General features: G+C 40.0%; 4 protein-coding genes across 7 annotated transcripts in view; 2 read left to right on the top strand and 2 right to left on the bottom strand.

Annotated features, from left to right (window-relative positions):
• Positions 1-23769, bottom strand: part of LOC135466505 (uncharacterized) — a 54341-nt gene extending 30572 nt beyond the window's left edge. For 2 of the 3 annotated variants that reach the window (XM_064744024.1, XM_064744025.1), the window contains exons 1-4: positions 22485-23769; positions 12069-12236; positions 5395-5593; positions 2056-2180 (exon numbers count right to left, since the gene is read on the bottom strand). In XM_064744024.1, coding sequence (XP_064600094.1) covers positions 2056-2180; positions 5395-5593; positions 12069-12236; positions 22485-22925 — 933 coding nt within the window. In that variant the 5' untranslated portion in view covers positions 22926-23769. Of the gene's footprint in view, positions 1-2055; positions 2181-5394; positions 5594-6952; positions 7133-12068; positions 12237-22484 lie in introns of those variants that run through there. The other variant, XM_064744026.1, reaches the window with a different exon arrangement.
• Positions 23770-57385: 33616 nt separating this feature from the next.
• LOC135468121 (mediator of RNA polymerase II transcription subunit 17-like) lies at positions 57386-71565 on the bottom strand. Its single transcript, XM_064746193.1, has 14 exons — positions 71474-71565; positions 67703-67882; positions 67293-67434; positions 66625-66805; positions 65891-66049; positions 65204-65337; positions 64542-64613; positions 63852-63911; positions 62809-63008; positions 62409-62465; positions 61969-62103; positions 61162-61276; positions 59730-59881; positions 57386-58890 (listed from the first exon to the last, which is right to left on the bottom strand). The coding sequence occupies exons 1-14, from the start codon at positions 71563-71565 to the stop codon at positions 58638-58640; spliced, it is 1932 nt and encodes a 643-aa protein (XP_064602263.1). The 3' UTR covers positions 57386-58637.
• Positions 71566-71773: 208 nt separating this feature from the next.
• Positions 71774-90081, top strand: LOC135468327 (pecanex-like protein 4). 2 transcript variants are annotated; one of them, XM_064746519.1, is made up of 11 exons: positions 71774-72066; positions 72434-72528; positions 73120-73966; positions 74127-74297; positions 76842-77368; positions 79807-79943; positions 80510-80990; positions 81365-82519; positions 84222-84351; positions 85106-85292; positions 86420-90081. In XM_064746519.1, exons 3-11 carry the CDS (start codon positions 73263-73265, stop codon positions 86669-86671), a joined length of 3744 nt encoding a protein of 1247 aa, XP_064602589.1. In that variant the 5' UTR covers positions 71774-72066; positions 72434-72528; positions 73120-73262; the 3' UTR covers positions 86672-90081. The 2 variants fall into 2 exon arrangements, with proteins under 2 accessions (XP_064602589.1, XP_064602588.1); XM_064746518.1 differs by lacking the exon at positions 72434-72528.
• A 755-nt stretch (positions 90082-90836) lies between these two features.
• Positions 90837-116294, top strand: LOC135468019 (cap-specific mRNA (nucleoside-2'-O-)-methyltransferase 1-like). The gene is made up of 22 exons (XM_064746022.1): positions 90837-90988; positions 92854-93212; positions 94753-94911; positions 95117-95209; positions 97188-97259; positions 97639-97733; positions 98688-98760; positions 99725-99917; positions 101794-101912; positions 102609-102705; positions 103196-103328; positions 103792-103977; positions 105132-105188; positions 106960-107017; positions 108454-108522; positions 109039-109170; positions 112467-112604; positions 112902-112993; positions 113543-113659; positions 114192-114304; positions 115253-115361; positions 115802-116294. Exons 1-22 carry the CDS (start codon positions 90955-90957, stop codon positions 115935-115937), a joined length of 2634 nt encoding a protein of 877 aa, XP_064602092.1. The 5' UTR covers positions 90837-90954; the 3' UTR covers positions 115938-116294.
• The last annotated feature ends 27885 nt before the right edge of the window (positions 116295-144179 follow it).

Here is a 144179-nt window from a genome sequence, read left to right as displayed (position 1 = left end):
ATGAAGAAATGGACTGATATTGATAAGTGTAGGATTTGTTTTTTTTTCATTTTTTACAAAAAAATTACCAAAAAAATGTTTGCTTTTCACAAAAATTTCTGACAAAAAATAAAATCACATGACCTTTATAAATTGTTGCTTCTTTAAAATGACGCTACTCTAATTGCACAAACATAGAAATCAAGTGACACACTCTAAAGTACAAAAGATGTCAAACATGTCTTTCCCTAAAGTACAATATCAGCTAATCCTAACATGACACTAAACATCACAGAGTTTATGGGTTAGACGTCAGTGGGCCTGACCTAGCATACTGAGGAGGAAGTACTAACAGCGCCCATTAAGAAAGATAATAGTATATGACCACATCTCAGGTCAGTTCAGGGCAGTCTCTCGTAGCATCACTCGTACTAACATACATCACACAGTAACGGGAACCAGCAGGTGTCAGACTGAATTTTCATGTTTGAAAAGTAAATTTACTAATTATCTAATTAACTGAAATTTGCATTGCACTTTCACATGCCACCTTTTTCCCCCCCTTAACAGAAGTTTTAATTTTCTCACCAAGTTTTGTTTTTGTTAATTGAGTGTGAAGGCATGCACTTTGTAACATGAACCCTGAGGCTTTAATCAAGGTATGAGAATCTAGATTCTCTCTCATTCATATAAGTGAGGGCAAAAATCCAGGACAGAAAATGCTTTCAGGGCTCTGAACAGATTTTTAGCAAGAGATAAGTTTAATCCCATTTTCTGTCTATAGCTGCCAGTGACAAGATAACAATGCTTCAGGCCACTTGTCTTCGGTAATGCAAATCATATCCAGTGGCCATTAATTCAGTGCAATGTTTTCTTTTTTTCATTGTTTACATTTACTCGCTTTGTTTTGCCTTGTCCGGAAGCTGCAAATTTCCTAGCCTTGCCTGTGCACATATAACTCAGACCTCTGCACATTACATGTATATATGTTTATATTCTACATATAGCAGACACACACACAGATCACACTGACAGCAGACATACTTCCTCTCTATTGTCTGATGTGATTTTTGCAATCAACTCTTTGATCTTGCACAATTTGCATACTAATCTGTTGTTCTCTTTCTGCTTCAAGTTTAAGAAAATAATCTTAAGTTTATGTTACTGCATGATCAGACATTTAATCTGGTGAGTGTACGTGCACATATCAGCACATCCACATTCATGAATATGTATACTCATAATTTTAAATAAATTATCTGACTACGTGAGCTGAACTATTCGAGGTTCTAAAGATTTTACACTTGTGTTAAGCACTTATGAAGAGCTTACGTCATCAGCTTTAGTGTCAACATTGACTCAGCTGTACCCATCAAACAGGACGCTAGCTTCTCGCAAACCCTCATTTCCTGTTAGCCTTTTGATTCATACAAAAATAGGCCAGCTTTCTGTACACAGTAATCAATCAGATAACAGGTCAAAAGGGGCAGGCAAACCTCTTCAGGCTTTTCTGAAGGCTTGTCAACAAGTTCTAAACTACAAATTTTCTACCGAAGCCAGACAAGTGTATGTATGTACCTTATTAAATAAACCTGTGCATTACATAAATACCAGAAAACGGCACATTAAGGTTCTGCCTAAGAAGAGTTATCTCCCCTTTACTAAGGAGTTGCTATTTGCTGGTATGTGTACAAGTCACCACTGTCTGCACACCATAGGTTTGTCAGTCACATCGAGTTCAATTTCACAAGTCAGTACCTAAGTACAACATGTGTAACAAATTTGCCAAAGCAGAAAACGTTTTGAATATATACAATACTGGATTTCTGTACATGACTCCTCTAATTCCTCCACCTTTTCGCATGTAAAAGAGCAACTTTCAGTGCACTTTATGGAGCCTATTAACTTGCCTTTGGAGACACATCCACAATCGATGGGTTGGTCAATTTCATGGTTTCACAAAAAGTAAAATTTCAACAGTCAACACAAAATAATACCTTGTACATGGATTTCTAAATGTCCTTGAATACATTAAGCAATAAACAAAACAAAATGAAAATTAAAATCTACACTCACCAGATGTTCTTTTAGCTTGGCCTCTATGTCTATGACTGTCCAGTTAGATCTGATAGACAGAGGTAACAGTTTGCCCTCTACACCGGTCAGCCAGCTTCGAATGCAGTGAAGGTCCAGCTCCAGATCTAAGGATAGAAATAACAGTAGTCAAACATGTGGTCAGTATTGGCTGAAGTATCAACATTCCACCGGTCAGCAGGATTGAGCTGTCTACAGCCTTCAGTCCAGTGTCCATTTACACGTTTTTGTACACAAACCCAGCACCTTGGTGGTACAGCTAATATTGACTTCCCTTTTACAACAGCCCCCTCTCCACCACTGACCAGTGACCACTTAGACTAGTATTAAAACTGTTACAGGTATCAAATGTTTGACTACAGGTTGACTGGTCAATACTTCGAACAATTATGTCCCACCTTGTCCAAACAGTAAATTACAAGGTAAATAAAACTGTACCCAATGTAGTTATGGTAAAACTAGTGTTTTATTTCCTTTGGATAAATTTAATGCAAATGTCATTTAGTGGAAAAATAAATTGATATGGGCCTTCTAAAATGTTTATAATTCACTCACCCTTAAATATGGTAAACAAGGCTACCACTCCACTGTTGCTATTTAAGTGATCATTATAGCCCCCAAGGGATTTCATCGCATGCTAATAAATCAGCAAAACTTATAGGACTTCACTGAAAAACACAACTGCTGTATGTCACCATAACAATAGTGTTTTTCAATCCAGGTGTGTTGCTTGATTCATGATTTATCCACCTCATATGGACACTTGACAGGTTTTTCTGAAGTTTGATTAATTTCTTATCTGAAAAACTTTGTCATTTGATTTGATTTCATCCGCAACCATTCTGCTCGATTTCATACTTGCTGGGTATCCTTCTAAGAAACCTAGGAAATTCACTGTCAGTTTGAAAAATTTAACATGCAAATGAAGACAAGATCACAAATCTTAGGTGTACATTGAATACTAGATGAAGTACAGGTAGGCTATTAATTCTCTGTTGCAGCTCTAAACAGGCACTGCACTAGTGTTCCACAAACAAATGTACATGCAGGAATGCATTTGGGGTTATCTTAGCAATGGTGCACTTTGTGCAATGCCACGTGAATATGCAAACCATGTAGTCTCTGTTTAATGAATATGAGGGCTTATGGACATAGGGGAATTGATAAATTCTCTGAGCATAGAATCCCAGGTATCACATATTTTACTCATGTCTGTGAAGATCCTCGGTATAATAACATATCTTAACCTTTTTTTTGGTATCACAGGTACAAAGCAGCAAGAGTCAGAAGGAGAGGTCAGTTTTCTAAATGTCAGACACAAATAAACACAAATGCAGTACAAACATCTACACATGCTGCAGAAACATCCACACATGCTGCAGAAACATCTACACATGACCCAGAAACATCTCCACACATGCCCCAGAAACATCCGCACATGCAGCAAAAACATCCACACATGCTGCAAAAACATCTGCACATGCAGAAGGAACATCTGCACATGCTGCAGAAACATCCACACATGCCGCAAAAAACATCCGCACATGCCCCAGAAACATTCCCACATGCTGCAGAAACATCCACACATGCTGCAGAAACATCCACACATGCCGCAGAAACATCCACATGCCGAAGAAACATCCACACATGCCGCAGAAACATCCGCACGTGCTGCAGAAACATTCACACATGACGCAGAAACATTCACACATGCCGCAGAAACATCCACACATGCCGCAGAAACATCCACTCATGCAGCAGAAACATCCACACATGCCGCAGAAACATCCACACATGCCACAGAAACATCCACACGTGCCGCAGAAACATCCACTCATGCAGCAGAAACATCCCCACATGCAGCAGAAACATCCACACATGCCGCAGAAACATCCACACATGCCGCAGAAACATCCACTCATGCAGCAGAAACATCCCCACGTGCCGCAGAAACATTCATACATGCCGCAGAAACATCCACTCATGCAGCAGAAACATCCGCACGTGCCGCAGAAACATCCGTACGTGCCGCAGAAACATCCGCATGTGCCGCAGAAACATCCACACATGCTGCAGAAACATCTACACATGCTGCTGAAACATCCACACATGCTGCAGAAACAAGGGGTCAAGGCACTGACCCGACCAGCCCATGTGAATTTACAGTTATACTCTTGAATTAAACTGAAGAAAGTATCAAGTCAGATGATGAACCTATCTTACAAACCTATAAATTGCAAACACTATCTCGATTCAAGGCCATGTCAAACAAGTATGCTACAATGTACACTGCGGACCTTAAAACGGCAAATGTACGACTGTTTGGCTAAGGTGGAAGTCACATAGAAGCATTATCTTGTGCACGGTTGTATACTCAGTGACTCGTTATGCAACAAATATTTGTATCCATGTATATCAGATACAAATGGATTTCACTGAGAAATATCTGTCTCCAACCTCCCGTATAATCTGAATAAAGTACGTAACTCAAAGTGCACATTTTGTTTCATTACAATTGGCACTGTCCTCCATCTGTCCTTCGAGAAAATATACTCGAAGTAAGGTTTCCGAAAACTATCACGACTAACTTTGACCCCTATTCGGTAGCACTGCGTACAAGTCTGGAATATCGAGAGTCCGATATTCCAGTTGTTGGCATATCAGAAGTTTACACAACACTGACTGGGTATATATCGACATCAAGTGCATGTTTCATGATCACTGGCAAATTTAGCCCAGGCGTGATTTCTGCGTTATCAGCGACAGGTATAATTGACACGTGAAGATTTCAAGCCCTGCTGACTGTAAATTGTTGCTGTAAACACAGTTTGACATCATCTGCTGGTAGTTTGCAAGTAAGGATTCACAGGGAGCTAAGTTCTGTTACCGCTTTGTACATAAAGAGCTTTACATATGAACAGATATTTGACATCCCACTCCATATGTGTAAAGGCACTGGGCAGTCACGCTCAATCCATCATGAAATGGCCATTACAAAACAATCAAGTTGCACCTCTTGTGAAGTAAGCATATATGTACTAAATTCATCATGATTAAAAGAAAACATGAACGGTTGGTGGTAGGAGCATAGACTGACTGCCTTTCCACTGAAGCCTGAGCTCGTTTATTATATTTGGAAACTGTATTACATTTGGGAACTGCCCATATAATACCGACCACCCCCGATGCTCTCTTGCGGAACCTAGTTAGTAAGAACCATAACCAACACAATGAATCATGGGATACACTTTCCAAGTCTATGGGTGAACCTTAAGGTCATTTACCTTAATAGGTCATCCTGCAAAAAGGGAGATAACTCACCACTCAGCATTGTTTTGGCGTCCTGAAAGCCGTTCTGTGGAAGGACAACCTTTTGCAGCGTCTGCCAGTGTCCGTTGAGATGTTGGATACGCTGATTAATCTCCTCCTTGAGACTTGGGTAACGCTTCAACAGCTGCTTTGCATAATCGTTAAACAGCTTGCGACGAGGGGAACTTTGCAGCAACTCTTCATGGTAAGCCTGGGAACACAATAAACTCCATGTTAAAGTCACACCATCAACTTTCTCATCTCTGAACCAAAAACCATAAATATGAATAAAATGCAATAATGGTGACTTGGATTAAATAATCTTATCAAAAAGATGTTCACATAGCTACGTCTGAAAGAAAAGACCCTTCGGCAAAAACATGTTTCTATTAATTATATAGCATTTATTAACATGTTAAAATTTGGCCACCTCAAATACAGGAGAAGCCTTGCCTAAAACAACTGCATATCGGCAAATTTAAACAGCATTCGTTTATCATCAAAATTCACACACTTCAAACTTTCAGGCTTTTCCTGACTCAAAATTCACATTTTCCAGGCTTCATATAATAAATATTTTACACTTATGCTGATTACAGCAGAGTATAAAGCACTTTTTTAAAAGGAAAACACATACTTTCAACAGTAGCACAGGCTGTCTGTAGCCCCAATGTCGGCTTTTCCTAGCTGAACTACAAAAACTTAATAATTTTACAGCCTAGAAAAGTAACTTTCAAATTCCAGACTTTTCTGGCCCAGTACAAACCCTGGCCCAGTACAAACCCTGTATCACTCTTCAGAGAACAGCAGCTAGAAATTTGGTAATAAAATGTGACTTTACTCACTGACTATGATAGAGATCGAGATAACAAGCCCAGTTCGCACACTTAACAATAGCTGAAGGTTTCTGTCACATTTATGTCACAATGGCTCTATTGTCCTGCTGTAAACTCGAAAGCCAATCGAACAAACCTGACGTAATTCCAGTGTGCTCTAACAGCCCAGTTAAACATTTGCACAACCTGTGTCCGTTCTTGACATTAACATGTTAACAATTACATCAGCAGCCAAATCACACATCTGCAGTGTATTCTTGGCAGTAGAATCCAAATGCGTATTTAAAGAGGCAGTCAGCTGACAACCACAAAGATACTATATTTATTATTCATCTATTTGTTTTTCTTTGAAGCACAGAATCTTACTTTGTTTAATCTAACAAAAAGCTCTTTATTATTATTTTTTTTAAACATCTAAAGGTGATTCAAAACTTCAACATGTGTACACCACAGATAAAAGGACTACCTGTGCTTGCAGGTCTTACAGGAAATTTCATAAACAATCTCATCTTATAATGTTCACTATCATACAAAGCTGTTCACAATATCACTTACATGTACTTATGTAAACAAGTATCACTTACATGTACTTATGTAAACAAGTATCATATATACATGTTTACCATAATTGCTAAACTTTTGTTCTGAACAAAGTATCCATCCATATTACCGTGAGGATACATGTAAATAAGGACTATCGGGTGGAAACACTAGACTATTCTTCATGTACTCACAGGGGACTGCATTCCTGCCATTAATTCCAAAGTCTAAATCCTAATCAAAGTGCAGGTTGACCAACAGACGCTCCTGCCATGCTGTATACATGTGGTGACAGTGTACCATGAACAGCAGTATAGTTGAATACTGGCAGATATTCAAGCCTGGATGTAAGAGCTGAGTGTCTCCCGGAAATACGGGAACAGGATATAGCAAGTTACATAAAAACCTTACACACTTTTATGCAATGTACACATATCCTCTATGTAGACAACAAGCTGATTCTTCAGACCTGCCAGGTACAGGCATGAAATCACAGGTTGAATTGTGACCAATGGGAGAATACAGGTAAAACACATCAGCCAATCAGAAAACAGTTTCACTGCCCATGGAGACCCACCGGCAACAAGCCCCTTCCATATCCCCCCCCCCCCCCCCTCCACCTCACATGCACACAGTTCTTTCCCTCAGTGAAGATCTTCTTAAGTAACAGTTGTCAGCACCCTACTGGGTGATTATGAAGAAACAGGTTCAAGGCCTTTTAATAGTAATTACAAGAAACCAAGAACCAGTTGCCAGACAGCTGCATTCTACAAACAGTAGCAGTTTGAAAACATGACATCAAGATGGTAGTCTATAAAGTGAGCAGAGCTCATTTGATGAATAAATTCCTAGCTTATACCCTGCATATCATCATTTCTTTAGTGTTTTCTAATCAGCACAAAAAACAACTTCAATCATAATATGAATGTAAAGTTTTTAAGGATCTCATTACCAAAAGCCTTTTCTGAAACATTAGTGCTAAATGAATGAATGATATTTAATGTCACTTCTACAGGCATTATTGCAGCAATACCTTTCATAGTTGATTAGAACATGTTTAGAACTATGAGAAAGTAACTGGTTTTACAGGAGATAATGACAACATCCAAATAACGCTGCTAAACATCACACACCTCTGATAATATTCCATAACCAGATGAAAATATTAACACGTGAGACAGTAATCTACACCATCATGAGATTTCACAAAGGGAAGACAAATCATACAAGACAAGCTGGTATCAAAGAGTGGTCTCCCCTAAATGAAACTACCACAAGTATTATTTTGAATCCAAATTAAACCCAGTTTTCATTTAGTTTACTCTATGAAGAACTTGATCACAATATTAGAGATCCCTAAATAAGACCAGATGACCATTTGCAAGCTTGTAGCAGTTCTCCATGACACGCAGCAGATCTAGCTTAGATGTACAGCAAGCACAAATCATAAATGGGATCAATCCGTCTCTTAGTAAACACTACATTACCTGTGTAACTGCATTAGAACTAGGCAACTCAACAAGTTTATCAATAATCCTCATTGACAGACATCAGAGACAACTTGGTTGTCCTGGAGACCAGGAAATGAGCTGGTCAGTTTGCACACTGGACAGCATGGCTTGACCGATCAAAGGCTAGATCTGGGAGATCAATCTCTTTGTTAAATTTGGCACAGGGATTTTCATGGGCAGGCACAAATCTGCCAATTAAATTAGTAGCACACAGTTCCATAGCTAACACACTATTATACATGTGTAAGTGGCCCACATCAATTCCCATAAAATAAAACCATAAACAAAATGCACCTTGAATTACAGGTAACGACTTTAATTCCTACTTTTGTGGGGTATATTTGTTTCACCTCTAATTCTAGGCTTATTTATTAGTCTGGCACGGGAACACTGTTAATCTACACAACTCATATGCCCAATTTCCACACGTCAAAAATATCAGACAATGCACAAATACACTGGATCATACAAGAAATAAAATTATTTTTCATTTGATACCCAAGATGAATGGCTCTGTTTGAAGACCTTTTGATGTCCAGCTTTAAGCTTGTGTGGCTTGTCTGGATGGGCCAGGTGGGGGTAGGGGGTGTTGATCATTAATATACACCTCAATCGCAATATAATTTGACAAGATCGTTTTTTCTTTTTCCTAATAAAAAATTAAAACTAATAAAATTTTTGGAAGCCTTTAGTTAGCTGTGCCTTTGGTGATAGTTATGTACATGGTATATAGCACATGGTTATTGCTGCTCGGTCAAGGGTATGCTGTAGATGTATGGGATACTGGTCATGTAAGGAATCATTGCTGGGATTTCATTGGTCCACACATGGTGAGAGTCTGGCCGTATGGAGAGTCTGCTAAACTTTACTGTCACAAATTCATCTGGCACAATTTCTCTGCATGAGGAGACTTGTGCAGCCCTGTGAGATACTCACACATGCATGTGCAGCCCATTCACAATGACCCAGTGCAGATATTGATCCAAATTCATTGACGGGGAATCTGGAAATTGGGTGAACATCAATAGTGCACATGCCAGTCTTAATTCCACGGCTAGGCGTATTTGTGGGGTGACTCATCAGGGCTTCTTTGTCTCGAACAAAAGACTAAAAGATTACCAAAGCTTTGCCTGAAGCTCTCCTGGAATTCAGTGCAGTTGCTATCACGACCAAAGACAGACTCGGTTGGTATCAGATAAAGCTAAAAAAAATTGCTACTGTCTTTTTTGCATTACATCTGTCTGAGCAGGCTATCTGATTCAAAGGGTACAGGTCTCAAGCTTGTTTCTTACAGTTATTAGAAGAAAATGACTAAGTTTTCAATTGAGACAAGTTTTAAGTTTGGCAAGTAAACTTGACTGAAACTGCCTCTTTTGACATCTATTCTATTACAGCCTATGGTACCTTATTCCCAGGGCACAGATAACACACTGCCTTTTACATTAGGATTAAGATCACTCCACTTCACTGAACAGAATTAATAATAACAAAGTTGCAATGACATTAGGAATGATTAACAAAATCGTTACATTTATGCCCAAATAAGGCCCTCTGGGAGTGTGACCAGTCAAGGTCACTGTGACACTGGCATGCACCAAGGAGTCCATTAGTGCCTCTTACTTCAAGCTATATAGTGCAATGCAATTTGAAGACAAGGGAGACAACATACCAAGTATAATTTGTAAATTATTTCAATGACATTTTTCCTGTTGTATTTCACATATCTGACTGAAGTCGATTTTACCACTTGAAAATCCTGGGGGCTAAACACCACACAGATGATAATACATCTTAAACTCTCGTGACATAAATCAAGGTTAGATGAAGAAAACCACTTCCCAGAGTATTTATCCTGTGGAAAGTCTTAACAAGTATTAACATGTAACTTTAATGACATAAGATCTACAGTAGAGCACGTACAACTGAATCAACATACAAAAGTGTATTCTTGTCTTCTGTTCTATCTTCTTCTATGAAATTCAATCTTTTTTCCATCTTAGCATAAACACAACTCAGGTTGGCTAAATGTGCACTTGGCATCATGTTGATTGCAAACGGCAGATGACAGCTGCTGTCCAAGGTGATGTACCGGCTATTTCTGTGTTAATTGTAACCCTGAAAATTTTTTTTAATTTATGGAAAATAAAGTTACTTCGGCTTAAAGAACACCTGTTTTATGATATACCAATTAGACAACCATGACACAACAGTCCAAATGTCCAAGCTCTGAGATTATAATTAACGGAACAATTCCGATTAAAGATCATAAACTAGGAACATGGCCAAGTGATCTATGACATACATGTAGAACACTAGGAACATGGCCAAGTGATCTATGACATACATGTAGAACACTAGGAACATGGCCAAGTGATCTATGACATACATGTAGAACACTAGGAACATGGCCAAGTGATCTATAACATACACGTAGAACACTAGGAACATAGCCAAGTGATCTATGACATACATGTAGAACACTAGGGACATGGCCAAGTGATCTATAACATACATGTAGAACACTAGGGACATGGCCAAGTGATCTGACATACATGTAGAACACTAGGGACATGGCCAAGTGATCTATGACATACATGTAGAACACTAGGAACATGGTCAAGTGATCTATGACATACATGTAGAACACTAGGGACATGGCCAAGTGATCTATGACATACATGTAGAACACCATATACCACATGGTTTGATTTCATTTGATTGTTGTTTAATGTCATATGTTTGACATAACACTTGGCCACCCAATATTTGACAACAAATGGATTTTACAAACCATGTAAACTTCAAAGAACATGCTTGCTACCCTGAAAGTCTTCAATTTAGGCTGGTGATGACCTTGTTTTATACTGAAGTATTTTGAATATATATTTCCATGGGGTGAGGGTTCACATTCCTTTGATGGTCATTTAATGTTCTGCGACATCAATCTGCTTAACATGGCACACCTACATATATTTGTTTATTTATTTGTTTGATTGGAGTTTTATGCCTTAAGCAAAAATATTTCACTTACACGAAGGTGGCTAGCATTATGATGGGAGCAAACCGAGCAGAGCCTGGGGGAAGCCCAGGGCCATCCGCAGGTTCACTTGCATGTATTTGTTTATTTATTTGATTGGTGTTTTACTCCGTACACAAGAATATTTCCCTTATACGACAGCAGCCAGCATTATGATGGGAGCAAGCCGAGCAGAGCCCCGGGAAGCCCACGACCATCCGCAGGTTCACTTACATGTATTTGTCTATTTATTTGATTGGTGTTTTACTCTGTACACAAGAATATTTCCCTTATACGACAGCAGTCAGCATTATGATTGGAGCAAACCGAGCAGAGCCCAGGGGAGGCCCACGACCATCCGCAGGTTCGCTTACATATATAATATAAATCTAAGATATATAGCTAGCATATTACCAATACTCCGTGCATTATTCACCTCCTTTGAAGTGAATTAGGCTAGGACAATGATGTAATTTCCACACAATTCGTGGCACAACATGGTCACAATGTTGCTCTATAAGGAGTCTCTGTCTCCTATAAACCAGCCTCCAATCTGTTCATACAGTTCTGTGATTTTCTCTTTGAAAATAACAGGGCATCTCGCACTGGGTAAAAGTGACATATCCCCAACGGGATAAGGTTGGTATTTCTAGCTTTCTTAGCTGTTGGAACACATGAATTTATTGTCGGGCAGACCATCCTGAGCTTTTTATGACACTATTTTTATAAAACTGATGGCATTCTGTCTATTAAAGAACAACATTATGGTATGTGAGCACTCACCTGATTGAGGTATTTCTCAGATCGACTAGTAGCTTTCCTCTGCGAAACCAGGTGAATCTGGCTCAGCCAATCAGTGAGCTCCTTGAACTGCTGCATGAACTCTGTGAAGGACACCTTGGTGTTGACTGTTACATCGTCTTCATCCCACGACAGGTCACTCTCAGTGGACTGAAATCACAAAACAGAAAATCCAATAAGCCACAAGCACATCTACTGAATGCCAATGAGTAACTTACTAAGGTCAGTAAAGTGCAAGTATTAGATGTTGAACTATTACATATTTCTTTACTAAAATGAACCTAAGGTCTGTAGATGTATACAAGTTTCTGTATCAGACAAACATACTAACACATGGCTTAAAACAAATCTTTGATCCTTTGCTGTGAAGTTCAGTATTTATAGGATTCTAGTCCCTCCTCCAAGAGCCAATTCGATTATGCACGGTACTAGTGCCATTCCTCAACATTTCAAAACACATGTACAAGGTATTCTTGTACATGTAACAGCCCCAGGAACCACTTTCACAAAGTCAGTTTGGATTAAAGCCTTCAACTTTATCCATCCTTGTGAAACACAATGCATGTATTTGTGTCTGGGCGCTCAAAGTGGGCTGAAATTGTACTCTCACAACAAAACACCAGCAGAATGTGGTCAACATTTTATTGATTTAATGAACGTACTTTAGGCTAAAGTCGCAAATCGCTTTGTGAAATGAGCGCTGTACACATATGATACATCCTGTCAAGCTGCAGCAAAACACTTGAATGAGAAACAATATAAAAAGCACGCATGACAGCATGGCAGTCTAGTTCAGAAAACGACATAATATTAACACTGTCAACATTTAATCAAAATATTTGAGCTCCAAATATGGCTTCTTCATTCGCTGTTGGAACTCTAAATATGGCTTCTCCACTGAATATTGACTTTTGATATGGGAACCCTTTGCCAACTTTTATTCATCACCCCAACACCTTGAGATGAAGACAGTGACCTTGAAGTAGGTGTCAATAATTGTGGTTAAACAGAATGCCTGCTAAGTTGGGTTGAGTGAACAATACATGGAATTTCCACATCTCTTCAGATTTTTCAATCCCTTAATTTTAACCCTAGAATGTATTTTAAAATGGAGACCACGTACATGTATATCTGGCACAAGAGGTGTATCATTAAACACTTATAAATATGCAACATCGGGGCAGTGCACGTCAATTAGGAGTAATGTTCAAAATCTCCATCAAATTTACTGAGCCTCTTGAATGAATGAATGAATGAATGAATGCATCAATGCGAGGTTTAACGTCATACTTAACAATTTTTCAGTCATATGACGATGAGGAGTCATTATGTGTGTGTACATATACTGTGTCCTTTTGTGGCAGGGTGAGTCCATGCCGCCAAGGTATCTTGCTGAAGACACCAGACATGACACCTCACCCCGTGATATTATATGAACACCTGGCCAACCAGTTCTGTTTCGTCAGCCTAACCTCTTAGTGCTGAGATCCAAGCAAGGCAGCAGCAAGTACCATTTCTAAAGTCTTAAGTTTGACCGGACTCGGTTTTGATCCCGGACCTCCAGTGCGGTTCTGAGCCTCCTGAAGTAACTATGAAGATTATCAAAGCTACACATACTTCAAATATGTGTTTTGCATGGAAAAATTCCCATCAAGATGACAATAAAACATACTCACAAACACAAAATCTGACAGAACATCGAGGTTATGGTTTACATAAAACACATATTATACAAATATAATCAAAATTCTTTCAATTAAATATTAAAAAAATCAAACACATGTAAAATAAATAAATGAATTTAATCAATCAGTTAAAAAACTATGAAAGGTGGAGGTGGGCAGCACAAATGTGAGAAGTTAATACAGCAGACATGGACGCTGTGTAGCCAGCTGTATACTTAAGCCTCTGTGTTTCTATCCCATGTTTGTGTATGTCTGGTAGGAAACTGGCCTTCCTGGAGTCAAGGCTGACTGTTGAAGTCATTTGGCCTTACAGCCCATATATATATACCCCTGGGCTAACCCTTACTGTGGGCCTCATCTTCTGCCCCCATTTCCTGACCACCTCTAGCACCCGCTGTTTACCCATAGCACAAAGCCTATTTAACCAGGTATTAAAAGATTCCCTGTGAAAACATGTTCCCAACAGTTTTGTTTCTGTTCATGTTTGGAAATGCAATTTTCACAAGCAGACTCTTGCTGATTTTTTGTCCTAGCTTGTAACAAGCCCTGTAGCGTTGAATAGAGCAAAAAAAAAAAGGTGCTTGACTCTAGCTCTGTTTCAGTAGGGAGATTGTATGAACAATTACTAAAAAATACACTGAACAGACACAGATCACATACACATTGAACAGACACAAAAACAACCAGATCACATACATATTGAACAGACAAAAAGACCACCAGACCACATACATATTGAACAGGCAAAAAGACAACCAGACTACATACATATTGAACAGGCAAAAAGACAACCAGACCACATACATATTGAACAGACACAAAAACAACCAGATCACATACATATTGAACAGGCAAAAAGACAACCAGACCACATACATATTGAACAGGCAAAAAGACAACCAGACCACATACATATTGAACAGGCAAAAAGACAACCAGACCACATACATATTGAACAGGCAAAAAGACAACCAGACCACATACATATTGAACAGGCAAAAAGACAACCAGACCACATACATATTGAACAGACAAAAAGACAACCAGACCACATACATATTGAACAGACAAAAAGACAACCATAACACATACATATTGAACAGACAAAAAGACAACCAGACCACATACATATTGAACAGACAAAAAGACAACCAGACCACATACATATTAAACAGGCAAAAAGACAACCAGACCACATACATATTGAACAGACAAAAAGACAACCAGACCACATACATATTGAACAGGCAAAAAGACAACCAGACCACATACATATTGAACAGACAAAAAGACAACCAGACCACATACATATAACAATTCTGTCCAATGGAATATTCACATTAATTACAAATTTCATACAATGACTTTAAATTTATCATTCAACTCTCCCACAAAATTTGAGTCCATTGTGCAATTGTTTAACACAATCTACATCCTACTTTTTGCTGACTATGTGTAACGTCTGGATAACCAATGAGGTTGTCAAGAGAACACATGACACTAGTGTACTGGTGTTGATAAAAAAAGGCTGTGGCCTAACCCAACTCAAAGGGATTCCTCAAGGAATAAAATAACACAGACTGGGGGGTAAATAGTCTGTCTGTGAGTAGCTAGCAGATTATCAGTGTACTTTTCAAATTTGCCTTAATGCAGTGAAGACCATGCAGACATGTTTTTATACACCAAAACATCCCACTGCTGTGCAAACAAAAACATGCTAGGCCTAGATCACTGGACACCAGGGGTCTCCCAGAAAGAGAACCCAGATGTGGGAATAAATGTAAAACACTGCCACCTCTGTCAACAACACAAATCAAACCTAAACACATTTGGCGCCTGGAGATTACTGAACTACTGACCAGTTGTCTGTGCTGAAGATGGTCAAATGAGTTGGTTCAGCTAACTACAAAATGAGCTGTACATGTATTTGCCTTCTACCTAAACCTTCTGGACCAATATTTTCTGAAAAATGTCAATTTAGAGAATTCTAAGGGAAATTCATCAGAGGTCTGAACTGTTCGTATGACGAGATAACATGCGAAAGTGGCAGCTCAAAGATTCCCCCAACCCAACGTTCACTCGTGGATCGCACATGTAAAAAAGAAGACGAGTGAAAGAAAATTAAAAGTCCAGTAAACCAAACAAGATTTTCCTTTCTATTGATAATGTATTTAATTATTATTTATACAAAGGTGAAATGTCAGGATTTCCTTCACTGATAAATATCATACCTCACTGGCTAGAGTTAGATATCACTTTTGTTATTACACACCCCAAAGCCATGATCTCACAAAGGAATTTTCTGGGTTCCAATCCGAGCTTAGCAGAATTACGTCATAGTACAAGTTCAGTCAACTTTAACATTTCTTTCGACACAACAATACAGGACCTCACGTGCAAGGTCATGCTATATACACAAGTCCGTGAAGGCCTACAGCTAAAAACATTGCTTAAACTTGTTCAAATACACAAAATCATGATATTATCAAAATAAAAATAATAAATAGAATATTACACAGTGAAGGTTGAATACCATAAATATTTTTCTCGTGGGTTACCATTTTCACCTTTCACAAGAAAAATATATGATGTCCAACCTTCACTGTGCACTATCCACTATGTAATACAATAATTACAACACAATACCAAGTTCGACATTTTAAAGTTCGCTTAACATCTGTTACATTTTTCAGGTCTTCCACTATTAAAGCTTTATGGCATATAATGATGCACTGCACAAGGAAATGTAATTAAGTTGCACATAACTATACTAATCCATATGTTCAATTGAAAGAGCAGCCTAAAAAATGACATGGGACCAGATTTTATCAGAAAACTCTTCAAATTGGAGCAAACAAGGTAATCTGACAAATGACATTAACCAGATGGTCATGTCAGTCTGAGTTCATCAGTTAATCCATATGAACATTTCCCTTGACACCAGAACCAAGTTAAAAATGAATCCAACATGGCTGACAGCTGTTGTATTGTACATGTCCAGGAATGTACAGTGTGTATAACATTTTGAGTGAATGTGTCAGGGACTCCTGGAACATTGGATTTGTACTCATTGATCTACTATTATCAATACTTGTAATTATATTACTTTTAAGGATCAGACTGTATTCATAATCTATTACAATCTAATTTACTGTGCTTGCTTATCAATTATAACGAATGTGAACCAGAGCAGCCTTACCATGGTCCATGCGTGAAGAGTGTGTATTTAGCTTCCAAGCTCTCATATTGAATAAGCAGAGTATGTGAGTGTTCTGTTACAAGAAACCATTGCAAACACCCCTGTCAATGATCCATACTCAATCAAGCACTAGTTCTTCTACTCCATTTAACACACTGCAGCATTATTGTCCATGGCCTCCACCGTCTATGAATAGAGCAAGCATGGAGATCTAATCAGGGACCATACCCAAATGTTAGTGGTACATATGCAAAATTCTAGAAACCTAATTTCCAGAGCAGAAGTACTTTGTTCAGTGGAATTTATGCATACAATTATTATGAAAATGATGCCAAAAATAATTTATGTGTGTTATTTAAGATGCAAGTTTCAATACTTGAGCATTATTTCTCCACACCCAAAGTTCACCCAGAATGTTTCAAAATATTGGCTGCAGTGGTGGTTGAGAAGGCTTAAGAATTAGGGTATGTCACGTGTTATAATTCCTAGCACAGAATCATTTGACAACTTGACAAGTCAGTCACATGTGTTCAACTGATCAGTACATTTGCGTTCTACATGCATGTTTGCTTCAGGGATTTTGAAGGTTTTGTTAAGTCTTGAGGAGCTGAACTCTACAACAATAGCACAACATGTATGTTCAGGAAAGGCCATGCACGGTGTCAATCACATGCAGGTAATCGCACAAACAAATCATTCATAGCTGGAGTACACCCAGATTGACTCCAGCTGGTCAGCGCTCTGGTCTGAAGATGGTTAACTGGGAACTTTGACCAATGATCAGGCTATCTGGCACTACCAGCTCCGTTGTCTATCTGTCACTACCAGCTCCATTTTTTGGGCAACATTGCAATTCAGAGATCAAAGGCATGTACCCTTACTTCCATGTATAACATGCATAGACTTATTATGCTCTTCTGATAATATCAAGATAAAAACAGGCTCTATAGGATTAAACTGTATACCCGTAGGCCACAAAACATACTGAGACTCTCCTTATTTGTTCAGTTGTAAACTGGACCATATACATGAAGATTTAATATCTAATTCTTAACAAAATGCCTGTATCATAGGACAAAGATGACGCAAAAGATCGAGATGTTCGTGAGTTTATATCGCTCTGATAGATGCCAGTTATACAGGCGAGAAGTGATAAGCCTACCCTAATGATACTGACATGTACAAATCTACATGTTCATGTTGAGATTTCAAGCCACCTGTTGACAAATCTCGATCCACATAAGACGTACAACAGACATATCAGTGCACAGCATTACTACTGATGCTTGGTAATTACTAACAGCTCACAAATACAGTTCATGTTTTTGTCATTACAAATCAAGAGAGAGCTCTGATGATAACAAATTAAAAGCTGAGATACTGAATCAAGAGGAAGCCTCAATTCTCTCTCATTTTTGGGGGGTAAAACTAATCGTGCTCTACATTAAAGTGAGGAACTTCAGGTTTTCGTCAACAAGTCATGTAGTAATATATCAATATGAATATCAGACAACTATTTCCAACGGGATTAATCATGTGAATGTATGAGTGGCAAACTAGATATGGTAACAAGCTCATCATTATTACACGCCACAATTCTCAGGCACACTAGTTACATGTACATGTATGTACCACAGTGCATTGTGGACGATTTTCCATTTACGTATCTTGTATATTCACATACACATAAGTGCATATATGATGATGCGGAAATTAATTAATCTAAAATTACTGTTCTTGTACAATTACCTACGTGTAAGTTACCAAGTACACACAACAGGTGCTCTAGTAATGTGTACATGTACAGGGATCAGTAGATAGGATAATAAGGGTGGATAAAACTGATGTAGTAACAACCACACACCAGGTACATGTATATTATACCTACAGGCATGTTACAGAAGCATACCTGTACACCACTCAGTGACCAGAATTATTCCAGATCGGCATGTACATAATAGTGACTACATGCACAGGTATGCATAATGTATCTGCAAATGTAGATGAGGCAAATCCTGGTTACTTCCCATCTGCTCTATTTAAGTTACTCTTTATTCTTAAAATACCTCAGGCCCATTCATATTCATGAGTGCAATTAAGTGATCACAGATCAACCACAAATATACAGTGTACGTATCCAAACTGTAATACATACTATCCAGGAAATGAATAAGCAAAAAGCCCCTCTTGGCACAATTCAGCCTGCTTATGTGTCTGTATCTGTCTCTGAATGTTTACTATAGCAATGATTATTTATGTACTGGTGCGTACAATAACCTCACAAGTACGTCTGGGTTAATGTAATATACTTCATAAAAAAAACAGGGGAGCAAAATGAACAATCACGGACAAATGCAATGCATCAACTGGGGAAAATGAAGGCAATAACAAAAAGAGCATATTGAACTGAAACTTCTCCAGACACAAATTTCTTTTCTTTAGAGATACTTGTAATATGGCAATTAGATATTACGTAATAAAGGCATGTACAAATTCCTGACACCTTGTCCCCACAGTCTTCACAAGACTTCAGCACATTTTACTGGACAACTGATCAGACAGAGATGTTCTTAATTCAGCCAAGTAGTGACATTATGCGCTTTATCAGTGATATGGATTAACTGGAGCCTGCTGCTATCTCAAGTCTCCAACAGGATGTGGCCCACAGAAAAAACTGGATTTACAACGCAGATGTGGAGAATTCCAATGTATCACTTACAAAACATTACAAACAATAAAATGCTCTGAAACAGGATGTCACTGGCAAACCTACCAAACGAGCAGTGAGTCAAGGACATTTTACAATTACGAAATTGTTCTTCAGTGTGAGTGGCAATACTCATCAAAATATTTGGTCATAAAAGAACACAGGCCTACACAATGTAAAGATGCACTAAGAATACTGCATGCATGTACTTGAATGAAAGTGTTAAGTACTAGTGCATGTACATGTTGTGTCACAAATTCTCAATCAGAAAATGCTAACTGAATAATGTAAATTTACAAGTCAAATCCTGACCAAAGTAAAGACAGATCTACATGTACACATTAGGAAGTATGTACTCGTCAGGAAAGTATGTACTCGTCAGGAAAGTGTGTACTCATCAGGAAGTATGTGCACGTCAGGAAGTATGTACTCGTCAGGAAGTATGTACTCGTCAGAAAGTATGTACATGTCAGGAAACTATGTACACATCAGGAAAGTATGTACACATCAGGAAGTATGTACTCGTCAGAAAGTATGTACATGTCAGGAAACTATGTACACATCAGGAAAGTATGTACACGTCAGGGAAGTATGTACTCGTCAGAAAGTATGTACATGTCAGGAAACTATGTATACATCAGGAAAGTATGTACACGTCAGGGAAGTATGTACTCGTCAGAAAGTATGTACATGTCAGGAAACTATGTACATATCAGGAAAGTATGTGCACGTCAGGAAGTATGTACTCGTCAGAAAGTATGTACATGTCAGGAAAGTATGTACATGTCAGGAAAGTATGTACATGTCAGGAAACTATGTACACATCAGGAAACTATGTACACATCAGGAAAGTATGTACTCATCAGAAAGTATGTACAGAAGCTTACTGTATCCTCCACACAAAAACCCATCAAAGTCATTGACACATGAGACAAACATTTTTTTCAAGCACGTGAAACACTGTTTTTATGTGATCGATCAAACTAATTCCCAATAATTAGAAGTATCTAGAAGGGTTCCATGGTAAAACCAGCATGGGATTGGCCTGAATGTCCAAAAAGAAACAAAGCTCTGACTAATTGATGACTGGCCACTCCACCCTGGCTGAACTCACAGTTACATTTTTTTTCTGCTTATCAGGTCCAAAATCGTGTGTCATCTGTCAGAGACAAGGTCATGTGGCTTATCAATGAGATAACTGAAGAGAATGGTCATAACAAACACCCTGCCTGCTTTGACATACTTGTCCCATATTGTCACCTCTCAGCTTCCATTCACATTAGTAATTAGGGTGATCATGGTCAGATGTTCTTCCTGTTATGTGCATGTGTACACAGACAAAACTAGCAAAACGGGTGTGTATGGCATGTGTATGTGGAAAGGGTGATCAGACAGAGAAGGCGAGATAAGTGGGCTGAGATAGGGGTTGGTCAAGATAAGCTGTACTTAGTCAATGAAGCTTTAGAATATTAACTGCTTGAATTCGTCAAAGATTTATCAACTTGCTTTACTATTTAGTAAAACAAATTCATTCCTATAAAATCTCATGTTCATGTACAGCTATACTGAATACACACATACATGTATGCCATGTAAAAATGTACAACCACAAATACAATACCGGTATTTTAAACTATCAACATCTTGTGAACAACTACTGGTACATGTATGTATATGACAAATCTACGAGGATCTGACATGCCAGATATGAGCTCATTACTGTATATAAATGGGCTTTTTAGCATGCATGTAGTTCATGAACAGATCATGAGGGTCACACAATGAGGCTGGCGTGGCCATACTATCCAATGGGTCTGGTTTCTGGCACCTTTCAATTATCTCCACTGATCTTGTAACCACTGTAATTATAGTGGTCCATATCATGAGAGGAACCAGAGGCCCCATCACTCCACCACACCCCCCACCCCACCCCGCTCTGCTGTGGTTATGGCTTAATCTAATGCCATTCCACATGTTCCTGCAGTAGCTGGGTCAAAGTGCACACAGTGTCTGTAATTGCACACATGTCTGCAGGAGAATGCAAGCACTGCATTAAAAGGGTCCAAATCTTGTGTTGCCAGCCATTCTAATGTGCCTGCTACAGAGGTGTCGGGTTTCCTGGGGCTTAAATAAGCCCATCTTACACGAGCATGTGCAAGGGTTGTAGACTTTCACTGCAGGCTGATCAGCAGGAGACATGTGGAAACCAATGCCAGTCCATCATCTTTACAATTGTATACACCACAATGATGAGGCAGGCTAGAATTCAAACACTGATCCAACAGACTGTAGCCATGAGTATATGCACACTAAAATGATATTCTGTTAATCTTCTGCCTTACCACAACAACTATGCTGCCTAGTAAAGGTACATCAAGCAAAGCAACGCAGTTGTGTCAAGGTGCAAAACTCACTGATCACGTAGTTCAAGGCAACCAATTACCTGTACATGTAGCAGAGTCTATAAATCACATATAGTGTAATTCCCAAAGCTGAGCCACATATATCAGTCATGACAGTCCAATATAGAACATGGCCAGTTACAGCAGCATTGCTCCTATACAGCCACCAAACATAATGGTTGTGTCACCACTCATTGGACATAGTATTCAGTCGTAATTTCTAAGCTGTATAGAGAATGATTAAAAGCATTAACTATGATGAGTGCAACGTAAGTCTTGGGATAATAAATTTGATTTAAAATGTGTTGTGTTGAGCTTAACTAAACTAAGGTGCAGTTAAATCTTGTGCAGCAGTGACAGCTTTCTAACTGATGAATATGAATACCAAAGTAACAGGGGCCATACCTTGCAGGTTTCGATGATTTCGTCATCCATCAGATACTGGTAGTTCGACTCTATAGCCGGCCACAGTTCATCCTTTTTGTAGCGCTTTTTGAAATCTCGTCGATCTTCTCTAGTTAAGGTACCAGCTGGGGATTCGCTGGGCGTGCTCAGCATGCTGTCGTCGAGAGTCGTGTCTGGAGTTGTTCCCCTTGACGGGGAGCCAGAGCAACTGCTTACAGTGCTTGGTGTACAGAAGCCCCATAGCTCCATGCGTCGTCGTTTAGCAGTGGTGGGAGAGTCCGGGCCATTATCCATCGTCAGGCTCCAACCTCCCGTGCCTTTCCCTTCCCCCGGAGTTTTACACCCGCCCACAGCCACATCCCCTTCACTGTAGTCGAAACAGGGGCTCGTGCGTTTAGGGCGTAGTGGAGTAAAAGTATTCTCCATGTTTACCGTCTCCATTATTGCGGATACTTGCAAGGTAACAACAACAACAGAGTCTCTCAATGGGAACGAAAAATTTGCCTCACCCTCTTAGAAAATGGTTCCAAGTGGCGACAGTCCGAAAATGGTTTGGGGAAGGGAATAGCTGGGAGTGGAGATCCACTAGATATGGTGCATTGTGAGAAGTTTGGGAATCATTTTTAGGCTGGGCTGGTCAACTTCTCTCACCAGGTGGCACAACTGAGGGGTTCAAGCTGCTCAATGCTGGTCTGACTTTCACAGTCCCGCTTGTTTTAACAAATACAATTGCATGCCATTCTTTACAGCTCTAACCACCACACAGACAAACCACACTCCTTCTGGCCAGAAGTCCTGCTTGCAGATTAACAATACAGGGTTCCTCAAAAACCAAACCTTTGCCAACTGGCACTAAACTATGGCCACAGACTTACATCTACAGTCCAGTGCACATTAAGTCAATGTCACAGCCACAGCCCAAAGGGTAAATTCACCTTGAATTGTACACAGGTATAGACTTCAGGAGATTAGAACACCTGAAACCTAAGGTGAATATCAGTGTCGCTCACAAGAAGGTAAGGAATTTCCTTGTATCTGAAGGAATGTAAGACGTTCACTTTCCTTTCACAACCTTCCACCTCTTGGAAGGTATGATCCACTTTAAGTGTAGAGTACACTGTACAGGGCAGAAGAGGTCCTGTGGTAAATTGCACCTCTACTGTGTGTAGTGAATGATGATGGACCCCTGACCAGGTTACCAGCTGTAGACAGCCATAGAGAGAGCTTTCCTGTGGAGAGGGAAGCCTAGTTTACAACTGGGCCTCTTAACACTGCTGGTGAATCAGCTGGGGGGGAGCTGATCTGGACAGAAGGGCTGACTGGACACTGGTCAATAATGGATATAATGAGGCTGGGTGTTATCTCCTAAAGCCAGTAGCCTGCTGACCAGTGAAGGCACTCCTCAGTAAAAGCCCCAAAAGGTAATGGTTAGCAGTTTGGCTAACAGCAAATGACTGGCTAGCATTGGAATGAAGTAACGCCAGTCCTTAACACCGCTTTGTTGTCATTGTATTCTATGCCTTCAGCTTGATGCCTGGCCAGGCTGGGCTGTGGCCTAAGGTGCCTATAACAGGTCAACTGTGAAGTTTGGGGGCGCTCCTGGGCAGCTCAGCTGGCTAGTCGTGCTTCACCGCACCACCTACAGGAAGAGAAAACAACAGTGGCATGTTACAGCAGATCACAGACTCCTACAGACAGCCCCACAGTACATGGGCTAGCTTAATCTCTGTCAGATAATATGCCTATAGTGAGCATGTGTGTAAAAATCCCGGGAATTCTCAGCGGTTCACTCTGATGCACTGCTCCGCAAACCTATATCCAGGAGAGCCTTTTTTAAGCGCTCGCATCATCTATTCATTATTAGTGCAGTGGATATGGGCCTGTGAGTTACATCACTCACTGACGGGGCGGGATGCTGGCCCACATTTGGGAGGAGGTAAACCTGTCTCATCACCGCCTGGATCAGGAAGATCTGGATGTAGCAGATACTTAACTGTACTGCCAGCCAGCAACACACTCACAAATTTTACCTAACTAAAGGCACAGTAACAACCGCGGGAACATGATTAACTGTGGTAACTTACGCTGCTAGCAAATATCACAGACACTATTACACAAATGTAGATGACAGTGTCTGTTTGCACTTGGGAAAGTAACCAGTAACAACCCACAGGGAATAAATTAAAATGTTCAATACTGTTCTGAGTCTGAAAAGAATTTTGAAAAACAAATTTAAATTGCTTGAGTTACAGTTTGTATGTACTCTTTCACAAAAACAATTAACTCATTATAACTGCAGCCTTCACACCGTTACAAAGATTACACACTTATTTAGTAAGTAAAACTCTCATATACAGTACAAAAACATGCCGTGGGGTGTTCATTAAAACAAGCTTATCAGGGGTTCATTGAGGTTACATGGACGAGCTGTTATTCAGTTGGTCAACTAAATAAAAAACTCAATAATTGGTTATATTTATTCAATTTGAGGTTGCTTTTACAAAGAAATATTCAAAATTTTACATGAACTTAATTTGAACATATCCAGAGTTCCATGAAGCAGCCTGTTCACATGATGAGTTATCTCCCGTTTACGGAAATCTTCATCATCCTTTGCATTAATAAGATTTAAGAAGGCGATTTTTGGAAGCGGAGGGGCATAGGAAATCAAACATGACACATGGCCCTGCTGGTCTTCTGATTTGTGGGGATTATTTCTAGCCCTATATAGTGATATTTATGTCACCCGGAAACCTCAAAACTGTTTGATTTTATTTACGCGGTATTAAAAGTTGGAGTAACTGCATAATTTGTGGTACTAGATTTGATCTAGATTCTGGTGGATTCCCACAAAGCAAACCTATGAGAATCCATTTAGATTCTGGTGGATTCCCACAAAGCAAACCTATGGGAATCCATTTAGATTCTGGTGGATTCCCACAAAGCAAACCTATGGGAATCCATTTGAATTCTGGTGGATTCCCACAAAGCAAACCTATGGGAATCCATTTAGATTCTGGTAAAGAATTACGAAAGTAAAGGATTGCATCCATTTCAGCAAATACAGGGTAGGCTGAAAGGGAAATTTATTTTTTCATATTAGCTAAAATGAAAAAAAGATATTATTAAGATAAAAAGGAAAAAAAAATTGCATCAATAGGCTGATTAAAACTTCGGAGTGGGGGCTTCCATGGAGAGTTGGTTAGGGCACACTAAACAAACATTTTTTTAGCGATGGCCTTAATTGTACATTTTTACAGTTTATTAATACACCGCGGACCTAACTGCTCCTAAGTGCGACTGTCCGGGGATATATCTAAACTATTTTACATCAGTTACTTCCCAGACCCACAAACTGTGTTTACACTGTCCTGTTGTTGAAATATGTTGATTCAATACGTCCTGTAATACAAGTACATGTAATGGTACTGTGAAGATGATATAAGCATATAAGACCACATCACACCAAACCACTGCAATTTTTGTGTCCTCCCTGAATCTCGCCAATTTACTGTCTCGTATCCTTACATGCGCCACTATGAACATTACACACCACTGGAACATCATTCTATCCTCTATAAATGTTGAGCATTCTAAGATTTTTACATAGGTGGTGGGTAGAAGGAACAAAGATTTCTAACTAAACAATAATGCACCAAGCTAGACAACACTTTTAACACGAGAGAGAGGTCTTCGGAGGTCCATGATAACAGAACTCTTGACCAAGAATGAAAATTTCAGCTCACTAACTGCCAGATTTCACTTCACCTACAACAAACTTTCTTACACTTTGTCCATCATCCCCAAAGCAACATTTCCTAGACTACCAATTCAGTCATCCTATGTCAGCTATCCTCTATGCTGAATACAAACACATACCCTAACTGATGGCATGTAGCAGAGACTTGTATGTTACCTTTACTGTTGGTTGACAGATCACACACAATTACAGGCCCTTGGGTGGGATTACATTTGTCTGTGGACCACTACCTGGCAGCCATGTTGACTGAAGCCTGTCCTCTCTGTGAGAACTGTCAACTGCCTGTTTTGACCCTACCACTAAGGACAGTCACACATATGGTGTTACATTCCGTCCCTCAGCTACATGACTACACAGAGAACTCCGGGACGGGTTTACTATCTCAGTGGCGAATGCACCCTGGGTGCATGTACACACCGTGTCTACATGTCATCTGCCAGTTATCTGCACATTCATGTATTTATAAACCTATAAATATTAAACCCTGGCCTTGAATAGGAAGTTGACATTTATAACATACTGGGAGAAAGGAGTTTTATTAAACATTCTTAGATGTTGCTGTCTTTCTGAATTTCTGAAAAGAAATACATGTATGAATGCATCTACGCATACACCTGCATATATATATCTATATAAACCAAAAATGGAACACAGCACAAAACATTTTCACCTAAGTTTAAAGTTTTTATCCTGCCAATGTCTTTATAAATGGAAGTTAAAGAGTGAATTGGCTCTCTATTGGGCTCCCTGCAATACTGTACACATCACAGTGCACAAAGCCTTAATATTAGGATACAATCATGCAGAATTCACAGTCATCATTTCACTTTCATTCAATACATAAGGTCTTAACATAAGCTACTTCCTAGCCCTTACTTAACTTACTGTGATTGAAGAAACACTATAAAATAAAAGTGCTTTGCTTACCTCCGTTATAAGTCACGTAATTACCTGCATAAGTCACTTGTCTCGTGCATCAAACGAAAACTTTAAACTGCGTTGAGTGGAATGTTCACCGACACGTGCCACCTGTGTCAGACATTCAGTATACCACCAACATGCATGAATCTGCCAGTCCACAGTGCAATTGAGTAGTGAGGAATAACATCAGAGATCAACTTCTGACTTCATCCCCACTTTAATAATCCCTCTCCACACAATAATCTGCTTGTCTGCATTATGACAGTAATTCATGCCTTTTACATAAACAAGTATTAATCTTCAGCCATGTCAATATGTAATGATTTACAAGCACAACACTCCCACGAATTAATTTGTTGATTGACAAATTGATGTGTCAACTATAATCTTGCCTAATCCAGGAAATGCTTGGCCTCAAAGCCTATAAAACATATCTGACAAATGGCCATAAACTTTTGGTTAAACATCCACAATGATTGAAAAATATTGGGAGACAGATTTATTATAATTTCACACAAAATATCTAACTCTAGGTAAATACTGAATAAATCTATTTTCTACATTACTTTTCCGTAATGTTTTCATAATCTTCTATCTGAATGGAAGAGACTTTATTTATTCATTGTGTCTTCACATCATCATGAATTGTGAACTGAGGTATTTACTCACCCAATATATGGTTTATTTCCCAGAGCTGGGGAAACAAAACACAGAAACAAAACAGCGCTACTTCCTGGGATAATAGTGTGTATTACTTACAAAAATAATTCCTCAAGGTGTTTCACACGAAATTGTCTGCTTGTATTATAAATCAATACATGCTTTTAATGGCTGGTCTGCAATCAAGCAAAAATTTTACTTCACGAAAACCTTGGAGTTTTTTGTGTCAAAGTCTGCCTGTTATTAGCAAGCGAACAGTGAAGTGAACAAAACGGTCAATCAGTGGTCCTCACAGGAAAGCCACACACATTTATACACACAGAAATACTGAAATCGTAACTTTTCGGACTTTATCAAATCGATGTCTATTCTCCATCTTTATAAAGCCTTAAAAATGTAACAAAAATACTTAAAGCGCATACATTGAAGCACATCATGTTGTTGACAAATAGGATTTAAAAATTTTTGTTACTGAACAAAGCTAATTCAAAATTACCAGTATATGTTTTCATGACTGTCAGTACACTTTTAATACAGTTTTGGTCAGAAAGTTTAGGCTCTTGCACAAACATACATGTATGCTTATTCTAGCTCCTGTACACCTTATGCTTTACTGTGCCAGTTTTATAACCTTTGCATTGGATGTCAGACTTCTACTAGTAGCCATGACTAGAAGTTAACATTCCTTGCTAACATAACAACAATACATGTACATGGATGTACTGCCTGCGCATTCAGAAAGCGCAGTTGTTGCACAGATAACCATGGTAACTAAGTGTACATGGAGCCCTCTGACAACTGGCAGCTGGGCTGTGTAACTTCTGCCACTTGTCTGACCAAGCTTTACCATAACTTTCTCTTGTTTAGTATCATTCATAGCTCCGACCTGTTCCAATTATCACACTGTTTCGCGTTACAACAGCCTTCTCTCAGATTCCTGAATCTTTTTGACATTAGGCGAGGTGAAAAACCTTGGCAGATTGTGCCATTTTTTAAGGTCCACCTGGCTGCCAGTCTAATCACCTGTGTTGCTGAGGCATGGGAATGCTGACCATATGTCGGTGTGATCCAGTACACAATCTACAACATCACAAGCAAGCCAAGCCTGTACAATCCCATCCTAAACATACAGATTAGCAAATCTAGGCTAAATAGGCATATCTTCATTTTCTTTTATCATATCGGGTGCCATGTTGAAGAGAAAAGGGAAAGGTGCCCGTCTCTCACAGGCTTAGTACACATGAAACATGAAGCCTTGGACTACAGGTAGCTGGTCATATACACGCAGGTGTAAATCTCTACTCTGATAGAAGTACACTGTACAAAGTAAGGTAGGGCTGTAGGCGTCCCTTCCACAAATATGTAAAAATGAACAATACAGAAGTATGGAGTGTTGCCAACCATTATCTCCTCTCCAACAGCCAAAAAAGTCCCCTAAATTTGGATACTCTTAATTTTTAAACCACTCAACAGGTGTACATGTATATCTGAGACAATCCACATCCGGGCACTTAACTCACATGAGGCAGCAGCAAGCAGACCACAAGGTTAAATATAACATGGGAAAGTATAGGGAAAGGAGACCTACAGCTATTAATAACCTCAAATTATAGTTTGTTAGACAACAATCTGCAAAGCATACATGTATGTAAATTGTGAATGTCACAAAAACCCAGTTTTCGACTTATGAGGCCACGAAGTCGAGTTTGTATTAAATTCATGTTATATAGACAATGTTTTCACAACTGTGTCGGTGTGAGTAAAGCGTGTTGTCTTAGGTAAAACTGCCTGAACGTCCATGTAATCTAAAACACATTTTAGAGACACCGTCATTAAAAGAGCTAAACAGCCAGGTAGGAACCTATGGCCTGCAAAGCGAGTTCAAAGGTCAACTGTACTGATAACAATATAATCAGGTATGAGGGACCCACAAATGAATCCATGCTTTGAAGAACCTTGTCCTTTTCAGATAACAAGGAAACCAGTCATACTTGAACAAGTTTACACAAACACATGTATTTACTGATTCACATAACTTACTTACTTACTTACTGGTAGAAAAAGAAAACCATGCAATAAGCCATATTCACATTTCTGGATGCATGATGTTACACTCACCACAACACAGCACACACTACTAGCCTTTCAAGCCATATTCACATTTCTGGCTGAGTGCTGCCACACTCACCACAACACAGCACACACTACTAGCCTTTCAAGGTATATTCACATTTCTGGGTGCATGATGTTACACTCACCACAACACAGCACACACTACTAGCCTTTCAAGCCATATTCACATTTCTGGCTGCATGCTGCTACACTCACCACAACACAGCACACACTACTAGCCTTTCAAGCCATATTCACACTTCTGGCTGCGTGCTGTTACACTCACCACAACACAGCACACACTACTAGCCTTTCAAGCCATATTCACATTTCTGGCTGCGTGTTGCTACACTCACCACAACACAGCACACACTACTAGCCTTTCAAGCCATATTCACACTTCTGGCTGCGTGCTGCTACACTCACCACAGCACAGCACACACTACTAGCCTTTCAAGCGATATTCACATTTCTGGCTGCGTGCTGCTACACTCACCACAACACAGCACACAATACTAGCCTTTCAAGCTATATTCACATTTCTGGCTGCATGCTGTTACACTCACCACAACACAGCACACACTACTAGCCTTTCAAGCTATATTCACATTTCTGGCTGCGTGCTGCTACACTCACCACAACACAGCACACACTACTAGCCTTTCAAGCCATATTCACATTTCTGGCTGCATGCTGTTACACTCACCACAACACAGCACACACTACTAGCCTTTTAAGTTTGAAGTCTTCTTGGCCAAATTTTATGCACACTATGAACACTCTATGCATGGTATTTTCAGTTTCTCGATTCTTTTCGACAGTATGTGGAGTAATATACAATTTTAATAAAACAGATATAATGTGGTAAGCATGCTACAAACAAGATAAACCGTAGTCCACCAAGTAAAAATTTGCCTGTGTCTGACTATTCGCAACATGTCAAATAAAAGAAAAAGTGGTGGCTATATGAAATGGGAATTTAGGCTGAAAAAAAGTCTGCATAAATCTGTCTGACGACATCTGTGGAGTATGGATAATAAAAGACAAGATACACGTACATGTTTTGCAAACACACCTGTACCAGACCTACCCACCTGTAAACTTAGCCAGATTTGTGGCTGGAGAAAAATACCCTCTGTAAAACTACTCCCCACCCGCTTCCCCAGGAAACTGGTCATTTGACAACTTATTTTTTATTAAATTTTTATTTCTGTCACTGCAATACATCACTTTCACAAGTAAAACTCGTTTCACAAGTTCCAAACAGTTATGACCACAAAACGAATTAAAATTCTGACAAAGGCCTGTCACTCAAAATGCACCATTTTAGAATCACATGAAGTGATGTCAATCTCTAGCACATATTAACTGCTCAGTGTTCAAAAAGGTATCACTCTGTCTCACTTTAGATCTGGAGGTTTGCTAAAACTGCACCTGTACATCTAGGGGTAGCTCTCTTAATGACACGAACAGTTACAATCACAGATTTGGTGCACCATTAGCCACTTCACATTGTTATTAAAATCTTGGGAGTATTTGTGCAAGACATGTTTCTGCACTTATAGCACTGGAGTTGCGCCATGGCCCCGTGATCAACGGAGAAGGGAGACTCTCAAAATTCCCTGTCAGAGGCTGGGTTTGAACTAACACTGTGGATCTCCTACCTACTGAAAACAAGGCACTTCATCCTAGCAACCGAGACTCATGCCTTACGGGTTTACCTTGAATCAATAACACAAAACACTACAGAACTGTACAGTACAGTAATTTTCAGTGCTTCTGCTAAAATATGCATCTACACAGTATGTACATGTAAATGTGCAGATCTAGTTTTGTAGATGTAAATTAGCAGTGAAGTACATCACAGATCACATCCAGGGTTCAAAATTAAAACTGGCTTGTCGGACATGTCTGGCAAAAAATGGTCCTGTCCGTCAAAATTTATGCGCAGCACGGACAAGTTGAATATTTGGTGTTAGTTTCCGAAACTGGCGTTCGAGTCGATTCACAGCGGCGCTTTTTATTTGTAGGAAAATGTCAAATTACTTTAAAACATTGCTTCGTCGGAAAACCGCATTTCCATAAAATGTACGAGACTTTCCTTGTTACAAAAATAGAATACCCTGTTCAAGTGCTTTTTCATCGAGCAACAAGGCGCAAGGCACATATTGCATCATGAGGTTCACGGGGACAACAGTGCGACTCTAAGAATATGATAGTCGTTGGCAGCGAAACGAAAAATATTGAAAACTCAAAACAACCAGCTTATACTTACATTCGGGTTTACCAAGCAATCGACTAATGGACTAGTAAAGCAATGAAGCCAATCCAACAATAACGTCAGCTACATGACAACATTTCAAATAAGACTAGAAGTGATGTATTGCACCACGTGTGAAAATTACTGTGACTGCAAATAACCACCTTGGTCAGTTATTAAAACACATGTCAAAACTAAGTACACAGTGCATTTAATCATATACTGGCCAACAGTTCAGTGCAGTGAAATTTTGTCCTGTGAGTTGCAAAAATGTCTGGTAACTTTAAGGGATCAACAGGACAATTGTCCTGCTGGCTTTACTTCTAATTTCTATCGCTGATATCTAACTGAACAATATACACTGGGTCTACACAGTTTGTGACACATCCCCAAACCATGCATGCCATGTCACACTAGGCCTGTTGCTATGTACACAACTGATTGTCAATTACACAAACAAAATTGAGTAACAGCCACCAACTATTTCAACACTGTACAACGTACATATCATCTGACTTCCTCCGCTTTGTTACTGGAGCTTCGTGCAGAAGACAACATACGCACAATTATGGCGATCTTTGTTTTAGTCTCTTGTCTGAAAATTCTTGACGACTCTCACTTTGAACTCTGATGATGTGGATGACGTGGCCCTAATGACAACAAACTATCAACATTGTTCAAACCTAATACCTAAGGTACATTAACTTGTATAAGACAACTGCCTTGTATGACAGCTTTGAAGAGGATTCCTGTTTTTTTCTTATTTCATTTGTGACGTATTACTTTTCAACCTGTTACATGGGGTTGGGACCCAAACAAAAGCACAAAATTAAAAATCACGACAAAATGATATAAAATTTGAAACACCTGATTTTCATGTGCTATGGTGAGGAACTCTTCTAAAGTAGTTTGAGAGGTTGTTTAAACACATTACCCCATACAGCCCGTTATGCAGACTTGAGCAATTCAACGCATCTAAAATGTACAGTTTTCCCTGTTGTATGGGTGCCCAAACTTTTATCCTAGATCAGGCCCTGTTTAGTTGTGTTTATCTGCACAACTGTACAAAGCAATGCAGTATCACACCATGACCTCTACACATGTGCATTTCCAATCCTGAGCAGTTACAACATTCACATACAAACACTGAGATAATATAAAAACAAATTATCTTCAGCATAAACTTAATCACAACAAACTGATATTACACCTGATGTAAGTTAAACAGCTCTGAATACTTTCTTTTCTGCTTCATCTTCAATTAATGGCAGCCAAAATTATGATGTTATGGAGTACAGACAACTCACAAAACATGTTGGTGTCTGGCAGGTGACAAACGCAGAATATATTACAATGTGGGGAATTCATGAGACTAGCAGAAATAACCAGGGGAATGAATAGCAGTTAAGCTTCACCATTGTACCCCTGTCAAGTGAGTTCACTAGATCAGCTGTCCAGCTATGTGGGTGAATAAGCCAGGGTTTATTATGGGGGTTGTTTGATAGGTGCAGGTCAACAACTGTCATAACTGGGTGGGGGGGGGGGGGGGGGGGGGGGACCAGTCACAGCTTGAGAATATTATCCTAGCCTGGAGAGGTGAGAAACCGAGTACGCCTTCCTCCATTTCCAAGTTTACATGGTGAAACAGCCTGCCTATATACCAGACATCCTGGGGACCTAATGGGTGAAACAGCCTGCCTATATACCAGACATCCTGGGGACCTAATGGGTGAAACAGCCTGCCTATATACCAGACATCCTGGGGACCTAATGGGTGAACAGCCTGCCTATATACCAGACATCCTGGGGACTAATGGGTGAAACAGCCTGCCTATATACCAGACATCCTGGGGACCTAATGGGTGAAACAGCCTGCCTATATACCAGACATCCTGGGGACCTAATGGGTGAAACAGCCTGCCTATATACCAGACATCCTGGGGACCTAATGGGTGAAACAGCTTGCCTATATAACCAGACATCCTGGGGACCTAATGGGTGAAACAGCTTGCTATATACCAGACATCCTGGGGACCTAATGGGTGAAACAGCCTGCCTATATACCAGATATCCTGGGACCTAATGGGTAAACAGCAGAAATTGGCTGGCTCACAAAGCAAAGCTCTAATTCCGTACTGTACAGTTACATGCACAAACTTACATGAATACATGTGGCATTATCCTGGTATGGTTAAAAACACAGAAAGGGTTTTCAAAATCCATGTACCAGGCTTAATCCCAAATAAGAGTTCTCCTGAACCATACAAAATACAATGGGGTGAAGTTTTTTCAGTGAAATGTTTTCTTACTACAACCAAGACACACCAAAATAAATTAGTATTCTGTGTGTATTTTATAGATAGAAAGCATATAAAGGATCATTAACTGATAATAAAATACATTTGTACAGTATCCCAGGTTAATAGATTAACACCTATGACGCCTATTTGTACCTGTATGTAAGAGAACAAAGTAGAAGGTCACTGTAAAACATTTATTACATCAAGTAGGCAACACACATGCAGCACAGTGTCCCTGAAAATCATGTGTATCGTGAAAACATTGCACCATTAGTTTTTTTTTATCTCACACAGGCCCTTATTAATAACATGTACATGTATCAATATGCCAATGCAAAGCACACACTCTGAAATAAACTCTTCACTAAAGACAATATAAGAAATGTCTCAAACACATGAAATTAAAACATTACGCTAATACGTGTATATAACAACTGCATGCATGATTAAACTTAAATTTAATTTGTCTTATCTGATCTAGAATAATGAGCAGGTGCCAAAGTTTGCACACATACGCTAATGAGACACACACTTATACCAGTCTGAACTATGACACTCCCACAACATGGAGTTCAATACTTACACCAGTAATTCACAGAAGAATAACCAGTTTACTGTATTCCCACGTACATGCACGTCTACCTGCAATTCTAAATCATTTGAATCTGACTACAATAATATAAGATGACCCTATTACGGATTTCCAAAACTGAAACTACATTTGTACTTTAGAGGACATTCTCAGAAAACTGCCTGAAAATGCACCATTCCTAATTGGAGTTTTACTTACAAATCGTCTCCTATGAATTAAAGCATACATGTACTTCCCACGTCTATACCAGAGCTTCACCTACCAGGAAGGCGAGGACTGTAATGTACTGACAGTCGAGTAGCTCAAGGTTCACTTCATCCCAGAGCCCTACCTGCTAGGAAATCTGTCTCTTCAATCTTTCCTGAGCAGTTATTTCCCAGATGAAGGTTATTTACACAGACCATTACTCCTATACTCATCTTTCCCTCAAAAAACACAAAAAAAGAAAAAAGGTTAGCGATCATATTCTTCCGACAATTCCAAACTACCAGAAGTGTTTTAACATCACTAGTGTAAGCACATCGTACCAGAGCAGTTCAACATGTACAATGGATACTGCTCATGTTCTCACAATTTCAAACTACCAGAGGTGTTTTAACATCAGTAGTGTAAGCACATCCTACCAGAGCAGTTCAACATGTACAATGGATACTGCTCATGTTCTCACAATTTCAAACTACCAGAAGTGTTTTAACATAAGTAGTGTAAGCACATCCTACCAGAGCAGTTCAACATGTACAATGGATACTGCTCATGTTCTTCTCACAATTTCAAACTACCAGAGGTGTTTTAACATCAGTAGTGTAAGCACATCCTACCAGAGCAGTTCAACACGTACAATGGATACTGCTCATGTTCTCACAATTTCAAACTACCAGAGGTGTTTTAACATCAGTAGTGTAAGCACATCCTACCAGAGTTCAACATGTACAATGGATACTGCTCATGTTCTCACAATTTCAAACTACCAGAGGTGTTTTAACATCAGTAGTGTAAGCACATCCTACCAGAGCAGTTCAACATGTACAATGGATACTGCTCATGTTCTCACAATTTCAAACTACCAGAAGTGTTTTAACATCAGTAGTGTAAGCACATCCTACCAGAGCAGTTTAACATGTACAATAGATACTGCTCATGTTCTCACAATTTCAAACTACCAGAGGTGTTTTAAGATCAGTAGTGTAAGCACATCCTACCAGAGCAGTTTAACATGTACAATAGATACTGCTCATGTTCTTTTCACAATTTCAAACTACCAGAAGTGTTTTAACATCAGTAGTGTAAGCACATCCTACCAGAGCAGTTCAACACGTACAATGGATACTCCTCATGTTCTCACAATTTCAAACTACCAGAGGTGTTTTAACATCAGTAGTGTAAGCACATCCTACCAGAGCAGTTCAACATGTACCATGGATACTGCTCATGTTCTTCTCACAATTTCAAACTACCAGAAGTGTTTTAACATCAGTAGTGTAAGCACATCCTACCAGAGCAGTTCAACATGTACAATGGATACTGCTCATGTTCTTCTCACAATTTCAAACTACCAGAGGTGTTTTAAGATCAGTAGTGTAAGCACATCCTACCAGAGCAGTTCAACACATACAAATGGATACTGCTCATGTTCTTCTCACAATTCCAAAGTACATGTACTAAGTGTATTTTATGACAAGTAATGGGGATACATACCAGAGAAATTAATCATTCAGTCTTCAGGGATTGTACAGCCTGTAGTGTACAGCTCAGTGGGCTAGTGTGCCACTCTACTGATACAGCACTGTACCAGTTAGACTTTCCCTCCAATTTCAAAACTATGTCACATGTGATGACAAAAACTGTGTGTAAATAACAGCTTCTCCCATTGGTTCATTTGCTCCAGAAGTAGGTTAGTAATTTCTGATGTTAAAAATAAAGCACTGGACATGTGGGAGATTACTTGTTTGTCTCTATATATGTACAGGTCTACATGTAAATGTACAGGTCTACATGTAAATGTACAGGTCTACATGTAAATGTACAGGTCTACATGTAAATGTACACAAAAGAAGGTTGTCGGTCTACATGTAAATGTCCACAAAAGAAGGTTGTTTTCACCATGCATTTCTCATACATATTAGGCAGAGCTGCAATCAATCAAGGTGTAAAGTCAAGCATAACATTTACATCTGAAATATTTCTATATCCATGCAGGCAACATCTCCTTTATACATAATCTAACAGTTCTTGTACAAATATAAATGTGAATATTCCTGAGTACAGGACAAAAGTAGTGTGGTTATTTCCAGGTATTGATACATGCATGTATGTATATGCTTGTTGTCTACTACGCTGCTGACTGCATGCCCTCTTTGTTTTTTGAGAAGGTTTCCTGAATTTTCGCTGGTGATCCTAAATTATCATCACCAGACATGTATGCATTTTGTGCACCTTGGCACTAGCTAGAAAAGTGCATTACCAGTCATGACTGCAAACCAATCTGTACAAAAGTTCAGGCACAGAGATCTTTACATCAGATCTGTAAAGATTACTTACATGTGAAACAACAACCTTCTGTTGACGAGTCTCGCATGTATTATCCAACACATATGGGGCTAGCAGCTACACAAAGTTCCTAGTACAATCCTCAATATCAATGGTGAAGAGAGTTGGTGTATGTGTGTGACTTATGATAAGGTACTTCATGTCTGTCTCCTTCCTGTGGCTGATCTAGCAGATCAGAACACTCAGCTAGCTGGCATAGCAGGAAACCAGACCAAGGACTCCTGGGTTGTTCTGATATACAAGTTTCTCACAACACCTTTCAGTATGTACATGTAATACAAATCTATCCATGAACAAGTTGTTACTTTAATTCTGTGGCATGGTGCATACATATATGTAAATGTGGCATGACATTTTATCTAGGCCTTGCACCAATGCAGTCACTGTGAGTTCAAGTCCAGCTCATGGTGGCTTCCTCTCCGGCCGTACGTGGGAAGGTTTGCCCTCAACCTGTGGATGGTTATAGGGTTCCAGAGCCTGTTTTTCCTCTGACTATAATGCTGGCCACCATCGCATAAATGAAATATTCTTGAGTATGATGTAAAACAAAAATCAAATATATAAATAAATAGATAAATTTCATCTAGCAGCCTTCAATACGAAGAGATTAATAAATCTCACTCATGCTTACCTTTCACCTTGGCTGTTGGAGAATTAGGTTAAACTATATCCTAGGTTTTACTTAAACTATTCATTAAGGTAATTAATATGCCTAAAATCTGTCGCATTCCTGACTAGCTCCTGTTTACATGCCAAGCGACCTATGCAAAAACTCGCCGAATTCACAATATTGCTCTGCTGGGATGAGATGTGTTGTAAACAGAAAGCCTGACAATGACTAGGCCAGCACATGTAGATTAGCATAAAATAACTGTTTGGACTTCACAATCACAAGGTTATCCACAAATATCTGATGGACTGTAAAGATGATTTATACCCTCTACCTATCATACAAGTCAGAATTAATTTGGCTCTCAGATTCTTTCATTTCTTCACTGCTAAAGTAAATTTACGTATTCCTGCTATTTCCCACCAGTGGCGTAATGTACGTAGTAGATCATCCACGTGTTTAACCATGTGGTCCATCGAGCAAATAATCCGATAAAAGGCTTCACATGACCAAATCAGATTTAACACCTGCCTTAGGGCCAAAGCACTGCTGATTGCCTTCTGCCACAGAGCTTCAATGTACAACTGCCAGGCTCCACTGTGGTACAGGTACAGTAACAAATCCATGATTTGCTCGCCCTGAAGCCTGAAGGGCTACTTCCGTGTAATGAGTATGAAATATGTACAGCACTGATACTAATTAACAGCTCTCATTTTCTCTGAACAGGGAATGAACACAAGAAATATGGGATTACTAAAGTGGATTTGTCTTTTCCCCATACCACTTACATGAAATCTGTGCCAAAACATATACAGTGTAGTAACACTGCACTTCATCACACAATTACTAGACATTACACAAGGACCTGTGACATACATGCACCTCAGTCAGAGTATTGCCTATAGTGGAGAAACCTTAATTCTGAAGAAGGACACATGTTTATTTATTTACTTCATTGGTGTTTTAGGCCAAACTCAAGAATATTTCACTTTTACGATGGCGGCCAGCACTACAATTGGAGGAAATCGGGGAAAGCTGTGGGGAAACTCACGACGATCTGCAGGTTGCAGGAAAACCTTCCCATATACGGCCAGAGAGGAAGTCAGAATGCGCTGGATGAGAACTCACAGCAACCACATTGGTAAGATGCTGCTGGGTCATTGCACTGCATTGATGTCCTAATCACCTTGGCCAGAGAGGCCCCCAAAAGTACATGTACAGGTAACACCTGCCAGATAAAGCCCACCTATGCATACATATCTTCAGAGCACGGTGAACATTCTCTCAGAAATTTCCCTATATGTTACTCCAAGCTAATAATTCAGGGCTTTCTTCTCGGGATTTCTACCCAGAATCTACATGGTTTACCACAGATTTCCTTTGTGAGAAGACCTAGCATGTACCATGGAACCATGGCTCCATGTGAAGGTCTTACTGCATACACATATATGCTGTTATATGTACAAAGGACTTTGGGGATTCCCAGTTCATAACTATCTGAAACAACGTACATTCTGTTGAAATAAATATTTATTTGGGAATCTAAACCGACTATGTAGTTTTGCTGTGTGGTTGTAAAAGCAAGAATCTGATTCCTCGATTTCTGTTGAATATACTATAATTCCTTATTCTGACGAATGGCAGCACTTGATTCTTGTATCTAAGCAAAGTAAAGTATGATTACAGCACATCTGAGAAGCCAGGTTTACCTGTAAAATCCTATAGCAATTAACAACAGCAAAGCTTCCAAATCAGGGTCACATCGTCCACATGCCACATGTTATCCACAAGCAAACTTGCGAATTAATCCTCTGTGTAAAACAAATCGAATACTTTTTTTGCATAACAAATCAAATAAAAAAGAACCCTGAATTGACCCCATTAAAGTCAAAAGAAATCCAAACTCAGCCATGTAAGGAAACATTATCAATGTCACATTCCGGCTCTTAATTGTTCTGATTCTGTTCCTCTGTAATTTGGAGGGTTAAAATATATTTAAGAGTGCATGTATATTAAAGGAAGTACATTTTCCGTTTGAAAATATGCTTATTTTGGGAAAACAATAGAAACAGCTATTCATCTATAATAGCAACCTATTTGGGTACCCAAATTAACATCTCCAGTCAGGCAAGCAAATAATAATATCAGGAAATTATAATAATAATAATAATATCTTTCTTTATCAAAGTCAGCTCGGTCAATTTACAATGAAACTGTTCTTCCGCAAGGCCTTCACAGATAAAGCAATACCGTGTTTTCAGAGTCCAATCAAAAAATACATTAATGCACACATGTGCAAGAGTGTTACATGGATTTAGCCTTATGAACAGGAATTAGCTTCATAACCACAATAAACTTTGGTCTGGACTAAAATCTGATATAACCATGAACTGAAATATTACATCACTACTACAAATCTACCACAAAACCTAACATTATTACTCTCAACTTCCCTAACAAATATTACAACAAGTTTCATAGCTCTGTTCAAACACACCACTTCTGCTAGCATGTTTACCTTTCCAGTACGTTATTCAATACCACTGAGCCTGGCATGTATACAGGCTCTGCTTTGCATATCCCTACTCTACACTGATTTCACAGGCTGTACCTTTACCCCTACTTTGTGTAGCTGTGGGGGTTAGAGATTGATGTTAGCGTGATACACCTGGAGCACAATCACGCCCCGCGCGCTCTCCAGGGACACAACGCATTCACTAAGGCCAAAACAAACCTTATGGTAATTAATCCACACACAAAGGCCACAACTCGACCAGAATATTAACAGAGAAGTAGCAGAGCCAGCAAAGTAAACATGGGTTGTGAGAGTTCATCAATCAGCCATTACATAAAGCTAGAGACAGGTATAAAAAGTGACAAAACGTAAAAGTCAATTACGCTGCAATGGTACCAACAGCTGAAAAAAATAAAAATTATTCAAGGCCATCAAATCAGTCTTAGCTTATGCTCTATATTCCTGAAACTTAATGTATTGGCATAAAATCTGGAGCAGAAAAACAAATTTTACTTCACAGAACACTGAATTTGACATCTAAAATCCTTCATAAAAAATAGGTTTTCGGGAGTCCAAAGACAGTTTTAATTCCTGGATATTCAAAAGTAGCATTCATGACAATAAGCTCAGACACTTATGTGGCCCTTAAACATCAACTCCATTACCAAAGTGTACATCAGCCAATATAACCTTGGAATGACGTACATTCTCAGGCTTGGGAATCCTCCTAAACCCATCGGTTTTAGGGTGCGTATAATTCCTTTTTGTTGTGTAGATTTAGCAATTTGTTGAAGCATTTTAGTTCTGGTTTTTGATGATCTATTAAGGGAAACATACAAACCCAGATGAACAGAAATCCACTAGCTCAACTTCACCACACCTTTAGCATTTCACTTCTATTCGGTAATTCCACGGCCACTATTTCTCACCTACAGCAGTGGATAAGGCAATGAATGACCACAACCATTCTGTCATTCACAGGCATCTGTGACATTGTAGAGAATCTCTTCTTGTGTGGTTCTGTAGTAGCTTTTCGCTGTAAGTCACAACTCCTTGGTTTGTCCCCAGTAATGTGTACTAAATTCCATGTGACTCCATGTGACATTCCATGTTACTACAGCATGTGCCCAGGCAAAAACACCCGTACTACAACGGAGAAACTTAATAGGTTGATGTAACACTACATGCAAACCCTATTAAACTGTCATGGACAAAATGCCTTGAGGGGGGGCTGAGCAAAGGTTTTTACACACAGTTGTCTCGTGTTACCCGTCAGACTCAATTACAACAGCCATACTGCACTCACCTGAAAATACAGGGAAATACAGCAGCAAAGATCAAACATAAGTGAGGTAATGCACATAGTTTGCTGCTGGGTCAAAGCTAACGCAAATGCTTCATTACAAGCATTTCTTGGTTCACAGCACACAATTACTAGTGGAAATATTAATTACCCTGACCAGTTTGCCTACACAACTGGCAATACCACTACATGAATTTCAGGAGCTTGGGATCTTTGGGGGCTTATCAGTACAACAGCTCCAAAAGGACAGAAGCACAATTAAACTGACTTGTACTCACAGCAAACTGAATACTGCATGCATGATAGTACATGACAGGTACGTTATGAGAACGGTGGAGTATGGGGCCTACATGTTAATGTACAGGTAGCTTGTGGCTGTTGTTAAGCCTCAATACACTAATTCACTGTGCTATTATTTCTGTGAACACTCATGCACATGTGATAAATGATGTGAAAACTGCTCTTAGGTATTCATATCCACACAGCATACTTGTATGAATTCAATAATGGTCAGGGCTGTTACAAAATCTAAAACGAATCAATGAGGAGCAAAATATGCAAAAATCTTTCGACTTCTCCATGAAAAAAACAAATACAGACACCAATAAACTGAACTGTTTTCACTTCTGAAATATGTAAGGAAACACAGGAAACATACCTGTCTATGTAACCTTGCTGTACCATGCATGTAGCTCTTGTCACTTACATGGGTAACAATATTCACACCTACTTGTACAATCTTCAACCCCACCATGCCCTCAGCCCAGATGGGTATTGTAACCAGGTTAGCTTGTTAACAAGCTTTTCCCTACCCCAACAGGCATATGTTAAATCACCCCACATGGCATTGTGTGTCTAAAATTAGGCCTCAGTCACCAGCCATTCTCGCCAAAGGTGCCTGGATATGAAAATTAATGCCATGTCAGACTACCGGCAAATCAATATTCTCCCGTACTGTCCAGCAACTGGACAGAGGTGATACGGACAAGCCTTATCTGTGCGCCACACCAAAGTTAAATGAGGCACCTCGGAGGTAATGCACACCTGACGTGTTAGAATTACAGGCAATCAATTCGTAAGATAATACAATGAGCAAGAAAAAAAGGCCACTGGATCACATGCAAATAAAAAGCGTAAAAAGTTAAAAAGCATCAAAGTAATTTGACCGGGTACAGCTTCTCAGTGACTGGAATGATGACTGCTGAAATGTTAGTTTACTTCAGCAGTTACATCACAACAGTTTCTTCTTGTGGTACACTCGTCTAGCACTGTACCAATACATATTTACAGTGCTGCTTCACTGGAGCATCACACCAAAGACATTAGACTGACCCAACAATTGTAACTGGCCCTTATGCTGAATGTAGCGTGAAGCAATGCCATAATTGCTAAATGACTAAAGCCTTGGAAATGACTAGCTTTGAGGTTCAAGTATCCTTTGCTGATATACATGTCTGGTAAATGACCTCAACTTTCACTCATGACTAAGCTGCACATTTTGCCTGTTTCTAAATGTTCTGATTATCACAGAATCATCTTTTGCGGTTTGAAAGGAAGAAGTACGTAAAACCATGTCCTACTGGGAAAATTTATGTTTCAGCATTCAAAGTACAGTTTTACCACATTTATTTGCTTCTTACAATACAATTTGTGGTCAGAATTTCTGGGCATCTACCATATGGGAAAAGAATCACCTGACACTAAAGCCAAAATGACACTAATGATAACAGGGCCATGTCTAGAAAAGTAAGGTTCTGATCTTGACCTCTGAAGGGTGACACTGTCACTGTACATAACAGATAATTTAATATAGTACAACTCGAAATGATGTTTTCTGAGAGCTCTTACGTCTATGGGTGAAATATTTTTTTTTAATGGAAACATGTTTTTTCTTGTCAATCATCATATTTTTGTTCAATTTATTGGTTAGTTTTCATACAACATTGGGAGCCTGATCGTTTTCCGTGACTATAAAGCCTCTAGTTAATAAGCTATCATTAAAAACATTCTTTAATGGCATAACCCGGCCACGTCTGAGAAAAAGGTCAGTCGGTCAGGTGGAAATTCTTTTTCCAGTCAGGCTAATAAAAATGATAAGGATTTTAAAGCTTAAAAATTATCAGGGAGAATACTGTTTTATTTATGGGGGTTTACGCTGTACTTTGGAATATTTTACTTATATTACGGCCGCCAGCATTATAGTGTGAGGACACCAGGTGTAAGCTTGGAATCCAATGACTGTAGGTTGCCGGCTGACTTCCACACATGCAACCAGTGAGGAAGTCAGCAGGAGCAGAGGTGATATGCTGGCTGGTGATGGTGGCCGAGGAAGTCGGCAGGAGCAGAGATGATATGCTGGCTGGTGATGGTAACCGAGGAAGTCAGCTGGAGCAGAGGTGATATGCTGGCTGGTGATGGTGGCCGAGGAAGTCGGCAGGAGCAGAGGTGATATGCTGGCTGGTGATGGTGGCCAGTGACCCATCCAATGGTTGTGACTGAACTAGTACACTAACCACTCTACCTACCATGGAGGCACTATTATATTTAAATGACAAACTGCACGTGTACAATATCACAAATTCTGCATCCAATGTTTAACGGCTAGTATTCTTGGGTTATGTTATCATTTAACATCTTAATTAAGATAAGCTGAAACCATCATATGGTAGGTGGTGATACTTGTAACAGATCATGAACCATATCGAGCCTTGTGCATAAACATTCTCATTAAAGAGTACATAAAATACATCAAAGCAAAGCACCAGGTGTGTTATCCGGTATTTCACCATAAGATCAGGTGATGCGACAACTGTCATCTGCATCTTACCCAAGATCTTTACAACAGTCAGCTTTTAACAACAAAGTGGCATTCTTGCCCACTGTACCAGATAATAAAGACAGTGTTTATCTTAGTTCTAGTATATGAGCAAACAACAACTTACAAGTGAATTATTGGAGCCTCACAATTTTATGCCCTCTGGGTCTCATAAATACACATGTGTAGGTGAGGTGAAGCATAAATGACAAGCTGTATACCTACACTGTCATAATATACATTCACCATTCACACACATGGGAAAAGTCTGGCAATTCCAAACACTGTCTCAAAGAATCGCCACGCCAAACAAACTGTGTATACACAATGTACACTGCAGGCCTCAATTTAAACACTAAGCAATTGTCACCTCACACCATTATCAAGTGTAGGGGTTGTCTACACAGAGCCCTCATTATGCATCGAATATGTGTACACATGTATTTCAGCTGCAAACTTCCCATATAATTCCAATGAAGTACACGTATGTCAGTCTATGGGCCATTTTCAGGAAAATGCATGAATAACAGTGAGGACATTTTCTTTGACTTTCAAATTTTTAAATAAAACTTTGTTACTTAAGTGTAGAATGAAATGCTAAAAACAAAGTTTACACGTTTTTCTGTGAAATAGCATTGATTTAGGTGAAAACCCAACTTATTTAAAAATATATAATTTGATCTGAAGAGGTAATTGTCTTTATCGTTAACAATGGGGTAAAGTGAAAAAGTGTGGTAACTTCTAATAAAAAACTTATTCACCACAAAACTATATGTCCGATATATTAAACATGAAGTTAAATCTATAACAGTATGAGTATTTCCTTGTTTGCTATATTTTTTACAGTAAAATTTTCGAAAAATGTCGATAGATCTTGGATTGTCTTTATTGCTCATACCTTGGTCATCAAGACCATCTAAGTCACTTAGTCCAGAAAGGGGCAGTGAGGGCAGTGATTGTATTTTGTTCACCAGGATACTACTCGGCTATTTTGTTCCGAAACACCCATACAACGGCAGATAACAACATCAAAACTGACATTATCCTAAATCCCACACAAATAGGCTGTCTATACCGAAATCTTACAAAGTGTGTCTTTACCGTTACAAACTGAAGCAATGGCAAAGATAAACAGTGGTAACAGCAAAGACTGATGCCTGGTTAATGATAATAAATATCTACAGTGTCTTCACTGAACGTTTCTAAACAACATTCTTCTACATTTCTAAAAGCGCTTGTACAAAGTAATGTAAAGAAAATTCAGAAAAATGTAATTTGATTTCACTTTTTTTCATATGAGACAATATGACAATAATCTCCATTTTGTAGAGTGATTTGCTAATTAACCTACACTGATGCTGGTAAAATTGCTTTGAATGTGTTTATTCTGCAGATGCAGTGTTTACCAGAAATTTGGAACATTTAAATTAGTTGTAAAAGGATGTAGTTCACCATAGCCTGATTATGGATGTCTAACTTACTATGAATGTAACTGTAGTCTGTCCCTACATGGTTAGTTGTCAGGATTTTTTTTTCTTACAATGACTGAAACAACTAAGATTATTACTTATTGTAAAGAAAAGACCTTAGCATCAGTGGATTGGGTCGGGAGAATTTGCATGTTGTATTTAAATGGTGTAAATTAAATGGAACATTAGTGCATAGCAAATGCATGAATGTTTGTCATAAGGCCAGCACAAATTTAGTACATGTAGTTCTTGGAGCAGAAATGTGGCAGTGGAATTACATGTACCTGTCAGAATTACTGGCCTCAACATTTTTTCAGTTGAAACAGCCTGTGTAAGGTCTCAGTACAACACTTTTCTGTAACTTGTCCAAAAGTTCAGCCCACAACAGATGCCACAGTTCCCTTTTATACAACCAGAACACTATTTGACTAAACTCAATATTGATATTGATGTATAATCCATATTTTAATATACATGTATCACATACTAAGTTTGTAGAGATATTTAAACTGTAACCAAAACATTGAATTTATTTTCATACTGTATGATTTTCAGGAGACTTCACAGATAAATAGAGCATACTTTTTACAAAAAAAAAAAAAAAAAAAAAATGGGATCTGTTAAATGACTATTCTTGTTTGCAGCAGTTGACAAACTTCTTAGTTGAAATACATTTAGTTATACTTAGTATCTGTTCTAGCCTGTTTTTGTACGAATTTTATGTCAAGTTCTTCCCCATTTCTTCCAATGATTGTTTAATACGTACAAAGGTTACGCAAGATTGTGTGAACTTTTTCGTTTGGGCATAAAATAACCATAACCTTAAAAACATTATCATGTCAACGGACTACTCTGGCCGCAGCGGGGGCTTCGCCCAAATCCCACTGCCAGAAGAGTTCTAAACAAGGGAGTTAATTTAAGAATTCAAGGGTAATAACTCTCCCTGTTCCCATGTGCATTTTCAACTGTATGAGCAGATGAGGTGAGCGTGTGAAGACAGCTTGGAATTGTGGGGTTATGAGAATAAGGTTTATATCGATATTGCACAGAAAGTGCTTGGCAAACGGTGACATGTCGTAAAAATGTACCATCTCTGTAAAAACTTTCAAAAAGTGGTGGTTTGGAGACGACTTCACAATTGAAGTGAACGCCGAGGGCGAAATAATTTGTCAAGATGAAATAGCATGCGAGGCTCGACGGCGTTTGTTGAAAGGTGCAATGTTGCCGTTTATTCAGAACTATGCTAATGGAATTTCTTACGTTCAAAGGACAAACATCTTTGTGTAACCTATGGGTGAGGCGAATTTCGAGGCTGGTTAGTGTAGTAATCTGTGCAAATTCAGCACTGTCATGTCCTGTTCTTCCCCATTTCACCACTCTCATGGCAGCACAGGTTGGGGCATCTCCTTATAGTCAAGTAATCTGTGCAAATTCAGCATTGTCATGTCCTGTTCTTCCCATTTCCACCACTCTCATGGCAGCACAGGTTGGGGCATCTCCTTATAGTCAAGTAATCTGTGCAAATTCAGCACTGTCATGTCCTGTCTTCCCCATTTCCACCACTCTCATGGCAGCACAGGTTGGGGCACTTCCTTATAGTCGAGTAATCTGTGCAAATTCAGCACTGTCATGTCCTGTTCTTCCCCATTTCCACCACTCTCATGGCAGCACAGGTTGGGGCACTTCCTTATAGTCGAGTAATCTGTGCGAATTCAGCACTGTCATGTCCTGTTCTTCCCTATTTCCACCACTCTCATGGCAGCGCAGGTTGGGGCATCTCCTTATAGTCGAGTAATCTGTGCGAATTCAGCACTGTCATGTCCTGTTCTTCCCCATTTCCACCACTCTCATGGCAGCACAGGTTGGGGCACCTCCTTATAGTCAAGTAATCTGTGTGAATTCAGCACTATCATGTCCTGTTCTTCCCTATTTCCACCACTCTCATGGCAGCGCAGGTTGGGGCATCTCCTTATAGTCGAGTAATCTGTGCAAATTCAGCATTGTCATGTCCTGTTCTTCCCCATTTCCACCACTCTCATGGCAGCACAGGTTGGGGCACCTCCTTATAGTCGAGTAATCTGTGCGAATTCAGCATTGTCATGTCCTGTTCTTCCCCATTTCCACCACTCTCATGGCAGCACAGGTTGGGGCATCTCCTTATAGTCCAGTAATCTGTGCGAATTCAGCATTGTCATGTCCTGTTCTTCCCTATTTCCACCTCTCTCATGGCAGCACAGGTTGGGGCACTTCCTTATAGTCGAGTAATCTGTGCAAATTCAGCACTGTCATGTCCTGTTCTTCCCCATTTCCACCACTCTCATGGCAGCACAGGTTGGGGGCACCTCCTTATAGTCAAGTAATCTGTGCGAATTCAGCACTGTCATGTCCTGTTCTTCCCTATTTCCACCACTCTGATGGCAGCACAGGTTGGGGCATCTCCTTATAGTCAAGTAATCTGTGCAAATTCAGCACTGTCATGTCCTGTTCTTCCCCATTTCCACCACTCTCATGGCAGCACAGGTTGGGGCATCTCCTTATAGTCAAGTAATCTGTGCAAATTCAGCACTGTCATGCCCTGTTCTTCCCCATTTCCACCACTCTCATGGCAGCACAGGTTGGGGCACTTCCTTATAGTCGAGTAATCTGTGCAAATTCAGCACTGTCATGTCCTGTTCTTCCCATTTCCACCACTCTCATGGCAGCACAGGTTGGGGCATCTCCTTATAGTCAAGTAATCTGTGCAAATTCAGCACTGTCATGCCCTGTTCTTCCCCATTTCCACCACTCTCATGGCAGCACAGGTTGGGGCATCTCCTTATAGTTGAGTAATCCGTGCGAATTCAGCATTGTCATGTCCTGTTCTTCCCTATTTCCACCACTCTCATGGCAGCACAGGTTGGGGCATATCCTTATAGTCGAGTAATCTGTGCGAATTCAGCATTGTCATGTCCTGTTCTTCCCCATTTCCACCACTCTCATGGCAGCACAGGTTGGGGCACTTCCTTATAGTTGAGTAATCTGTGCAAATTCAGCATTGTCATGTCCTGTTCTTCCCCATTTCCACCACTCTCATGGCAGCACAGGTTGGGGCATCTCCTTATAGTCAAGTAATCTGTGCAAATTCAGCACTGTCATGCCCTGTTCTTCCCCATTTCCACCACTCTCATGGCAGCACAGGTTGGGGCACCTCCTTATAGTCAAGTAATCTGTGCGAATTCAGCACTGTCATGTCCTGTTCTTCCCCATTTCCACCACTCTCATGGCAGCACAGGTTGGGGCATCTCCTTATAGTCAAGTAATCTGTGCAAATTCAGCATTGTCATGTCCTGTTCTTCCCCATTTCCACCACTCTCATGGCAGCACAGGTTGAGGCACCTCCTTATAGTCGAGTAATCTGTGCAAATTCAGCACTGTCATGTCCTGTTCTTCCCCATTTCCACCATTCTGATGGCAGCACAGGTTGGGGCACCTCCTTATAGTAGACTAATCTGTGTGAATTCAGCATTGTCATATCCTGTTCTTCCCTATTTCCACCACTCTCATGGCAGCGCAGGTTGGGGCACCTCCTTATAATAGTCGAGTAATCTGTGCGAATTCAGCACTGTCATGTCCTGTTCTTCCCCATTTCCACCACTCTCATGGCAGCACAGGTTGGGGCATCTCCTTATAGTCAAGTAATCTGTGCAAATTCAGCATTGTCATGTCCTGTTCTTCCCCATTTCCACCACTCTCATGGCAGCGCAGGTTGGGGCACCTCCTTATAGTCGAGTAATCTGTGCGAATTCAGCATTGTCATGTCCTGTTCTTCCCCATTTCCACCACTCTCATGGCAGCACAGGTTGGGGCATCTCCTTATAGTCAAGTAATCTGTGCGAATTCAGCATTGTCATGTCCTGTTCTTCCCCATTTCCACCACTCTCATGGCAGCGCAGGTTGGGGCACCTCCTTATAGTTGAGTAATCTGTGCGAATTCAGCATTGTCATGTCCTGTTCTTCCCCATTTCCACCACTCTCATGGCAGCACAGGTTGGGGCACCTCCTTATAATAGTCAAGTAATCTGTGCGAATTCAGCACTGTCATGTCCTGTTCTTCCCCATTTCCACCACTCTCATGGCAGCGCAGGTTGGGGCACCTCCTTATAGTTGAGTAATCTGTGCGAATTCAGCATTGTCATGTCCTGTTCTTCCCCATTTCCACCACTCTGATGGCAGCGCAGGTTGGGGCACTTCCTTATAGTTGAGTAATCCGTGCGAATTCAGCACTGTCATGTCCTGTTCTTCCCCATTTCCACCACTCTCATGGCAGCACAGGTTAGGGCATCTCCTTATAGTCGAGTAATCTGTGCAAATTCAGCACTGTCATGTCCTGTTCTTCCCCATTTCCACCACTCTCATGGCAGCGCAGGTTGGGGCATCTCCTTATAGTCGAGTAATCTGTGCAAATTCAGCACTGTCATGTCCTGTTCTTCCCTATTTCCACCACTCTCGTGGCAGCACAGGTTGGGGCACTTCCTTATAGTCGAGTAATCTGCGCAAATTCAGCACTGTCATGTCCTGTTCTTCCCCATTTCCACCACTCTCATGGCAGCACAGGTTGGGGCATCTCCTTATAGTCAAGTAATCTGTGCGAATTCAGCATTGTCATGTCCTGTTCTTCCCCATTTCCACCACTCTCATGGCAGCACAGGTTGGGGCATCTCCTTATAGTCCAGTAATCTGTGCAAATTCAGCACTGTCATGTCCTGTTCTTCCCCATTTCCACCACTCTCATGGCAGCACAGGTTGGGGCACCTCCTTATAGTCGAGTAATCTGTGCGAATTCAGCATTGTCATGTCCTGTTCTTCCCCATTTCCACCACTCTGATGGCAGCACAGGTTGGGGCACCTCCTTATAGTCAAGTAATCTGTGTGAATTCAGCACTGTCATGTCCTGTTCTTCCCTATTTCCACCTCTCTCATGGCAGCACAGGTTGGGACATCTCCTTATAGTCGAGTAATCTGTGTGAATTCAGCACTGTCATGTCCTGTTCTTCCCCATTTCCACCACTCTCATGGCAGCACAGGTTGGGGCACCTCCTTATGGTCAAGTAATCCAGGTTCAGTCCTGTACCATGCCACAGAACATAAACCTCTATTGAAGAGGTTGGTGTATGGACTGATCAGCCCAGCCTAGTAGTTTGTCTATTTAATGGTTGTTAATTACCATATTTGATGGTTAGTGGAAACCTGAGTGCACAGTGTAAATCACCGACTCTGGACAACATGCTGTTAACTTTCCTCATATGAAGACACATTTTAATGACCGTTAGACTGAATTGCTCACACCAGAATTGTGAGCCAATTTAAATTGTCACTAAGTCCAGCCGAATCCACAAATTTCCTGTCTAAGGACAGAACTGCAGCGTTTTAAGTTTAAAGAAAGCTAAACAATAAAGATGGACAGCTGAAAACCATATGTAAAAGTACTTTCATTTTTTATTTGAATTTGTTTGTTGTAAATAGAGTCAAATGCAATCCAATACTTGAATGGTGAGTATGACTGTCTTTGTCTATACCACTGAGTATCCAGTTGTCTTTTCAGCAAAATTTCTCTGCACAACAGTCAACTCAAAACTATGTGTAAAAAAACTTTCACATATTGTTCAGAATGCAGTGAATGTCTGAATTCTATTATTTATATTTAGTGCTTACCATTAAATCAACCAGAAAGATCAAAATTATTATATTGCAGACCATGAAACGTGACGTTGAGTTTTGGTTAAATGGAGTGTAATTGTGCAGACTGATAAATCGGTTGCACCAATCATTATATCATTTCACCATGTGAATGAAACCATTTTATCAGGATGGTAAGGGCTCAATTGCCAGTTGGATAGCCCACATTCTCTTTATGAATTGCATGTTAGGTGGGATAAACAGAATGTTGGGTGGGATCAAATTTTGGCAGCCCATCACCCTGCGCGGAGATGGAAAAGAAAATTCTGAACACGGCAGACATTGATCTGAGCTGTCCGATTCAAAAGTTTAGACGGCTGGATTACTGTTGAAAGACGGTTTATCAATGCTGACTTTGACATATTACATTTCCGACGTTTCAGGGAATCAGTGGATAGCAAAACCAAGGTATGGTTCAAGCATTTTTTTTTTTTCAATTGTCCATGTGGAAGTCTATATGACCGAAGCTGGGCATTACGGCAGGGACGTCCAGCTTAGCTTTGGGCTATAGCTCACTTCGTTCTGCAAACTGCTTTGCAAAATAGACCTACTGGATTTTTTTAATTCAATGATTGAGCGTTTAGGCAGATATATCAGAAATTGCTGAAAATAGACCTCAACGTTAAATTTAAAATGCCCAATCAGCGTTTCAGGGGTCCGGTGATTCCCCTCACTGTGAGGCGTATACATTCAGCGATGGCGGCTAGAGTGTGAATTTATTCAGTTTCCACCAGTTTCATGCTTGTCGATCGCGATTTACTAGTGATGACACTGGGACACCTATCTGGAAACGATAGCTGAGACGACTATGAGTACAGACAGACACATTATTTGGCAGCCAACAGTAGCGTAATGAAGCCAGCACATGAAGCACAGAGGCGTTAAAGGCAAGCTTATGGATCAAGGCTGTGATAGTACCGGTATACGTAATCACAGCCCTACAGAGCTAACTACACCCATGTAGGCTATATTCGTACATATTTGTTAATGAGGAAATTTAATCTTCATCTGTGAAAAATATATTAAAACTACATAATCATGTACAGTGATGTACATCCACCACACGGCCCACTGTTAAGCATCCGTGAGGGAATGTCACAGATGGGGGGCGATCCTAAATGCCCGCACGATGAAGCCGCAATGAAATGAATGAGAGATTTCTACGAGCGCCAAGGCATTTCGCACCTAAAACAAGAGGCCTTCTTCAAAGCCATGGCTTCAAATAAGCATTTATCTATTCTCCAGTACATACCTGTCTCACGAGTATTTCAGGTTTCCCCTCCCTTATCAGGAAATGTTCAGGTGACCCTAGAGATTTTGCCGTTTGTTTCCCGGCATCGGTGAATCATTCATCTGCAACACGCCTTTTGAACCACAGGAAGTGGCAAAGCGAACTTGGGACCATATGTCAGCGACTCTGCCATTGGTCTAACCACAGAGAAATCAACCAACCAAAAATAGCAGGTGCTCGCTCCGACTCAGGCGCCAAATTTGACCCCATATATGCAAAAACAGAGTTCGTTCGGGACGATCCTGCCAAATTTTCCTACCTACTGTTTTGGGGACTTATTTTCTTTTCTTTTGTCCTATATGAAAAACAGATATTTGTTTTGTGATGAGAACGTCGTTCCCACCTAATTCCACCCCTCCGATTCTAATCAGATGAACTTCCAATAAGAGTTGTCTTCCTTTAATATGTCCTTCAATAATCTTCACCATTGCCCCGTTCAATGTCACTCTTAATATTCTTTTCTATATCTCAATCCTTCTATTTTTAGGACAGATATTATTCCTAAAATTACTTTTCTCTCCAAGTTTTTGAGGAAAAGTAAAGATAGGAATATGTTGTCCATGGACAAACTACAGGGGCGTAGGAAGCAATTTCAAAGTGGGTGGGGGGTGGGGGGAAGGGATGGGGAGTGGCCAAGAGTACCAGCAAAAAAGGGCGAGGGTCGTACCTTAGATATGCCAATTGAGGTGTTATTGACTATTTAAGCCTGGCTGAAAAAATTGAAATAGACGTTTAGCTCAATTGTTGACACTTTTGCCTGGAGAACCACGGTTCAACAAAGAACATGGTAACGATTTATCCAGAATTAAATTGAAGATGTCGGAGAATGGTTGGTGTAGACTGACTAATACAAGCATTTAACTCGTATGGGGGAGAATCGGTGGTAAGAAATATCCATGTTTTTTGGTGGTAAACTTGCTAGCCTATTCGCGCTGGCTTGCTTTCGATTAAAATCAATACCATTCACATGTATACATACGCTTTTTGATTAGGCCTTTGGCTCAGGAAAAAAGGCGTGCGTCTGATTTAGGGGAATTGTCAGTAACGCACCAAAGTCGGTGGTTACATCTTTCTTTCACTAATGAATCTTGCAACCCGTCCTAAGTAAAATGATCTTCGAATGACAATAAACCATAATGAAATAAATAACTAAACACCGATGAGTGCATATATTGTACAAATATATTAATTATTCTGCTTTTTGTGATGAATAGAACTGCAATGTTATCACACTGAAACACAGTCACTAAATTAGAAAGAAAGATTGCTTTTGGAGACAAATGAGTCCACTTTTTTGTCAAATTACACTGTAGATGATTTGCACTTCCATGGGAGAATTGTATTTACATATGCTAATATATTCAAGTATTGATAATTTCTGGAACCTGAAAAGTGTGTGTGGGTGTGGGTGGGGGGGAACACAAGATATGCTGACCCCCCACTTTTTGAAAGTGGGGTGGCCATGGCCCCCTTGGCCCCCCTGCTTGTCTGAAATAATCCCTTTCCATTCCCCAACATTTCCAAAAATAAAAGAAAGAAAATTAAGAAAACCTTAACAGAAATGACACGATGTCATGTTGCTTAGTTTGGCTTCATAGGCCTATAGATGGTTTCATGAGCCATTAGGTGTGTGCATTGATTGCACTTCTGATACATCCAGTTTGAATGGAGAAATGTTGCAATCAGAAGAGAATACACTAGTGTAGTGTACTACATGAAAATCCATTCCTGCACTAATTACCTGAACAGAAGTAATCATGAAGATAATAACCTGGTTGTAAATAAACTTAAACACACACAATATTCCTGCTACAATTACATGTATATTGGCTAAAAGAGCAGGCCAGGTGTCCCAAAAGTTAGAACAATTAGGGATGGTTCCAAATATCTCCTTATTGTAGAATTTCTCTACACCCCCGTGATTTATATACCAGATGTAGTGTCTCATGCCAAACAAACCTCCCCAAAATAGACATACCATCCAACCCATGAATCAACACTACTGTCTACAGTAACCACTATTGTATTGACACAGACCATTGTGTGCTTACTCAGCTTTGTGTGACAATTCTCCATCGTCACCACGAAATGCTTGACATCACATGTTTCTCAGATTTATTTTAACCTTGGCACACTGACTCATATTGTTGGCCTACATGTATTTATTTATTTATTTGATCGGTGTTTTACGCCGTACTCAAGAATATTTCACTTATACGACAGCGGCCAGCATTATGGTGGGTGGAAACCGGGCAAAGCTCGGGGGAAACCCACGACCATCCGCAGGTTGCTGACAGACCTTCTCACTTACGGCCGGAGAGGAAGCCAGCATGAGCTGGACTTGAACTCACAGCGACCGCATTGGTGAGTGGCCCCTGGGTCATTATGCGACTGAGCCACGGAGGCTCCTAGGCCTACATGTAGGTCTATCTCTTAACAGTATATAAAATACATGGAGCAAGCGGTCGCCTATTAGGCCTACAATCATGTTGTGGCAAGGAGCGAGCAAATGGTTTCAGAACAGGCACTAATATTAAGTTTCTTAACATCAAGCCAGACGTTTGCCTGTAGGAGCTGCATGGATACCCGGCACATGCTGTTCTGTCAGTTGGCATGGAGGCAGTTAGCATGGAGGCAGTAGCCAAGGCTAAAGGTATTTCATGCCCGCACAGGACTGTACTGAATTCTTAAAAGTTTATTTTATTTATTTATTTGATTGGTTATTTACTCTGTACTCCCGAATATTTCACTTATATGACCATCCGCACGTTACTGACGAAGCTTCCCACTTACGGACGGACAGGAGGACTTGAAATTGTAACCTAACAGGTACATTACCAAGATGTAACAGATACGTTACCAAGTTGCAATAGATACGTTACCAAGATGGACAACAGATACGTTACCAAGTTGCAACAGATACATTACCAAGATGGACAACAAATATGTTACCAGGTATTTGCACAGAACAACACGTGTAAAGAGACAAGTAACTTATATATTACTTCATTTTATCATTTTCCGATTAAAATTTATCGACATTTTGTTATCTTCATGAAAAATCTTGAGTTCTTATGTCATATTCCAACAATGCATGCACTTTTGTTACAAGATTACATGGACTGATATCAAAACTCTCTTCGTTTTCAGCTTTACAAACAATGTTCATGTAGTTTGACGTCGGAAATGAGATTGGCAGATGAATTCACACTAATGATATTAGGACAGGAGATTCCACAGGCGGAGAAATTTGAATATCTGAGTTTCGCAAGAATGTATAGTGTGGTATCTGTGCGTCACATATCTGCTCAACCAAACTCCATTTCGGTGAATAGATCCTCGCGATGTCTCTGTGACATGAGATGTAGACACTGTCTACACAAGTGTCGAGCCTACAATTATTCCAAGCAATCGGCAAATGGCTGGTATCGCTTCCTTTTTTTGAGGTGTGAGTCCATTTCGGTATGGTATCTGTCTAAAATCCAAAGTACTATTATCATTACAGGTATCTGAGTAACTTCTTATAGTTGTTTAGTTGGTAATTACAGTTAGCTTATCAATGGGAAACATGAAACTGTACTCTGCTTAATTAGGTAATCTAATTAAGGTACAGGCTAGAATTCTGTATGTACAATAAAATTTTAGACATAATCAATTTACTAGGCTAGCCGTTTTTTTGGTAACGTATCTGTCATACAAATTCAGGACAGCTGCACTACCCATCAGTGAGAGACAATAACCACGCTAAATGGCCCAGGTCTTTTGTTATGATAAACAGACTGAGGGCAACTAAAATGGTATTACTGTTAACGTATAACTTGTAATTTACGGCAAACTGAGGTATGGTGTATTTAGACAACATCTGTTTCAAAATTAACGGGCTTCTTGAGTCCCTAAAGCTTTGTGACACATAATAAACTCTATTTGCACAAATAGTGGAGAATGAACCGTAACCAGACATATATGCATATACAAAATATGACACCCAATTCATACACTAAAGAAAACATGGGCCGAACAAATTTGCTTTCTGTTTCTTTAATTTTTCATACAAATGAGGTGATGATAGTTTATTAACACAAAGAGTGACTTTGTTAAATAATGGATTGTATGGTATAATACATTTGTACACATCTGAAGCCACTGAATGAAACAGAAATTCACGACAGTGAGCTCAGTTAGATGAATTGATTTTCAGCATTTCTTACTGTCAACTAATGAAGCAGAGCAAGTGAGTATTCCTACATGATGTGACAAGTCTTGTGAGATAAATTAAAAGACATTTTATAAACACAACTGCTGCATCATAATGTCAGTATTCAAGAAGTTTGAATACCGGTTTAAGTTCATTGTTAAATATGGTTAACTACTTCCAACACCTACAGAGCACTGAAATAAGTATCAAAATGATTCTGTAGTCTAAACTCAGCTGTCTTCTTTCCATTTTTTTATTTCATGGATTTAATGCCATTTTCCAGAATGTTTTATTAAAACTGCAGATCGGATTTTATATGGTTGGAGCAAATCAGGCAATGTTCAGGAGCCAATCAAACTGCTGCCAGGGCAATGTTTTAGCCAAACAGCTGTCCTCAATAAAGCAGAGCAAGAATCAGTCAAAAATAATGAAAGAAGTAACAATGTATTTTGATGAACAGACTAAAATGTGCATCCCAATGATATATTTGAGACATTTCCTTGAGCAAGAGAATTCAGAAGCTAATTTTTGGTTTAAGCCAAGGCTGACGGATAATTCTTCAATATAAAGTACTTACCTAACAACATAATAACAAAACTTGAACACAATCATTTTGACTACAACAATTTCAAATTCAGCATTAATGACATTTAGCAGGTTTTGTTCAAACAAAAAGTACTGAGGTCTCAAGCACTGATGTACTTCAACACGGCAACTACAATGTATTCTTTGTTCTAATTTGATGTGCTTTGTGAACATTTTTTGCCCTGTTAATGGATGTGAGTTGGTCACATGAGTTTCATAAATGCTATGAAAAACACTTTCACTCTGACAGATGGTGGCTTCAGCATCTGCCCTTATATTTACTTGCACATCTGATATAGCAAAACAGGTTTATTATATGTAGGGTCACATCAGGATTTTTCCAGTCTGTTAGTTATCAGCAAGCGATATCTGTGTGAACACTGAAAACTGCAAAACATGCATAAACCCTGTGTCAACATTAAAATGTACCTGACACTTTCTTTATATCCTTACACTTGCACAAACTGATCCCACAACCCTCACACCTCAAACAATTAACATTGTCAGCTTCCAAGGCCTGGGATCTGATCTTTTGCAGATGACACTAAACAGCACATTAGCACTTCCAACCTGTTGGCAAAGTTCTTTCCATCCACTTTGTCCATAAGGACTTTCTGAAACCGTACACCCAGATTGGCCCATTTGGGATTTTTCACCACAGAGTTATTTCCCCCTATTAACAATTCTGACTGTCCTGGAAGAAACTGTATGGAAACCTGTAAACCGGTTGTTGGTCCACACTTGATGGCTATTGTCCTGAAATGGAAACACCCAACACTTACACAAGCGGTAAAAACTCAAACCAGCAGCTACACCTGTTCCATTAGCCTTACTCTCCACAATACACTTTCATGCCTTTTCTCAAATGCCACAGTATTGTTTGATTTATTTATTTATTTATTTGATTGGTGTTTTACGCCGTACTCAAGAATATTTCACTTATACGACGGCGGCCAGCATTATGGTGGGTGGAAACCGGGCACAGCCCGGGGGAAACCCATGATCATCTGCAGGTTGCTGACAGACCTTCCCACTTACGGCCGGAGAGGAAGTCAGCATGAGCTGGACTTGAACTCACAGCGACCGCATTGGTGAGAGGCTCCTGGGTCATTATGCTGCGCTAGCGCACTAACCGACTGAGCCACGGAGGCCCCTCAGTATTGTTTGACATGGAGATGTCAAATCTTTCGGAACATTGCCTTACTGCACAAAACAACTGTCATACAATAAATAACTGTTCTAAAAGGTCAATTTACCTACATGTACCTTTCCTTTAATCAGTTATTTCTTAACACAAAATCTGGTTAACATTTATTACTAACAGCATCATTGCTTCAGTTCACTCATGCAGACAATATTGGTGTAAAATCAAAAATGAGATTTAGAAATAAATTCAAAGCTGAATAACACCATGATAAACTATTTTAGAATATTTATTAGCAGAAATCCTGACAGTTTCTCAGCGTCTGAATCACAGTGCCCGAACAATTAAGGGACTAAGACATTAACGACCATATTTCGCTGATGTCATAACAAATCTTTTAAGCCTGTTAAAGCAAAACTGAAGGCAGTAATTATGTGATCAGTAATCTCACCTGTTACCCTGAGGTGATGCCATCATAATCGATGAGGCTGACCCTATCTTCTCCATGTCTCCGACACCTAAGCAGGGGTTGCTGTAAGACAACACCTGCCAACCCAGCAGTTTAGCCAGGGTCTGGGCTATTGAGATGTTGTGCTGTGACACCTACAGATTAAAAATGTGAACAGTTTGGAAAAACAAGCCGGTCATACAAGCATTTAAAATCGAACAGACTCTTCTGCAAAAATGCCATTTCCTTCACCTAAAACCAAGACATAGGAACAGAAGGTCATCTGGGTGCAACTTCTCTGACAAACTATCTAGATCGAGAAGTAAATCCCTTCTCTTAAAAAAAATTATATTATGATGACATTAGGCCTATTATTAGGCCTACTTCAAATGACTTGACCATCGTTGAATACACGTTACATGGGTTGGGTGGAATTTAACTGAAGTTAGGTACGTGTGGCGGTCAGACACCATACTATTTGCCATATTCCGTTGAAATAATGTTTATTAAAATTGTTTATCTTTATTTATTTGATTAGTGTTTCACACCATACTCAAAAATATTTCACTTATACAATGGTGGCCAGCATTATGGTGGGAGGAAACCAGGCAGATCTCTGGAGAAACCCATGACCATCCGCAGAAATTACTTTAAATAAGTACAGGTGACTTCTCACATTTAAAACTGAATTACGTAAAACATCTGTACACTGAAGGCATGCATGTATGTGGGCCTAGGTTAGGCTAAAGGCCTATGCTACGTTTGTATATGGCATTAATCGTGAGCAAAATGTGACCTTAATATCCACGATTATAAACAGTAATCAACTACATATATACACAACATGATGTACATAAGTGTTGTGAAAAAGCCTCTGATATGAGGATTACACAAATAGCTACGGCACACATTTGCCTCATCGCCATACAGTGTACATAGTATTATGTTGTTGTTGCACAGCCTACATGCACCATGTGCATCACTTCCATTTCATAAATTAGTTCAATAAAAGGTTATGTTAAAACTCATTTAAGTATGAGAGGGTTTGATGTTTATGAAAGAGGATTTAACCAAGTCAAAAATTGTTGGTCTTGCCATTTAATATCCACATCTATGGCTTATTTGGCACACAGAGCAAAGACACTCAAAGGGTACACCATCTACGATGTTCAGAGTTCTAATGTTGAGGTATTTATCTCACCCCAAAAATTATCTTTTTCCCAGGGTTTCTGTATTAATGTAACATGAGTGATCATTTAGGTTCTACAATAATCTCAGATGTTTATCTTGCAAGATGTAGCTTAAATGCTGCCTGCGTTCTTGTCGGAATAAGTGACACTGTTTACCAAATGCATTAGTCTATTTAAAACCTAACGAACCATGCATCTAATAAACTCAGAGACAAATCTTCACTGCTCAGGTTTCTCTTACTTACTTGCCACAGTAGTAAATCTTTCAGTTCTTGTTGTTCAAACGACAGATGCGATGTCTTTCCTTCTCGAGTGGCTACCTCCATGGTGTCAACACCAATCTGTACCAGCAGATGTGTTCTAAAACAGAGAATGCAGATGTCAACACCAATCTGTACCAGCAGATGTGTTCTAAAACAGAGAATGCAGATGTCAACACCAATATGTACCAGCAGATGTGTTCTAAAACAGAGAATGCAGATGTCAACACCAATATGTACCAGCAGATGTGATCTAAAACAGAGAATGCAGATGTCAACACCAATCTGTACCAGCAGATGTGTTCTAAAACAAAGAATGCAGATGTCAACACCAATCTGTACCAGCAGATGTGTTCTAAAACAGAGAATGCAGATGTCAACACCAATCTGTACCAGCAGATGTGTTCTAAAACAGAGAATGCAGATGTCAAACAGCTGGGATTAATTTTCAGCGATCAAAGGACAGTGTAATGTATTCCTTTTCAACAGAATTCTGTTCACCAAACTACGGTGGTAAACTGTGTAATAAATTAGGAAAATGTAGGTAATAGGTACATCATGACATCTACCTGTGATGTTAGAGCAGTGAAAAGAGGACTGAAGCCTGAATAAAAGCTTACAGCAACAAGGTTGTTGTGTTGTTTGTGTGTCAGAATAATAAGTAGCCAGGCATCAATATGGAGCATAGCGCACAGTTTATGTTGCTGAGATGACACATCAAAAGTCCATCACTTGACTTAGTCTTGCACTTGCCAGGTCTCTTGGACAGAGCATTATTACATCTGGACTTACCGGACATTTTCATAGCCAACCGATATGATATGTACTTTGACGGAGGCCTCAGTGCTGCTATTCAGACAGCTCCAGTGTGCAGTGATCTGAGGATCTGACACTGTCTTGGCCAGCTCATCTATTGTCCTGCTAACTCTGTGAACAAAGCAGTGCAAATGGAATCCCTTCATATGTTGTGGGTCATTTTTCAGTACTTCATAATCAGTGTCTTTATGATACCATCATGGAGTTAACATTCTTTTGGTACTATTAAAATTATTAAATTGCCCTTGTCATGATGTTTGCTCTTTATGTCAGGATTATTTCATTTATGTGACTGAGGTCATCCTTCACATTCTTTCAGTTCAGCAGTGACAGTTATATATATAGTATATAGTTATAAATGTATATATATATACTTCAATTTTTCAACAAAAAAGATGATCTAATACAAATCTTACCTTTGTCTGAGACATGTGTGTTTGGTCTGTTTGATTATCTGCTCCAACAACCCTTCGCTGAAATCAAATAAATACACTGAAGTTACGTCATTTAATGTTATCCAAGCTCATGTATAGGTTGATATGCTGACAAAAATGCAATTCTCTGTTTACAGTGACTGAAAAGGTCCTGAAAATCTAGCAGCTTACTGCATCATCTAGTGGCAACTAAAGTAAAGCCCTTACTTTGTAAGTCAGCAAGACTGTATACAACCGAGATAACCTTTAGAGCCGAAGCCACTTTACAGCCACTGAGAAAAGTGAGTGATCACACAGCAATGTGTGGTTACAAAAAAAAAATGTAACCATAAAATTCAGACAGAAATCAATCTGACTGGAGCTTATCTTCTTTCTCACCCACCTCTCCATCATTTCCACCAGGTCCTGTTTACCGGCAGCCTCAGGCCCTGCTAAGCGACGCCTTTTGCTCATTCCCAGGATGGCAGTGGCTGGGTGTGGCATTGGGAAATACGAGGACTTGCGGTGGTACTCTCTCAACAGCTGATGAAGTGAATGTTCTAGAACATGGTTATGTTCCAACTTCTGAGATGCTGGCGCAGACTTCACAAAAAATAAGACAAAAAAATGTGAGCATAGTATTATGTGTAATTATGAACACATTGTGCTCAAAATTTTGTGATGCAGACATAAGGCATATCCCAAAGTTAAAATAGGATTTCTTCCCATACTCTTCACGGAAGTAAACACAAAGAAGTGCAAATGCTGTGAAGTCCCAAAGGAAGATGATGTAACTTTGTACTCTCATTATTATGTAAATGCCCCGTGCCAAAGGCCCAGATTCACAAAGCGACATACAACATTTTATTATTGTACATTTGTCGTACAATATCTTGTATATCCCTGTTAAGGTACCATTGTTTTATACATGTGATAATCAATATAAAACTGGCACCTGTAGATTGGTTGACGCAAGTCAACTGATTGATCAAGAGAGTGACAGACAGGTTACTTATACAAATGCTTGTTGCAGCTTTAATGGCAGTCATTCAAATGCCTCAGATGTAATAAATACACCACAACAGCATCTGCCCATGTAGATGCACCTAGAGGCAAAGTTGAAACAGAGGCCCAGCTGTAACAGCAAGGCATGCTAACAATGAAAACAACCCCTCACCCTCTTTCACATAAGAGTATATCTCTGCTTTATACAATAAATTGTCATGGTAGGGAATAGTCAATTAATTGCTAAAGGCCCATAGATTCAAGTGTAACTGCACTAAGGTCATACTGGGTCCTGTTTCACTACCAACAGGTAACTGTGAACCATTTTACATGTGTAGTTATGGTATGTACGCTTTTGGGGAAGGAAGGGTGAGGTGTTCTAACTGAATGAGTACCAGGATGAGAAATGAAACTGTGCTATACCATAAATTATACTCTTACCTTTTTATCTTTATCAGTATAGTGACATAACACCAGAGAGAGCTGGATACCTGGGAATATCTGAAATATGATACAACTAACTTTAATCTCCATGCACTTTGTACTACCTCAAGCTACATGCAATACAAAGCACAGTACCAAGTTACAATTATACAGTAAATGATCTATTTCTTTATTTCATTGGTGTTTTATTCCATACTCAAGAATGTTTCAGTTATACGAGGGCAGCCAGCATTATGGTGGGAGAAAACCAGGCAGAGCCTTGGGGAAGTAAATGATCTAACATTGCTCCCCCGAAAAGTGCATTTATAATTCAAATAAATGTCATAAACTAACACTTTTGGTGCTGAAAATTACATTTCACTTCCAAACAAACCTCTACACACCTTTTTAACATCAACAGAAAGAGGACATGGGCAAAAGTTCCATATTAGTATTCAATATGTTTCACAATTTTGCACAAAACTGTCAATTGTCCACAAAATGAAAATGAATACTTTCAACCAAACTCCAGGGAAATGTATAGCCAAACATTTACAGAGAACACTTCCAGAGCTCTACATCTATGTATTAAAGTACAAGCTACTGTGGGATTTCTGTAAGGTTACCACTCATCATCTCATTGTACTACACAATGTATCATTTCACACTGGTATCATTTGTACGCTAAAAAGACTTTCATGAACTTACATTTGTAATAATCTGGTTTCCTATAACCATGTGAGGAATCGCGGATTTGGCCTGAACAGCCTCTCGAGCCAGCTGTCAAAGAAAAAACATGACAATATAAACATGATCCTCAGATGCGCTTACTCAAGTTGAAGGCAAAACAAGTCGTTATATAAACTTAGCACTTGATTCTAATAACAAAGAAGAAGCCAAAATCTGTCTGGCTGATACTAACACATTAATAAAGACTGGAACTGTCTGCAGAATAGCCAAAGACATATTCATGGAGCACAAAAGCTGTCTGTAAGAAAACATTAAAAAGTTAGCTGTTAAATGCTCACGTACATGTGCTTCCTATACTTTATTATATTAACAAACATGTAATTTAAATCCCCTTTATAGGTACAACATTGTACAGACTAAACAATAAGACATCAAGTGAAGAGTAATGAAGTTCTCTTACAAGACAATGACTCCAATTATTTTGAGATAATTTTATACGGATGTTATCAAAGCTTTCTGCTCCGGTTGTAAGTGGGAATAATCTGATCTTCCCACCATATTGCTTACTGCTGGTGTGTAAGTGAAATCTTCTTGAATACGGCATAAAACACCAATCAAATACAAATGTATAAATCAAAGCTTTCTGACCCAACTGAGAAGCATCCTGACCAGATTCTGACCTGTGAGAAGAGCTCTTTACAGAAGAGAACACTCTGGGCGGCCTCTAGTCTAGGCTGCCAGGGGTAGTCGTTGGGCATTGTTCCTCCAATACCACTGGGTACCTGTAGGATGGCGCTTGTCACATCAGCTGATTCTGTAAGTAACAATGTGTTTGCCCAGCTGACCCTTACTTATCATATTAACCACTGGTTAAACAAGCACAGACACTAGTCAATGCAAATGGTGGTGTAAACATAACAAATGTGTACCAGATGATCTGAACATCTGCACATGCTGTTCAACAATGTAAGTTATATAAGATATAGCCGCCTTCATGTAAGTGACATATTCTTGAGTACAGTGTAAAACAGCAATCAAATAAATTACATAAGATATGTATAGTTAACTATTAAACACCTCAGTCATCTAAACTTTAGGTCAGCAAAACTTAAAATTTGAATATTACCACTGACATGGTCTGTGTGAGCATCACTTGACTTACTGTCCTGCAGTTTTACAGGACTTTTTACAGGACTGTTTAGTTACTCAGTGATATTTATTCTGTATTCAAAATGTGCTATTTAACTGATGGACATCAGGTGTAAGGGTGTAGGACACCACCGAAAGTTTAGCGTGCACCACTGTACCTTGTCAAATCTCTGACATGACATGACCTGGCTGCTGATCAGAGCGCGACCTGTTCTCACCTGGTACAGATTTCACCTCCACATGGATATAGGCCACTCCCTCTAGCTCACTGGGTAGTATGATCTCCAAAGAACATTTAGTACTGTCACTGTGATCAAGGGGATCTTTATTACTCTTCTTCACCTCAAATGTTCCTCCTTGGTAATATCGGGATCCCGCTGCAAACAGAGAAACAGTTTATCAACATGTGGTGTTTCACATTAACTTCAATGGATTATTTATTTATTTATTTGATTGGTGTTTTACGCCGAACTCAAGAATATTTCACTTATACGACGGCGACCAGCATTATGGTGGGTGGAAACCGGGCACAGCACGGGAGAAACCCACGACCATCCGCAGGTTGCTGACAGACCTTCCCACTTACAGCCGGAGAGGAAGTCAGCATAAGCTGGACTTGAACTCACAGCGGCCGCATTGGGGAGAGGCTCCTGGGTCATTACGCTGCGCTAGCGCGCTAACCGACTGAGCCACGGAGGCCCCTCAATGGATTAATGTTCCTCCTTGGTAATATCTGGATCCCTGTGCACACTGTGAAACACGTGATGAAGATGTCATTTTTCACACTGACTTAAAGGGATTAGCTATTTTTAACCAGTAACCACTTCAATTGATTTGGTGGTCTTCAGCTCATTCAGGTTATTAGTGCTTACATGTTTCAAACAATTTCAATCCTGACACCATAAACAGTTTGTTACTATAAAATGTACAAAATCCCAAGGAAATCACCCACCTGACTTATAACTGAGGTCTCCTAAGATGGCCGAGCCAACCTTTTTCAACCTCCAGCTCTGTCTCAGCTTCAAAAGCTCCATGTGAAATTCAGTTTGTTGACGATTTTGACTTATCTCTGCCTGGGATTTCTTCAATCTGTCAGATCCACTACTGAGTACGCTAGCTGCCAAAGTCAAACCCTGAAACAGATTTATTTCTTTGCCTTCTTTACTTGACTCGCCAGGGTATCACTAGTGCCAGTGTGGATTAAAGCCATGATCATTCATGTATTAATCTATTCGAACAAGATTACAAGGTGCAATCAAGAATATTTTAATTCATCGCACGATGAGTGAAAGAAACCTGGCAGGCTTTGTCAATACTCACTTTCTGCAAACTGAAACTCATTTATCAATTAAACAGTAGTACAGTTCATTTTATCACGTAAACATTACAACATTACAACATATGTGGGTCATATGTTCAAAGACCAGTTAATATGGTGAAAGTGTTAAAAAGGGACATAGCTCTGGCAAACTCAAACTCTAAACTGCTTTCCCATACGCCTTCCATCTATAGACAGGATACATCATAGATACACTCATGTCAGAGTTATCAACCTGTACACAAACAAGTGTAACCATAACACTATACATAGCATTTACCATTGAAATAAATACATCATACCTTCTTTTTGGCTAAGAGCTGTACAGAAGCTTTGGTGTCTGTGGCATCCTGAGAGACAGGGTCCAATACCATGTATCTCTTCTCTTTAGCATTGGCTAGATTTAACACATCCCACAAAACACTCATTTCCGAATGTGCTGCCCTAAGGAAACAAGAACTTTCACAATAACACATTTATTTCAGCTCTGAATATTTTCATTAATGGTTTAGGCAACAGTTATCCCTATAACAACATTATGATTATTGTGGAAATGAAAACAGCTGAACTCAATAAACATAAGGCCCTGAATTTCTCAACCTTTCTCTTCATAACATTTATTCTACTTAAGGAAAATGCACTCCATTTACATGTTACTTTTATTTCCCTAAATCATCCTGGTACTGTGCAGTGATGTCGAAATCACACTCACTTCAGTTTGTTTCTCACAGAATCCCATGGCCACAGAGATGGTTGAAACTTTGCAAGAGTTTTCTCTTCTGCAACTTCTTTTTCCCCTTCAGAAGTTGGCTTCCCTTTGTCTTCACTCTCATCTTTGTAGAAATCTATTTTCTGTGCAAGTTTTGTCAGGTTTTCTGACATAGACAGAGGCCTAAAAAGTTTAAATCAAATTTTAAAACTTTGAGGTTGGATTATCGACAAGCACAAAGAGACAAAATTGTGTATTTTTAGCCAGCCGATCAAAATTTGAAGTCTACCAAGCAGTTTGACTTGGCGAGCTATAAATAGAACAATAATAACACACGCTGAGGCAGGGCAGAACTAGCAGTGTTCTGTGTCTCATCGCATGAATCGAATCCATGTACATGTAAGTCTGGTTATATTCTCCCATTTCTTGTGAAAACCTCTGGATTCAAACTTCCCTGAGACAGCCCTTAAAATCTGTAGCACGGTGTCTATGAGGGGTTGAATTATAAAAAAAAATTGGGTGCACTATTGCAGCGAAAATTCTAAACTGGTTGCACAGGTAAATATGTTTGGGTGCAATGTGGCTGCATATCAATGGCACCCATTCACAAGTCTACACAGCTCAAAACAAAACATAGCTTACCTTGTTCAGATAGGCAAAATCATGATAATATAAAATATACAATAAAATACATAAGACATAAATAATTAAAGCTGCTATTCCACAGCAATGCTGGGGTCAACACTACTAGTCTTTCACCACTTCTGGTAGCTTGATGTCGATAAGGTTCATGATAATGGGAAATAAAAAAATCAAAGACGCCTGGCAAGATTTAGCTGGATTTGAACTTCAGGTAGATAGATACAATGTCCATTGAGGCTTGTGTGAAGAGCAATGAAAAGAAAATAAACATTGCTCTCAGATACATGTAGCAGTGTTGTATAAATATCACTGACACCAATTCCAGGAAAAATCCTTAGAAATCCTTTCTCCTAAGGTCAAGGTATTCTCAGATATGTTTTCTTTGATACAACTATGCTGATTGTGAGCTAATTTCATTTGTCAGTCTGGCCCAAATTGTATACCAAACTCAATGAGTTTTGGAATCTTTGTGGGGCAATCCACCTACAAACTATACAGCAAAATTTTATCTTGATAGCTTTATCCATTTTGGAGAAAACGAATTTTTAAGCTAATCAATAAAGTTCAAAGTAGTCTCAAAATCATGTAACTGGCCAAAAGTGTCAAAAGTTGCTTCAATCATGTATGTTCGTCATTAAAAATGCAAAGTTTGGTTTTGAGCATTTTTGGAGATATTGCTATTTTAAGAGCTGACTAAGAATAGTAATGATAATGCGAATGATTTCAAGAGGTGTCCTGCTAGGATAGCGTGGACCCCGTAGTAATCGGAACAATTTCAAGAGAATATATAGATAGATAACTTTGTGTCACGTGGGTTATCATTTAAACTTATCATTTGAAAAATATTAACGGTATTCAGCTTTTACTGTTCTATATCCCCTGGCTTGTGCCGAGTCTATCAAGTTTTTCTGCCCAGCATCATTCAGTGAACCAAGGATTGACTGACATACAAGGTTAAGTGGAAATCACACTTGGCAATATTTATCACGTGCAGTTAAGTGGAAATCACACTTGGCAATATTTAGCACGTGCAGTTAAGTGGAAATCACACTTGGCAATATTTAGCATGTGCAGCCATCTTCAAGCTCGGCTGAGTATTCTGAGTTAGACACTTTTTAACAAAAATTTGGTCGGCTCATATTTACCGACATGCGGAGACTGCTGACCATCCTTAGCCCAAACAACCTGTTCACCCAATGATCACAATTATCTGTGTTTAGGTACCCTATGAGCAAAGTTCGCTGCATATGCCATACAAAATGCCTACATTCTTTTAATACATGGTCAGTCTGAAGGCTGAAACATTTGTGCACATTTTGCAACCATTTGCACCATCTTTGTTGGAAAATCTTCAGAAAATATCAGTTAAACTTGGAAATAAGGTCTGTTTTGAGCTACTCGCCATGTAACACCATGACAAACAGACTGATTCTTTGTACATCAATCATGTTGTGAAAATGACATCATCTAAAAATATGTCACAACCTTACTTGAGTATTCCAAGAGCAGATTAAGACACAAAAATGTACAATGATGTTGTTTTAAAAGCTTATTCTAGAGTGCAGGAGAAGTGTGAAGTAGTAGATTTGACACTTGGACAGTGAGTTATGTGCTATGACATAAAAAGTAAAACACAGGACTGCATGTACAGCGCACAAAAGCAATAGCTTCACATGTAAAACGTTGCTGTCATGACAGTTGTGAGTAAGGCACAAAAGCATGATAGCATGAAATTACTACTTGTATAGTATGCCACGCAATGAGATTAAAATTGTCCAGAAGAGCTATCACAACATTTGCTCACCTTAAATCAGGTTTTGACATTTTCATTATTATTTTTGCCTTCCATCATCTTGCTCGTTGGAAGGTGCTGTTACAGTACACAAACTTTACTATGGGTGTTTAGAATAAATCTTAGTCAATATGAAATGTTTACAGCTGATTTCTTGGCTATTTGACATGTTAACGGCACATACAAATCATCTGCTGTACAGGACAAACAGAAATCCCACTCATGCACACAAAGGTTACAGATGGCGAACCTAGCTGCCTGTTAGAAGTTTTGTCAGGCCTTGGACTGCCAATGGTTGAGATGATAAACCGAACAGAATAGAAGCAGACTGTGGTCCAACAAAAAGGGTGATTTCTTTGCTGATTGTTAAATTGTCAAGTAGGAAACACTACCAGCTTAGCTCTAGTCATGTGAGCTAAGAGGATGCTGGTGATTGGCTCAGAGCAGCTGTGACATCAGTTCATCTAGATGGACTCAGTATGCTATTTTAAAATTCTAACATTCATTGTAACACTGGGTCCATTGCCACCTCTCAAAAAAATCGCCGTACATTTCTGAACTTTAACTCAATTAGACTAATTTCAATGAAGTCCGCATTGACGGCACCAAAATTTATCTAAACTAAAATACAAGTGCAGATGGCAATAGAAATAAAATTACTTTCTCAAGGACTTCAATGCCAAAACAGTTGCATTTCAAAACCAGAAGTAGGTCATGAGACACTGCAAAATGGCTGTACGGGTCGAAACACTCCGTACCATCAAATTTCAAGTAGTCAATGTGATCACAACAGAGCAAGTTAATTAGTTTTATCTGTGAGGATAGTAAATTAAGACGATAGTATTAGCGTATCCACCGTAACATTACAACATAATGAGCAGAGGAGGTGAGTTAGACTGCCAAAGGTGGGAAGGGAGTTCGAGCTTGAAATCTGGGCCATGTTTGTTGAAAGGTGGCGATTGACTCAGTGTTATAGTGTATGTCACAATTTTAAAATAGCACAATGAGTCCATCTAGATTGACTATGGTAATGAATTACAAGCTGTATCGCTAGCAGATAAAGGCTAATTTATAAGCCTACCATTGGGCCTACTGTCGGAACACTAAACACTACTGCGCACAGTGCTGACAGTACCTAAGCGTAATCAGAAATCGTTTACCAGCAAGTGTCGGTGAACCGATCTAAGGAGTTATTGTTTACAGCCTAGTACTAGTAGATCACTGGGTGCCTTAAAACAACAACAGCCTAATGACTGTTACTTGCAATCAGTATAAAGAAATGCTAAAACTTTCACCAAACATCGATGCTACAGAAATGACAAACCCATCCCAGCACTTACGTAACATAGATTTCTTGTCCATCAAGAGTTACTTCTTGTATTTGGTTCTCTATCACTGCTTCCACGCTGACACCGACTCCAGTGGTAGCCATTTTCAATTATCCCACTCCACAGCCGCAAATCTGTAAGTGATGAAAAATATATCCCCTGTAAACATTGAGATATTTGCCGGTATATAATATTCTTTAATAATGTAAAGCATTTAAAACATATTAAAATGTTATGACGATGTGTTCTGAAATGAATAAAAATACGAAAAATGAAGTCTTGTCAAGTCACGTGACTAAATAGTTGTTGGTGTCAAAATAATTGTTTAACACAAAAGCCGTGGTATTTGGAAGCTGTTTTTATTTTAAGGATCTAGTTTTGAAGGTGCTAGGTTCAGAATTAGTGTAATGAAGCTCTCATATGACTAAATGTTAGCTTCCATATGAAGGTTGTCAGAGAAACAATATTTGTTGAAGCAAATGTCCGTTGCTACGAGTACTTGTACAACAACAACACGGTATCATTCTGACAGAAAGGTCGTTATCATTAGACCGTAACAATGTGGAAAAAAGAAAGATCTGCAGTGGGATCTCGATAAGCAAAAGGTATGAGAGAAATTGCTCAGAGCTGATCCTAGTAGGAGAGGCAGATAGAGTTCATTTGAGGTCTACTTTCAACAATTTCTGATATATACCTGATAAGTACATGTACCACCAACCGTTGAAAATAGAGATGTTGTAAAGACTAGGTTGCTGTCACGTGGTGAAGTGACATCAATTTATTGAAGAGTCTCTGAGTCAGTATTGCTTAATGCCTGTTTTCTTTGAATAGTTTTAACTTACTCTTACAATAGTTCATCTACATGGACTTGGTATGCTATTTTAAAATTCTGATTTCATTGTGACCATGACTCTGTATATCAGTATCTCTCCAAGAATGTTCACCATGTTTCTGAATGTCTGTTTCTGGTAGGATTATAAAGGCTCTGCTGGCAGATGGCAGTGAAAATGTCATAGATTTAAAGATGTTGTCAAAGCCAGAAATCATATAGATTTTGAAAACCACAGGTAGGTGATTGACATGGCCTGTGAAACTATAATTGACAGTGAGCTAGTTTGTACATCTCTTTCAGACAGTGTGACCACAGATTTGCTGGTCAATTAGTGTGATTTGTGAGAGTAGTAAATTAACAAGGTAGTTTTCAAGATTGTATCCACATAAATATGAGCTATAGAGGTTTAATTCCCCTGAGTGTAAAAGAAGTGGTAGTTTGAGAAGTGTGTCATGGTTTTTACAGAGACCAAATCATTGCCACAGCGAATGTCAGAATTTAACAATAACATCTTCTTGTAGATAGATTATACCACTAACAGGGTTGGAGCTAAATGAAGGTCATGCTGAGCTCTCCCAGTTTTAAGAAAGGCCAAGTGCTATAGGGACCATTCTATTTTCCATATTTTTTTTCTCCGCTCCCCCTAACAATGGGGACTACAAGTTTCACACTGTTTTCACTTAAACCATGACTGATTTCATATTAACTTCAGTACCATAACACGATCTACAAACATAACATTGTGATTTGGTTAGGAGAACTCTTCAGTTATACTGATATTTTTATTAGTTTTCCATTAACATAATGAATCTGTTTTCTGTTTCAGCTCCAGAGACATTTGAAAGGGACTCAAAGATGTTGGAGTGGCTGCCCTGTAACAGTCCTAATATACATATGGTCTAGGACATACTTTTCTGTTTCAGTCATGACGTTTGAAATTATTACAAATATTAACCAAAGATATTCTTAATGTCGGCCATGGGATCTGGAGTACCTTTGCTCAATGACTATAAGCAGGAGTTCTTCTGGAAACGATTCCCTCAGACTGTCTTGGGAGGACCAAAGTTAAGGTTGGGCTATGATGCCCCCTGTTTTGTGTACATGGGGCAGATATTGCTCTTCTTTATCCCGTGGATTATCGGAGGGATTTTCACAGCTCTGGTGGAAACTGCAATCCTGGAATTTGAAATTGCTGTTTACGTCTTTGGCAGCATTATGTTTCTCTTTGTACTGTGTGGCCAGATTGTTTCTAGTATCATCCACAATCAAAGATCCAGCCAAGGGCAGAACATCCACACTGCCAGTCTCTTAGCAGAGGAAGATGAAGTGGATTTTGCATCATGTTGTGGAGCTGAAACAATCGGTTTTATCATACCACCAAAGAAGTACAAGTTTAACATAATATTACACTCTGTAATGTCGGGAGTTATCTGTGGATTGGGACTGTGGTACCTCCTGCCTCAGACTTTCAACTCACTGTATTATAACAATATAGGAGCTACTGTGATACTGTACATCCTGGGTTGGTTGACGTTATGTATTTCCCAGTATCCACTGACAACATGTGCTCCTCCAGAGCTTTCAACATACACAACTTTAGACACTTTTGAATTTTCCCCCATGCTCCGCCCATTTTACATCATCGTATGTGAAAGTTTCTTCTTATTGAACAGGTAAGTACTTGAAAGAATATGTGTGTAGAAATTTTCTTTCCGTAAAAAAATATTTTTGATTCCACCAGGCATATTAAGTTATTTAAAGTATGTTAACATAATTCACATACATGTTGTTATTTAATTTGGAAAAATCACAACATATCCTTCTTTTCCTTAGGTTCTTGTCTGGGTTTCTTCTAGCAGACCAGATACTCCATGCAGTATTTGTGACTTTTCCATTCCTGTGGATTGTAGGCGTATTGCCTCCCTTGGATGCTCTCCTGTTTTGGGGACTGGAACAGATCCTTATAGTGTTCTTTGGTGGAACATCAACTTCATCAGATTTATGGTAATGTTTATTAGCTCGTCTGTACGAAGTAAGGTGAGGTGTTGTGAGAGGGGGATCAGATGCTGTCAGTGGCGTGTTGGTGTCCACTTTGGTTAATATTTTTGGCCAATCATGGGGTTGCGTTGGCTACACAGATAGCCAATCGTCGATAGAGATTTGCATATCAAAGACCATGGCAGTTTTTTACCTCATAGCTCAAAATTCCTCAGCCATTCACAGAGTTGCAGTTGCCGCCCATAGTATATGGAGTGCCAAATGCAGCTCGTGATTTGCATAACAAAGACCTCTGCTTTAAATTTTTGCACAGTGCAACTCCACACAGTGTCTTTTACCACCACAATGATTTACAACTCAATAACATATGAAGTCTGCTCTGCAATCATTAAGCATACGATAAACAGTCATAGTTGTGATAATAATTTTTGCCTTTCTTGTTGATTTAATGGTAAGATCTTGGCACTATCTTATTAGAAAATAATATGTATATGATAGTGACAATCTTTCTACTTTATTTTGGTTTAGACATTAAAATTTGAACATATCACATGACTTGAACATTATACAGTTTTATGAACTGCTCAATCAGGTGAGGTACCAGTGTTCTCTTAATGCCTAGTTCGTATATTTGCATTATATCCAGCAATGGGAGACTCGGGTACGACTTACACACAAGGTCCATTGACAGTAGAACACATTTTCTGCTGTTGTGATGTTGCAGTGCATGTGTACTCCACATATGTCTTATGAGCTGATTGTGACGTAATTAATTGAAGAATTAAGGAGTTCACATCTTTTGACTGTCTTGATACAAGTGGGAAGGCGTTTATGAGTTCACCATTCTTTTCTGGTGTTGTTTTGCTTGTGATGATAGAAATCATTTTCTTAGCTCTTTTGCTAGTGATGTTTTGCTTGTGATGATAGAAATCATTTTCTTAGCTCTTTTGCAATGTCAGAGCCCTAGCTAGCGTTTTATCGAATGGCACCCCGCCATACCTCTCATAACGTCCGCCATCCCTCTAAAAACGCAGTACCTATTGCCATGCCTAAAATGTCCTTTGGAAAGTTACTTCCAAATCGGAAATCTGTTAGTTAAGACATCCTGAGTGCCTGAGACATGGTTTCTGAAGTTCCGGAATCGGCTGGCCGCGCAAATGTCCGCGCAAACGCTTAAATTTTGTGACCTTGCCTAGCTGTTGCTTACTAAATCGTAAATTACGCTTTTAACGACATGAATGGCGATGCATTGAGTTGAAAATGTAGCGTGCCGAGTTCAGTTTGGCTGCCTAGGAAGCGTCAGTTAGAACAGTGTTTTGAAGGCAGGATTATTTCCCCAAATAAAATTTCAGTTTAACTTTCAAAGGCAATATTTCAACTTTTTAAATGGTTCCAAAAACAGGTGTTTTCAGGTGAAAGTTTGTCAAATATGACAGTGCGCTGACTTTTAGTGCAGCTTACTATTGAGTTCCAGATGACCGTTAGACCTTGGACGATTTTGATGTAGAAAATTCTTTTCAGTACAGCCCAGTGCATGGCCCCTGATAAACTGTTTACTTTCTGTTAGGGGAAACCGATTTGCTGTAAAAAGTATTTGATCCTGTTTCCTTTCAACTGAAGAAAGTTGAACACAGAAGTTAGTGAAAATAAGTCTTGGAAGGAGTGATAATATATGCAAGATTTTGTTGCCACAGCAACTACTGAAATGGTGGGCTTCAAAAATCAGTTTCAATTAACATTTTATTTATCCTGTAAGATATTTGACTGACTGACTGATTATTGTTTTATGCCATACTTATGAGTATTTGACTCATATGATGGTGGGTCAGTATTGTCAGGTGGGCGGAGGTAGCCCCCGGAAGAAACCGGGGTAAACCACTGATCATTGGCAATTCACTGACAACTTCCCCTTACAGTCTTACAGCAGCCCCGTTTGCAAAGCTCGACAAGCATCGTCGTCCACCTCGCCATCCAAACCCCATGAAATTAACCACTAAGCTGCCCGCAGTGGAATGAGAAAATTCCCTGCTGTGGTGACCCCTGAATTATGGTCAGATGTGATATCTATCAAATTGGGCACAGCAGCAAGCCTTGCAATTAAGGATGCCATTTGACTTTGAGGATTACAAAGCTTGCTAAAATACAGTTTTTTAGGCCATTTAATTTATCTTGATGTTAAATGTAAAACTACCCTTTTGACGCGACGAAAGCATTTCCTGCAATGCAAGTTTTCCGGTGGATGGGGGCTGCATTTGGGTGGGACGCTCCTCCCCCATGCCTTCACCAGATCCTAGCTAGGGGTCTGATAATGTGACCTACTTTATCTGTCATGTATTGTGTCAGATTCTTGGCAGGGAACAAAATAGGTTTCAGAATTAATACATTTTTTTTACTGTCACTATATAGTAGTACATGTAAATATGCCAAAATAGCTTTGTATTCATAATATATGTATTCATATATAATCATCATATATATGTTTGATAGCATGCAATCATTGTAAATATTATCAACTGAACAGGTTGATCAAATCTTATTTTCTTCTTTCAGGACTATAGTTATGTTGCTGGTATCAGTGAGTGTATTCCTGGCTGTGTACTTCATCCCTATGTGTTTGGGGTCCATTGTCATGGCTGCAGCCTTGGGCTATATCCTCAGCACAGACATTGGAGGCCTTCTCAGAGATGTGATCAAGTATTACCAGACTAGGAACAAAGTCAGCTCCAGCCAAACTCTGAACAGTGTGTCAGATAAACATAGAGGTTTCCCCTGGTCCAGATTGTTTCTGACAGTAGTGTTTCATCTCATCATGACCGGTGTAGTTATAGCAGTCAGCTTGTGTTTAGTGCTGTACACAACTTCTGTTTGGACAAATGCCTGGCTGGTACTGGGCTATGTTAACGTCGGTGTTCTCATCCTGGAAAAACTCCTAAGAGATTTCCAGGGAGTGTTTATCTGTTTTGGACTGTGGAGAAACAAGCTTTTCCCTGGCAGTGCACAAAGCCAAAGGATTTTTCGCCGCCGAAAATGTTTCTTGAATCTCCTCGGGTATCTCAGAAGATTTGTCATAAATTTTGGTTAGTAGTGTCTGAAAAAATTATTCTAGTATATGGACAATATTACAGTATTTCAATAAGCATTATATACAGGGATATGGAATGGCTGTCAAGAACTACAACTAAAAAAGAGACAGTTCTGGCTATGGCATCACAAGTCATGTTCATTTTGTACAAAACTTAGAATAATCCTTCAAATTTCTTTTGTCTTGATCTTTTAACCTTTCTTTGAAAGGGATCAGTAGCAATCACCGGTCAGAAAGATTAAGTTTTAAGTCAGTAAACTGATCCAATTTTGCATATGTCCAGAGTATGACCAGTGGCATATAGTACAGTCTCTATACCTACCCATCTTTCCGTAGATGTATCAGTCCGAGTCAGTAGAGGGGATAAACCTCATTCATATGGAAATAGATCCGTGTGCATTTGGCCAAAATTGTGCTCCTCCATGGGACAAGTCAAATAAAATCTTCCTCCTTCCAAAAATTGTCCTTCATAATGAAAACAAGTAGTTCAGATAGGATGAGGCTGCACACACGTCTGTGTACCGTATTTGCCATGGCTTGCTAGGAGAAGCCATTGAAGTTTCTTGACCATATTGTGTCTAGTATACATCTAGTTTCCATTCTGGGTCCTCTAAGTTAAGACATCATTCCCTGATATAAATGAACGCTATGTCCCTGTCTACCATATTTAACAGATTGCTGAGAATCAGCCTCATTATACCCTCAACTTGCATGTGTAAACCACCACATACAAGATGAGTTGAGGCACAAAGATAAGTGTTATTGCATTTGTAACAGATAATGTGGGAAATATGATAAACATTGTTTATCCTCTAAGGAGTGACTCCCAGTGTCCCCAAATATTCATACAGTTAAAGCAGTTGTAAAGGTTTGTGACATTCTTTTGGGAAACTGTGCTGTGGGTCACATATTTTTGCACTATAAAAGTACTGTTAACAGTTTTCTTACAAAGACAGTCATCAGGGTGCGCACAGTCCTTGAAACTCATTGAAAATTACAATTTCACTTTCAAGTACTTGAAAGTCCTTAAAAAAGACAAATACCCCTGGAAACTGCTTGAAAATCTTAGTTTGTCCTGAATTTAAGTATTGTCTGCTGACCGCCGAGTTTGTATAACGGGAGTTCGCTGATAATTCTCCCATAATTAGGGCCTCCGCTGGCACTTGCCATTGTCGCAAATTTAGAACAGTTTTTTGAAATGGCAATAAAATTTGAAAAAATGCGAATGTTTTTGGTGACAAATTTATTTAAGAAAAAATACAAGCGTTATACAAAATCTACCATGAGAGTTTTCTGGGGGTTTTAGCAGATTTTCTCAATTTTTCTTATGAAAATAATCCACTTACTTTCACTTCAAACAGCCTCATCTCGGCAAAACAACAAAGTTGTATGGCGATTACTTGACAGAAATCTACGAAGTGGGGTCAGCATTGTTGCAAGTTGACTTACATTAAATAATGCTTGAAATCATTTCTGTTAAATAACGAATGAGAATCATGGCATTTTGGGTGATGCCTTTCATCGCCAGTTGTAAAAAAAAAAAAAATATCAAGAGAAATAAATCAAGGTAGAGTTACACCTGTAAATGAAGTTACCTCCTATGAAAAATTTAAACTTTTCCACTTAATAAACTATTTTTTTTTTTTTGGATCCAAAGTAACTTAAATGTTTCAGAATATGTGCTGTTATATAAATGTGTACGCTGTCTAGTATTCTCCTGTCAGACTGTGTTAATCCAATGTACTGATCATAAAGTTGCATTTAAATAAACTGAATTTACAAATTAATTTCGTAACAGATTTTTCTGATAGAGGAAATTACACTTTACTAGAATCGTACAGATAGGTTGAAAAAAGGATTGATTTTTTTTCTTCAAAGAAGAAAAACATGCTGTCAAGCATTGGGTCCAGTATTTTGAGCATGTAACTCCAGATATAGCTGGAAGAGATCAAACTGATCCTAGCAGCTACACCAAGGCAGATAAAAATGAATTACAGAAGGAGACCTACAAGAGCCATGGCTGTTAAGAGAGTATTGCTAAAGAAAAATAGTTTTTACTACAAAATCTGATGAGAGTCCAAATTGCCTGGCAAAAAAAAAATTAAGCCCTTCATAATGATATATGGTGTTCAGTTTTTTTGACTGAGCCAAGGCCGGGTCAAATAATGTGTCGCATTACAGAGGTGAAGGGCAGATATTTCTTGCAGAAGTAAGCATACTATTTAATATACATGCATGCAAATTAAAGCATTTATAATTCACACTTAAAATATAGTCTATAATTTGCACCATGGTATGTTTAAACGAGCCTTGAAAATAACAAAAACTCCTGGAAAACTCCTAGAATTTCATTTTCATATACCTGTATGAAACCTGGTCATGCTTTTATAGTAATATATATATATATATATTTATGTGTATGTTTTTTTACAGTTGCCCCCCTGGTGATGTTGTCATACCTCAGCCTTGTTAACCTGACCTCTGACCCCAGCAGCTTGTCATGTCGACTGAGCCTGTCCACAGCTGATGGAGTGTGGCTAATGCTGTCCATAACCAGAGCTTACAGATGGGTCAGTCATAATTATTTCTTGGTAGTGTTACATGAGTCATATAGAAGGAAGGTCTCCTAGTCAGATCTTGTCTCAACATCTTCCTCTAAGCCTTGTTTGGTCATGTCATCCTGTCATTTCTTAGTTTTCTTACAGGCATCCGGACTGTAGTTTCTCCACCTCTAGGCTGCTGCGTAAGCATGATAAACAAAATAATTGTAACAACAATGTAAGATTTCCAGCCAGGTGAAAAAAACAGTTTGTAGATTTCTTTAGCTCTCGCTCTTTGTGGGTCCTTGGTGATATTAAGTATTTGGTGTCACTTGCAAAGCCAGTGTTTCTTGTAGGACTGTTAATGCAATCTAGCCTTAAAATACCGAATTTTTCCGTTTAACATTAGTTGAAGATCACTTGCTTGCAAGCAATGTGGCTGCATATCTGTATGTTACACATGGAAAAGCTGGTCACTAACTTTTCACAAGTTGGTTGTTTGTGCCAAGGACTCTGGTTTCTTCCATCCTTAACACTGATTGTTATTGTATAAGTAAATATATGAATAAATAAAGAAGTATTGTTTTGTGTTGTAGGTGTGGCAGAGCACAGTTCACTCCCTGTTGGAACTCTCAGTTGTCCACATTATCCTTGTCAACCTTCCCACCAACACAACAGTTCAGTACTTGGGGGCCTTCAGGCTCCTGTTGATCACTTCAGTCTGTCGAGACCGCCTGTACCAAATTGCCAGCAAACTATATTTTTGTTTTGCACTTCTCATCACATCATGGACTGACAAAAAACAGAGAAGAAAGTCCTCTATTTGGATTGTCCTGGTGAACTTGTTGTTGTTTCCTGTCGTGCTAGCAGTTGTTGTTGTGGCAGCTGTTCTGTCTGCCCCTCTTCTCCCACTCTTCTCGTTGCCTGTATTTTTGATTGGTTTCCCTCGTCCCCTGCGTTCCTGGCCCAGCTCTGTTGGAGCATCAGCCAATACCTGTGCAGACACTGTCTTCTATAAACAACTCTGTCACAACTTAGCTGCAGCCATGAAAACAGCCTTTGCTAATGGTAGTTTAGGTGAGTTCTTTTTGTTTTGTCCTTTTGTTGAATGCCTGAATTTATATGTTAGGAACTTCATCTGAATGTGAAACATATGAACTTGTTCTAACTCTTGCGATATAATTCCTGCACAAATCAACACAAACACAGTACCGCTGGATGGTACGTGTACGACCGAGGAACTTTGCTTTGTTATTGTTCTACTCACATTTCAGTTGTAATTGCCTATAATTGTGGGAGTAAAACTGTAATATCTGGGAAATAATAATGTATGTTGGTAAAGTATACATTTAATTTATCTCATGTAAAAATCGGAAAGTGAACAGGTACATACATGTAGAAGACCTATATCTCCACTGTAGGTGATTGTCTCTAATGCGGTCTGGTTTCAGGTGAGCCCCATCCAGGTAACCATTACCTGCTACGTTTCCAGGACCGGATGATATGGGTGCTCATACTGGAGAGGGGAGGCACCTACTGCACCATGTCCATAAAAGGGCTGGAGTTACAAGAAACTTCTTGTCACTCGGTGGAAGCAACACGAGTTGATGACATTTTCGAGATGTCATTTGAAAGTGAAACTGGCTTCCCATTATGTTCGCTTAACCAGTACCCCCTACACACTCTCACACCGTGTGATGCAGTGGTTGTTCAGACATATTCTGATGCCAAAAATATTCTTACTGGTATCATAGACTCTCCAGATAATTTTAAGTTTGTATTTGCAGCTTTTCCCAAAGTTTTAATCTGGGTTTTGATGAATGAAGTGTTTAAACTGAATGACAGAAAACAAGCAGAGGAGAAGCAAAGGGAGAGCAGTCTGACAAAACTGGAAACCAAAGATAGCTGGAGTAACAACAACAACAAAGAAGCGTGTCTTCCTCAGAAAGACACAGTTGTAACAATAGGGGCTACAAGCATTGATAAAGCAGAACATCCTGTTGTTCATGAACTTGAGGAGGATGATGTATGGAGTGACTCTCGTCCCACTTCTGCTATTTCTCTGGGTCACAAGCGTAAGTCATCCTGGGGCTCATCTCTCCGAAGTTTCTCCAGTATACTCTCCACTGATAAGGACTTCATTGAAATGGATGAAGTCAAACCATCCAAAAAGAAAAGTTCACAGAGGAACTTGAAGTCTTCAGGCTCTGTTGAAGAGTTAGGGTTTGGGATGCCAGCTGTAGACCCTAAAGCCAAAGCCAAGCCACCACCATTAAAACCTGCATTCCAAGTGTCGGGGAAGGCCGGTAACTCCATCTACAGGCCAGTGACAAATTTAGCTGGCTCAGCAGAATTTATGAGTCCACACAGCTCCCGGCTTAGCTTGCCAACAAAGTGGCGGGAACTTCCCATAGAGGAGTCTCGAGTGAAAAAGCTGACGCGGGAGTTTCCGACAGACTGGTACAGACATGTGATAGAGAGCCTTCCGATCACCAGCCCAGATCAAAGCACTCGTGAAATCACAGCTGAATTAGTGAAGGATGAAGTTCTCCATGACATTTACTCTCAGCTGACCATGTCCTGCTGTGGAATGTTCGATGCTAATGGTAAGTCCTTGCATCATATATTTAAGCCCAGTTCCACATTGTTGATATAGACTTAGTTGTGATGGTAACATTTATCTTTGACTTGCATGTCATGCTTATATACAATCAACTTAGTTTTTTGGAATCGAGGGCAGGAACTTACTTCACGATGTACTTGAATGGCTGATACTGGTTTATGGGACAATACTTGTGGCAAACCTCACAACAGTATTGTGTCATTTGTATGTTACATGTAATGTGCTGCTTCAACATTTCTCATAGGGAGAAAAATGTAACTTATAATATGTACAACTGCTAACCATGAGCTGTTGGTTCTATCCTGGTTTCAAAGAGGGCAGTTGTAGATTTCTTCAATCACGCTGTTTGTGGTTTGTAGGGATTTTGTGTCATAAAGCTATCATCAGTGTTCATGTGGCTCTTTGTGCAGTCTTACTTTTGGAGACCATTTATCTTTGACCAATGAGACATGCCGGAAAACAACACATGTTGGAAAGTTTGTCAGTCAATGGTTTACATCTGCCACTCCAATTTCCTCCGCCCATAAAACTGAACGTCATGGTAATAGTGAAAAATAGTGTTCAGTCTCCTTGTGTTGCTGAATGGGAAACCACACTTAGTTATGGTTCATGAGCAAACTTAGAGCCATCTGCACGTTGTCGAGGGAAGATAACAAAGAGATGTAGCCCATTACTCAGTGATATAGCCTATCACTTAGTGATATAATCCATCACTCAATGATATAGCCCATTACTCAGTGATATAGCCCATCACTCAGTGATATCGTCCATCACTCAGTGATATAGCACGTTTCTTAGTGATATTGCCCATCACTCAGTGATATAGCCCATTACTAAGTGATATAGCCCATCACTCAGTGATATAGTCCATCACTTATTGATATAGCCCATCACTCAGTGATATAGTCCATCACTCATTGATATAGCCCATCACTCAGGGATATAGCCCATTACTCAGTGATGTAGCCCATCACTCAGTGATATAGTCCATCACTCAATGATATATCCCATTACTCAATAATATAGCCCATTACTCAGCGATATTGCCTATCACTCAGTGATATAGTCCATCACTCAATGATATAGCCCATTACTCAATGATATAGCTCATCACTCAGCAGTATTGCCCATCACTCAGTGATATAGTCCATCACTCAGTGATATAGTCCATCACTCAATGATATAGCCCATCACTCAATGATATAGCCCATTACTCAGTGATATTGCCCATCACTCAATGATGTAGCACGTTACTTAGTGATATAGCTGCATCACTCAGTGATATAGCCCATCACTCAGTGATATAGCCCATCACTCAGTGATGTGGCACATTACTCAGTGATATAGCACCTTACTCAGAGATAAAGGCTTTTACTTGAATTATACAGCTGAGTTATCCTCCATAAGACAACATCCAGATGATACCAGTTTTGTTACTTGTTTTGTTACTCGGTGATATAGCACCTTACTCATAAGGAGATAAAGGCTTTTACTTGAATTATATAGCTGAGTTATCCTCCATAATATAACATCCAGATGATACCAGTTTTGTTACTTGTTTTGTTACTCAGTGATATAGCACCTTACTCAGAGATAAAGGCTTTTACTTGAATTATACAGCTGAGTTATCCCCCAACTAATACAACATCCAGATGATACCAGTTTTGTTACTTGTATGTACACAGGCATGGCCTCACATGGAGGGAGCACCAGTCACCTGTACAAGTGTTACCGTGGGGATGTTCCTTGGAATGCTATGTTGGACTGGCTCACAGAAGACAAGCACCTGTTTGGTTTAGTTTTACAAGCATACAGGTAAATGTGTGGAAAAAATTTTTTCTGTCATTTGGCAGCAGGACACTGCTTTTGTACAAGGTCACCATACTTGTTGTGTTAAATGTCAATTTGCATTAGCTTACAAGAAAAGGTAGTTATGGGTTAGGCTTCTTGAACGTGCATGTAGCTAAATTAATCGAATTGCCCAATACAGATAACTTAATATTTAGTTTATAATTTGACTACCAATTTCCTGTATTTCTTTGGAGGAACTTATGACAGGCTTTATTTTGTAATATTGTGTTACAGTGGGCGTACTAATATGTTTTAGGCAAACCACTAACAACATTTTGTTGAAGTAGAAGCTAGTTAACGTTGTGGGTGTGTTTGTTTGGTCACTCACTTCAACTATCCTAGTTCAATCTGGGGTAAATATTGTGTGATTGATACTCAGGAAAAGTGTAAAACATATGTTTGGTTATTTGGTTGTTTGGCATTTTACTGCACACTCAAGGGTGACCAGCATTATCGGGGGAGGAAACCTGGTAAAGCCTGGGGGGAAACCCGCGACCATCCACAGGTACCTGGCAGATCTTCCTGTGTACAGCTGGAGAGGTAGCCTGCATGACCTGGACTTGAACACACTCCGATCACATTGGAGAGAGGCTCCAAGGTCATTGTGCTAAATACCTGGGCCATGGAGGGTGACAGGTGTAAAAAAGGTATACATGTACATAAGACTGGACTGTAGAATGATGTCATGTTTACACTTGATGTTTTCTGTGGCCTACAGGTACTCCTTCAAGCTGATGTTAGACCAATGTGTGCTGGGTGAGATTAGTGATAATGAAGAGCTAGCTGAATACTTGACGGATTACAAGAACAACTGGTACATTGGCCTGGACACAGACCCAGAGTGGAATGCAGCTGTGATCAACAATAAACCCTCACTGTTTTCTGTGGGCCTTGCATCAAGCCAGGTAAGGTTGCAGAACACTTCACAGAAAAGGCAACGTAGGGAGTTGCACTTCTATTCATTTACTAATGATGTCTCATTTTATTGGCTTTGGTACAGGATTCGTAAAGCATGATTCTCATTTCTTATTGCTTTTACATTTCATTTTTCTGTTTTAATGTAATGCATCGTTAAGTAGCATTTTGCTTTGTTGTCTTTGTCCATTTATGGTACTTTTGGGAAAAGTAGTTTAATTCTGACTTGAATGAATAAATGAATGCTTGATGTTTAACGTGGTACTTAACAATTTTTCAGTCATATGATTATGAGGATTCATAAAGTGTATGTATATATACCATGTCTTCTTGTGGCAGGGCGAGTCCATGACCCCTCACCTAGTCACTTTATACTGACACCTAGTCAACCAGTCTTGTTCCCTAACCTCTCAGTGCTGAGTGCCTAGCAAGACAGCAACAAGTACCATTTTTAAAGCCTTTAGTATTACCAGACCCTGGTTTGATCTCAGGCCTTCTGACTTTGAGGTAGACACTCTAACCATTAGGCCACCTGTGAATTTCTAATTGACAAAGGAATGCTATTTTACATGGTAATACATGAAGGCTGTTGAGATTTGCTCCATTTAAGAGCTGAATTCAAGGTTTTATATTGTGCATCTGTATTAGAGTGAGTGCTTGGGGTTTAATGTCGTGCTCAACACTTTTTCAGTCATATGACGACGAAGGAATCCTTAGGGTGTATGTAATGTGCCTCCTTGTCACAGGACATATTTCCATTGTTCTTTTATCTGGTGCTGCTTCACTGAGAGGACTTACCAAAGACAAGTAAGACGCCCCATTCAAGCCATTATACTGATACGGGTCAACCAGTCGTTGCACTATCCCCTTCATGCTGAACACCAAGCGAGCAAGTTACAACTTTTTTAAAGTTACTACCTCTTTTAAAGTCTTAGGTGTGACTCGGCCCAGGATTGATCCTGGATCTACCGCTCCCGATAATATTTTGGTGTTCCAATCCTTATTTCTTGAGTTTATTATCATTGGATCAAGAATTATCATTGGCTGTTTCATAGTTAATTGTGCTCCTGGTAACTTTATGTCCCTTTAACTTTTCCTCTTTGCTATTGTTTGTCAGGGTACATACAGCAGTCGTGTGGTGACTCTCCAGGACACTGTTGTTCACATGGGTCGTCTAAACGCTGAGGCTGTGAGAGGACAGTGGGCTAACCTTAGCCTGGAGCTGCTTTACTTCACCAATGATGATGAGGAACGCTACAGTATTCAGGCTCATCCCACCCTGTTGAGAAACCTCACCGTCCAGTCAGCAGATCCACCTCTCGGATACCCCATCTTTTCATCAGAGCCTATCTCAGTGTGTCTCCTGTAAACCAGCAGACCCACCTCTGGAATACCCAATCTTTTCATCAGAGCATATCTTAGTGTGTCTCCTGTAAACCAGGAGACACACCTTTCAAATACCCAATCTATTCATCAGAGCCTATCTCAGTGCATCTCCTGTAAACCAGCAGACCCACCTTTCGAATACCCAATCTTTTCATCAGAGCCTATCTGAGTGGGTCCCCTGTAAACCAGCAGACCCACCTCTCGAATACCCAATCTTTTCATCAGAGCTTATCTCAGTGTGTCTCCTGTAAACAAACAGACCCACCTCAGATACCCTCACTGTTTACCCGAGCCTATCTCCATACGTTTCCTTCAAGCCAAAGACTCACCTCTCTGATACCCACCTATTCACCAGAGCATATCTCAGTATATCTCCTTCAAGCCAAAGACTCGCCTATCTGATACCCACTTATTCACCAGAGCCTATCTCAGTATATCTCTTTCAAGCCAAAGACACACCTCTCTGATACCCACCTATTCACCAGAACCTATCTCAGTATATCTCCTTCAAGCCAAAGACTCGCCTATCTAATACCCACCTTATTCACCAGAACCTATCTCAGTATATCTCCTTCAAGCCAAATACACACCCTTTGGATACATTAAGAGATCTTTATCTGTGCCCAATTGTTCATAATTCATGTAATAGGGTGTTATTGATATGAGATTGTTTTCACATAATCAAACAACCTAGTGTCTGTCTAACCAGACATTGATTAGATTATTTCACAAGTTTATCACCTCTGATGATATTTATTAAAGTGAAAGACAGCACCTGACAAATGTTTATTTCTGCTGAAATACTACCGCTCAAAGTATCTTAAACTGGCATTAAATATTTTTTTTAGATTTTTTTCTATCCAGTTAAAGTTTAGTAAAATTTTCACGTGTCACAGCTTCAGCATGTCTCCATTGTCGAGGGCAAGGTGAAGTCACCTTTACTCTAGCTCGCTAACATCGATGGTATTTTCGGTATAATAGTCTAAGCAGTAGCCTATGACAGGTCAAAGTTGTGGACTTGGGCGATGAAGGCCCAAGTGATAAATATAGTTTTCTCGAAAACTGGACATACTGGCAGAATATTTCAGCAGGCTTTGTTCTGAAACAAATAAAAATAGATCTAAGTACCACTGAGGCTGATCTGGTCATTCGACTGTCACTGGATTTTATGCTTCTATTTTGTAGCGGTGGCTTCTAAGATGAGAGTAGTGCTGACTTAGTTTTCGCAAAGCTCCTCCGCTTGAACATGCTATTTCAGTAATTTTACTGTATTTTATAACAGAAAACAGAAAAACATCCTTTGTATACAAGAAAGGCAAAGGAGTAAAATTTAAATTCTTCAGTTTTTATAAATTCAGAGAAAAAAAATATATCCTGTAAGATTTTTAATTAATTTTAAGCTTTGCCTGGTGAGATTCTGCCTTTTCATTCCCGTAAACCTTTGGCATCCTTAATGAATTTTGCACTGACACTAATCTTTGTTATTTTGAAACAGCTGACTAATTGCTAAAAAGAGCGACAAGAAATGTATTAGGGGAGATGAATGTGGTTTGTCATGAGACGGTATGCTGCTGTCTGACATAATGTGTGATCATTGAATATTATGTGGCTTGTGTATTAACTGATTTTACCTATGTGGAGGTCCATAAGTGATACAGACCTGCCCCATAACACTTTGTGAAATGGCCCTTTGGCTACATGCAGCTAAATCGTTGTAAACTATCTCAAAATGATGTCTTAAGCAGTAGTTTTGGGTTATGATATGTCACTTCATGGAGTGAAGGGGCAAGGGCTACATCACAGCTTAGGTGCGCCACCTGATAGCAGCGTGTTTGATTGGATGGCTGCCTGGACTCACACCGGCCATTTGTGTAGTATTATCATTTTGTTCTACATGTTATTTGGGGAAGTATCATCAAAAATAATGAAGTGTGATACTTTTTAGAATGCTTGTGTATCCTGCTTTCGATTGAAATATGTTTTAGCCAGGTGCTGTCTTGTCCTTTAACGGAATGGTTAGTAATGATAATGTTTGTAATAAATCCGTCCACACCTCCATTCAGTAAAACAACTTAAAATATCATGACAGATTGGTTTTTGATTCACTTTGGAATCTATTGAATATCAAAATTTGCAAATTTTGATTGGAGGATGTTTTTATGCCAATATGATTCAGTGATATTTTGAAATTTGAATTGTTGTATATAGTCATACACTTTTGCACCAGTTTTTATGTAAGGTTTGATGATTGAAGTTTTGTGACTAGAGATAAAATAGTTGATTACTTTCATATTTAACAAATTATTGCAGTTGTAGTTAAGTGAGTATTCACTGTATTTAATGTTAATTTCATTAATACAGATAATAATCAATACTTTTTTATTGTGCAGCATTTAGTTTAGTATTAGTGTTTTGTTGTATTATTATTGATTTTGTTTCTTCACTTATTTCTTAGTAGCAGTCTTGAGGTCTGTTAATTTAAAATTGAGCATTAATTGAAATACTTTCAAATCTTTAGTGTCACCTAGTACTTCTAAATTCTTGACACCCATCGGTGACAGATTCCATGTTCAAGCACTGTAGTCTTCTAACCATACTTGTAGATGTAGTATTAACACTTTGACAGTTTGCAATGTTAAATTGATTGTATGGCTTATAAGCTCATCTTAGTCATACACACAACTCAAGTTTATTTCTCTCAGACATTCTTTATGTCATTAATATTTATGATAACAAATAAAATATACATGTTTTACCCTTGCTTGTTGAACAAATACGTCTTGCTCAGTTTTTTGGAAAATGAATTGTAGGACATGGTTTTCTCCCTGATTATAGACAGCCAGCGATAGGGTAAAATGATGAAATGAATTGTTTGTTTACATCGAAACAAATCATGTTGTTTTTAATTATTATTATTAATTCAAAAGTACGGTTTTTGTACACTTTTTGTTTCTCTGTTTCTCTCTCTCTCCAGTGGTATTGTATACATGTAAATAGTACAGAATGACTAATCTCGCTGAGCTGTATTCAGTTCTGTTTGCTTAGCCCTCAAACTATGTTTAGTTATACAACATGTACTGTAACACATGATAGACGAGGTACTTTCATGTGTTGGGGTTTGTATCTGTTCTTCACTTTGTAAGCTAACATATTTATTCTACTAAATGGTTTGTCTTATCCATTGTCATTATGGTTAGGTTCATATATTTAACACAAAACTATTGTCTGTGATATTGTCATTAAGAAGTTTCATGTCTCATTGTCAAGATTTTCTTAACATCACTGGGGCATTAACTGGCACTAACTTCACACACAGTGTTCACGACAGTTCCATGTAAGAAGGAAATCTTCATCATTTGGATGTTTGTCAATAAAATGTTGTGCTTTATAAAATTCTAGTTGATTTACCTTATTGCATCTAACAAAGTGTAATTACATTAAGGGGTTTCAGTTTACGAGACCGGCCCCAATAGCACAGTTGGTAGAGCGTCTGCTTCGGGATCGGTAGATCCAGGGTCAGTCCTGGGTCACACGTAAGATCTTAAAAGAGGAAGCTATAACTTCCTCGCTTGGCGTTCAGCATGAAGGGGATAGTGCAACAACTGGTTGGCCCGTATCAATATAATGGCTTGGGCGGGTTGGCTTACTTGCCTTCAGTAAGGCGTCTCAGTGAAGCAGCACTAGACAAAAGAGCGTTGGAAATCCGTCCTGCAACAAGGAGGCACATTACATGCATTCTAAGGATTCAACGAAAAGAACAACAAACTTCTGTGGCAGTCAATATAGACTTCTCTATTTATAACAATGTTTTATCTGTAGTTTAGCCATAAAAACTCTATATCTGTAAAAAATTACTTTAAATTTATTGTTCAGTTGCCTGGCATTTTCTGGCTGTGGAAGCCAGTCAGTTCCACATCTATTTTCTCAAAAGATTATTGTTACTTTCTTGTCATAATGTAATGTACAACAAAAGGCCTTGGGGAAAAACAGCTTTTACAAGTTTGCATAACAAGAAGCAGATTGTAACGAGCTATGTATCTTCAAAATTTGAGTGGTTTAATGGTTTCGAATTGAGAGTAGTCTCCCTTCTTATTTCGGTTTCCAGATGTGAAGGAGGCATTATCCTGTTAGTCATTATTCGAGATTGCAGTTACTTTCAGTTTTGAGTCTTACAATTGCCCGCTAACAAGGCTTTTCTTTGTCAGCTGTACCTACGGTGATGTAGATTGTGAAGATTTTCTCTCTGTCAGTAATGTGAAGATAAACATGAGCTTTCAGTCGCAAAGGTTGTCGCTTTCAGGTTCGTACATAAGCTGCGGATGTGTATGGGTTGTAAAACATACTAAGTAAAACAACAACAACAACGTATCGTGTAAATAGAAAGTCGTGAATGTTTTGAGACATACCTATAGAAATATTTGTGAAGAGGTCATGATAATGACTGATGCTAGTTTAGTTCAACTGTGGTGTGTTTTCGGTTATTGTTGTAATGACTTGTAATGATTTGTTGAAAATTTAATCTCTGGAGTTAATGTGTTCCCGATGCTAGCGTTACACTTAAACATTATTTGTCGTCCACATTCTTACTTTCATGCAATTCCTGGAGAATCCCTCGCAGGCCTTCTATGACCGTTTGCAATATAAATTAAATGGGCGAGATTACAAAAAATTCAGAAAATACAGAAAATTACAGAAACACCTTTTTTTCCACTTTCTCTTTGATCAGTTTCGATTAATTTACCTGTTTTCCGTTTTTTTTTTTTTCTGTGTAGTAACATTTTGTAAAGTTCCGATTTATTTCCTCAAAATAAAGTCGAAGATTCTGTCAATTTGCCGATGCATGGCTACCGAAATCTGGCATTGACGGAGGTTATAATGTTATCTGAATGGAGTCTATTGTCCAGTCAGATCGTGTGTTTCATTAAGCCGAACTGTTTCAACCAATCGGGAACAAGATACCATTATTCGAAGGCAGAAGCAGAGCCAGCCCGGTCAAAAATGGCGGCAACGTCTCGCAGTATCGTGGATCGATCAGATAAAGATTTTGATGCGCGTACAGTGGACAAGGGGTTGAAAAACATCTGGAGGTGGAATTGGCTTGAACGGAAGGTCGAAGGGGAATACGTGGGAAAATTCATGAGGAAGATAACATCCACCAGTTTGGCTTTCTGCGAGTTGTGCCACAAAGATGTGCATCATGGGGGTTGCGGATGGAAGGCGTTTTTGGGCTATGATAGTAAATTTCAGCTATTTTCTTGGTTCACCACAATCATGTCTGAATTCTCTGCTGTTATACTGTTAGTGCTTGTGAATGTGAACTATCTCATAGCTTTGCAATCACAACTTAACAGAAGCAGTGACATATTACAGAAAACAAGGTAGAGTGCACCACATGGACCAGCTTGATGGGCAGTGTTCCCAATTACACTGGTCATATTCCTGCACTTCTCCAGACCCACATTCCATGACTCGTCCTGAAGTGTCACAGTTGACTGTAAAGTATCTTTCATCCCTTATTCCCTTGATACTTCATGAAATCGCCATCTTACACAAACATTGCCTCATGGGGAATTTCAAGCATTGTCTCTTTTGGGACAGTTCTGAATACATTCATGGAATTAAAGATTTAAGTCCATTGTGCACTGATCCAGGCGGTTTTGAACCCTCATGTAGGGTTAGGCCAGAAAACAAGCAATAATAATAACAAAATGTTGAACTATCCATAATAAAAATTTATTGTGTGGAATTGCTCGCGGAAGACTCCATGAGGGCATTTATACAACATTAGTGTCTTATATTGTCCCCAGCAGGGATGAGCATCTTCTGGCTTATTCTGGAATGTTAATTTATGATAAAATGGTACCTGACATGGGCCTAAGGAAACACACAAAGTTATAAATCAAGTGATCCATGCATGTATGTGCCTCTTAGTGAATGAATTGTGGCTTTTTGAAATATGGAAGAAAGAGTGGAGATAGGTTTTTTGAATAAAAGGTTCAATCTTTGTTTAAACAGCAAATGTATATCTTTGATCAGTTGTTTGGCTGAAAACCTAAAACAGGTTTGAGGAGCTAAGAAATAGTATGAAAGGTTTAAGCATCATACAAACTGTTTTTAAGGGTGTGTATACATGCGTAATGATCATTACACTGTCATTATTTGTAGACTCTGATGCCAGCATTGAAAATGACCCTCAACCATGTGGATACTATAGCAGTGATAGTGCAGACAGGGGTCAACAACGAAGTGGGCAGCTGCCTGGGCATGGCCCTAAGCATAGAGCTGACAAGTCAGCACCGAAGGCCCTCCCTGTGGGCAGTTTATCCCCACTGAAGAGGGCCACGCCATATTATGGCAGTAGTCACTCTGATGCCAGCAGTGGTGGGGAGGGGTTTTCCCCTCCGGCCAAGATGTGTCGATATGATGAGACGGCACAATCTCCCACTGAGGATTTACATGCCGAGTCGGAAGGAAAGAGCGTGAAAGGAATGCCAGAATACAATGATTTCGCTGCAAAAATGATGGTAAAAGATGTTGAAGCAGGCATAAAGATTATGCTTACGTAAAGGCTGTTGATCACATATGTATCATTTGAAACTAAGATTTTGCTAGCGGTTTATCAAAACTAGATCTTGATACCTTCTAGGTGAATTTGTGACCATCCACTACCATTCCAGAGTCTCACCACAGGCTGGATACTGATACACTATTCAATCTCGGCTTCTTTACTGTGATTGTTACAAGTAACTCTTCTGAAAATATAATGCTCTTTTAACATTGGGATTAAGTCTTGTTGATATTTTAATCAGGTAGAGGTTATCCCATCAAAGCAATACATTTTCTACCTTCAATTCTTTAAGCGGTTGCAAGGGGGACTACCTTGAACACTATGGAAGTGTCCCTAGAGTATATGTAGTTTAGTCATGGCATGCTATACTGGAGTGAATCTATGCCAATGCTATATATCCCAGGTTCAGAATTACAGTCCAAGACAATATTTTAAGTCTTTTCACTTAGTCTTATTCTTCAACTGCCTCTGCAACAAATATTTTGAAACATTCTGACCAAATTATGGGGAGGAGAAAAATACTCTGCACAGTTTTATGAAGGTAACATCTTTAATTACACAAGTCATTTTTAGCATCATTTTCATAATAACTGTATGCATAAATCCCACAGAAAACAGTGCTTTAGTGGGTGAAAAGGGTGAAGATTTATAGATGTTTGAATGAAGCTTCACTGGTAGGAGACACAAAATCAAAGAATTCCACAGAATTAATAGAAAAGAGCGCTCTAAATTGAAGTAGGCATCACTTGATAGATCACTTAAAACTTTGCATAAAAATACTTTCATATATTTTTTTATAATTATTTTGATGAAAGTTGAAGGCATTTAAACATTTGAATAACTAAAGTGGCCTTTGTGGACAATACTACCAGTGATTAAGAACTCAAACGTCACAGGAAGCTTTTCCAACTCTAAACATAACATGAATGTTGGAATAGCTCTCTTCACCCATGAGGAAAGGATTACTGAAATAATGTTCTCAAAAATTTATTTCCTGAACATAAAGAAAAAATGGTGACGGGACTTCAGAGGTCCTACACAGTCAGTTTGGCCAATAAAGTCCACCATGAAATTCAAACATTTCAATGCCTTTAATACTCTTTAAAAAAATTCTAAAAACATTAGTGAAAGTAATTTTAGGCATAGTTTTCACTGGTCGATCCGGTGAACCTTATTTAATATTTTACCTGTGGTTTACAAGTCCATGTGCTTGTTACAGTTTATAAGATTTGACCTGAATGGATTATTCATTTTTGTTTTTAAGTTATGACAGAAAGTTGAATGATATCTCACTGAAAAATAATGTGAGTTTCAGACCAAAAAGTAATATTTAATGACCTTTATTTCAGGGCATATACAGTACTGTGCGTGAAGTAGAACACTGTGAGGAAGATAATTTTGATGTATGCAATTATTGGAGGATGAAAATGACATTGAAATTTTATTGTCCTATGTTCACTTATGTAATTGTATAACGTTCCTCTTTTCTATGTCAGGCTAAAATGGGTTACAGAAAAGGAGAAGGTTTGGGTAAAAACCGTCAAGGTCGTGTGAACATTGTGGAGGCCTCAAAGCAACGAGGTAGGCGAGGTCTGGGTTTTACCATTGCCCAGTTAGATGCTGAGGACGTGGAATGGGACTTCACTAAAGATGAGGTATATAAAAGAGTCGGGGCCTCCCATATAGGGCCACATAAAGTGCCGTAGGATTTTTGTTTTTCAAATGTGTTCCATAATGGAGTAATAAGCTCAGTCCAGAGATTGTCGTACATTCAGACTGTGAACATCCCTATGTGTACTATGTGTCAGTACATGTATAGATATGTGAATGTAAAGCATGGTTTGTGGGATTTGCTTTCAGATTGTGATTGATGAGGAGGTGGAATGGTTACCTCCCTGTGAGCAGCCGGTGCCTGACCTGGATACTTTGAGACAGTGGAAAGTGATAGGAGAGGTAAACACTTGTCCTCTTACTCATGTAGTCCCCAGATCATAGGAGGGGCAAACACTTGTCCTCTTACACATGGAGTGCCCAGGTCATAGGAGAGGTAAACACTTGTCCTCTTACTCATGTAGTCCCCAGATCATAGGAGGGGCAAACACTTGTCCTCTTACACATGGAGTGCCCAGGTCATAGGAGAGGTAAACACTTGTCCTCTTACACATGTAGTCCCCAGATCATAGGAGGGGCAAACACTTGTCCCCTTACACATGTAGTTTCCAGGTGACAGGAGAGGTAAACACTCGTAGTTTTACTCATGTGGTCTCCAGGTCATGGGAGAGGTAAACACTTGTTCTCTTACACATGTAATGCCCCAGTCATAGGAGAGGGAAACACTGATCTTCTTACACATGTAGTCCCCAGATCATAGGAGAGGTAAACACTTGTCCTCTTACTCATGCAGTCTCCAGGTCATGGGAGAGGTAAACATTTGCCGTCTTACACATGTAGTGCCCAGGTCATATGAGAGATAAACACTTGTCCCCTTACTTGTGTAATCTCCAGATCACAGGAGAGATAGACCCCTGTTCTCTTACACATGTAGTCTCCAGGTTATATGAGAGGTAAACATTTGTCCTCTTATACATGTAGTCACCAATTCATACACTGAGAACACTTGTTCTCTTACATACGTGGAATCAGATGGGACGCGGATACTGAAGGTGTATATGTCCTCGTTTACATGTAACTACCACCAACACCAAGCTCTGTGGATACTGTCCACCAACACCAAGCCCTGTGGATACTGTCCACCAACACCAAGCTCTGTGGATACTGTCCACCAGCACCAAGCTCTGTGGATACTGTCCACCAGCACCAAGCCCTGTGGATACTGTCCACCAACACCAAGCTCTGTGGATACTCTCCACCAACACCAAGCTCTGTGGATACTGTCCACCAACACCAAGCCCTGTGGATACTGTCCACCAACACCAAGCTCTATGGATACTCTCCACCAACACCAAGCTCTGTGGATACTGCCCACCAGCACCAAGCCCTGTGGATACTGTCCACCAAAACCAAGCTCTGTGGATACTCTCCACCAACACCAAGCTCTGTGGATACTGTCCACCAGCACCAAGCCCTGTGGATACTGTCCACCAACACCAAGCTCTGTGGATACTCTCCACCAACACCAAGCTCTATGGATACTCTCCACCAACACCAAGCTCTGTGGATACTGTCCACCAGCACCAAGCCCTGTGAATACTCTCCACCAACACCAAGCTCTGTGGATACTCTCCACCAACACCAAGCTCTGTGGATAGTGTCCACCAAAACCAAGCTCTGTGGATACTCTCCACCAACACCAAGCTCTATGGATACTGTCCACCAACACCAAGCTCTATGGATACTGTCCACCAACACCAAGCTCTGTGGATACTGTCCACCAACACCAAGCTCTGTGGATACTCTCCACCAACACCAAGCTCTGTGGATACTGTCCACCAGCACCAAGCCCTGTGGATACTCTCCACCAACACCAAGCTCTATGGATACTCTCCACCACCACCAAGCTCTGTGGATACTCTCCACCAACACCAAGCTCTGTGGATACTCTCCACCAACACCAAGCTATTTACTCTATTTCATCAAAAGTTTGTTGTGTAAAGCGTGCTTTCAGTAACACCTAAAGGTCTGAAATGATACTTTTGAAGACTTCATCTTTTTTTATAGGAATTATTACTTATACTTGACAAAAAGTCATGTGGCCCTATAAGGTGGATTAATCAGTTAGAATGTGTTGCTTGAAAAACCAAAGGTAAAACACCGTACTCGAACTGTGGAAAGACTTAGATTAAATGATGAAAACTTTAACTAAAACACTAGCTCAAAATAATTTCAGTGTCAGATTGATTGCACATATTCTGTATGTGTATCTCACTCATTGCTAAGCAACACATTATATTATTTGATGTTTGTTTTATAGAAAAAGCTGGACATATCTGATGAGACACAATACTGTACTGAGAAAACATTGAAAGAGGTACTCAACAACAAGGTGGGTTTTGTGGTTATAACTCCTTGAATACAAATGACAGTTGCTGGTGATGTTTTCTCTTGGTTTTTTAAAGAGTTTCAGACTTGGTCTGAAAAACATTGTGTATTGATAGGAAGTAAGAATTCTCAGACTAAAGAATAATCCTTGAATCAGTATGTTACATGAATAATTAAGTTACATGAAGAAGTAGGTTATCTCTGTTGAATGTATACCTTCCCTTGCTTTTACAGTCTCAAACCTCTGTACTTTTTTCACATTTTTCTCTGTACAGCTATGCAAGCTTTGTATTTATGTCCTTATGTGATATTCAGAAACAAGAGAAAGCATTGTGTCAATGGCCACAGGTATTTATATTGGTTTTCCACATGTCTTGGTACAGAGTGTTTTTGATCAGTTGCACCCTGAGGAAATGAGGAGAGCTCGTACAAAGTCCAACCCATATGAAACCATCCGAGGAGTCTTCTTCCAGAACAGGTTACTCACAGCCATTTGCTTTTATAAACAAGCTTTTAGAGAATTGTTATTATAAAAATAATTTAGTAAAGTACCTTAGGAAGTAAACTATAGTCACATGCATGTCATTCTGCAGGTTTAGTTGGCAGTATTTAAGTAAATAAATAAGTGTAGTAAAGCTCAAAAGTATGTTAAGGGGAGGGGCAGAGATTTTTATAATTACCCCCAATTTAGGACTTTATGAAATAATGCTTTTCCATGTATTCAGATTTTGACCATACAACTCTTTTTACTAAGGTACTGAAGCTATTTCCATGAAACTGTGTATACAGCTTCCCTGTTGTGTAAACTTAAGCATGCTAAAATTAAATTACTATCTGGTAACTATTTTCACAATTACTCCATTTGAGGTACTTAATACAATAATGTATTTAAGGTAGACAGATTTTGTGGATAAACCAATTTCTCTGCACCTTTGTGTATATCTTTTACATCATGAAAACATCTACATGTTAATAATAATGACAGTTTGATTATAATGTTTTTATTTTTTCCATATTCTTTCTTTTATTCTTGAAAATGTTGAGGAATGGAAAGGGATATTTCGGACATTCGGATTCTAGTTTTAAGTGTTGTTTTCAGTTTTAGCTTGTAAGAATAAGTGGAGATTAACTAAGCGTATTGATCCCTTACCCAGATGATCTGTATATTTGTGTATATTTTGTTATCCTGTTCGTTTACATGTGTACATATGTACAGGGTCCAATTCTACAAAGTCAGTTTTGACTTGAGTCAAAATTTGACATGATTTTAGAACTTAGTTTGTTACAACATTGTGAACATCGTGACAACGTTTTAAATTGGGACTTAAGTCAGAAATGTCATGGTGGAATCGGCCGCGGCCCTGTTAACATCTTATGTTGTTGTTGCACATGAACACAATTCCTCAAATATAACTGTTTATAAAATTTTCAGAGCTGCCATGAAGATGGCAAATATGGATGAGGTTCTGGACTTCATGTTTACAAACCCTGTCAAGAAAACTGGGGTAGGACTTTGTTTCATAGTAACCTTCAGTCTGATAAGTGGATTAACCTGGATTTTCACATACATCTTGGTTCATATTATTGTATGTTTGGTGGGATGTTTGTTTCATCATGTTGAGTTCAGTCATTTGTTATTTCCAGCAGCAAAAAGCGGCTTTAAAAGTCACTCTTTTGATCCTGTCCTTTAATACTGAGTTTTTCATGTAAGCCACTGTCAGTGGAGCTCCCAAGTCACACTTTTGGTCAGGTGTCAGCCTATCCTTCATTATTGGGTTCCTCATGTAAGCCACTGTCATTGGAGGTCACACGTCACACCTTGTTTGGTCAGATGTCAGCCTATCCTTTAATATTGGGTTCTTCATTTTAGCCACTGTCTATGGAGGTCACACGTCACACCTTGTTTGGTCAGATGTCAGCCTATCCTTTAATATTGGGTTCCTCATTTAAGCCACTGTCATTGGATGTCACAAGCCACACCTTGTTTGGTCAGATGTCAGCCTATCCTTTAATATTGGGTTCCTCATTTTAGTCACTGTCATTGGAGGTCACACGTCACACCTTGTTTGGTCAGATGTCAGCCTATCCTTTAATATTGGGTTCCTCATTTAAGCCACTGTCATTGGAGGTCACACGTCACACCTTGTTTGGTCAGATGTCAGCCTATCCTTTAATATTGGGTTCCTCATTTAAGCCACTGTCATTGGATATCACAAGCCACACCTTGTTTGGTCAGATGTCAGCCTATCCTTTAATATTGGGTTCCTCATTTAACTGTTACTGTATTTGAAATATATAACGGTTGTGTCTTATTAGATTGATTTATGGCATTTCTCGTAGTGTACTTCTGATAGAATCATAGCTGCAATATTATTGCTCACTGACATGCCTGAGATAGTCCTTACAATTATATAGTTAAGAACGTGAAAGATGCATAAATGTGTTCATGTATGGCCATTGTTAATGTAGGAGCCTCTAGTAGGGAGAAATGAGCTGTTGTACTTTGCTGACGTGTGTGCCGGGCCTGGGGGCTTTAGTGAGTATGTCCTGTGGCGGACCAAAGGAAAGTCTAAAGGGTTTGGGTTGACGCTGAGGAAAAGTAATGACTTCAAGCTGGAGGAGTTTCTGGCAGGTCCCAGTGAGATGTTTGAGACTCATTACGGTAAGTTTGTGTGCTGAGGGAAAATGTCAACATACAACATCTCAAGCTCTCCATTCACAGACGTGAAAAGTTATTATTAAACAACAAGTTTGGTTTTAACCAAAATGAAGAAAGAAATGCCAAAAAATGTCATTTTTGAGGTATGTTTTATATTTATTTTTAACCCCTCTATTTTATGCATATTTTTCTTCAGTGGTCAGAAATATTTCGAAGGGACATCATTGAGGAATATACTTTGATCGCGGCACCGGCTTAGCACCTCAAATTTCAGGCTCCACCCAACATAGTTGTTTTGAGAGTTATTGACATTGAGGACATCATAGCCGCTTAATTTCCAGACTGACTGCTGGGGCCTTATTAAAATTGTAATTTACATTCATTTTTTTCCTGAGAACCCTTACCCTTGTACATGTAAGTTGTACTAGAGGTATACTTAAGGTACATCTGAGGTGTATCATTGGGGTGTAGCATATCTGAACTGAGGTGTGTCTAAGGTATATTTGAGATGTATCTGAGGTGTATGGAAGGTGTATTTGAGGTACTGCCAATTATGCAAATTAGTACCTCAAGTACACCTACAGTACACCTCAGTGGAGGTATACTCTGTAACTGTTAGGTAAAAAATATGATGCCTGAGGTATAGTTGAGGTACATGCTCATAGGCAAGGTGGAAAACAAGCTCAAAACACTTAGATGTTGGCTGTATAAATTATAGATAAATTTAAGTAAGTTGGTAAGTGCTTGCTATTCTTTGCTAACAGTATCTGTAAATCCCAGCTGAAGTACAACAACAACAGTGATATACATTTTCATGAGGCTTTCTAGCTGCTTGATCAAAATTTAGTGCTACTCCTTTTCGCCCCCACTCAAAACTCTGGTTAACTCGTGTTTCTCCTAGGCCCCATATGCACCCTGTTCAGGGCAACCATTTTGGAATAATCAGGGGCAAATATATCCGCGCTCAATATTTGCACACTGAATGACAAGTCATGACAAGTGAGACAAAGGCTTGTACGTCTGAGATATAGGTATATGGCTGAGGTGTACTTGAGGTACAGTACACCTCAGATAATATAGATCAGGTGTACACCTCATCTACACCTCAAACTAAAGTGTACATGAGGCGTACACCCCATATACACCTCATCTATACCTCACACTGAGGTGTACACCTCTTGTCTGTAAGGGAAGCTATTTTGTAATTTTATGTGTTAGGGGGAGGGCCTCCGTGGTATGTTGGCACGCGAGCGCAGCATAATGACGCAGGAGCCTCTCACCAATGCGGTCACTGTGAGTTCAAGTCAAGCTCATGCTGGTTTCCTCTCCAGCCATAAGTGGGAAGGTCTATCAGCAACCTGGGGATGGTCGTGGGTTTCATCACAACATCATACCGGTTTCATGCATCCTTTCAGAAACTCTTCAATCAATTAAATAAAGCAAATAGCGCTCAACAACTAGCATGGATGCCAGGAAATGTTGAATGATCAAGTCCAGTACATGATCATGCCTAGTACATGATCATACCCATTGCATAATCACACCCATTACATGATCATACCCATTACATGATCATACCCATTACATGATCATACCCATTACATGATCATACCCATTACATGATCACACCCATTGCATAATCACACCCATTACATGATCACACCCATTGCATAATCACACCCATTACATGATCACACCCATTGCATAATCACACCCATTACATGATCACACCCATTGCATAATCACACCCATTACATGATCACACCCATTGCATGATCACACCCATTACATTAAGTGAGTGTCAGACTGTCAAGCTTCACAACAACATGTAGATGTGTTGAAATGCATAACGTGCGATGATCGGTTATTTGTTATTCAGGAGTGGGAGGAGCGGAAGGAGATGGGGATGTGTTCAGGACAGACAATCAGGCAGAGTTTGCTAAGTTTGTCCTGGCGAATACTGATGGCAAAGGTGTTCACATGATGATGGCAGATGGAGTAAGTTGGTGCACGTAAAATTTCAATTCCAGTCTTTGTTCTGGGACTCATTTTTGAAGCAGGTGGTAGTTTATGTTAGTTGTAATAAAGGCTCCAATAATGGGTGCAGGCGACTTCAATCACAACCTGCCTCTAATTTTAACCGTTTAAACCATCCTGTAATAGAGTAGTTTATAGTCAGCATTACCCATTCACTCCGTTCTCATTATCTGACATATCTGTTTACCTCTGCACTCACTGAAAACTCTGCCCATGTATGAAATGTTAAATAGACGACAGTGATCAGGAGAATCCAATAATACAGGTGTTAGGGCTTCCCTCTGTCATGGCTGCCGGCTTGATTTCTGACTGTGAAACTACAATCTTGACACCGAAACAAATGACGACACAAATGGAACTGAAGCTCACAACTTTGTAATTTAGGGTTTGCATGCCTTCATGTGAATAGTTGTTCACTGCATGTAAACGAAAGATTAGAAAGCAGTCTGAAAATTGGAAGGTGGGGTGTGGAGTTTGGTGGGGGGGGGGGGGGGCGGGGAGCGATATTGAGCCATATCACTTTGTACAAGCCTGAGCTGAAGTAAGTGCTCCTCATCCTTTAGAGATTGTTCTGATAGTGGAGAAATATATGTGTATGGGTAATTTGTGTCGGTATTCACTAATTTAACAATTTTGTGATTCATGGTTTACTTGCAGGGGTTTTCTGTAGAAGGATCAGAAAATATCCAAGAGATTTTATCAAAACAGCTTTACCTGTGTCAGTTTCTGGTTGCTTTGTCCATTCTCCGAACAGGTAACAAGTTCTTTAACTGTTTCAGTTTCTAGTTGCTTTGTCCATTCTCAGAACAGGTAACAAGTTCTTTAACTGTTTCAGTTTCTAGTTGCTTTGTCCATTCTCAGATGAGGTAACAAGTGTTTTAACTGTGTCATTTTCTAGTTACTTTGTCCATTCTAAGAACAGGTAACAAGTTCTTTAACTGTGTCATTTTCTAGTTGCTGTGTCCATTCTCAGAACAGGTAACAAGTGCATATAATTATATACAAATACTGATAGTTAAATATTTGTGAAAGTACTAAATATACTGTACACATGGACCACTGTGTATAAACTTTCTTAGTTTGACAGTAAATATTAAGAAAGCATTCATTTTGTAAAACAGAGATTTGCCTTGTGTTCTTTTTTATAATTTCTCATTTATGTGGTATTTGGTTTGTGTCGTTCAAAATGAATTTAATACATGTAAGTTTTCCATTTGACGTGTGTGTGTTACCTTTTCCTACAGGTGGACACTTTGTGTGTAAGTTGTTTGATCTGTTCACACCATTCAGCGTTGGCCTGGTTTACCTAATGTATCGAGTGTTTGATCAAGTTAGCATATACAAGCCTGTGACAAGTCGCCCTGCTAACTCAGAGAGGTATGTACATCACATTGCAAAGCTGGTAGTAATTGATTTATTTCTTTACTGTATTTGATCGGTGTTTTATAGGTACAGGACACCTGAGTAAACCATCGTCTTTGCTAGGTACCTGTACCTGTGGAAACTCCTAACTTAAAGCCGTAATCAGAGTTTTAGGAGCGGGATTGAAACTTGTGATCTCGTGGATCAGTAGCTAGACAGAGGCTTTAACTCTGTAAGGCAGCTGTTATTAATATTTAGTGATATATTGCTTTGTGGATTTAATTTGAGATATCATTGTGTGAGTAGATCAAGTTTTATTGTATTTTGATTGGTCAGAGCCCTTACTTTCAGCAAGTATACTGTAAGCTTTTTGGTTTGGCGAATTTTGCAAACCTGGCAGCCATGTTTGTATTACCTTGATTATCATTCAGTCTTGGAAGATGAAACATACGTATACCTCTGTGCTTCTGTTTCACAGGTACATAGTGTGTAAAGGTTGTAGAGAAGACAGATCAGCAGTGCTCAGTTACATGAATGAAATCAACAAAGATCTCAACAAATTTTCACTGTCAACATCTAAACATGATGTTTCAGAAGTTGTGCCAGCAGATGTCATTTCGATTGATGAGGAATTCTACAACTACATCTTTCTCTCCAATGAAAAGTACGTGATTTTAACACGTGACGCTCATCTGTCACGATCATAGTTATCACAGGATTGGTGTTTTAAGGCTGTAGCAGGCTTTGTGATAATTTTCTGATAAATGTCCCAAATAGATAGCTTTCATGTCCAATCAACATTCTTGGATTTTTTTTCTCAGTTTGTTAAGATATTTACATCAGAAATCAGCATGCTGTTACATATTTTTACTTACTTGTTAGGTTCTTGTGTGGTGATGGTCATATGATTCTCTGAAATGACTGCCATCAAGCAGAGACTGGAGAGATTGCATGGTGGATTTATTGCCTGACTGCCTGTGTCTTTGAAACTGTCTGTGAGGCCAAAATTTCCATGACATGTTTCTTACCATCACATTGAGTCCAAAGAAGACTGTGTCATTGTAATACAGAAAAGATGTTACTGTTGAATGAAAGCTTTGGTTCATGGATATAGTAGCTGTCTACTAATAAATAGCGTATATGGGGTGGGCATAAAAAAATGGGCCGTACTTTGATGCTCAATATCTCTGAAACCCTCTTACGTCAGCTTCTAAAAATTTACATACTCAAAAGCCATTATGTTCTAAGTATACAGACCAAATTTCAATTTCATCCTTTAAGATTTCTGTTCATGGGACTAAAATCAAAATAGTCAAAACAGCATGTTCTGGACATTTCAAAATGATGTTCTACCTTGTTTTAATTGAAAAGGTGATCAATTCCTTGTCCACCGAGGAGAAAACCATCTTGATACAGCTAAACTTTTGCCTTTCTACTGAAGGGTCTCTCTGACACTAGAGCCAGACAATTTTTCCAGATGACACTTGATTGACGCGTGTGACACAGGTGCAGCACATGCTCTACTCATGACACCTGTCAGGTGATTCAGTGTGGGTCACTGGAACGTGCGTTTTGGAGGCTATGTTTTCATTTTAACCCTGTGTACAGACTACTCAGGCTAAGATCTTGAAAATTGGTCAGTATGTTAACAAAATCATGCCATTTGAATGTCTACAGTTTGAAAGGGTTTGACCAAAGTTAATGGAGCAATGCAGCATCAAAGTACGGCCCATTTTTGTATGCCCACTCAATATTTCTTTATGCCCTTTTATTTTTTATTTCACATGCTTCTACATGTTTTCTATTCCATCTCATCAGAATAGCCAGGAAGCAAGTGCGGAATCTGAGGAAAATTCAAGCATTTGCACAAAATCCGTAAGATTTTAGTTTTTTTCTCTCAGAGCAAAGAACCTTTCTATATTATGACGCATGCTCTTGCTTATGGCAGGAGAAGGCTGTCTTGGTGTTTGATGTTGGATGTAAAATGAGTTGTCAAGGCTTACCAGGTATTCTGGAGGGTTTTTTGTTGGTGTCTTTCTTCTTTCTCACAGCTGCTACATACAAGTGTTGAACCAAATGAACAACCTGCAATCTGATATGCCATAAATTGCCATATACTAGTTTTAACCAAAATGAACATCCAGTTGGTTAATGGGTGGGGCTGTTGTGAATGTGGTAATACTTGCCATATACTAGTTTTGAGCAAAATAAACTACCAGTTGGTTAATGGGTGGGGCTGTTGTGAATGCAGTAATACTTGTCATATACTAGTTTTGAGCAAAATGAACTACCAGTTGGTTAATGGGTGGGGCTGTTGTGAATGTGGTAATACTTGCCATATACTAGTTTTGAGCAAAATGAACTTCCTGTTGGTTAATGGGTGGGGCTGTTGTGAATGCAGTAATACTTGCCATATACTAGTTTTGAGCAAAATGAACTACCAGTTGGTTAATGGGTGGGGCTGTTGTGAATGTGGTAATACTTGCCATATACTAGTTTTGAGCAAAATAAACTACCAGTTGGTTAATGGGTGGGGCTGTTGTGAATGTGGTAATACTTGCCATATACTAGTTTTGAGCAAAATAAACTACCAGTTGGTTAATGGGTGGGGCTGTTGTGAATGCAGTAATACTTGCCATATACTAGTTTTGAGCAAAATAAACTACCAGTTGGTTAATGGGTGGGGCTGTTGTGAATGCGGTAATACTTGCCATATACTAGTTTTGAGCAAAATAAACTACCAGTTGGTTAATGGGTGGGGCTGTTGTGAATGCAGTAATACTTGCCATATACTAGTTTTGAGCAAAATGAACTACCAGTTGGTTAATGGATGGGGCTGTTGTGAATGCAGTAATACTTGCCATATACTAGTTTTGAGCAAAATAAACTACCAGTTGGTTAATGGATGGGGCTGTTGTGAATGCAGTAATACTTGCCATATACTAGTTTTGAGCAAAATAAACTACCAGTTGGTTAATGGGTGGGGCTGTTGTGAATGCGGTAATACTTGCCATATACTAGTTTGAGCAAAATAAACTACCAGTTGGTTAATGGGTGGGGCTGTTGTGAATGTGGTAATACTTGCCATATACTAGTTTTGAGCAAAATAAACTACCAGTTGGTTAATGGGTGGGGCTGTTGTGAATGTGGTAATACTTGCCATATACTAGTTGTGAGCTAAATGAACTACCAGTTAGTTAATGGGTGGGCTGTTGTGAATGCATTAATAGTAAGTTCTCCATAGGCATATTAAAACATGATGGCATGGCTCATTGGATTTTTGAATTTTTGTTGATTCCAGTGTGATTGGAAATATCTGACCTACCTTCATCGTTTAAATGTTGCAATACTAGTCGTCAGATTTTGTCATTTTTGTGATGTAATAGTGAGGAATTATTGTATTATGATTTGGTTATGAAGTAGTGTTCTTCTGTTGTGAAATGTCTGCAGCAACCCTGGCAGAGTACAAGCCATTGCACAATGGTATCCATAAGCAGGAGACAGTAATATTGCGGTGAAATGTGAAAGTCATTTTTGTGATGGACAACCACAGCCACAGTAATATTTTCAGACAGATGTGTAAAATTCCAATCAGAGAATTAAATAAATCAATGTCTACTGAGTATACACTTTTTTTTTCATTCAGGAATCTTCATGAAGTTAGGCAGAAGGAAACGCGAGATGCTTGTCTGAAAAAATGGAAGGTAAAAATGGAAAATAGCCTTGAAATAATCCGTCATCAAGGATACTTTACATATATTACCTAACAATAATGACAACTGCATTAATGTTCAAGTAAAGGAAAGCTAAAATACAAAGTAATCCCATCATCAAGGATACTTTACATATATTACCTAACAATAATGACAACTGCATTAATGTTCAAGTAAAGGAAAGCTAAAATACAAAGTAATCCATCATCAAGGATACTTTACATATATTACCTAACAATAATGACAACTGCATTAATGTTCAAGTAAGGAAAGCTAAAATACAAAGTAATCCATCATCAAGGATACTTTACATATATTACCTAACAATAATGACAACTGCATTAATGTTCAAGTAAAGGAAAGCTAAAATACAAAGTAATCCATCATCAAGGATACTTTACATATAACTATAATACAAAGGAAGGCTCATCATGAAGACAGCTGAAAACTATGCGTAAAAATACTTTCATTTTTATTGAGAGTGTTTAAAGGCATTAAAATGTTTGAAAAATTTTGGGTGAGCTTTATTAGCCGTACTGACGGCAGATAGGAACTGATCACCTTTTTTCCTGATGTTCCCCAGAAGGAAGGAATTTTTAGTAACATTATTTCAGTAATCTTTCACTCACGAGTTATTCCAACATTCAGTGTTGTGATTTGACTTGGATAAACTTTCTGTGACGTCAGAGTTAACAAACTCTGATGGTATGGTCAATAAAGCCCACCTTAGAAGTCAAATGTTCCTAACCTCTGATGGTATGGTCCATAAAGCCCACCTTAGAAGCCAAATGTTCCTAACCTCTGATGGTATGGTCCATAAAGCACGCCTTAGAAGTCAAATGTTCCTAACCTCTGATCGTATGGTCCATAAAGCATGCCTTAAAAGTCAAATGTTCCCAACCTCTGAGGTATGGTCCATAAAGCACGCCTTAGAAGCCAAATGTTCCCAACCTCTGATGGTATGGTCCATAAAGCACGCCTTAGAAGTCAAATGTTCCTAACCTCTGATGGTATGGTCCATAAAGCACGCCCTTAGAAGTCAAATGTTCCTAACCTATGATCGTATGGTCCATAAAGCATGCCTTAAAAGTCAAATGTTCCCAACCTCTGATGGTATGGTCCATAAAGCACGCCTTAGAAGCCAAATGTTCCCAACCTCTGATGGTATGGTCCATAAAGCACGCCTTAGAAGTCAAATGTTTGAGCGCCTTTAACTCTCTTCACAAAAATCTAAAAAAAATTTAATGAAAAAAATTTAATGAAAGTATGTTTATGCACAGTTTTAAGTGGTCAACTTAGTGACGCCTTCTTCGATTTTCAGAGGTCTTTTCTTTTATTAAGGGCAACACTGGGAACAGAGAGCTTTAGCAATGTTTGTGGTGTTTGTAGTGTAAAATTCAGGAAAGACATTTTATGTTATTTTTTAGGTGCCAGACAAGGTTAGAACGACACCTGCCAGGGAGAGTGCAGCCGAGAAATTCAGACATCTGATGATGGTGAGATTACACACACAAGGCCTCCAGTGCCATAGATTATTTGGTTATTACAACATCTTTTGCAAACCAGATTAAAAATGATATTAAGGCATCGCAAATGTTAATGAAGCATACCTTTTCATTTGGGTTTTACAGTTACAGTTGTAGCTGATCTACAATGACACATAATACACAATCAGTGTTACTCTCAAAGCTTCACTGTGATTCAACATTTTGGCCATCATCAGGAAAAACTTCATTGTTACTGAGTATTTATAAAAGTTAGCAGGGTTGCTTCAGGATTTCAGGGTACTATGTACAAGTACGTGCTTGTAGATAGATGTTCATAACTGATTGAAGGATTGATGTTTACTACTGTATTCAAGAATGTTTTGTGCTATAGAATCTCAAACTTCCCTCTCCGAGACCGTGATTAAACCAACACTTTTTTGATGGTTGGTTTAATTTTTAGTAGGTCAGTTCATTGTTTTTCTAACTTTTAGTACGCGTTTATGTCTTTGTTTTTTATCCTGACAGTGCTCAGAGAGTGATGCTGAAGTTTTATGTGAACCACTCACCCCCAAGAGTCTGGAGAAGATCAACAGTGTGTTTGACTACAGGTGTATGGTTTCCTGTGACAGAAAACGGGTGTTCCTTCTTGGACTAGGGGTATGTGTTGTGTGTTCCTGCTTGGACTAGGGGTATGTGTTGTTTGTTCCTGCTGGGACTAGGGGTGTGTGTTGTTTGTTCCTGCTGGGACTAGAGGTATGTGTTGTGTGCTCCTGCTGGGACTAGGGGTGTGTGTTGTTTGTTCCTGCTGGGACCAGATGTATGTGTTGTGTGTTCCTGATTGGACTAGGGGTGTGTGTTGTTTGTTCCTGTTGGGACTAGGGGTATGTGTTGTGTGTTCCTGCTGGGACTAGGGGTATGTGTTGTTTGTTCCTGCTGGGACTAGGGGTATGTGTTGTGTGTTCCTGCTGGGACTAGGGGTATGTGTTGTGTGTTCCTGCTTGGACTAGGGGTAAGTGTTGTGTGTTCCTGCTTGGACTAGGGGTATGTGTTGTGTGTTCCTGCTGGGACTAGGGGTGTGTATTGTGTGTTCCTGCTGGGACTAGGGGTGTGTGTTGTTTGTTCCTGCTGGGACTAGGGGTATGTGTTGTGTGCTCCTGCTGGGACTAGGGGTGTGTGTTGTTTGTCCCTGCTGGGACTAGAGGTATGTGTTGTGTGTTCCTGATTGGACTAGGGGTGTGTGTTGTTTGTTCCTGCTGGAACTAGGGGAATGTGTTGTGTGTTCCTGCTGGGACTAGGGGTATGTATTGTTTGTTCTTGCTGGGACTAGGGGTATGTGTTGTGTGTTCCTGCTGGGACTAGGGGTATGTGTTGTGTGTTCCTGCTAGGACTAGGGGTGTGTGTTGTTTGTTCCTGCTGGGACTAGGGGTATGTGTTGTGTGTTCCTGCTGGGACTAGGGGTATGTGTTGTGTGTTCCTGCTGGGACTAGGGATATGTGTCTGTAGTCACGATTTTCTTCATGCATCACCGCCCAAACTAGTGCGCCGATTTTGATGCAACATACCATATATCTTGCCTGTCATCTGAAGTTGTGCATTCTTAAGTTTAATGGCAATTGGTAATTATTTTCATAATTACGACCATTTAGGACTTTGTGTAACAGTGCTTTTCCATGTATAGAGCTTTTTACCATACATCTCCTCCCAAACTACTGCACCAATTTCGATGAAACTTAGCGTACATCTTGCCTATCATATCAGCTGGTGAAGGCTGAAGTTTATAGACATTTCAATCATTATTTTCACAATTTCCTCTTATTTAGGACATTGCACAAAAGTGCTTTTCAGTGCATTCAGATTTTGTCCATTGAACTCCTCCTAAAGTACTGAACCTGTTTCCATGAAACTTAGCATACATCATCCCTATAATTTAATCTTGGTCATGCGTAAGTTTAATTATAATCAGGTAATTATTTTCATAATTACTACCTTTCAGGTACTTAGTGCAATAAGGGATTTTCATGCATACTTTAGTCTTTTCTGCTACATTTCTCCATTCAGACTGGATGTAGTTGAATCAGTGCACAGCCCAAATGGCCCATGAAATAGTCTGTATGAAGCCAAACTGAGTAACATGATGCCCATTGTCCACATGTATCTTGTGTTTGTGAATGCTGTCCATCCTGCCCATTGTCCACATGTATCTTGTGTTTGTGAATGTAGTCCATCCTGCCCATTGTCCACATGTATCTTGTGTTTGTAAATGTAATCCATCCTGCCCATTGTCCACATGTGTCTTGTGTTTGTGAATGCAGTCCATCCTGCCCATTGTCCACATGTATCTTGTGTTTGTGAATGTAGTCCATCCTGCCCATTGTCCACATGTATCTTGTGTTTGTGAATGTAGTCCATCCTGCCCATTGTCCACATGTATCTTGTGTTTGTGAATGCTGTTTATCCTGCCCATTGTCCATGTGTATCTTGTGTTTGTGAATGTAGTCCATCTTGCCCATTGTCCATGTGTATTTTTTGTTAGTAAATGTAGTCCATCCTGCCCAGTGTCCAGGTGTGTCTTGTGTTTGTGAATGCTGTCCATCCTGCCCATTGTCCATGTGTATCTTGTGTTAGTGAATGTAGTCCATCCTGCACATTGTCCACATGTATCTTGTGTTTGTGAATGTAGTCCATCCTGCCCATTGTCCACATGTATCTTGTGTTTGTGAATGTAGTCCATCCTGCCCATTGTCCACATGTATCTTGTGTGTGAATGCTGTCCATCCTGCCCATTGTCCATGTGTATCTTGTGTTTGTGAATGTAGTCCATCTTGCCCATTGTCCATGTGTATTTTTTGTTTGTAAATGTAGTCCATCCTGCCCAGTGTCCAGGTGTGTCTTGTGTTTGTGAATGCTGTCCATCCTGCCCATTGTCCATGTGTATCTTGTGTTTGTGAATGCAGTCCATCCTGCCCATTGTCCACATGTATCTTGTGTTTGTGAATGTAGTCCATCCTGCCCATTGTCCACATGTATCTTTTGTTTGTGAATGCTGTCCATCCTGCCCATTGTCCACATGTATCTTGTGTGTGAATGCTGTCCATCCTGTACATTGTCCATGTGTATCTTGTGTTTGTGAATGTAGCCCATCCTGCCCATTGTCCACATGTATCTTTTGTTTGTGAATGTAGTCCATCCTGCCCATTGTCCACATGTATCTTTTGTTTGTGAATGCTGTCCATCCTGCCCATTGTCCACATGTATGTTGTGTGTGAATGCAGTCCATCCTGTCCATTGTCCACATGTATCTTGTGTGTGAATGCAGTCCATCCTGTACATTGTCCATGTGTATCTTGTGTTTGTGAATGTAGTCCATCCTGCCCATTGTCCACATGTATCTTTTGTTTGTGAATGCTGTCCATCCTGCCCATTGTCCACATGTATGTTGTGTGTGAATGCAGTCCATCCTGCCCATTGTCCACATGTATCTTGTGTGTGAATGCAGTCCATCCTGCCCATTGTCCACATGTATCTTTTGTTTGTAAATGTAGTTCATCCTGCCCAGTGTCCACATGTATCTTGTGTTTGTGAATGTAGTCCATCCTGCCCATTGTCCACATGTATCTTTTGTTTGTAAATGTAGTCCATCCTGCCCATTGTCCACATGTATCTTGTGTTTGTGAATGCAGTCCATCCTGCCCATTGTCCACGTATCTTGGTTTTGTGAATGTAGTCCATCCTGCCCATTGTCCACATGTATGTTGTGTGTGAATGCAGTCCATCCTGCCCATTGTCCACATGTATCTTGCGTTTGTGAATGCAGTACATCCTGCCCATTGTCCACATGTATCTTTTGTTTGTGAATGTAGTCCATCCTGCCCATAGTCCACATGTATCTTGTGTGTGAATGCAGTCCATCCTGCCCATTGTATCTTGTGTTCTCACGGGTCTTGTGTTTGCAGAAAGGTCAAACATTCCAGTATGAGCTGGACGGGGGAAAGAGATGGAGGAAAATTGAGGACAGTGATTTGAAGGCAAGGATTGAGCTCCCAGCAGACACGCTGTTAGAGGCCGAGGTCTGCCAGGAGTTCAGGGGAGAGGTAAAGGTTTTAAGATACTTAATATACTCACGTTTGTTGTATACTGTCCAAATTGTTGTGTTTTAATTGAACGGTTTTGACAGCAAAGTCAAAAGCCAGTATTTTAATTTACTTTATTGGGAGGTTTATGTTTACAGCAAGTCCATTACAGCTGCAAGTGTTTTTCTTTCTACATATTTTCCCCCAAATCTTCATGCAAACAGAAGATACAGCTACATTCTTGTGGATATGTAAAAAATATGACATTTGTCCATGTTCAAGAATGTGCATAGCTGTTTGTTGTTGTTGTTGAATCAGGCAAGAGCTCAGCGGAAGATATGCACAGTCCATGTGTTAGATGGGTACTTCTTGTGTGGAGAATGTATACAGAACCTGCCATTTCAAGAAAGGTACTAGTAAGCCAATGGTCTACCAGTGACTGTCTACAATGTACTTACATTGGAATTCTAGTTACAGTTCTAGTTCCAACAGCATTTGTTGGCACAATTGATCCCATTGTATAGAGGTCTCATGATCTGGAGGTAGCAGTCATATCATGGGCTGAGTGTTTATTGATACAGATGCATTATTCGCGTATGCTTAAGAAGGAAAAGGAGTAAAGCAAACAATGAATATAAAACAATGAAATATAAAGTATTTCGACCCAAAAAGGAGATATACAGACCGGCCTATCGCAACATGGAAAAGTGGGAAACGCAGTATTTTTATAATATTTGTATTTGTATAATAGCATGCAAGTTATAGAATAGAAATGATGTGCGAAAAACAGCAAGAAATTTTCAAATTATAAATTGTAGGCAAAGCACCAGCTTTTTAGAAACGTTATTTCTTTAATCTGAAAGCCTATTAAAGAATAAAGGACTTTCAAGTGTGGCAAACAATAGCAAGGAAATAGTGTCACATTTTGATGCAGTCAAGGATGTTTCGTTCTCTTGTAGGATAGACAGACTGCGTTTGTTTGTAAAGGCCATAAACAAACCCACCAAACCAAACCTCTGCCTAGTCAAAGTTCCAGACCTGTTCAAATTTGAAGAAATCCACAATATTTTCAACAGGTACTGGTTTACATGTGAACATGGTTATTGTCTCATCAAATGCGTGTCCCTATTGGCCGGCTTTTATTCAGTCTTATTAATGACATTGTTCTGGTTTTAATGGCCTAAAAGGATCTGATGAACAAGAAAAGTTACCAAGAATTGATGTACATGTAGTAAGTTATGTCAAAAGTAGACAGTGGTGACATTTGGGATTTTCCACTCCTTAACATTGCATATCAACATCACCGTGTTATGAAAGTGTGTTTTAGTTGAGGTTTTCAGTTTTCTTCAGCATAGTGTTAGCCAACTGCTTGTCTTTGAGACTAGCAGACAAGCTTTGTGGATATGAAACAGGTGTTTCTAAACCGAGACAGTCGCTTGATTTAATTGAACTAAAATACAAATAGCTTTGAGACGGGTGACTTTTGCAACTCAGCAATGTATACTATTGACCAGAGATGTTGTATCAAGAAGATTACTGATCAGTGATCAGTAGGCTCATGGTCCATACTCTAGCTCAGTGTTCCCTATTTCCGTGATGTCTATACAGGTTAGAGATGAAGAAGGTCAAAGGTTCCCATGGTTTAGAGCGACTTTGTTTCCAGTCAGAGGAAGGCGTCTTTTCTCATCCGGCAGGTGTTCACATTATCAAATTTGTCAAAGGTATGACAGAAGTGTACAATGAGGTTGGTCATGCGACTTCAAAAGTGGTCATTTTAAAGCAGAATGTCAGACATTTACAGTTTGTCTTTGAGTAAATTTGCTTTATCTCTAAGTAAAAGTGTATTCATTATATATTATGGGTTAAAGTATATTCAATACATGCACATTCTCTGAGTCAAAGCCTGTTAATTTTGTCTGTGAGAAAAAGTGTCAAGAATATAGCCTGTGAGTTAGTGCATTGAGTACAGCGTAAAGTGTCAAGAATATAGCCTGTGAGTTAGTGCATTGAGCATGGCGTAAAGTGTCAAGAATATAGCCTGTGAGTATGTGCATTGAGTACAGCGTAAAGTGTCAAGGATATAGCCTGTGAGTTAGTGCATTGAGTACAGCGTAAAGTGTCAAGAATATAGCCTGTGAATTAGTGCATTGAGTACAGCATAAAGTGTCAAGAATATAGCCTGTGAGTTAGTGCATTGAGTACAGCGTAAAGTGTCAAGAATATAGCCTGTGAGTTAGTGCATTGAGTACAGCGTAAAGTGTCGTGAATATAGCCTGTGAGTTAGTGCATTGAGTACAGCATAAGTTTCAGGAGTATAGCCTGTGAGTTAGTGCATTGAGTACAGCGTAAAGTGTCATGAATATAACCTGTGAGTTAGTGCATTGAGTACAGCATAAAACACCAATCAAGTCAAGAAATAAATTGAATAGTATTAATTACATCTTATATGTTAAAGTGTATTTACTTTATTTTGTGAGTAAAAGTTTGAAATATGGCTAAGATAAACAAAGACAATTGTCTAGACGCTTTCTGTTCATGATGAAGGTTGGATTTGCAAATTACTTGAAACGTTATAATAATTAGATGCTTTAATTTGGACAGAGGTGGTAATAATTTAATAGGTGGACTTTACAAACATTCTCTACAGATTCTTTGATTCATTTTTTCAGACCCATGGTTTATGGCATTCAGTCATTCTCAGAACAGAAAGTATTTCTACAATTCAATGACTCGTCAGTCATTGTTTGAGTGCCCACCTGACTCTGTGGCCTCTGTGAGGTGAGTCTGTATGGACAGCTGATCTTGTTCAGTTGCATAGGTTATGTCCCACAATTGTGCAGTATCTTGTTTCATCGTCTTGTCTGTAAGTCATTATGATAGGCAAGTAACAGGCGAACAGTAACAAATTGCTATATTTTGTCCTAAAAATTCGCCCAAAAAGTGCATTTTTGGCTGCAAACTAAGGCCATAAACAACTACTTCCGGTTTTTAATTTGCATTTTCCCAGTAGGATGTCATCCTCCTCCCCAAACCAAATCATCATTTTGTTACTGAATGACATTTTCCCAAGATACGTCTAAACTAGAATTCTGGTGCAGTTTTTAAAACAATTTTGCTTTTATTAAGAAAGAGGAAGTGAGCATGATTTCTTGTCAGTAAGCCATTGTGTCATTCCAAAAGCTTGGGATTGATGCTGTTTTATTTTCTTACCTCCACAGGGACTGCAAACAGAAGAGTTTCTACTGGGCCTGGGAGTCAGGAGTCAAAGTTCATGATTCACAGGATGAACAAGACCATAATAAAGTTTCCAAAGAACACATCCTGAGTTTCATTGTCAGAAAAATACCTCACTGAGATGAATAAAACCGGATCTGCAGACTGTGTAAATAAATTTGTCATATTGAATCTGTTAGAAATGGATTGGAAATCTTGATGATGACTATGTGAACATTTTCCACAAGGCATTTGCCAGGTTATAAGTGAAAGAGTTTTGCTTAAATCACTTGCCATGATGTAGCGGAATATTTATAGGTAGGTAGGAGGGATATTGTAGAGATATCAGCTTGCACCCTTTCTAATGATGGTAAATTATATGTGGATGCCTCTAGCATTTGGGATGCTTATACATGTATACTCACTCTACAAAGTAACTATGCGTAGATCCAAATATATTGTTCTTCCATATTCGTATACATACTGTCTTTTTTCTATCCGTGGTTGAAGAACAACCTATTGTCAATTAGCAGACAACAAAGGGCGCTCAGCACTGGTTGCCCCAGTGTCATTATAATGTGACTGAGTGGGGTGTCATGTCTGGTGTCTTTGGGATGATGCGTCAGTACTTTGGCGGCATGGAGTCGCCCTGCCACAAGCCGACGCAGTATATGTAGACTCCTAATGACTCCTCGTAGTCATATGATTGAAAAAAGTAGGACATAAAAGCCCAAGCATACATATGTCGCTAACGTGTTTTCAAGATCATTGACGGAGGAAGAGTCAAAATGAAGGTTGCCAAGGTCAGTAATGGGTGTGTTCCTGTGCGTCTCCGTCTCATTGAAGTCACGAGACGAAGTAGGAGTGCTTGCGGAATCTCCGCCCAGATCCCCAAGCCATTGAGTCAACGTGTTGACGCTGACCTCGTTGGCGTCTCAAGCGTCGGTCCGTTTCGTCCCAAACGTGTTCAAACCGTGCTAAATCAGGTGAATTTGTAGACCCAGGGTTCACACGAAAGTTGTTTACTCTTGTCACCCGACCCGTTTAGGGACGAGCATTGTCCTGCTGAAATGTGATTCCGGGGCCGTGACGCTGCAGGAAAGGTACGACGGTTACAACGGGCAGAAAGATCTGGTCTCGGTAAACTGCAGCATTCAAGTTACCGTCGACAAGACACCATCAAAGGGTTTCTCTCGACAACAAAGGCGTCAAAGAAACGTTCACACCAGCATCGATACATACGTTGACAGGCAAAGGTGGAAACGTGCGAGATTCGTATGTAAACAGTACATTTCGCCACTAGTGTGCAGAGCGCATAACGTCCTGTCTGCAACCATGCTTAACGATGTGGTGGGCACAACGATGGACGTATCGAAGGACGACTAGCCCAAAGCTAAGCTGGACGTTCCTACCGTAACGCCCAGCTTCGATCAAAATAGACTTCCACACAGACAGTTTCACTAAAAAAAAACCCGTCTCAAACCCTACCTTCTTTTTGCTTTCCACCGATTCCCTAAACACCCGAAATGTAATATGTCAAAGCCAGCATTGGTAAACCGTCTTTCAACAGTAATCCAGCCATTTAGTCATTCGAATCGGGCAACTCGGACGATGTCTGCCATGTTTGGAATTTTTTTCAGCTTCGGGCAAGGTGATGGGCCCGCGAAAATTGTATGCTACCCAACATTCTGTTTGCAGGGTATGCAATTCTAAAAGAGAATGTTGGGGGTGATAAAATGTTCATTGGGGAAGCCTTCAGCAAAGAGCCTGGGATATGTTATTCACATTCGGCTTGTCGTGATGTGTATGTCAGAATATACATGTATGTGTCCATTCTTTTCTCGGCAAAACGTTAATGTCTGTAAATACAGTATATGGTTGTGCCCCTGAGACTAGATGAAGGCTTTAAACCTTGGCGATGACATATTCTTCAGAAGAATGCTTATCTGTATAATAAGAAACCATGAATATGTTTGCAACAGGTACAGTGAAACCACAGAAGAAGATTTATGTAAATGACTTTGGTGCTTATAATGTCTTCATTGTAATATAGGAACTTGTTGACTAATGTCTTTGGAAGAGTAGATAAATTTGTTCATAAGAGTATATGAATATATATATAAGATTAATTGAATGTTTTATGAGACTAAAAGGAAGTCTTTAGAAGAGTAGACAAATTTGTTTATAAGATTATATGAGAATGTTAATAGAGTAGATGAATATTTCCAAGACTAGATGAATGTGTTGTAGGAGTAGATAAAGGACCAGGTACAGTAAGGCGGGGATCTTCAAAGAGGTACGGTAAGAAAATGCAGATTCCAGCACAATTCTTTTAAATTTCCCAATCAGAGGTATAGAACATGGTCAGAGCGCCCTTAAAAGTTAACATGACTGAGCGTAGAAAATTTGGTTAATTAGTAATGGCCTGCCAAAAATGCAGTTCGGATTCAAAACGCCAATTTTTGTTTGAAAAAAAGGCACTGTTTTTAATTTACCTTCTGAAGATTGACGTTAACTAGATAAAGATTTTTACTGCAACTTTCAGGTATATAATTCAGTGTGCTGTCAAAGTTTCCTTTTAGTTAGCGTTTATATTCATATGTAAACCATAAACTTCATAATGTTATCAGTTTTGACATATTTTGACAAGTCGCTAAGGCATCCTTCACAGTACAGTGAATTAATGAAGTCACTTTGGAAAACAGGTAGATAAAGAGTTCTAACCCTGATCATTCGCTTTTTTTATCCTTCGGTGTATGAGATATGAGTTATGAATTTGCCCAAAGGAGAAGATGAATGCCTCCATTTGGATACGTCTGGGAGGAATTTGTATAGGTGAGTAACAGGTGTGACACCTAAACACCAGGCGCACAAGATGCGGATTCAATTTCAGCCTTAGATGGAATTTTCACACTCCTCTGCTCTCATTGTTTTAGGGCCTTTGCAACATTTGTAATAGTATATAAGCGCTATCTACCGCGGCGTGGTAGTGGTAGAAGCGTGGACTTAAATTCCCAGCTGGTTAGTCCCGTAGCACTTTACGCGAACTATTTTGCTGGGATGGCTTACATAGCAGGCCGTGATGCTTTGGTGAACTATGTGTATGTTCGACCTTTCTTCCCTGTTTGTCACCGTTACAGTAAATAGGATATAGAGCACGGCAAGTTGAAAGATTTTCTGTCACTACCGATATGGAGAGAATCGCTTAGTTTCTTCACCTCGAGTATGCGACTTTATTATTCGAGGAAACTCCACTATGACAGTGCTGTATGATCATAAAGACTTTAGGAGAGATCAAAATATCGTTTTTTCGCTAGGCTTGGAGGAATTTTGAAGTGTCCAATTTTTAAATTTTGACTAAAGCTCCCTAAAAATGAATTATGTGATTACTGCTTATGTTGAGTAGGTACAACGTGTGTGCGTGTAAGTCAAATCAAAATATCTGGTCTTGCAGCAAAGGATTTTTTTGTTTTCCCTGCTCCTTGTCGGGCATTGGTGCTGAATAAGCGGTCGAAAGATCGGATGAATACCACTTGTCTTCCACCAGTATGTTGTGAAGTATCTGTGAAGACAAGTTTTCAGAACGGACGAAAGTGTTACAACAGCCAGACTGTGAGAACCAACAAGCTTTCTGAACGAATGAAAGCGCAACCACAACCAGGTTGTGAATGCTAACATGCTCTACAGGAGATGAAAGCGTAACCACAACCAGGCTGTGAACGCTAACAAGCTCTGCAACGGATGAAAGCGTAACCACAACCAGGCTGTGAACGATAACAAGCTCTGCAATGGATGAAAGCGTAACCACAACTAGGATGTGAACGATAACAAGCTTTTAGAACGGATGAAAGCGTAACCACAACCAGGTTGTGAGAATCAACAAGCTTTCCGAACGGATGGAAGCGTAACCACAACCAGGCTGTGACAACCAACAAGGTTTCAGAACGGATGAAAGTGCAACCACAACCAGACTGTGAACACTACCACGCTGCACAACAGAAGGAAGTGTAACCAAAAGCAGGAGGTGAACGCTAACAAGCTCTTCAACAGATGAAAGTGTAACCACAACCAGGCTGAGAGAACCAACCAGGTTTCAGAACGGATGAAGGCGTAACCACAACCAGGACGTGAGAACAAAGAAGCTTTCAGAACGGAGAAAGTGTAACCACAATCAGGCTGTGAACACTAACAAACCGCCCAACAGGTGAAAGCGTAACCACAACTACGCAGTGAAAGTTAACAGCAAATAGACAGTTAAAGTGCACATTCAATTTATTGTGATCCAAATTATTTCATGTGCAACATTCTTTAGCTTCCTGTCAGAAAATAAAATGCTATGTGTGACATGGAGAAATGAATGCAGCATACACGTTGTCTGATTGCGTGATTTTCAGGGGCATATTTAAACCTCAAGAACATAAACATAGAATGTGACATAACTTTACACGAAGATGTCTTCATTAATACATCATTTCAAACATATGCAATTCAAGTTGACTAAAGAATACTACATATTTATGTATCCCAAACCCCGAGCGTTGCCTGTTTTTCTCGTATCCACAGTCTGGTATACACAGTTCTACACAGGGCATGTTAGGCATGGTATGCATACCCTTATATTTGCTGAGCAAACATAAATTAAAGATTAACATCTCAACTCTTGAATAATACCAGAGTAACAAGGTCAAACCTAAGGCTTAGTACTAGGGCAATTGACATCGCCGCCAACCATATGGTATAAACATCAAACAAATCGTGATAAACTTAAGTTCCCATGTTGATCAAGAAAAGGGGTCAGTATCCTGCCCAAAACACACAAATATTGATTCTGTAAAACAAAGTAATAATGCAATGAATAGCAGGCCTACTGAACACAACAAACTCAAGCAATTTGATGTGAATTGAACTACCAGTCACATCTGATTCTGCAATTGTACAATTCCGTGAAACATCTGGGTGAAAAACGCTATGATGCAAATGGGTAAATAACATTCAACAGCTAGTCGGTAGGCTTACATGTTATCCGAGGCCTCCGTGGCTAAGTTGGTTAGAGCGCTAGGGCAGCGTAATAACACAGGAGCCTCAAACCAAGGTGGTCGCTGTGAGTTAAAGCCCCAGCTCATACTGGCTTCGCTCCGGCGAATGGTCGTGGGTTTCCGCCAGGCCCTGCCCGGTTTTGCTCCCACCATAATGCTGGCCGCCGTCGCATAAGTGAAATGTTCTTGAGTTCGGCGTAAATCACCAATCGCTTTACATCACTGCCACCATTAAACAAGCTTGACCTTTTGAGTCTATGCGACGCACATAGGCCTGTTCTCGAACTACCTAATCAGTATTCATCATTAAAATCGAACGAAGTACAGAATGTTGCCCACGAGTCGCAAATAGGTGTAGGATAGTGTGGGGCGTTAATGTGTGTTTGTCGAGAGTTGATTCGTCGTTGAGAGCGGGAGCGTTGGTTTTCATTGACATGTAAACGGACCAATGGGTGGGTGTTTTTGTGTTCGGCTTGCATGTCTTGAGTTCGCCGTGGTCAGCTTGTAGAGTCGGGGTGTTGAGCTTTTCTGCACCATAACAGACCAATGGGTGGATTGGATTTTCTCGCTCGGATGTTGACATCCGCGCTGTGTCGTCCAATGGGAGGTGAACGGCACGGACCCATGAGGGACGCGTGAAAGGTGGGCTTGTAGAGTTAGGTTGAGCAGTTTGGTCGCGCCAAGACAGACCAATGGGCAACGACAAGTCTAGGGGGAAAAATCCTCGAAGGCCACCACTAAACAATTTCGTTGACGTCCGCCCTTCCGTCGTAAAATAAACGGTCGGGAGATAGGGACGTCTTGCACACATTTTAGCTGTTTTGTTAGGTGTTCTGATATCGCGCGTGATACACATCCCACCCACGTGTTACGCGAGGTCGATTCCTTCGTACTGGTACGTGAAAAGCCGAGCGGTTCAGCACTTGTTTAGACGCGGCAGCGCTTAAGAATTCGGCTGTGCGGAAATAAACCCGTCTTGTGCGGACACATCTCCAATGGACCTGTCCTTCAGATATTGTTGCTTTTCATCGCAGATAAGGCTGGTATTTCCGGGAAGAGCTCGCCGCGGTCATTCTTGCCAGCATGCATCGTCTACCTTTACATGCGTAGGATACACTCCCACATCGTCCATAGTGCACCACACCTCACCTGCCTGCTCTCTCTCTCTCTCTCTCTCTCTCTCTCTCCCTCTCTCTCTCTATCTCTCTCTCTCTCTCTCTCTCTCTCTCCTCTCTCTCCTCTCTCTCTCTCTCTCTCTCTCTCTCTCTCTCTCTCTCTCTCTCTATCTCTCTCACCAGCGCCAGTACTAGCAACAACCCCTTACACCTCCAGTTTCACCCACACCAAGGAGCGAAGTCAGCTTGAGCCAAAGGGTTCCAACATTTCCAGAGACGGACGAGTCGAAGAAAGGGAAAGTCGGAACGCCCGCTTTTCAGACCTACCCGATGACACACCCCGCTATTCTGCTGTCCAACGCCGCCACTGGAGAAAGGAAAAGTGTGCTGTTTTTACGCGAGTACCAATGACTCCCGGGTACTCAAGCAACCATCCCTTGTGAAAAGCTATAAACGCACTCCTCGCCAATCTCTCCACCGCTTACATGGACGCAGCAACAGCGACCCAAAACGATATGGACAGTGCTGTTTTCGTGCACGAACTACCCGACCAGCCGATCGGTGTCTTAACAGTCTACCTGCAAGACAACAAGTACGAAAATGAGATGGAATCATGCAAAGAGAAGCAGTTAACAGTTTCAGTGATGTTTGAAAGACGCGAGGTATGTTCAAGGCTACTGAGAGAAATCAGTATTCAAATCGTGTACCGTACTAGAGTATCAACTGTCGATAACAAAAAGTGTATCTCATTTGCGCTTTGATTGCAACTGTTCATATGTCCAACGTTGCGACCAAATTCAACTCCATGAATACACAGCCCGTAGCTGCGGGTTAAGCGGAGGTAGGAAAACTTGGAGTGAAGGCGTTTGATGGAATTACCTTGATACACGAGTATTTGAAGTAATAACTTGTGACGTTAACTGAAATCGTCACACACCACGCAGAGTCTAATAAATACAGGAGGGCGAGTAAGGATAATTTACAATGTCAAAATTAAAACTATCCCTCTTGTCGTAAAGTCTGCCAAAGAGAAACCGTTTTGATCTTTGTACAAATGTAGGTCCTCTGATGAGTCTGAAAGGATTGTCTTCTTGTTAGCTCTTATATTTATCGTTCTCGCCTCTGTATACTTAGGGCCTTTCACCTGCAGACTTCGTAGATCATCATTGCTTACAATATCAAGGTTACCCGTCATGGATGGTAAATGAAGTCAGACGATTCACAATCACAACTGTATCTATCAGATGTATAACCAAACATCCGAAAACCTTTAACTGCTTCTCGCGTAATTAAATGAGACATCTCAAAAAAGGGAGTCATGGTCCTTTTAAGGACTCTTTGTGTTTATTTCTGTGTTTGGCCGTGCACCTGGACAAGGCCCATCACAAAATCTGTGACAAACGCGCTCTAGATTACTACTGAGCGTACTATTTTCGTGGTGTTCCTCCCAGTGTTCCTTCCTTGAACACATTGAAGTGTGTATTCAGAGCCAACATTCAAATTTACCAACTCGTTCCTATGGGAACTTTTACTGAGTTCGACTTATCCACCACCTAAGACGTTTCGAAAGGACTAGAAGTTACGACGCCACAGTCAAATGTGCACTGACGTGGTTCGCCGCATGTATCCGGGCGGTGCATTTCGCAGCCAACCCAATATTTTCGAAGACCTGGTAGATATGGATATTGATCTCCATGAAGACGAAGGCAGAATATTTCCAGCTCCCGGTCCTCAGTTTCCACTCGGGGACTTATGACCTGAACTTGATCAAGAAACAGCTCTATGTCTACCTGGCCAAGTGATTCGGAGTGTGTTATCAGGCACAACCATAATCACTTGTTCCTCACCACTCCACAGTTGAAATTTCTGGACGTTCAAAATTACTTGAGCCCCTAATTACGGTAACGGCAAATGGGTTAAAGCCTACGACTGCCGCATCACCAATTGCAAGTTTTCTTACAGGTAAATAGACTTCCACTACAATGGACTACATCCCATGACGGCGTCACGGGGGAGACGTTCGTTCCCTCTGACGCAGCGACTCGCCTGGCAGAAAAATGAATGGATTGGCAGTCGTGCCAGCTCGGATTAACAATACGTTATAATTAAAGACGTACATCACAGAGAGTAAAACCTGAGCAGCGACGACAGTATGGTAGCTGGCTACTTGTCACGCGTAACCGGTGAAATAGAGCCTCTGGTTAGTAAGTTTACCTCAGTCAGTGTTTTATTCTAACTGTTCATGTAAATTCATAAAAAGTAACAATTTACACGCAATATTTATTTAAGCAGAATTAGCTTTCAAAAATGCAGTGATGTTAATTGCAATTTATTGGACGTAGCTGGTGTAGAATTACTCAAAATGCTGTGTTGTTATCACATTTACCATACAATTAAAACAAGGCAAAGGGACCAGGGTTCGGGTATGCTTAGTCCATTAGCTGAATCCTGATTTATGCAGGAATACAATATAGTTAAAGACGTACAGCATAGAGCGTAAAACCAGAGCAGCGACGACAGTGTGATAGCTGGTTAATGGTCACTCGTAACCGGTGAAACGCGGCCTCTTGTCAGTTTACCTCAGTCAGGGTTTTATTCTAACAGTCCATGTAAATGCATAAATATACGCAATTTACACGCCCCCTAGCACTATCGCTAGAGGCAAAAGTAGGTAAAAAATTGCAATTATATTAATTGCACCCGTCAACCACACAGAGAAACGGGGCGGTGATCGTTAACTCCCAGTGGACGGGTTAGCCCACATCGCCGAACGCCCCACTGTCTTCCAGTTCCACGGCTGCTATTATCACCATCATGGCTGTCACTTGAATCATCCAGGGTGAGTTGCGCTACAACGACCCACCAGGCCATGTCGCCCCAAGACTTACGAAAGGAAATGGACGACGTACGTCCAGTTCATGGGCGTACGAACCGATCACTGTGTGGCAGGCGTGAAACGGGCCAGATCTTGTGCGCTTTCCTGCAGCAGTGCGCCCTACCCCCATCACAGAGACGGCCCAGCTAGTGGAGTGTTTTCCAAGACCGGTTGTTTGGCTTCGTCGAATGTGACATTTACCTCTCAGGCAATTTCAAAGCGCACTTTAAAAAAAACCCAAAAAAGCATCGACGTCAGCCTGGAGGACCTCGGTACCATCCTAGCGGAGCTCGCAATTTTCTCGGGAGTATGTTTGGCATGAACATTCTGCTGGCCACTCCGTTGCCGCAATTGTACCGCGCTCACGGGTTCGTAGTGACCCATGTGTACCAAGTGATGAAGTGAGTGAGTGCTTGGGGTTTTAACGTTGTACTTAACAAGTTTTCAGTCATATGACCACGAATAGGAATCCTTAGAATACATGTAATGTGCCTTGTTGTTGCAGGACGGATCTCCACCGCTCTTTTATCTAGAGCTGCTTCACTGAGTCGCCTTACCGAAGGGAAGTAAGACGCTCCGCCCGAGCCATTATACTGATACACGTCAACCAGTCGTTGCGCTATCCCCTTCATGCTGAACGCGAGGAAGTTACTACTTCCTCTTTTCAGGTCTTAGGTGTGACTCGATCCTGGATTGACCCTGGATCTACCGCTCAAGTGATGAAGTTCGACCGAGCGAACCTTCCAAACCTTAGCGGACGCCGTCAGCCAAGCCCGCCAACTATAGGACACTGGCGCTTCCAAGGCACTTAACAAAGTGATTATTCATTACAACCTCACGATGCAAAGAGGATGTATGTGCACCGTGCGCCAATTTCGATATGTTAGAGTTCTACTACGATTTTATGACTCGGTTCATTGACAGTTCTGACTGGGAGTGTTGTGAGATGGATAAGGATTCCGCCTACATGGCCTGATCCGACCTGGAGTGGGAATCCTTGCTCAAACCTCAGCTGTGGGCGGTGTGCTACGTGAAGGCGGTGAAGGTGTACGATAAGTGGTTGCCCCGACGCGACCACTAGGACTTTGATGCACGCACGCCGGGGCTCTTCAAAGTTGAGTAGGCCGGAGACGATATCATCAGCTTGCGTTCGAATCTATGCGTCGAAACAGACATTCGTGTACTAGCCGTCAACCAATAAGAACGTTCCAGGTTAAGGACTGCAAGGCTTGTTCACAAAAACAACGCATAACACAACCCACCACAGAACTAAGAAAGTATAAAACACAAACAAAAATAGGATGGAATCATACAAAGAGAAGCAGTCAAAAGTTTTCAATGATGTTGGACACAACGCATGTTCTAGGCGACTGAGTGGAATCAGTATTCAAATCGTGTACCATGCTAGAATATCAGTTAAAGACAACAAAACGTGTATCTCAGCGGCGGTTTGATCGAAACTGTTCATATATTCAATGTGGCAATTTAAAATACAGCCATAGTCCCTGGTTAAGAGGAATTAGACACAATCATGAGGCAAAGCACATCCTGCAAGAACTTTTTCCAAACATTGTTGTGACGAATTCCAACCGTATTTCTCTCCCTTAAGTATTAAGCTGTCTTCCACTTGTCCGCAATTGAAGGCAACAGTCTTTGCTGTCTACTCTTCTCGGCGATTAAAGTATTAGCTCTCAAAAGTTTCATTTGTCTCGCCGACACGTGCATTTACTTTGCCAATCACAAAGTCTCCTTGCGATTGTTTACGTGGTATCCGTTTCCGGATATTTTGCGGTCAACCTTTTATACCGTTGTACAACCTGTTTTTACGCGCGAACAGTCGAGAACTAGTCAGTCGAATTTGGGCGGTGTCCGTGAACGGACGTGAAGGCTTGCTGAGAACTGGAATGTGTGAGGCGGGAAGCCAGGGTCAACAAATGGTGAATTGTATTGACTGTGTTTGTGTATCCTTATATATCCACAGAATATTTCACAGCGATTTCATAATTGTTCATTCGTCTGAATTTTTCCACTTTGTTGCCAAGTTTGCTTTGAGATCAAGTTTGGTTGGCAGTGGAATGTTTGTAGGGATTGTAGGATTATGAACTCTTACATTGTTACTAACTTGCTGTTCCGCCATTTTTCACAAGTTAAATGAACACAGGTCAGTGTGTCACATACAGGGCTTCCGTAGAAATCGTACAGTAGGTAGCAAACAGGAAATAAAACATAAGTGACATCGTAGAAATGCAGCATAAAGCGCGCAGGTCAAATGTCCGAAACGGGATTCCACAGTTTTTGCTTCAAAATCAGCGATAGCAGTCAATCAGCGTTAAATCTGTACAAGTGGTCACAAGAGTGCAGTTATATTTTCGTTCAGAATAGTCAGAATTGATCACTTTCGGTATGTTCACAAAAAGTCACAGCTTCGACAAAATAGAACGAATAGCAGTACAGATGGTCACTCAGATCTGCGAGTGAAGCCGACACCTCATTTAACAATGTACTGACGTACCCAGCTGGTCGGCTTCACCCATTCCTCAGATGAAATCGTCGGTGTTGGAAGCAGAAAAACTTCCTGACAGCAAGCTTCGTTAATGCATTGTAACTAGGACTGGCGTGGCATATTTATAAACTGACGGCCAAAAGAAACTTGATAAAGAGTTCAAATGAATTTATTTCGCCAAAGCAAAAAACAGGCTGACATGAAGCTTAATATATTAAAAAGACCATTGACTTCAGATATTGAAAGTCTTGGGTAAGAACGGACAAAGCAGCCCTCAAATCAAGTTTTACAAGTGAACGAACAGAGCAGGGGGTAGACATTCCATCTTGGTTAACAACGGGCATAGTCTACAAAAAATTGATTGGTTTTGATAGTTACTGATTTTAAAAATAATGAATACCGCGTGCGGCCACCCCTTACTCTCCGACGCATAGAAAAAGTCAGTCGTCTGATGAGATGACGTGAGATTCGTTGCCAATCATCTTGGAGAGCGAACGCCAGTTCTTGTCGGTTGGCTGCAAGTTGTGGCCGTTGTCTTATTCCACGACCCACGATATCCCAAAATTGTTCTATGGGAGACATATCTGGGGAACGTGCAGGCCACGGCAGAATGTTGACGTCGTTGGCGCCCAGAAACTGTACAACTCGAGCTGTATGGGGTCTGACGTTGTCATGCTGGTACAAGACACCACGTGAACTGCTGCTGAAGGAATGACAGGACAACAGGACGCAGAATTTCATCCACGTAACGTTGAGCTGTTAGGACACCAGTGGTGTCCGTTCCTCTCCGCAAAACCCACCCTACACCATCATGCTGCCGCCACCAAACGGCTCCATCCCCTGGACGCATGATGCAGCTGTTCGTTGGCCTCTTCGACGGTAAACTCCCGGTCTTCCATCGAAGCTGGGAACAGGCAGGAACGGCTTTCATCCGTGAAAACAATACGTTGCCAATCACGTCGCTGCCAACTGCGTACAATTCGAGCCCATCGCAACCTCTGGCGACGATGTTCGGCTGTCAACAACTGCCCTCTGAATGGTCGATAGGCATCAATTCCTTGAGCCATGAGTCTCCTGGACACGGTCTGCTGACTGTGCTAATGAATTGATTGACGATGATGTCACTTTCAGGAAGCGGTTCCTCAGGTGTAAGGTGCGCAGGCACCCGTCTCTCTAGGCGTAGTTACCCTAGGCCTGCCTGTTCTTGGCCTCTCCGAAGTCTGCCCTGTCTGTCTGTAACGTTGCATCAAGTTTGACACAGTTACACGAGAGCAGCCGAAGGTCCTTGTAATGTGGGCATGGGTGGCTCCCAAGGATACCATACCCAGAGCCCTCTCGCGTTGTTCTGGAGTCAACCGAGGCCTTACTTTACTGGTTTTTAGTGAAGTCCAGCACACTGTGTGTAACGTTTTTATACACTTATTACATGTGCAGTTGCGGCCATCCATGCGTCACGTGATTTTTCAACTTTCTTCGTTGTCTCAAAATAAATTCATGTAGGCGTATATGACGCTTGTCGCACATGGGTATATGCTTTCTATAATGTTTTCCTACTACAATTTGTTATTAATTTGCTGAAAAGGCTTGTTAAATTTAACTCATGGAGTCGTAAAGTTTCTTTTGGCCGTCAGTTTAAGTCGACGAGATGAAACCTATTAGAACGTTTCTGCGTCTTCGTTTTATAGGTTCCAGTCCATCGCATTAAGGTGCACTTTTAGCATTTCTAGCAATAGTTGGCATGTAAACAGCATTCTTCAGTAGCATCGCCTTTTACAATTTATTTGCTTCACGTCACTTTTTAGCCAGTTGGATATTTTGGTGTGACTTTACATGACATCTGTACTGAGTCGTTGACAGACAACTAGTATGCAAGCGGGTTGATTTTTGATTGGATGAGCTAGAACTTACTTAGAGTTAAACGCAATTGCCTGGCGGTTGAAGTGTGCAGTTCATACCTAATCTATGTGCCATCAGTTTTCATAACCTTGGTGCTTTCTCTCGTCAAGTCTTTCTGTCCTGTAGGCTAAAATTGAATAAGGAATTACTGCCGGTCAGTCGTCAACAGCTTGTTCCGTTGCTATACCAGTCCCGAAATGGGACTGGGAAAATGGAACTGACTTGCATTTGGAAATGCCATACAAATTCCAAAGCATAGCTACCTTCTTGCTAGGACGTCGCTAAGATAAACCGGTGTTTTCTTTGTGATAATTGTGAGCACTTGACTCGAGTCAATTGACTGGTCAGTTCGCAGTTCCTGGATTTGTGCGTGGTCGCGGTTTGACAGTGACATTACTATCAACCATCTTTGGAAGCCACTGGTGGAATGTTTTGCACTACCTCCAATTATATAGTTATGTTTTAAAATAGGTATTTAGATTAGGCTTAAGGAAAAGATTGTGTTGTTAAAATAAATTTGTGTGCGTGTGGAATGTGAAAGTGAACCCCTCGGCGAACAGCCACCTCCTGACCTTTTTGACACTTTTGACACTTTTTACCTTTTTGAGTTGTTTTTGGAGTACTTTGTAATGTAAGGGGGGGGGGGGTTACTTGCTTTGAATTTTTCCCGGGTACGCGGATGCACTTTAATCTCTGATACCAGTCTAGAACTAACCATGCTCCAAAATCAGCGATAGCAGTCAATCAGCGTTATTCATTTTTGTTCTCCCAAGCCTTAGTTTCCTTTGCAGATCAACAGTGTAAGTTACTATGCAAACAGTGATCCCTGAGACAATCCACCAGAAACTCCAACGCTGGAGGGACAGTTACCCGGTGTGGATGAGGACAAAATGGTGGATTATCTGAATAGAACGGGTAAATACAAAGTCGGACGAGCGTGCTCAGGATCTCCCTTCATGCCCCTATACCCCAACGAGTAACCATCCATTTGTTGCCCCTCCTGCTACAAATCCTTCCTCTCCTTCTCAAGCCTTATTACCAGCTACTTATAACATCTTTCTTTTCAGGGTTAGAGTCAGTCCCTATGTCCGAAAATTGTTTTGAACTGTCGAAGTTTGAAATTAATTGTCTTCTGAAAGAAAACAAATAGTCTAACAATGCTGGCTAACATGCTATCAGAAAGTCATTACGAGGTGAAGCTGCAAGGGTTTAACTACATCTAGGTGAAAATGCATCTATCACCACAATACTGGATAAACTAGAAGTTACATTTGGTCAGGTCGTTACTGGCGAGTCTTTGCTGCAGTCATTTTATAAACAAAAGCAAAGAAAAAAGTGAGTCGGTAACAGTGTGGAGTTGTAGACTGGACAATAGAATTCAACAAGCTAAGCAAAAAGCACCTCTCGACCAGTGGAGAAAGAGATGCTAGATGCATACCAGTTAAAACCGGATAAATCGAATAGGGTCCAACAAGCTTCAATATAGATTAGTGATAATGGAAAGCTCAGTTAAAATCGATCATAGAAGGCTGGGAGGACATTGAGAACGAGTATGAAGAAACCGTTCTCACGCATTTCTTGTCCTAAATATTCGAACGCCTGGATTTCACCAAAAAAGGTATGGCTGACACGGTCGCGGAAGTCTAAGAAAGTATCGTGTCCAAAACCTACGTTCAAAGAAGTTCAGTTTAAAGGAATAACGACCTCATCCACCGGCCAGATAGTGGGTGGTTCTGGATACCACAACACTCATTTGAAAGTCAAATAATTTGAGTCCAGTATAATTGTTAAACACTGAAAGTGTCTATTATACACTGGTTCAGTGGTCGCTGTTGTTTCGCATTGTTTTTATATTAAACATTTGAAAGATGTTAATTTATTGTCCATTGAGGAGTTCAGTTCTGTGGAGCAGGAGAAGATAGCCTTCCTTAGCACGGGTATATAGACGTCTTGCTGGGGGTTCCAGGTGGAAGGAGAAGTATTGTAGCACCTGTTCTCGCGGTTCCAGATACCGCCTATAACAACCATGTTCCGATATTTGTCGGAACAAATGCCATTAAGGTGTTTGTAGGTAGGGTAAGCAATCACGTTAACGGCCCATGGAGTCTCGCTGCCAAGTGTGTTGGAGACTGGAGGCCTGGTAGGTATTGTTTGGGCCACAGGCTGTCGACCAGTCATTGTTCAGCACGACCAAGAGGTGCGTGTCAAGGGGCTCGTTAGGAATCCAAGTGTATCCCAACCAGTTACAGCAGAACAAGGTAATGTAGGGTTAAAGAGCAGTTTTACTTGTCCGTCTACAGCTTGTGGAATATGCGGGGGTAAAGCCGCCTTAACCATACGAATTTGTAATATTTCTGCTAATCCTATTACTATATCTCCAAATTCCAGACTGTTTTTGTTTGTTTCCTCCAAGACCTCGTCGTTGTCGGGTCCAAATGTAAACCACAGTCTGAGCAGACCGAAAAAAGAGTTTGATTTAGGTGACAAAATTACACCGGCACAAAGTATTAAGGTAAAATCACTGTTAAATCGTTGGTCTGGAGTCTTTTCCAGAATTTCTTGGATTTAGGTCGTACATCAACGGTGACCCACGGAACCAACTGGCTTGACGAGACGCCTTTTAAAGAAGCTCAAGTTTAACGAGTATCTATAGGACAGATCTATAGGACAACCCGTTAACTTACGTACTCACGACTGCTAAGCTTCATGGTTAGCCGAACTCTCCACGTGGCGGCATCTCAAGTATGTTTGCCTTTACTATCTGATCATTCTAGATGGCGTTCATCTGCGCTTCTGAACCAGCAATTGCAAGAGTTATAAAATTTACAGAGGACGGAAAGCAACCTCGAAGTAATCTGCTCCTCCAAGAAGATCGTGACGTCCCAATTTTCCCTGAATTGGGACAGAATAGTATTGAAAATGCGTGCCATCATCCTTTATATACTACATAAATTAAGATATGGTTTTGTGCTACTAATCCAGTTGTTTCCTACATGCAGGTTTAATTTTTAGTGGATACATAGCTACAGATGTGATGATGTGTCACGACTCACATTTGGCTATTTCGGTAGTTGACATGATAACCAGATTGCAGTGGTAATCACGTTGTCATTTTCCTGATATCTACTGCATAGTTAGATATGCTATCTTAGTTATGATGTATACAGATAACTTCGTGTACGGGCTACAACTCCAATTGTTTTCCATGCTCTTGGTGGATATTTAATAGATACACAGGTGAACATGTGACGTGAAATCTGTCCATTTCGACAGATTTCCATGGTAACCCGATTGCCCGTTCTCTGATATCTGCTATATAGATCAACGTGAACGTTGTGTCTAGGCTCCAATTGTTTTGCAGCTTTGATTTTTGGTTGTTGAGTACAGATGTAATGATGAGTCTACATTTGTTCATTTCTACACACCCGCTGCATTGATTTCCATGTGCAATGTTTTTTTTTTTTCACATACATACATGTGTAAAAAATGTGAGAATGTTTCATGTTTAATTTTCAGGTTACTGTTTCAAGAGCTACCACAGTGTAAAAACTCGATATCTTAAAAGCAGGGTTCAATGATAAGGACGGAGACCTGAATGGTTTTCATAAATTGTACAAGAATTGCAGTGTATTAAAACCACTGTCATTTTTTTCGAAGAATGACAGTGGTTTTAATACACTGCAATTCTGGCGTTTTCTGGCGTTTCCAATTTTGCCTGGTGTGACATCACGCAAGAACACTTGGCGTCACCCATCTCTGACGTACAGCTACAAATGCCGTCATACTTTGAAATGCCATCATTACAGCATAACGGTGTTACTGGACGTCACATTTACCTGATTCAGCAAAGAATATTATCACCTCAGGAAAATTGTACTTTTGTTTTTGAGGACTCTTCACCTGTATTGGTTAAAGTAGTGTTAACCGTCGTAAATCTATTTGAACCCGTGGTCTTAACTTTGTTCCCTCGGGGTGTCCTTCATATCATTTTAATATTTTTGCTTGGCTTCTCTTATGATTGATTTAGTACTTTAATACTAAAACCTAATATCAATACTCATGAACTACTTTTCCGTTAATCACAATGCTGCGCTGGTATTCTTTTATAAATTTCAGACAAATGTATTTGTTCAGGCATATTCTGTGTTTACTTGAACTCTGGTTTATGCTAAAATCTTCGATGCCTATCACATTGCTCTTCTTTAGTCACGTGATCAAAGGGTATAATGATAATAGACTTACTCAGTATTCATCAGGTGAAAGGATTCCTGTACAACATATGGTGGAGGTGTCACTCATGTAGTAGCTACGGTAAATCTTCAACTTTTTCAGCCATTAAAGCTATTTTTCAGTGAAATTTATGCATACAATCATTATGAAAATAATGCTAAAATGATTTCATTGTTTCATAAATTGCAAATTGCAAATGGCTTCTCTACACCCCACAGTTCTGTCGGAATGTTTCAAACTATTGGTTTGCAGAGGCGATTGAAAAGGTTGAAGAAGTAGGACAACTGTCAAAGAGCCTTATGTGAGCATTTGTTGAAAGACAATATAACCGCTTTTGCGTCTTGAACAAAACTTTCTATGGAATACTTAATCGATGCATAATTATATTTTGGTCTAGTGTTGTCTTTTCTTCTAAACTTCACTATCACAAATCAACCTCCATGCTGTTGCCTCTTAGTTAATTAGCGTGGTGGGAGTTTCCTGAACTGAAAGGGTCCATGCCAGTCATGTCTTCATGGAAAATAATCCCATTTTCCGAGCCTGTACCATAGCAGTTAGTGGTCTCCCTCCATCGTGCTGCATTTAGGACATTATTATGAACGTACACTATCGACTTTGGGGAAATAACTTTTATCAGCCTAAATGCAAAGAGATGTATGGATGAGTGCAGGAATTATTCCCCTTGATGATATTTTTCAGTAGCCACACTGATCAGGTGCCTATAAGAAATCGAAATGGTGGCCACAGCAGGGTAGAACCTGACAATGCCGTGTTTTTGCCCATTTGTGTATTACCATGGATTATTTCTCGTTCGGCCAACCTACATGGAAGAACAGGTTAGAGAAATTTTAAGCTTGAGCATGTTTTTCCCAATGGTAGTGATTCAATTCAATAAAGAACCATCTTTTCAACATGAACAATTTAGGAGGGGCAGGGGTGGGTGAGGGTGGGTTGGGGTAGGGGGTGATAGTGCAGGTGCTCCTGCTCCCCGCAACCTCACCCATTATTTGTTTGTAATACTTCTGTTTTGATTGGTCAATATATATATATTTATATATATATATATATTATATATATATATATATATATATATATATATATATATATATTATATATATATATATATATATATATAGAGAGAGAGAGAGAGAGAGAGAGAGAGAGAGAGATAGAGAGAGATAGAGAGATAGAGAGAGAGAGAGAGAGAGATAGAGAGATAGAGATAGAGAGATAGAGATATATAGAAGAGTGAGAGAGAGAGAGAGAGAGAGAGAGATAGAGAGAGAGAGAGATAGAGAGAGAGAGAGAGAGAGAGAGAGAGAGAGAGAGAGAGAGAGAGAGAGAGATATGGTCTTGCACTGTAAGCCAGGTAAAATATGTAAAACTATACTTCAATAGTGAAAACGGACTTAAGACCAATTACGTGACACCACCCATATTAATAGTATCCATGTAAGTGATATTTGACTGAAATCCTCAAATTGTGCTTGACTGTAGTTTTGTCCCAACACTTGCACCTTTTCCAATACTTTGTAATTATGTTGTAAAACAGTATTGTAGGCCAGGTTGTACATGTAGAAAGCGTTTCATCTCCTACATACCACAGTTGTTGAAAATTTCTACAGATTTGTAGAAATATCACACCAGGAGGACCCTTATAGACGGTTTTTTGCATTGAAGTCAGTTGTATGGATGGAGGAAAACTGGAGTGTCTGGGGGTAAACCACCGGTATTTGACAAGTCACTTACATACTTTTATTCCCATGTGTGATGCATGGACAACTTATCGCCACCAAGGTCCCGGTTATAGGCAGGAGTTGACAGCTCACCTCATCTACTCTAGCGTCTTAACCAATCAGCCATGGCCCGCTCTCAGTGTGATTAAGGAACAAGACAGCACCTGGCTAAAACATTTTTCAATCAAAAGCAGGATATTCCAGCTTTCTAAAAAGTATCAGACTATTGCTTTAATGAGATTTCACCGAATAGCATGTAGAACAATACTGCACAAATAGCTGGTGTGAGTCGAGGCAGCCATCTTGAGAATTTTATCCAATTAAACTCCTAGCGCGGCATAAGCTGTGACGTAGCCATTACGCATTCATCCCATGAAGGGACATATGATAACACAGAACTACTGCATAAGACATCAGTTTGAGATCGTTTACAATTTAGTTAGTTTTTAGTTCACAAAATGGTGTGCGACAGGTCTATATCATTTACGAACCACCACAGATGTAAAATCAGTTGGTTTACAAGCGGTGTAATATTCAACGACGGTATCACAAATTGTGTCAGAGAGTAGCATACCGTCTTAGCCCAAATCACACAGGCCTTCCCCAAATGCATTTTTTGTCGTTCATTTTAACGTTTAGTCAGCAGTTTCTAAATAACAAATATAAGAGTTAGTACAAAATTCATTAAGGATGTCAAAGATATGTGGGAATGAGAAAACGGCATTCCACCGCACAACGCTTAAAGTTAATTAAATCTTACAAGATAATTTTTCCTCAGATTTAATTACAGCTGAAGAATTTAAATTTTGCTGCTTCTCGCATCTTTCTCGCATACAAGGGATGTTTTTTCTGTTTTCTTTTATAAAATACAGTAAAATTATTGAAAAGCCGTGTTCAAGCCGTGGGGCTTTCTTTGGCGTCCGCGATAACTAGGTCAGCACTGCTTTCAACTTAGGAGCCACCGCTACAAAACTGAAGCACACAATCCAGCGACAGTCAGATGTCTAAATCAGACTCAGTGGTGCGTAGATTTATTTTCATTTGTTTCAGAACTGAGACCGAATGTAGTTGTACAACAATCCTATTGTAATTTTGTCTCCGGCCTTACTTGGGAAGGTGTGCTAGCAACCTGCGGATGGTCGTGGGTTTCCACCGGCCTCTGCCCGGTTTCCTCCCACCATAATGCTGGCCGCCGTCGTATAAGTGAAATATTCTTGAGTATGGCGTAAAACACCAATCAAATAAATAAATAAATAAATATTGTAATTTTGTAAACATTTACTAGGGCTCAAAACCACCAGCACAACCCCTCCAAAGGCTACGACCTGAACCAAGAATACCCTAACCGTGCATCTGCAGCTAGGCAGTTTTAAACGGGTGCCTGGAGACCACTGGAGTCATCCCTGCGACCATTAGACAAGCTTAACATTTGGAGCCTGTGCAATGCACGTAGGCTTCTTTAGGCTTAGCCTCACTACCTGTTGACCTTTGTCCTCGCGCGGTCCTACTTGACGACGTGATTGCAAAGGAGAGCTGCCTCCATGTTGATGACAACAGAATACACGTCCTGTCTCTCTCCTATTTACGGTGTTTTTCTCTCATTCAAAAAGCCATATTTGGCGACGAAGATCACGTAAGAATTTACTACAGTTCACAGACAGTAAGTTAAGTTAAAATTTCTGCTACAAACTTTCTGATTTGTTCATTATTTACGATTTGAGGATTGACTCACCTGTTCAATTTCTCAATTCACCTGGTGACTCCACCATACCCTGGCCGCATTGGCAGCGATTGTTTAATAACTATTTGATGGTCGGGTACAAATGGAGTAAGCAATGAGAGAAAGACTGCCGTTTGACTTAATTCTCTGTGCAGAAGGCCAAAGAATCTATTACACCCTTCCTCCCTCCCCAGGGTAAAATTCCAACGAAACTACTGTGACGGCATTAAAGAAGCATTTTTCTCCAGTGGCCAACGTAGTTACTCCATGTCATCGTTTTCGCCAGCGAGCACAGTACGCTCATGAGACGGTAGGTCCCTACATTGCCGCACTGCGTGAGCTAGCGCCTACATGTGATTTTGGGACATTACAAGACGAGATGATAGGCGATCAGCTGATCTAAAAAACTTCCAATCAGAGAGAGATTACGGACTGAAATTGGTTTCAAAACCAATTCAAATCGTTCAGTTGAGTCCGCTCTGAATGAGGCCCAAACGCTCACTGGCTCCAGTGTGGCTTCATCCTGCGCTGAGGTACGTTACAACAGCTCTAAATCACAGCCCCAGGACAAACCTCAGGGAAATTACACAGCTAACCCACAGCAAAAATGTACAGAAAATGCACACAGACGTTGCCACCGCTGTAGATCAAATCGACACCTGGCCAATGCCCGTAAATGCCTTGCCAAAAACGCTAAGTGCAAATCCTGCAGACTTAAAAGCCACAAGGCTGTAGTTTTCCGTAAGTCCAATGCCAAAGTTCATGGAGTAACAAGCCCAGAGGTGGACAATAAAGTTCTGTGCACCAAAACTAGGCATCCTACTTCCAGTGCACGTTTATTCAACTATAATTACACGGTTGAATACAAACTTGAAACGTCCTGTAAGGTGGCTGGTGTCGTATCACGACTACCGAGTGAGACAGTAGGCCAAGCGTTGGATGAGGACGACTGCTATGAAGTCTGTGTAATCGGAGTAGACGATTCAACGAACGTTGTTACTCAGGCTGAATTAATCGAAACAACTGATCGGGATTCAGTTTGCTCGCGGTTGATTTTGGTAATTAGCCAGGGATGGCCGACTGCAGAGAAGCATGTGCAACCCGATTTGCAGCCATACTTTCATATCAGAGACGAACTTTCTGTTCATAACGGCGTGATCTTTGGCTGGGGGAGGATGGTGGCGCTATCTTCTCTGACACTACGGTTGATTAAATGTGCTCGTGAAAACCGTCAGAGCATTGTGCGAACGAAAGTACGCTTACATGATTTATATTGGTGGCCTAAAATGAACACAGGTCCAGGAGGCCATACGTAACTGTGTAACATGTCAATTAGTTGACTAATCCTGGGTTACGTGCGTTGCACTGATGCAGTCCGTTCCGATTGCGGGGAAACCCTGGCAAAAACTCGAACTAGATTTTGTAGGCCCTAATTTCAGCGCGCCAGTTAACGAGACATACATGATATTTATAACTGACTACAGAAGTACACGGCCAGAAGTTGCCTTTACGTCCGATATCATGTCCAAAACAACAATTTCCATTCTAGTACTATTTTTAGCAGAGAAGGCTACTCGGATGAAATCGTAACGGACAGCGGTCCTCAATTAATCTGCGAGAAATTTGAAAGTTTACCCTCCGAAAGCGTAATACCAGACAGAGATTTTCGGCTGTATACCATCCTGAAGGAAACGACGAGGTTGGACGCCTGAATCGCATTTTAACCGCATTTTTTAACGTGGCAAGCGACAACAGGCGAATCGCCGTCCATGCTACTACATGGGCGTGGAACAGTGACAAATTCGATCGAAAGAGGGATTTGACAGACGTCACTGTGTGAAACCACGTTCCCTGTAATTACAGCTGGTACATTGGTTAGAATCAAGAAACCCTAGCACACACCAAAAGGGGAAAGTAAATTTTCTGGCCCTATAAAAATAGTGAAACTTATCGACTCACATACTTATGTGTTAAGAAGTGGCAAAAAATGGACTGAAAGTCATCTCTCTTTTGTACCATGGACCAATTCCAAGCTCTTTTACTGAAAGGGGAAATGGTCAAAATGGTTCAAAAATTTCAGATTTTCAGGGTAATGGAAAGTGACTGCGCAGAGTACATAACCTGCACCGGCGGTTACTCCAAACCCGAGGGCTGGTAGTCGAAGAATTAGGCACCCGCCGGTGTGGGCAAAAGACTTTGTGATGGACATTAACAATTGAACGTTTAAACTGGAAGTAACTGAGTTCGTGTTCGGAACGCCTTTTTTTACTGTATGGATCTGAATATAGTAAAAACTATATGATGTGTAAGTAGCACCTATAGGTTCTGTTGATTTAAAATGTAGTAGTAAGATGTTTTGTCTTTGTTTAAATCGATGTTTACGGACATTCGATTTCATTTTCTAGTCAATTATTCATTGTGATTCGTACTTAGTTTTAAGTCGTAGATGCTAACATAGTTGCATCTTTTTAAACGAGAGGGGAAATGTGGCATCCACTATTCAGGGGGAATAAGTCTGACTATATTCAGTGGCGCTGCCTGTCACGTGATTATAAAGGAAAGCATCTCTCCTACTTTACGGTGTTGTTCGCTCCATCAAACCACCATAAAGCGTGTCAGGTGTTTGGTTAGAATCGTACTGAGTATGGGCGTTCTGTTACAAGTGTGATTTTTTCTACTTTATGTTATAAATAATCCCTGCTAGAAGATTAGGTTTTGAATGGTTGGTGAGCGCGCTGCTTACTGAGGGTACAAGCCCGCCAACTGACGTGAATACGAACTGGCCTTTGCAAGTCCAAGGCATTCAGGCTTTCATAAACTTGGCGGTTTGCGTCGCTTGTCATTCACACACAACTGCTGAGACCGCGTAGGCTTTTAGTCTGTGTCACCAGGGTGCGCCACCGAGTAGAAAGTTCGCACGCGTGTTTTGTTTGTTGAATATTGAACATCAAATGTTGAATACTTTCCTTAAAAAAAACGAGCACTTTTGTATACAGATGTGGACCGTTGCCTATTCACCGTGTAGGGGTCTGGGCTGCGTCCCGCACGTATACCCAGTCGGCTACTTGACGGTGGTGTGTGGTGTATCCTGTGGTATGTGGCAAAGACATTTCTCAGGAGCTTGTTAGCGTTCGGTAATCATTAAACGATTGTGGCTGGTAAAGTATTTGCTTATTGAACTGATGCAGTATGTCAATGTATTGACCTGGAATTACTGCAACCGACAATAGTCGAATACGTAGCGCTAATGTGTATTGGCACTCTGCCAACTATATTGCTGCGGTGCAATAGGTCGTTTTGTTCTCGATTCTCCCTTCAAACTGCTCTCCAACGGCCATATACGGACGACAGGCGACGTTTCCGACAGAGGCGCGTTAAACCAGCACTCCCGCCGTATATAACGCCCTCCGGGTGCCACCATTCCTATTCTGTAGTAGTTGCATTGTCCTTTATAGTAACGGTGTTGTTTGGTTGTTTGTATTTTTGTTTGTATAATTGTAATTACCTTTGTCTGTACCTTGTGAATAAATGTTAATATTTGTTTTGCATGACACGGTAATTTTTGTTTGTGACGTCACTGTTAACGCGTGACACCTACCTACTTTAGATAAAGAGAATGCCTGTCTATAAAGTATTATTAGAAAAAAAAATCGTTTGTTTTCTGAAATCAAAGCCTGTCTTGTCAATGACCACATTGACCTCGGCGTTGTTCAAAAATTTCCGTGCAAAATTTGCTAGTGGTGGCAATGTAATGCGAAAGCAGCAGCAACGCGTGCGCTGTAAAGAGCATGATCAAGCGTCTGGACCAATGAAATCCCCGTTTAAGTGTTACGTGATTGGTTGACTGACACCCAGTGGTGTTACCAATCCACAATAATGGCATATCCAAACGCCATCTCTAAATGGTAGAGAATGAGTGAGTGAGTGAGTGCTTGGGGTTTAACGTCGTACATAACAATTTGTCAATCATATGACGAGGAAGGAATCCTTAGAGGGCATGTAATGTGCCTATTTGTTGCAGGACGGATTTCCTAGATTTTTATCTAGTTCTGCTTCGTTGAGATGCCTTACCGAGGGCAAGTAAGACGCCCCGCCCGAGCCATTATACTGATACGGGTCAACAAGTCGTCGCACTATCCCCTTCATGCTGAACGCCAAGCGAGGAAGTTACAACTTCCTCTTTTAAGGTCTTACGTGTGACTCGACCCAGAATTGATCCTGGATCTACCGCTCCCGAAGTAAATGGTAGAGAAGGCGAGAGACTGTTACATTTTCGTAAAACTTATGGAATCTTTCAACGCGCACATGTGCAATCAAGTTGTAACTTCGTGGTTGGATCTTTTTTGTAGGTAGAAATATTTTCGAGGTAAGTCTTGTATGTTCAAAGAGACAAAACGGGGATTCGAGCGTAGGTTGGTCTGTAAGATGTTTGAAATGTTGTTCGAATTGTAAAGTAAAGCAAGGGTAATGTGGATGCATGGTGTCTTCGTAAGTAGACCTTTGCGAAGGCATTCTTTATGCGCAGAATGAAATAAAATTGGCCATGAAATCTCCCAGATCACAACATCCAACATGGATGAGACACAGGAATTTCCATGTCAGAGTGGGGCAAATGGAACATCTTTCATGAGACCGTCGAATGAGACAAAACAAAAAAGGTAGATAATTCGATCTGTTTTGTCTATTTTCTCATGTACTCATACATAGAAATGTAAAAGTTTACTGTACATGTATTATGACGTCATACTGCTGAGCTCACATTGGAACGTATGGAAACATATGATTCTTTTTCAACGTCATGGAGTCTGGGTGGAAAATATGAAGAAACGTATAAACAAAAGCGATATCGATAAACTGTGCGAAATAACACTTTTATCACTGAAAGAAATTCCGATAGTTCACCTTTATATAATTAAAACAATTAAACAGACTTAAATTCTTTTATGTGTAGACATAAATTGCACCAAATTATAATATTCAGGGAAGTAAATGTAGCCTACCGGCCTGTGTGTTGCGTGACACATTCGATGTTGCTTGAAAAGTCATCTCTATTTGATATGTATATTTGCACACGGCTCGCAAATAACAGCAGGGTAGAAATCTTTTCCAGCTGAGTTCGCAGTAAATGAGGCAGAAAACCATGCGTGGTAATTCCAACTAAAATCTCCTCACCTACTGTCCTGTTTAATGCTTGATTCTGCAACCGCGCGATAAAAGCAAGACCACTTTCTTCAGATGTCTTTTTAGACTTAAATGGTGCTAAGTAAGGAATGGGAGAATGTGGGTTAAATCTCTCGAGGGATGTTTTCAGCTGTTCAATTGAAGTCTTCGTTCCTTGAAGCTAATTGTGATACCGCAATATGGCGTGATCTTCAACGTGTAGCGGAAAGCCATGTAACTCTTTTTCCGCGTTAAATGAATTACATTTTACATACTTGATCGTACAATTCCAGACAATGGTAGCATTTTGGCCTTCTTCTCCTCTGAATTTCGTTAAGCCAACGTCGCTGTAATGGTTGTGACTGTTGACATTAGTGCTGAATTTACGTCACTTGAGGAAGTTGACGGACTATTTACTGCTGAGTCTTGAGTTCTGGTTTGATAATTTGTTGGCGTAACACCAAGACTCATTGATTTGCTTTGACTTGGTCTTCGTTTCATCCTAGAGGCTAACGGAACCGCATGTTCTCCACCACTTATTGTAATCGGATATCTGAGGCTTTACTCGCTTTGCTGTTCACAAAAATGAGTGATATCCAGAACTGTATGTAATATAAATGCGAAGCCACTGATCGAACACACGAATTGAAGTCTTTTATTAACATTCCTATCCAATATGTACATAAAATTTAAAAGGGAACATGCATGGCTACATGACTCCACCCATGACTCTACACCATTACCCCACTCATCACCTGCCGAATTTCTGCCATCCATCACCCTAAAACATTACACAACCCGTCACTCTACACCACTACCCCACCCGTCAACCTACACCTTACAGCATTGCCACACTGATCACAAACAGCATTTCTCCCATCCCTCACCCTACAGCATTACCCCACCTGTCACCTCACAGCATTACCACACTGATCACAAACAGCATTTCTCCCATCCCTCGCCCTGCACCATTACCCCACACCGTTACCCCATCTATCACTCTACGCCATTACCCTACAACATTACACAACCCATCACTCCACACCATTACCCTATCCGTCACTCTACACCATTACCCTACCCATCACACTACAACATTACCCCACTGATCACAAACAGCATTTCTCCCACCCGTCACTCTACACCATTACCCCACCCGTCACCCTACATCATTACCCTATTCGTCCACTCTACACCATTACCCCACTGATCACAAACAGCATTTCTCCCACCCGTCACTCTACACCATTACCCTATCCGTCACTCTACACCATTACCCTACCCATCACACTACAACATTACCCCACTGATCACAAACAGCATTTCTCCCACCCGTCACTCTACACCTTTACCCCACCCGTCAACCTAAACCATTACCCCACTGATCACAAACAGCATTTCTCCCACCCGTCAACCTACACCATTACCCCACTCATCAAATACAACATTTTCCCCACTTTATTTTATTATCCGTTATTTTACACCATTACCCCATCCATCACTCTACAGCATTACCCCCAGCCGTCATTACACCGTTGCCCAACCCATCACCCTACAACACTACCCTCTTAACAGCATTTCTCCCATCCGTCACTCTACACCATTACCCAACGCATTTCTTTACACTTGTTACCTTACTCCATAACCCCAACGCGTCACCCTACACCATTACCCCACCCACCATCCTACACAATTACCCCATCCTTCACTCTACATGCTTGGAACTCTATGGAACCATTTACTGACGCTTCATATTACGTTATTATATGAGACATTGAAGTGTTCTATCGAATTCTATCAAATACTTTAGCAAAACCAATCTTTTGGAGGATGTAGGCACGGCATTGGTCATGAGCAAAGCCATAGAGGAAAGGTGTGAAGGCGCACTGAAATTTGAGCAACATACACGGGAAAGCAGTAATTGCCACGTCTAGCTTTACGCCGGTGGAGATAAGAAAGGACAGCGTTCCATATGGTACACTGGTAACCACAAATTGAATCACGTTTATACTGATGAGCTGAAACAGTCAGAAATATTAAGATGAGTGTATATTTGACGGCATCACGTACATCTCAACAAACCGCAGAATGGCAAAAATGATATCATTATAA

The sequence above is a fragment of the Liolophura sinensis genome, chromosome 6 (assembly GCF_032854445.1).
Source record: "Liolophura sinensis isolate JHLJ2023 chromosome 6, CUHK_Ljap_v2, whole genome shotgun sequence".
NCBI classification, from domain to species: domain Eukaryota; kingdom Metazoa; phylum Mollusca; class Polyplacophora; order Chitonida; family Chitonidae; genus Liolophura; species Liolophura sinensis.
This window is presented reverse-complemented; position numbering and strand designations above follow the sequence as displayed.

Excerpts from the sequence above, each read along its gene's own strand:
- LOC135468327 (XM_064746518.1), top strand. The coding sequence starts at position 73,263 with ATGTCGGCCATGGGATCTGGAGTACCTTTGCTCAATGACTATAAGCAG. Across the intron at positions 80,991-81,364 it reads CTTTGCTAATGGTAGTTTAG|GTGAGCCCCATCCAGGTAAC; the intron begins GTGAGTTCTTTT and ends GTCTGGTTTCAG. Across the intron at positions 84,352-85,105 it reads TTAGTTTTACAAGCATACAG|GTACTCCTTCAAGCTGATGT; the intron begins GTAAATGTGTGG and ends TGTGGCCTACAG.
- LOC135468019 (XM_064746022.1), top strand. The coding sequence starts at position 90,955 with ATGAGCTTTCAGTCGCAAAGGTTGTCGCTTTCAG. Across the intron at positions 94,912-95,116 it reads GGGACTTCACTAAAGATGAG|ATTGTGATTGATGAGGAGGT; the intron begins GTATATAAAAGA and ends ATTTGCTTTCAG. Across the intron at positions 97,260-97,638 it reads AAGAGGTACTCAACAACAAG|AGTGTTTTTGATCAGTTGCA; the intron begins GTGGGTTTTGTG and ends GTCTTGGTACAG.
- LOC135468121 (XM_064746193.1), bottom strand. The coding sequence starts at position 71,565 with ATGGCTACCACTGGAGTCGGTGTCAGCGTGGAAGCAGTGATAGAGAAC. Across the intron at positions 63,009-63,851 it reads ATACTGATAAAGATAAAAAG|TCTGCGCCAGCATCTCAGAA; the intron begins GTAAGAGTATAA and ends TTTTTTGTGAAG. Across the intron at positions 61,277-61,968 it reads GTTGGCTATGAAAATGTCCG|AACACATCTGCTGGTACAGA; the intron begins GTAAGTCCAGAT and ends TCTCTGTTTTAG.